At 40.8% G+C, this 107,534-nt stretch overlaps 4 protein-coding genes across 5 annotated transcripts; 1 reads left to right on the plus strand and 3 right to left on the minus strand.

Moving 5' to 3' along the window:
• Positions 1–355: 355 nt before the first annotated feature.
• LOC139446759 (uncharacterized) lies at positions 356–5,858 on the minus strand. The gene is made up of 6 exons (XM_071228069.1): positions 5,539–5,858; positions 5,128–5,367; positions 3,483–3,883; positions 2,689–2,785; positions 1,490–1,581; positions 356–397 (listed from the first exon to the last, which is right to left on the minus strand). Exons 1-6 carry the CDS (start codon positions 5,633–5,635, stop codon positions 356–358), a joined length of 969 nt encoding a protein of 322 aa, XP_071084170.1. The 5' UTR covers positions 5,636–5,858.
• A 23,179-nt stretch (positions 5,859–29,037) lies between these two features.
• On the plus strand, positions 29,038–41,081 carry LOC139445456 (uncharacterized). The gene is made up of 6 exons (XM_071226601.1): positions 29,038–29,215; positions 32,000–32,329; positions 34,341–34,753; positions 38,433–38,532; positions 40,242–40,327; positions 40,929–41,081. Exons 1-6 carry the CDS (start codon positions 29,038–29,040, stop codon positions 41,079–41,081), a joined length of 1,260 nt encoding a protein of 419 aa, XP_071082702.1.
• Positions 41,082–44,811: 3,730 nt separating this feature from the next.
• Positions 44,812–51,959, minus strand: LOC139446319 (uncharacterized). The gene is made up of 7 exons (XM_071227667.1): positions 51,951–51,959; positions 51,411–51,474; positions 48,913–49,338; positions 47,053–47,462; positions 46,444–46,540; positions 45,381–45,448; positions 44,812–44,896 (listed from the first exon to the last, which is right to left on the minus strand). The coding sequence occupies exons 1-7, from the start codon at positions 51,957–51,959 to the stop codon at positions 44,864–44,866; spliced, it is 1,107 nt and encodes a 368-aa protein (XP_071083768.1). The 3' UTR covers positions 44,812–44,863.
• A 1,952-nt stretch (positions 51,960–53,911) lies between these two features.
• On the minus strand, positions 53,912–103,995 carry LOC139444828 (phospholipid-transporting ATPase ABCA3-like). Of its 2 annotated transcripts, none has more exons than XM_071225807.1 (20): positions 103,957–103,995; positions 97,578–97,941; positions 85,461–85,691; positions 84,520–84,776; positions 83,001–83,238; positions 81,001–81,174; positions 78,669–78,850; positions 72,812–72,940; positions 71,911–72,040; positions 71,171–71,325; positions 70,650–70,805; positions 68,729–68,939; positions 66,753–67,002; positions 65,551–65,759; positions 63,977–64,969; positions 62,222–62,443; positions 60,286–60,797; positions 58,923–59,110; positions 57,628–57,798; positions 53,912–57,383 (listed from the first exon to the last, which is right to left on the minus strand). In XM_071225807.1, the coding sequence occupies exons 2-20, from the start codon at positions 97,885–97,887 to the stop codon at positions 56,951–56,953; spliced, it is 5,151 nt and encodes a 1,716-aa protein (XP_071081908.1). In that variant the 5' UTR covers positions 97,888–97,941; positions 103,957–103,995; the 3' UTR covers positions 53,912–56,950. The 2 variants fall into 2 exon arrangements, with proteins under 2 accessions (XP_071081908.1, XP_071081907.1); XM_071225806.1 differs by lacking the exon at positions 103,957–103,995 and adding an exon at positions 98,132–98,271.
• Between the last annotated feature and the right edge of the window lie 3,539 nt (positions 103,996–107,534).

Below are 107,534 nucleotides of genomic sequence, written 5' to 3' on the forward strand. Positions count from 1 at the left end.
ACTACACGACAAGGGACAACACAGTTTACCCTAAATGAACTACAAACACGAAGGTTTGTTTTACATTTAATTAATTGAAAAATACTTAAATTAGGACAATAATTATGACACACTCTGATTCACGTGATATTTTTATAGCATTACGGTAGATGTATTATGCAAAGCATTATGCTAGGAGAGGGCAATCTAAATATGAATTTACAGTTTCTTCTCGATGTCTGAAGTGTTGAGTGATTTTGAATCTGGCAATGTAACTTCGTTGGGTCCGTTTATTGGCTTTGATGGGGTTTATATCAATGCTTCAGTATGATGGTTTTCTTATAAAATGACCCGCATGTGATCGGCCGGTGCGTGTTTACTTTGGCGGTTCCGTGGAACAGTGTTTGATGACCTTCACCTGAAAACAAATAATAATAATAATAATAATAATAATAATAATAATAATAATAATAATAATAATAATAATAATAAAAATAATAATAATAGTGAGTGAGGTTTAACGCCACGTTTAGCAGTATATTCCAGAAATATCACGGCGGGGGACACCAGAAATGGGCTTCACACATTGTACCCATGTCGGGAACCGAACCCGGGTTTTCGGCGTGACGAGCTCACGCTTTAACCAAACATGATCCCTCTTGGTTGTAGCATCGACAGCGACGATAATAATAATAATAATAATAATAATAATAATAATAATAATAATAATAATAATAATAATAAAAAAATAAAAAAATAATAATAATAATAATAGTGAGTGAGGTTTAACGCCACGTTTAGCAGTATATTCCAGAAATATCACGGCGGGGGACACCAGAAATGGGCTTCACACATTGTACCCATGTCGGGAACCGAACCCGGGTTTTCGGCGTGACGAGCTCACGCTTTAACCAAACATGATCCCTCTTGGTTGTAGCATCGACAGCGACGATAATAATAATAATAATAATAATAATAATAATAATAATAATAATCATCATCATCATCATCATCATCATCATAAATTTTAAAAAATAAAAAATAATAATTAAGTCTTCAAACATGTTGATCCCATTTGGTTGTAGCGTCACCCTTGTCATGTGGTTCATGTCGGTGTAGTCATTCATTCAACATAAACTACGTTGTCACGAGAAGACAACGCCTGATTCAGGCATCAAGGTCCCCCATAACTTCGGGTGTAGGCGATGTCGATGTCACTCACTCACTCGCTCCCTCACTCACGATGTGACTCACTCACTCACTCACTCACTCACTCACTCACACACACATACCAAAATCACCAAAATACCCACCCACTTACTAACGCACCAACTCAAATCAATCATTCAAATTCAAATCAATATTTGGATTGGCAGCTGATCAGGACAGGTTAAGAGAACGTGTCAGGTAATAAAGTCAGTTGATATTTTTAAGATAATAGACGTTAAGTCCTGTTGTTGTTTTCATGTTGTTGGTATTCTTCATTATTTATAGTGTGAGCGTTACTTACGTAGTCGATGTAACCATTGAAGTCTTGGCTGTAGTCGGACATAAAGGGGTCACCTCCGATTGACAAGTTACAAGTTGTCTTGGCAATGTTTCCTGTAAACAGACAAAACAAACATGTAGCTACGTACGCTTGTTATTGTTTGACAACATTTTACGAATGGCGAACCAGCTCTTGAGAAAACTCATGTCAATGTCTCGCGTTAAGTGTCTTTCTAGACCCGTTAAGATCCGGGGTAGAATAGGTCTTCAGCAACCCATGCTTGTCGAAAGAGGCGACCATGCTTGTCGTAAGGAGCTACAAACGGGATCGGGTGGTCATGCTCGCTGACTTGGTTGATGCATGTCGTCGTATCCCAGTTACGTAGATCGATGTTCATGGTGTCAATCACTGGATTGTCTGGTCCTTACTCAATTATTTAGGGACTGCCGTCATATGGCTGGAATATTGCTGAGTGCGGCGTTAAACAACAAACAACCAAACAACAGTCGTTCTGTACATAGGTGGCGTGGGCCTATGTTAATTCCATTAGCCTCCACACGGACCTGACACACAGACACAATTATGAGAAGTAGGCTAGGTTATTGGTTATAACACTGAGGACCGAATTTATATCCCTCTTATTAGTTAAAGAAAATGCCTACAAATAGCATAGAGAAAGGTTTGCGTCATAATAATGTGTCCTTCCGCGGTTATGCGGTTACTGGAATAAGAGGCATGTTACTGTGGTTTGAAACCTCAGATTACACAATCAGATCCAAGATGGAATGAGTGAGTGAGTGAGTATGGTTTTACGCCGCTTTTAGCAATATTCCAGCAATATCACGGCGGGGGACACCCGGGCTTCACACATTGTACCCATGGGTCTTCGGCGTGACGAGCGAACGCTTTAACCACAAGACTACCCGACCGCCCCGAAAATGGAATGAAGAAATCATATCGATGTATGTAAATAAACAAATCAGTCTAGTTTATCTACCCAAAGAGGTTCCTTAAAGGATAAGACAGTGGTGAAAATAATATGACAGGATCCCTGTAAATCATGGATGACACCAGCTGTGATACCAACTCACACGATTGCTCCTGGTCAAGATCTGACAGGTGGGGCTATATGGGGTCTGCCCCCAAGGCAAATGCCTCCGTCAGTGCAGCCCGGACTCGCCTACCATTCACGGTACAGAGAGAGACAATGTCAAGCTTACCTCTACCCTTGAAGGTCAGACACTCCCGATCATTGACGAGGAATCTAGTGTTGGAATCTTTCACCGACAGTGTCAGCTTGTACCAGCCGTTGACATCCTGAAATTAGAAATAGATCACTCATTTCATTCGATGTAATTTAGAATATTGAATGTTGTTTTCGGTGTTCTGACACACGTATGGTGAAATGAAGAGTATACTGCACCATGTATCTATTACGTATTTTCTATGGTTTTGTTGAATCTATCCAACTTAAAAACTATAATTGTATTTCATCTTTTCAAGATCTGATATATGGAAACACAATACACTCTACACATGAGTAATAAAACAACTTGATAATATTAGAATAGACCTTTAGCAACCCATGCTTGCCGTAAAAGGTGGCTATGCTTGTTGTTAGAGGCGACTAACGGGATCGAGTGGTCACGTTCGCTGACTCGCTTGTAGTAGAGTATGGTTATTCGAGCTGTAATAATGTACTTGTTTTTGCATGTGATGTGACGTATAGCAGGTTCACCGAGAGGTGACTCACGGGATCGGGTGGTCGGGATGCTGACTTGGTTGATGCATGTCATCGTATCCCAACTGCGTAGATCGATGCCCATGATGGTCATGGTGTCAATCACTGGATTGTCTGATCCAGACTCGATTATTTACAAACCGCTGGAACATTGCTTGAATATTGTTTAGTGCGGCGTTAAACAACAAACAAACATAGGTAATTCGGACAACCGATCCTACGATTTGGAGAATTAAATTCACTGAATTTTTAATTAACTAAACGAGGTCTTACCGGTTCCATGTTTTTACAAACACCATTGGACAAGTGTGCAGTTCTGACAGCGACATAAAAGTTGCCCTCCTCGGCGTTGAACGACATGATCACCGACGTCTCGCCGGTGGAGTTGACGTCGCAGCCGTTGGACAAGATCACTCTTGTGACGTTGTCGCGGTCAGCGACCGGCTTAATGCGGACTTCGATAAAAGCCGTGTCTGTTAGATCGTTGCCGTTGAGGTAGGGGATGTCGATGGAGTTGTAGACGAAGTCAGCAGCGTTGTTGTTTACCGTTGCACCCTCTGATTGCACGACTTGGATTTGGTTGATGTTGTTTTCTTGGCGGACGAAGTTTCTGCCGTCTTCATAGGCGTTGCTTGTAGCGTTGTAAACATAGTTGACGAGTGTCTTGCAACCACCTATTAATATGAAACGAGTGTAAACATATCAGGATGTATATATATAACATTCAGTATTCAACTAGTGAGGGGGCGATAACTTCATCCAACATGTAGTACCGCATGACACACCCGAATACCCGAAGACCCGGGCTTGATTCCCGACATGCATACAATGTGTGAAGCCCATTTCTGGTGTCCCCCGCCGTGATATTGCTGAATAGTGCTAAAAGCGGCGTAAAACCATACTCACTCACTCATGACATACCCGCACGATTATTATATTTGTTTATGTAAATAGATTGGACGCGTGTGTTCCTGAAAACAGCTAAAGTACAATATTTTTCTGTTTATTTCAGACATTTCGTATTTGTCTGATCTGATTGTTTAAAAACAGTTGTCAAATAAGGTAGCATGATAAAAGGAAGTATTCAAAGATTGCAAACACCGTAACATCAGTAATGTAGCTGTCTACTTTAACCCAGGAATATCTGTAATGTAGCTGCCTACTTTAACCCAGGAACATCAGTAATGTACCTGTCTACTTTAACCCAGGAACATCAGTAATGTACCTGTCTACTTTAACCCAGGAACATCAGTAATGTAGCTATCTACTTTAACTCAGGAACATCAGTAATGTACCTGACTACTTTAACCCACGAACATCAGTAATGTACCTGACTACTTTAACCCAGGAACATCGATCAGTAATGTACCTGTCTACTTTAACCCAAGAACATCAGTAATGTACCTGTCTACTTTAACCTAGGAACATCAGTGATACACCAAAAGGAAACTTACTTCTGCCTAAGAAGTAAAAGGCGTTTCTTGGAACATCCTTATTATGGAAACTCCTCATTCTGAACGAGGAGCTGGGTTTTTATGTGATTTTAGTGGGAACGGCATCGTCCGGATTAGCAGGGTTTTGCTGTATTACAATAAGCAGGTCTCCCTCCGAGTGAGCATGGATACGTCACCGGAATGTATGCAAGCAAGCGAAAAAGATGTTAACTTGTCAAATACTTTCAACCTTCTTAATCAATGTTTCATGATTGAATTTACCTGTTTCATGTTTCCTACTCATTTCAGGCCACACTTGTGGAGTTCAGATGAAACACATATCATTAAACTGGATCACAAAAAGTACCAGGGAGCAATTATGCATTAGAAAAACATGTACAAAACCTACAAAAAGATATCATTTAAGATTCGTCACAACAAAATCAACATATCGTTTCGTTGTTTCTTTCTGCATATATACGTACTGGTGAAGGCAGGCAGAGCCTTGATAGCATCCACTGCCGAGGCCTTGGTTGGGGGGTTGTCACACATGCACTTCTCCTGATTCCACACCAGTCCGTAGGGGCAGTACATTGCGTATTCGACGGTGCCCACGGACATAATGAACATCCCGGTGTTAGGGTGGGGCTTGTGGGGACAGTAGCAGAAGCACCCCGTCACGTCGAAGGACATGGTCTTGCAGTCTTTCGGTTCCAGTTTGCACACTGAATACATAGAAATAACAATGGTTGTCAGTAATAAAATAAACCGTAGATTTTCCACCTAGCTTTCGAAAGCCCGCCTTACTTCCCCCCCCGACACCCCCCCCCCCCCCCAACTCCCCCCCCCCCCCCTCTCTCTCTCTCTCTCTCTCTCTCTCTCTTTCGCTCTCATACCTTTGATTGCATTGTCGCTGGCTGTAGTAGTCGCGACAGTGGTTGTTGTTGGCTCCATGGTTGATGTTGCTGGTTCTGTTGTCGTTGCTGGTTGCATGGTTGTTGTTGCTGGCTCCGCAGTTGTTGTTGCTGCTTCAGTTGTTGTTGGTTCCGTGGTTGTTGTTGTTGGTTCTGTCGTTGTTGTTGTGGTTACCGTGGTTGTTGTTGTTTGTTCTGTGGTTGTTGTTGTTGGTTCTGTGGTTGTTGTTGTTGCTTCCGTGGTTGTCGTTGTTGGTTCAACGGTTGTTGTTGCTGCTTCAGTTGCTGTTGCTGGTTGCGTGCTTGTTGTGACTTGTTCTGGTGTTGTTGGAGTAGCCTCAGTAGATGACGTAGCATCGGAGACGGCTGTCGTGATTGGTTGGGTGATGGTAGCTTGTATCGACCCACGGAGCAGAATACTCAGAACAACGATAGCGAGGACTGCCTGACCTTTAGCCATTTTGAAACTGTAAGAGAACGTTCGAATTGAGTTATCAAGAACACACAAGGCTATGCATGTTTTACACTTTCCACTTAAAACCAATGATCACGAGGTCGTAAAATTCGAGCTACCGATAAGCGGATTCTGACAGGGATAAGGGACGTAACTCTTCACGGCAACAATAAACAAAAATACAAAACGTCAACGCCAGAGAATATTCTCAATTGTCTGCCGAAACTGAATCCATTGGGCGTCAACGCCAAATAATTATGAAAATTATATGACCCAGGTGTTCGTGAAGAGGGCGAACGTGTCGTTCTCTGACGTTCCATGACGTTCAATGGGTTCGTTCTTTTCCTCTCAAATAGCCTAAAACCTGAAATATGTAATCTACAAAAGTAAACAGCGTTTTGCACCTACAAAACGTCAGTTAAAGCTGAACTAGCTCATGACAGAGACCCTTTGACACTTACAGTAATATATCGCTTAAATAAGTTATTTTCGTATTTATCAAATACCCAGTAGAGTAAATTAGCTGGAGGTGGTGGCGAAAACACAAACGCAAGAGCCATAAAATACGAATCGATCAAATGATGACAAGAATAGGCTGCTTTTGAGAGTAAAGTAAGAACGTCTCAAGCCTTAGAATGATATATTGAGGATTAAACACTCCAAGCAAAAGCCAGGACACAGATAACAACGACCTGAAAGGGGCGTGTCACTTCCATGCAGACTGAAGCGATACATCACGTCACGTGTGTGTGTCTGACGTCAACTTTAACGGAAACATTGTACAACGTTTTATTTTGTCTTGAGATAGGGATCATCTCATGAATGACTATACCATTTAGTCATGTTGGTTTAGGTTGAAATAATTTGAATGATACTGTTATTTAATGTAAAATGTTTAAGATTATAACTGAAATATATCTGTTTCTAAAGTGACGTTTTTTATGTGAAATAATTTCTGAAAATAATACTTTTTTAAAAATTCAATGTCGATAAAATTTCAAAGCACTAACTTGAATGGCGTGTTCTACAAGTAGATGTCATTTGTCTGATAGTCTTTCCACAATTAAGAATATATTGATAGCTGGTCATCTTGCGCAAATTGCAGGCAATACTTTTGAGAGTCTCCCTGACCAATCGTGACGTGGTTTTAAGCTGTAAGTGGTCGAGCTGCTACCAGGAGACAGATGGTGACTGCCAAGTCCGTGACATCATATCAACGTCACACTATTATGTCCCTTACTGTAATGTAAAGTAGGTTATGCAACGTGTCACGTGACACGGGACCCAGCATGCTTTTACTGTGGAAAGGTAAAGGTACTTGTTAAACTGTTGGTCATTAACGATTATAAGGACATGGCCCAGGTCAATTGACATGTCTTGTTGTTTACCTGCTGGATAAAAGTATGTGAAGGATGTCATACTAACCATTAATGATTCAGATTTCTTGCCACGGAACAGTGGAACACAGTCTCCCAAAAAGTCGAGAAAGACGCTTTTGACGCCATGGATTTATTTACATAACCTCAACGTTTAGGAGTAGCCAGTCTCGAAACAGCCTCTACCACCGAAACAGGTATCACATGACGTAAACGCCAAAATAAAGATGAAAAATATAGAAATGAATTATTGAAAGTCAGTGATGACACGGATGTTCGCATAAAGGTTAAGCATGTCCTGTCCATCGAGTGTTACCTTATACCTACCGGTCGAAGTAATTGTAGCGATGAAGGTAATACTAGGTCGTTCAATGTCTTTACATCTGGTATGTTTTTAACTTTATGTTCATTTTTTTAGTTCAAACATATTTTATTCTCATGAAAAGGATTGGGCATAAGTTAACTAAAGAAAGAGATAGGGAAACATGTACATCTCTTGTAAATGACGTATGAAGTATATATATATACACGTGTGCGACTTCCTTACGTAATACACCATATGCATATGGACGCACGACGTACATCCTGTACGTCCTAAGAAAAAAATCGTCTGCATCCCATAAGGGACACGTGAAATATGCGTACCTCTGTTCGGTAATGTCCGCCGGTATTTTTAACAGACGGTGAAGTTTAAGATAATCATGGACGACTGAAATCAGCAAAATATGTATTTAATAATACTATATTTAAAAACGAATCTAAGTGTGTTTTACGTTGATTCTACATTTTTTAAGGTTATAATTAAAACATTAAAATGGAGCATATTTTTATTTCGTTGTTTACAAATAAATTACTTTTTGTTGTAATCTGTAATGTTGCGTTTTTCTGGCGGCTGTATTTCGCTAAGATCCAAACTGTTTATACAACTGTGTTCTTGGCATGTTAAACGTTTACATTCCAACATGTGGGTGAATGATAGGAACGGGCATTGCACATACAATTTGCAGAGCAATTAACGTGTAGTTAACCAACCGTTTGTTGTTTCCCGAAGTTTGAGCAGGAACAGCTAGGAGGCTGTTTGTATTGATGTAGGGGTGTGTCGGAAGAATGCTGGTGTAGTTACACCATTTGATTGTCGATTGCACACCACTGACTGTGGTATCACAAACACGTTACTTGTTGGAGCATCTGTTTTCTTGAACGGTTTCTCACTTTATGCTGTTACTGAATTAATGATATTTTTAGAAATAGGATACATTATTTCATCATATCTTACTGTGAATGTGGTGACAAATTTATGCATTATTTCAATGCGGAAATTTTAAATTCATACAAAAGTATAAATTAATTTTGTGAAAGTATTGTGTTACGCTTGTCATCAGTCATCATATGTTACATGTTAAAAACATTGAGTCTGTGACCAAACAGTTTGTTTGTTTAACGCCGCACTAAAAATATTCCAGCTGTATGACGCGGTCTGTAAATAATCGAGTCTGGACGAGACAATCCAGTGATTGACATCGTGAACATCAATCTACGCAGTTGGGATACGATGAAATGCATTGGCCAAGTCAGTGAGCCTGACCACCCGACCGCCCCTTACGCCCCTTACGCCCCTTACGACAAGCATGGGTTGGTGAAGACCAAGTATAACCGACAGAACAGGGTAACACAGAGAGGTATATCAACTTGACGTTTATCAGAGGCTACAGTGTATGAACCAACGCAGATCTTTAATACAGTTTGTATAATTCTAACCGTCATTCTAGTTGTTGTTGTTTGATGATTAACGCCGCACTCAGCAAAATTCCAGCGCCATGACGGCGGTATATAAATAATAGAGACTGGAACAGACAATCCAGTGATTGACATCACGAGCATCGATCCATGCAATTGGGATGCGATGACATGCATCAACCAAGTCAGCGAGCCTGACACCCGATCCCGTTAGTCGTCTCTTACGACAAGCATTGTCGCTTTTTACGGCAAGTAAATGTCGGGAATCGAACCCGGGTCTTCAGCGTGAACGCTTTAACCACTACGCTACCCGACCGCCCTGTTAACTGCGAAAACGCAAATATGTGTAAATTAAACCCAAACTGAAGATGGATAATCACAACATATAAACAACAATGGCATTGTTGGCATTTTCGTTTGATGTGCAGAAAGGAAACATACCCAAATAGTTTGCGTTCCTTTACTAAATATAACCATTTACCGATTCTGTCTGATACAGGTGTTGACCTCAACACGATCTGTTTGCCAGTGCCCCTTTAACGAATATTTGATGAGTGTCAGATGACCGGGAGGACCTGGGTCCTTCGTGCTATTTGCCAGCATTACACCAAACGTGTCGCTAATCACAGACGTCAATGGAAACACCACACTACTTCTTGCCAGTTGACAAATATCACACGGTGCCGCCAATATTGTCATCGGTACGAGGGAGGCTGCCTCACAGACTCAGAAGCCTTTCATTCTGCCAACGGACACCGACCAAAGTTTGTTTGTTTGTTTTTTAACGTCGCACTCAGCAATATTCCAGCAACATCACGGTCTGTAAATAATCGAATCCGGACCAGACAATCCAGTGATTGACATCATCGATCCACGCAATTGGGATACGATGACATGCATCAACCAAGTCAGCGAGCCTGACCACCCGATCCCGTTAGTCGCCTGTTACGGCAAGCATGATGTGCAGAAGACGACTAACGGGATCGTGTGGCCAGGCTCGCTGACTTGGCTGATGCATGTCATCGTATCCCAATGGCGTGGATGGAGGCTCATGATGTCAATGACTGAATTGTCTATTCCAGACTCGATTATTTACAGACTGTCGCCATAAAGCTGAAATATTGCTGAGTTCGGCGTTAAACAACAAACAAACAAACATAAGATGAAAATGGCAGTGTCTTCAACTTATATCTTACGTGCGATAACCATATTCTTTTGATGGGCATTTCTAAGACGTTGACGGATTGCAAAGTAGACCAAAACATTTGGACAACGGCTTCTTTATTTTACTGTGATAGCGACGTGTAGGTATTGATCATTTGAATTATTTCATCTGTATTTCTCCAAGTGGCATAACTAAATTAACTCCATTTACATAGTGAAATCCGTATACTTGATTTACTTTACGAAGACCATATAGTATAACTAAGTTAATTCCATTTACAAAATGTTATCCGGATGAATCTTGATTTACTTTACGAAGACCATATTGTATAACTAAATTAACGCCATTTACATAATGATATCCGTATGCTTATCTTGATTAACTTTACGAAGACAATATAATATGACTAAATTAAACCCATATACATAATAATACCAGTAGCGTTCATTGATTCACTTTTGAAGACCATGTATAGATAATGCGTGATGAAATTGTAAGCAACTCTAATCAGGCAGTGAGATTATCTTACCTGTGCAGGTCCCGTAAGCTTTGTGTAGTAGCCAGTTGTGTCTTCGTCAGCCGAAGGACAGCTGTGTATTTATATACCCAGGTGAGCCCTCAGGCAATATGTAGGTATATGTTAATGAGCTGTGACGTAACACGTCGTCCGCCAGTGACGAATTGTCCTCACAGTACAATTTCCGTACAGGATCTTAATGAATCAAGTGAATGGGCTACGGGATATGGTATTTACAAACACTTCTCCCCCATCCTTACTGTCATTTGCATTTTATCATTTTTTTACTAAAGAGCTTGCTTATCCCATTTCCAAAGACGTGTAGATGATTGCAATAAAAAAATAGGTCAGAAATAGATTAATGTGTATCATAAACTTCTTGCACTTGTTGAATATGTTGTTTTATGCGACAGACAAGGCCTGAAAAAAAATTCTATATAATTTAAGATTAGTTTTGAAGCACACGTAGAGCTTGTTTAATAAGCACAAATTCCCAGAATGTGAAGTATTGCAATGAAGTCAACGGTTATGTTACTGTCATTTAAAAAGGAAAAGGCGTTTGATGGATGCTGAAATTAATAATACGCTGGAAGTAATATTAATAGTTGACAGGTGCATTGCAAGGAGGGACATAAAGTTAACAGATTACCTGAACGATCATAAAACATGTGACTTTAAGTATAATGTGTAAAAAAATGTTTATGCACAGGTGAAATACTGTTAAAAATCCTACAAAGCGTAGAGTAGAAATATTGTATAATGTATGGAGGTTCATAGAAGTGTAAGTATATTTACAGAGAGTTAATGATGTACTCCAATTGCAGAGAATCCGGATTCACTGATTTCCGCTAAAGGCAAATGAATTCCCCTTTTCTTAAACGGAATATACACTTTCCGATGTTCTGGGGTTCGGCGTAGTGAGGTTCCCTGAATTGCTAAATCTCAAAATAGCCACAGGTACAGTCATGTCGCCTGTTTATGTCTTTTAACAGGGGCGGTCGGGTAGCCTAGTGGTTATAGCGTTCGCTCGTCTCGCCGAAGATCCGGGTACGATACCGACATGGGTGTAATGTGTGAAGCCCATTTCTGGTGTCCCCCGCCGTGATATTGCTGGAATGCGGCGTTAAAACTATACTCACTCACTCTTTTAACTCACCCTTTACTGGTTGTGTGCAAATAAGCGAATTAAAATATGATACTGTTTCAACTCTTACTTGTGAAAAAATCTTTTTTAGAACAGTAAGCTATGACATTAGGCCGCTATTTCACCTTTTACGCCCAATGGAATCTGTTTCGGTAGATACCCGAGACTGATTTTTTTCTGGCGTTGTCAGCTTACATATATATTTGATAACAAACGCATTATGTACGCATGTGCTCTGTGCGCTTCAGCCTTTTGCCTGCATTCCCGTCAAAAGTGATATTTAGCGTGTTATCATTACATTATGAAGGCATCCAGGTACTCGCGTCAGATGAGATTAAATAATGAAGCCTAGGCATGCTTATAGCTGAATATTGAAATACTGGTACAGAATATCAAGTGCTGTCGAGGTCGGATTTGAACCCAGGTCGACAGTAGCGATTGGAATTTCCTGACGGTTTGTGTAAATCAGTTAGAGTTATCTGCCCCTTGTTGTACACGGTAGGCATGATCGTTTGAGAAGTTTCGGCATGGGACAGATTCTAGAAGACTGGCACGATGGCGATTCGAGGCCTGACCTGTTTTTAATCTGATTGCGCAGTGCGGTTTGGATCTATTAAAACATCTTAAAATTCAGTTGAGTTTCTTATAAATACTGGACCCTATCATAGCGCTAACAGTCTGAAAAAAATCTAGAATATCAATGTAATATTGTCACATTCCCCATGTTTCGAAACATCCTTTTTCGGTGGATCATCATTGATTTCGTAATATAAGCCAATGGACTTAATGGCGATTTTACGTTTCTAGGCCAATGAGCAAGTGAGGTGAGATGAAATGGGGTTTAACGTCGCGTCCAAGATGATTGCACTTATATAGCGACGTGCATGCACGTGTGTGTAGCTGCTTATACTAGTCCGGACTGATGTCGATTTTACAGAGCTAGTCCACTGAGATACCATGCCGCAGTTTAACATGAATACCCCACTCAGACACAGTATACTGACTCCGAGCCGACCAGTACTTGTTTCAGACCCTTAATGCCGAGCACCAGGAAGGATAACAAGTACCATCTTTTCCGTTCTTTTGGTATGACGCGGCCGGGGATCGAACCCCGGACCCCCGCTCTCCGGGCCCTCCGCTCTACCACTGCCCAGCAGTGTATGTGCATTCCCGGTACGAAGAGGAATCAGTAATTTTTTCCTGTTCTCATGACGAGAAAGTGAGTGAGTGAGAGAGTGAGTTAGCATGGTTTTACGCCGCTTTTAGCAATATTCCAGCCATATGACGGCGGGGGACACTAGAAATGGGCTTCACACATTGTACTCATGTTGGGAATCGAACCCGGGTCTTCGGCATGACGAGCGAACGCTTTAACCACTAGGTTACCCGACCGCCGCGTTAACATTTTTTATCCAGTGGCCAAGTTACCCAAGCGAGTGAAAAGGCAATGATATCATCCCATATACAGCCTTCCTACTCCTACCAACTGAAAGTGAATGCATCTTTCAGAAACATGATTGTAAGCATGAACAACTGAAGAGTGGCCCTGCGTTCCATAAAAAAAGCTCTGAAAAAAAGTAGACACAATTTATGGATAGCAACTACTTTATTTTACTGTAATGGAGGCGTTTCGGATTAGATTCTTACACCGTTGTCACGCAAGGCTGAATAACGAACATGGTACAAAATATATATGGTGCGGGGAGGATTAACAGTAACAACCATTGCATACATGAGACAGATTAACAGCATAACTAATACTGTAACTACATGATGGACACAGAACACATGGCGATGAAGCCAATTAAAGAGATTAGGTATACACAGGTTGGATCATATCACCTATTCTACTTTGTCATCAGTCAATTTCTTAGAATGCCTATCAAACAATTCAGCCTTTGGCTACAGCAGATGTATACGTATGATAAAGATAACTATATATTATGTTCAAGTTTTTTCATCGATGCGCATCGCCGTGAGCTAAATTCAAAAATAAACTTTTACAACATTAATCATCATATATGAAAATGCACTAAGTTAATTATTCATAATTATACGTTATTAATAATTGACTTCAGTCACAAGGATGTTGATCCATATAACCTGTACTACCATGAAACGTCTTTAATTCGGAATTCACTATACCGACTGGAACGTTACATGCCAAAGGACATTACAGCATATTGTTTCACTTATCCAGAATATTGGTAATCGGTAGAATCCGGATTAACGAGGTTTCCCTATGTTTAAATCGACACACTGACACCGACTGATTCCCGACCATGGAATTTGCTTCACAATTAGCTAGCTACATGAACATGTTTTTCATATCAGCAGAATGAAGCATGATACTTCAATAGCAGAATCCAGTTATAGAGACGTCGCGGTATTAATCCCGTGTGTGTCTCGAATATATGGCTCAGTAGAGTTATCAATGATTTGTGGAGGGTGTAAGTTATTCCTATGTGAAAAAACAGCGTTTCCTGAAAACAGTGTTAAACTTTGTAATTATTCAGACAGTGTTTTGTTCAGCATCACATTCTAGGTTACACTTTCTATCACTATTTCACACTTAATGCACTTACTTACCGCCTCATCTATTTCATAGTTAGATCTATGCATAAATATTCAGAGTGACAGAAAACTCTCCACAAGACGGTATTGACGAGAGGGATGACTTCAACTTTCCAATAGTCAACTTTCACTTCATGTCGACCAATACTCCAGCAGCTCCAGCCTTTGGTGTTTACATTTCACAACTTTTGAGATACAATCCAGCATGCTCTTTCTACCAAGATTTCATAGATTTGATCAGAGTTTTCTTAATCAAGGTTACAACATTCAAGGCCTCAGTAAAGCTTTCAATACGTTTTATGGTAGACATGCGGAGGATATTTCCAAATTTGACTCATCAGTGACTAAAATGTAATTCCCAATTTTGACTTGTACCATATGTTCCCGTGTTTTTTTTTCAGGTGAACAATTGACTTCATTTGCATGTGTTTGTGACGGTCCCACCGGTAGAGCAGGATACGCTCACCCTTTCACCTGGTATCATTACTATTTGATGGTGATTCATAAACACATGCTCCTGATATGGTCGGAATCGTACAATCGACTCTGCTTCATGCAGATATTACTATTGGATATGAAAGGGTTTTGTCACTTTATTTAAACTTAGTGTACTTAATGTTGAAGGGTGTGTTCCTCGAGCACTTACACATTTTTGTTGATAGAATTGAAACGGACGCGAGAATGTGGTTTCCATCTTCAGGGTTCATGAAGCAAGGAAACTGATCTTCCGTAAACATCAAACTGCCCTATCCTTCTCCTTAGTAGAGTATACTGTCGATTAACACATTAGGTATTTCATGAACGTTATTGGTGTTGTGCATTAGGTTCATATTTTCTATTTTGTAGTAGTGGGGGTGGTGGTGGTGGTGGTGGTTGTGGTTGTGATGGTGGTGGTAGTAGTAGGAGTAGTAGTAGTAGCACTGGTGGTGGTTGTGGTAGTAGTAGTAGTGAGTTAAAATATGACGTCGCATCGGCATTATTTCAGCCATAATGCGACGTTGGTAGTAGTAGTAGTAGTACTGTAGAAGTAGTAGTAGTAGTAGTAGTAGTAGTAAAATGGAACGTCACGATAACCACAAGCATATCAAAACATTACAGTCGTAACTACGAAAAGTCAAACCTGATCTAATAGGAATAAAAAAACACACATTTGGCTCATTGCAAAACTAACACCGATAGTGTCCTGACGTCCTCTCCCGGAATGTCTATATATAACACACATGACCATTTGTACCCTTGGTTGTTTATGCCGACGATTTCACAGAGAACGATACCAAATTTAGTTATAGAGTGCTGGGACCTAATCTAACTCGGGTCCCCACAGGGAGACAAGCAATTATTACTTATTTTTATCACTTTAATTTTATTACTTTTATTTTAAATTGGATTTATTGATGTAAAAAATTGAGTTTGTGATATCAATAAATGAATAATTGATATCATAAAATGGGGAATAGATAGTAAACCGGCGCCTCATAATTATCAAGATATATCGTCCGCCGCCATGATGAGGCTGGAATATTGCTTAAACCGGTGTATATCTATACTCACTCACTCACTCACTCACTGACAGACACTTCGTGTAGTCTCGCTCGTGTTTGTGTGTGTGTCTGATTTCAGAAATATGCATGACACAAGTGACGTCTTCATTTTTTAAGACATTTGATTTATATATTTTCAATGTTGCGCGGGGTATTTCTGTAACCATGAACACATTAAAACTGCACTGAATGACAGGGACACCTGATGATGTTGATCTATGAATTTAGAGTTCAGTGGGTGTATCGGCTACTGGATCTATGAGATTGGGTGTGTATCCGATACGTGAAATGAGGCTTGATTCAGATGAGTCACCGTTATCTTACAAGATATCACTGCACTGTTAGATCATCAGCTGTGTAATTATAAGCTGGTGGGATGGTGTGGGGGATACGGAAAACACAGAGATGAAACCCTGTGATTGGTGTGAGGCTATCTTGCCCACACACTCGCCCGTGCCCCAACGGTCCCTCACCCTCGTGTGTGTTTTCAGGGCAATGCGAAATGGATGAGACATCAGCGCTCGGGGTGTTGCGATACACTATACAAACTCGTTCTATAAGCCAATATAAAGGGGACTACCCTCGGGCTCTTTTGCAGACCAAGTAAATTCATTCAGGTCCATTAAAAACAACTTCTCTGACTGCCAGCTCCAAGTTTATGATAGATATTTTTCTCAGTTTTACAGACAAACTGTCAATCTTATATGTGTTGTTTGATCGCGGTTACAACAATCAAAGCTTCAGGAAAGCCTTTTGTAGGCATGTAGAGGACCTTTCAAAATTCAGGCATCAGTGACAAAAATGTCGGAATATTGTACATACAGTAAACTACGGTTATAACGAACTCAAAGGGATCACTAATTTTTGCTCGTAATAACCGTAGTTCGTTATAAGCATACATACAGCATATATACATGAAATGACCGGGACTAAAAAATAAGTTCGTTATATCCGTCAGTTCGTTATAAGCGTGTTCGTTATAAACGTAGTTTACTGTAGTATGAATATGGAAAGGGCTTTGGAGCTTTAATTTGTATTATTATAAATGACGACATCTTGCAACTAGGCAGGCCATGGCACCAGATTTATCATGGAGGATAGCCTCCTTATTGCACAGTGGTTGATAGTACGAGCTATAATTCACCCGAAAAAACACGCGAACATATGGTACATGTCAAAATAATGAATTGCATCGGACATTTTGTGACTGTTGTGTAAAATTTAGAAATGGCCTCCAAAAGTTTACCCTAGAACTTTTTGAAAGCATTACTGTGGCATCAAATGTTGTCACCTTGATCAAACAAGTTTTGAAATAGAGTCGTATAACGCTCTTTGAAACCTTCGTAGCAAGAGCATGTTCGATTGTACCTCCAACTATGGAAATGTTGATATCAAAGTATGGAGCTGCTCAAATATTGCTCGACATAAAGGGAAAGTTGACGATTCAAAACATTTCTCTTGTCATACAGTCTTTTAGGATAGTTTTTTGTCACTTAAGAATTTTATGCATGGATCTAAATATGAAACAGGCGGGTCGGTTTCATTGGCCTCTTTTATTTCTGGTTCAGGAACGTAAATAAGTGGAAGGGAATTGGCTATTTGACCAGTATTGAATCATATTAGATACCTGAAGTTTAGGACATGAAACTAAACACATATCTCGCATACATCAACATCAGAAAGTTACCACTGCGATTATTTTTGTTTTTCACCATTGTTTTTCTTCAGTTCCTATGCGAAACTCGTTTGAAGCCACGTTGGAATGTTTAAAGCTCCCCACATCGACTTAATATCTCCGGAGTTCTACAATTTGGACATAGTTAATGCAGGAAAAGAGAACCCTACCCTTAAAATCATGACAGCAATGACAATCCTATAACATTATTAAAATAACATTTTCCAACGGAAAAGATCGTCTGCATGTGTGAAATGGCCAAGGTGATGACACCGAGTCAAACGTTTAGCATCTCATATTCTGTATTCCATTTTGTCTTGTAAAATATTTACATTCATCTCCTTTTAATAAATGTCTACACACCACTGATACACGCAGAGACAGTTGATGCAAGAGCAACGCATGTTTCTCCAGATGGCCACAATGGTGGGTCATTTCATGTGATGAAAGTATCCGATGAAACAGCTGAAGAAGTAGTCACTCTACCACGGGGCAGTTATAAAACATGTCATTATAACCGATTTCGGTTCAGTATTTTTAAATAAGACGTGCCTTTGAACAGACAAATTGTTTATGCGAATGGTGTAAGTGGTGGGTGCTACCCTTTTCGCAAACACCGGGTGTCATCATCACTGATTTTCAGTGATCCATTCATTTATTTCTCACCGCTATTTTAAAACTTTTACGTTCAATGGAATCAGTTTCGTCCCATAATCAAGACTGGTTTTCTCTGGCTTCGAGGTTATATATCATGTTAAACTGCATATGTATAGCGTCATTCAATTTTGGGGGATAAAATCATTTACTTTTACTAATGACGTTAGTATTGAACTGACGCTTATAAGAAGAGTCTTTTTGTGAATCATGTAACGTAGAAAGCAGCTAAACACAGTGTTTTTTCCTTTATGTTTATGTTCTATTTCGAATTGCAAACCCACCTTATTTACGTGAAAGTCTACAGGGGCACAACTGCAATAGGTTTAAAATTCAGACGCTTGTGCATTTCGCCACGTTTAATATGATTCCTCTGTCTGCATACAGGTATGTTTGAGTGATATGCTCACGGGGGATTGTGTAACTTCGTGTCCTGTTAAATTCCTTTTGTCATCAAAGCAGACATGGATATATAAAACACACCGCTTTCTGGAGAAATAATGTTAATTTGGGCTTTAAAATATACAGACGTTTGTGAACTAACATGACAATACAAGTACAAGTCTATGAAAACGTGTGACGTTCCGTCTAGTAGACGTCATCTTTGAAGTGCGTTTGTGATAAAAATTAGTTTGCTATGCAATTGATGGGATATTTTCTTTCCGAATACGTCACCAGAATTAGATCATTTACTCCAGATTTTGTTACTCAACATAAATTAATTCATTGTCTTCAACTTCCTGATAGGGTAAGAAAAACTCCCGGTCAAAATAAAGTATACACCCATGTTTGATTGCGGCTAAAATAAAACAAAAAAGACATGATTATTCGATGGGGATGTATTTGATAATGGCATCACAGTTGTGTTTTGGACCTTAAGTTTGCTGTGTTTCAACCTAGTAACGTTTTGATAACGTTTGTAATTGTTTTGTCAAATACAATTTTCAACTACATTCTTTCTTTTTTCCGGCTGTTTATAACCTGGCGTCAAAATGAAACTTTACCACTTTAAAAATTAAAAATAAAATAAAAACATAATTAAAAAACACAAAACATCGCACAAACACAACAATTCAGACAGTGATACACGGTTGTTGTTTTTTGTTGTTAAAAAAGTTAAAAACACGTGCCATTTGGGCAGCCCAAACTGCACGCTCAATATGGGTATAAACATGATACGGACGGCATATCAGACACACACTGATAAAATAAAAAAACACCAATGAAATGCAACGACTGACACCCGAACAACGGAGCGGGCTCTGAAATGAGACAGCTGGGAGCCAACCAAGCCCAAATTGCTAGAACGTTTGGTTGGTCCGGGTAACTACGCCTATTGAAGACCGGTACTTGAGTAGTTTGCATCTACGGAATCGATATCCTGACCTGTGACGTCATCAGCGACGAATGTCCTTAGGGCGTATGGTTAGTCGGCAGACAGTGGCCAGGCGACTCAGGCCCCAAGGAATTAAAGACCTTAGAGAGGTCAGTTATTGACAGCGCACCAACGTCGTCAGAGATTGGGATGAGCCCGGACTGTACGTAGTTGGCAGCGACGTGACTGACAGAGGGTCGTCCTAACTGATGAAAGCCGGTTCTGTCTGTTCATAGCTGATGGAAGACGCGACCAGCCAACCGACCCGAACTTATCACTTATCCAGGCCCTCCCACGTGACGTCATCAGACGACTGTCCGTTTCTGGGCGCCGAGAGTTTGTGCGTGTCTGGTTGTAGGTGGTGGTCATTCACGCTATTTATGTGATGTGTCATTGAGCCTTGTGCCCTTTGACCTTCACTTTGAAAGACTGTTTTTGCTACCCAACCTAAATTTGGGCAACTGCCATGGCAATATCGGATGCTGTATGACTGACATTTTAAATGTTGATTTCTTTTAAATTTTGATCTTTTCAATACATTTCTTTTTTGGTTTTTAAAACTATGGTTTCTTTTGGCCGTCAGTTTCAACGTAAGCATTAAAATAAATTATGCATTCAATAGTAATATTTTGTATTAAAACCCTATTTACACTGCATCACTTCATTTGCGTATGGTTTACTCTTTATTAATACTTTAATCACTTATCACATGTGATTTTAATTAACTAATCTATTTTGTTAATGTAATTCTGTACCATTTGTTTCTCTTTGTTTATGTTATTTCTATTTCATATTTCGGATGTCCTATTCCGTCTCGTGCGTGGGATGACGTCGTTACGTTTTCACCGCTACAGGAGTTGCTCTTCACGACAGTCTCACGTTGCAAATTGATGATGTCCGGTCCACCTCCATACCCGCTACGTGCTGTCGGCAGGCTAAGTCATCACGTCAGCGCTGAGAGCAGAGGTCGTAGGTCAACACGACACGCACACTTAGCGTGGGCTCACAGGAGTAGCGTCCCGGATGGAAGACAGAGCCCAGTGTAGCTGTCAGTCAGTGACAAACTGTCAGAATAGTTGTAACTTTTGTTCTTTGTTGCATTAAGTTACCCTAGTCGGGTTTAAAGACACTTTGGACAATATTCCAAATTCTGTATATTTAAAATGTAATGTAGGTAGGAAACCAAACGTGAGTTCCAAAGTGCAGCCCTCCTATTCCTGGCCCAGGCTCGATTATTTAGAGACTGCCGTCATATAACTGGAATTTTGCTAGGTGCGGCGTTAAACATCCAACAAACAAACATCCTTGAAAAGATCCGAGTTTTATATTAGTGATCATTGCGTTCACCTCATTCACACACTTGCGGAATGAACACATTCCAACATTAACCACTCATTCACTAATGTGAGTGAGTATGGTTTTACGCCGCTATTTTAGCAGGCATTCAAGGAATTTCACGGCGCGGGAAACCCGAAATGAGCTTCACACATTGTACCCATGTGGGAAATCGAACCCGGGCCTTCATCCTGACGAACGAACGCTTTAACCATTCCACCGCCCCTCAATATTGTGGAAAGTCTGCATTTTCGCATTTGAATAGTATTTTATTGACACATCAACATCAAGTACTAACGTCATTGCCACATAGACATGCCAAATCATATGATTAGGACTGATGTGAAGATAGCATTGAAGTCACAACGAAGAAGCTTGGGGCTAGAAGATACAGACAATTGACAAATACTCCCTTAAACCGTGTCTGCACCTTAAAGTAACTCTTATTTGTCACATGACTCATACCGTTAATAAAAAGGAAAGTTTAGAAGATACCCATAGGTGGTAACTTTATAGCTCAAGTCTACAGCAAAACTATTTACCCGGCACTGATTTGTGCTTGTGTTGTTCACGACAAAAAAAGTGTAATCACCTTCCTATATATCATATATTTAGAAGCACATAATAAAAAAACCCTCTCATTATTATTTTTTAATTCAAAGACTTAGTGTACTGTATTTATGTGGACGGAAGATTAGCCATTAATCGATCTATAACTTATTTCAATTAATTTAAAATAAATTCTGTTTTTTTTATAAAAAATTTGTGCTCTTTGGACAGAAGTTGGTGATATGCCTGGTAATTTCACTCCCCATTGGAGGCGAACAACTGTTAAAATGGGGAAAACTGAAGTAAAGTATTTTACCCCAATACGCATTTAAGGGTCATCAAGACCCTTCCGTGATCTGTCTTGGACACAGCTAAACAGTTAGCGGATTAACCTGTCTTTTGTTTGTTTGTTTGTCTAACGCCTCACTCAATATTCCAATAATCCAGTGATTGCCATCATCATCATCATCGATCTACGCAATTGGGATACAAAGACATGCATCAAACAAGCCAGCAAGCCTGACCACCTGATCCCGTTAGTCGCCTCTGAAGCCATATAGTCAAAGTCAAAATAATTAATAATATTGTGTTCAGTTTTCAATGCATTCTATCACGGTTACCTTTAATTTGGGGAATATTAATTCTGGAAATATTGTGTGATTTTGCATTTAAAGTCTGAGCCTAACAGATCATCTGTCCATTGGATCTGACACTGGGGAGTGACCCCGTAGAGTCAGTTTAACCGCTACACAGCATACAGTTCCTATATACGTCAGGGTCACAAAGACAAACAGGAATGTTTGAAAATGTCTGTTTGAACACTGGGAAAAACATATTTGTGAAGTTGTATTGTGACAGAATAAAACAAGCAAACTGAACATAGGCAGAGCAATACCAACATTAACGTGTACATTGTCCATGTGAGGCGGAAAAGGTTCCCAGTTGTCTAAGGCGCCGCACTGCACCGTGCAGAGTCCCATAGGCGTATCGGGATCATATGGCCGACCCCCCGATTGACCCTGCTTGTTTGTATTAATGAGATCTTTGTATATGAGTGAGTTATTATTATTATTATTATTATTCCAGCAATATCATGGGGTAGACACCAGGAATTGGCTTCACACATTGTACCCATGTGGGGAATCGAACCCGGGCCTTCGGATTAATGAGCGAACGCTTAAACCACTAGGCTGCGCCATCTATTGTAGGTGATACCCACCATACATGATGCAAAGAGGTAAACGACTAGGAGGCGCATCAGCCCCCATTACACAGGGCTGCGACCTTTTTGCCACCTTCGAGCTATCAAAAACTGGCCTGGACGCTCAATGGTCGCCGAAACCCAGAAAATCATGTTTCTATGAAACTGCTCCAGCAGTTGTTCAGCAGTAACTGCTCGAGTTGTTCAACGTCTGCAACCACAATGAAACACTGCAGGTACACGCCCTCTATTTATAGGCAGGCTGAGAAGGCACTACAGGTAGATCAAAGGAGGCAGAAAAGCATTGCCGTGGCGTCTCAAGTGTTGCCGTGGTCGCCGAATGGAGGCACGGCGGTCGCCATACTCACCGTTCAATGCACGCTGTTGGTCGCCCAAAGAAGGCACATTGGAGGCAGAAACATCGGCCAGATTTACGGGACAATATTTCAGCAGAACGCATCTAATACCTTGAGATCACTGGGCGACCACTGTGCCTTCATTCTGCAACAACGGCAATGCTTGTGCCTCCTTTGAGCCACCTTTGAGCAACCAACCTCCTCGGCGACCTTTGTGCGACTGTTTTGAACATGTTCAAAAATTCACGGCGACTATGGCGTCCATGGCGATGTCTGAACCTCCTGTGTACCACTTTGGAACGACCTAGGCAACCATTCTGCCTCCTTTGAGCCTCCAACGACGACCTGGCAAATTCTATGGTCGCACAGAGGAGGCACAAAGGTTGCCATCCTGTGTAAAGGTTTCATTAGGGTTCTCCTCTCATACTATGCTGTGGGGACACGGATGGCACAGTCGTCTAAGGCGCCACAATGCGCTGTGCAGAGTTGCGTACTATAGGCACGTCATAAACCTAGGATCGTGGTTCGAATCCCTTATTGCAACATTGCAGCCGTATCACGGCAGGAGGACACCAGAATTGTGGCGCCACAAATTATACCAATGTCCGGAATCGAACCCTCTGTGCGGCGAGAAAATGACTGTACCCACAAGGCTACCCCACCACCATAAATAATTTTGAAGACTCAAAACAACATAAAACTAAACTAACGAATGGCTCGTTTTTGTACACACGTGAAGATCCGGGGTAAAATAGGTCTTTAGCAACCCATGCTTGCCGTAAGCGACTATGCTTGTCGTAAGAGGCGACTAACGGGATCGGGTGGTCAGCCTGCTGACTTGGTTGATGCATGTCATTGTATCCCAATTACGTAGATTGATGCTGTGGTGGCAATCACTTGATAGTCTGGTCCAGACTCGATTATTTACAGACCGCCGTCATATAGATGGAATATTACTGAGTGCGGCGTTAAACAACAAACAAGCAAACAAAACATATCATTACTAATCACTGCTTAACTTCACTGTTTCACTGCGCCAAGAGCAACTCCCCTCAAAACAGGCAACAAAAGACGAGGTAGGATAGAGGATTTTGATGGTCCTTTGGAAACATTGAATGTTGAATTTACGTAAAACTGATATTTCGGTTTATTAAATATCAGACATGTTCAGACGGTTTAAAAACTAATGTTTTGTCTTTTTACACTTGCAAGTTTTGCATGTTTGACATGATCATACCCATACGTTTTGCTAATATGACGAAGACGATTTTTCGAACGTCAAGTGCAAATCTAACTGTGGGCAAGTCAGTATCTCAAGGTGACCTTTTTTTACCATAATCATGTTTGTACTCTTTTTCTACACCTAAGACAATCATCTTCCGGGAAAGACCTTCTCATGTTGAAATGTGAGAAACACGTTTCCTGAAAAAAAACACAAAAATCAATATTGAACCATAACTTAACATTTAGCGTTGTTTTAAGTCCCAAACATGCAATTGTTGAATGAGGTCTTTTTCTCCATCATGTGAACTCACCTGTGGAGGCAAGGCTCAACACATGCTGACTTTCGGAAGAGACAAAGCCGAGAAGTGAAACTGTTGTTTGAGTAGAAACCTGTTGAACTCAAAACCTTGTTCAACACACTGTCTAACATGCTTCTGTCTGTGCTGGTCACATACTCAATATACAACACACAGATCGCTATAAGTCTCCGGCATGTGGTCGGAGCTCCCACGACAAACAAAACATGTTTGATATACTTCTAGCAGAACCGTATTTTTTTGTCAAAACGTGTCTTCGACATGTTGTGTTTAGAGGGCAGGTTAAATACATTGAATCTTTAGAAATATCTAACCTGTGTGCTTAAAGCTGTAGACTGCCTGAAAAAGTCAATTTTTTACTTTATCCTTTGATCAGTCTATAAATGTTGCGTTTAGTGGCCCCACCGTATGTGTGTTTGAAGTAGCATTGCAGTTGTGAAACGCATATTTATTTTTACAATGATTGTACCAATGGAATGCTTGCTGTAGTAGAACATCTATTTGCAGTATCATATACTTATATACAATGTGCACCTCCGTATGCAGTTATCATATACACAGCGGAGCAAGCCGATTAAACTCGGTATATTTTACAAATTGCAGCGCCATCTTGCGTTCTTTATTGTCAACGTCCGTTTGCAGTTTTGTGTCCTTTCGTGCGCACTAACGTTCTTTAGTACATATTGTTCTTTCTTTTCATATGACGTCATTTCGTAACATCTGACTATTATATAGCGTACATTTGACCTTTATTTCAGTATTGATTTTTTTACCGGCGTCTGTTTGTTTTGTAATTTGATCTTTATAAGTAATATCAAATACTTTATTTGTAACATTTGACTATCATTGCGTACTTTTGTCCTTTATTTCAACTTTGTTTGCTTTGTTTGTTGTTTAACGCCACACTCAGCAATATTCCGACTATATGACGGCGGTCTGTAAAGAATCGAGTCTGGACCAGACTATCCAGTGATTGACATCATGAGCATCGATCCACGCAATTGGGATCGATGACATGCATCAACCAAGTCAGCGAGTCTGACCACCCGATACCGTTAGTCGCCTTTACGACAAGCATAGTCGCCTTTAATGGCAAACATGGGTTGCTGAAGACCTATTCCACCACAGATCTTCACTCAACTTTGTATTTTTTGACGAATGTTCGCCCATACCGTGACGTCAAATTTCAAAACTGTTTTGTGAATTAAATAATGTAATGGTATTCAATAAATGAAATCAGACAAATATTGTAATACTTTAACACCATTTATTTTTATTTCTTCACGGGTTCAAATGAAACATTAGGATATATTATCCCTTTCTTCCCCTTACTTATTATTTTAGCCTCTCTGTCTCTCTCTCTCTCTGTCTCTCTCTCTCTCTGTCTGTCTGTCTCTCTCTCTCTCTCTCTCTCTCTCTCTATCTCTCTCTCTCTCTCTCTCTCGGATTCTCTTGGACCCATTCAGGAGTTCCTACGACCTTCAGTGCACCTGATCTCAAACAGGTTGATCGAGTAAAAATATGCTGGTCAGGCCACCATGAAAACTAATGTTAATATCAAACCCAATAACATTGTTCCTCAAACTGGAAACAGGATACTTCTAAAAACACATCATGTGTACGTTGCCAACACAGTTAAACCTTTTAAGTGAGTTAAATCTAATTTTCAAAGAATCTGTTTGGCACGTTGCTAGAAAGCAACTTGTTTCCAAACAATGCGGTGATTTCCGAGCTAGCGAAAAGCCGCTTGATGCTCATTCTGTTCTGAAAATACAATCGCTTCCGCCTTGACGACACTCCTGCCAATAGAAGCCTGTTGGATGGTCGCCATATTTGGTCCCCCTATGTAAATCGTTTCGTTGATCGAACAAACTCCGGCCGTGTTTTAGAGGGTTACTACACCTCTCCCCCAATTTCTTGAGGCAACACTGATAGGGAGATTACATTGTTTGTTGTTGTGAGTCGAGATACAAAGCATGTTTGTCGATCATTCGCGGAAGTCCCATGCCGAAGCCTTTGTTTGTCGTCTGCTACGCTACTGCGTTGCCGCCAAAGCCAAACAAACCTGCATTTATAAAGATTTTCTCCCAAGGGAAAGTTTTCATAAGTGCTCAAGATATGGAACAATAGGGACCTATATTCTAAGGTAAGTTGGGTTCTTTGGTATGAACGGCATTATGCTTGGATTCAAAGAGGAGTATCTTGCATAACGTTTATGATCGTGTTACCATTTTTTTCATTCAGGTATGCGCATGTAAGGATTTGAGTCAGTGAGTATGGTTTTACGCCGCTTTTAGCAATATTCCAGCAATATCGGGACAGGAATCGAACCCGGGTCTTCGGCGTGACGAGCGAACGCTTTAACCATAAGGCTACCCGACCGCCCCTGTAAGGATTTGAACCAGAGTGGAAAGTATAGAACATACATATATATTACCGCTGGTTGTCTCGCTGTTTATATTTCATGGGGGTTGAGAGCATTTGCAAACCATTCACTTTTAGATCATGTTGCGTCCTTGGGCGATGAATAGATTATGACGTAATTATATATTTTGCTACAGAAAGGTTGATTATAAGTTCTTGACAGAGCCGTCACCGTGTACAAAGAGTTTTGAGCCACTATAGAATATGTTCGCCACCAATTTTATTCAGTCCAAAGGCTAAGGATAGAGTTCGGGATAACCTACCCTAATCCCAACACAACTAACCTTAAGAATCGTAAAAATGTATTATGCATGCGTAATTTGTAACGGGATCTATTTAGATTTTGTGATACTATTGGATGGCAGACAGATTCTATAATCACACCGTTCTGTGATGGTTGACACTGTAATAAAACTCAAATGGTAATTACTTGTGGCAATGTATATTTAAACTTGACTTAAAATGAAAATTCGTGTATACTATTCATAGGATGAGAACACCTCTAAACAATGAGTCACATTATTGATATAGAATACTATTCATAGTATGAGAACACCTCTAAAGATGAGTCACATTAATAATATCGAATGCTATTCGTATGACAACACCTCTAAACAGTGAGTCACATAAATGATATCGAATACTATTCGTATGACAACACCTATAAAAATGAGTCACATTAATAATATCGAATGCTATTCGTATGACAACACCTCTAAACAATCAGTCACATTAATGATATCGAATACTATTCGTATGACAACACCTCTAAACAATGAGTCACATTAATGTCAACCTATACAACCTAAGATCCATCTTATCTGTTGACGAGTGTGCCAACATTTCATTATACCCACCAGCTTCGTAATTCTCTAACTTTCCCCGTGTCAGTCCCACCTCATCACTCTCCAGGTGGCCCAGTGGTCTGAGGCGCCGCAATTCGCTGTGCAGAGTTGCGTCCCTTGGGCACACCAGACACTTGTGATCGTGCGTTCCAATTCCAGGTTTTGCCTTGGTGATTCTGGGTCTATCAGCACAATACCCGTGGTCGTGGGTTTCACTAAAGTGGTAAACGTCTAAGATCTGCATCACTTCAGGCTTTCCTCTCACAGCAAGCTGACAAGTACAAGCCCTGATAGATACGGTTTAAAGGGTGGCATTTTGGTGTTCATGTTCATCACTATTACCTATCTTACTCCGTTTATCGGTTAAAATGTTTCATTGTTAGGGTTTGGCGTTTTTCTTCTTCGTAAGACTTTCCGAGAGAAAACATCCTGGGCGATTTCATGAGTGAACGCCGTTCTGAACAGCATTTTCACAACATATATTGCTAAAATGTGAGAGGATATCCCTAAGTGATGCAGATCTTTTACAAAAGTTTACATCTCGTCTTGGACTCATTTGAAATAATAATAATAATAAGAATCATCATCATCATCATAATCATAACCTTTTATTTCTGTGAAGGCTCTTCATGATAGAATTGCATTGTGCACTTTTGCACACATTTATTTGTCTGATGATCCTCTTGTCAAGCATGTCAAGACGCATGATGAAAACAAGGCATTCCACAGTTTACTTAAACGAGCCAAGGATGCGGGACATAATCTCAATGTCAATGTTGATTTTGTTGATGCTTCTGCACTCCTGGACGGTACAGGAATGAGATTCAACCAAGTGAAGCGGGGTGTGTGTGTGTGTTGGGGGGGGGGGGGGGGGGGGGGCTGATGATGAGCTAACAAGCTTGTCTTGGCAGGGACCAAGACCACCCAAACCCTCCTTGCTGCCTTTTGTATTTTAATCTGTACATCATAATAATAATCTGTACTTTTTTTATAGATATTCTGCTCGCCAAAAAACAACATGAAATCTTTCATCACCTGTTCGTGTGTTGCAATTGTGATACTGGTCAGTTATGTCCAGTCATTCCCATCTGACCACCATGAAATCAAGGACGCCGGCTTAGACATGAGGGCGGCCAACTTCGAAGAGGAATCAACGACGACGGACTCGTCAGTCTATGTGAAACGTCGACGATTTAGTAAGTTAAATCGTTTGCATAACATCGTTTAACAAAGCTACAGACATATATACTATAACATTAATACTTGCATTGGTGTATTTACAAACGAAAAGCATGAGGTGTATTTGGGCCAATATTGATCAGGATTAAGGCCTTAAGCCATTCAGAACGCCGCGTCCCTTCCACGTGCCAGAAACCTATGATCGTGGGTTGGAATCCCGGTTTCCTCCGATAATGTTTCTGAGGTTGCCAGCGTCATACCCGTGCTCGTGGGTTTGACCAAAGTAGCGAACGTGTGAGACCTGCTATCTTCCATCCCCACGCTGACAGGCCATGATATAACTGATGTGCTGTTCAAACCGGCAACAAATATAATTCTCTTGACCAAAATAATTGATTTAAACACCCTTCCTTCCTATTCAACGATCTTTAGAGGTGCTTAACCTTCCTTCACAGCGTGTCAGCTTCACATGGGGAAAAGCATAATATATCACAGTCCGTAGATTTTTACCACTTTGGTGCTTTTTTAAGCAAATGATCAAACACGAGGAAAGTTTTGGATTCAAACGCAGGACTAGTTGACTCTGTCATGTCCAAGGTGGGTTGGAACCACTATACACCATAGATTAATATAGTTCTAATATAAACTAAGGAAAGTAAACACCTATTTTGATGGTGACAATAAATGAAACAAACAAGAAACGATATTCGATGGTGATGTATTTTATACGGGTATCATAGTTGTGTTTTGGACCTCAAGTTTGCAGTGTTTCGGCGACTGTTTTCAGCCTGTAACGTTTTGATAACGTTTGAATTTCTGTGATCATGTCAAGTTTTCAAGCGTATTCTTATATTTCCCCGACAGTTTATTTGATATAGAGAAGTCGTTTGGGGAGGTGTAAAATCTATGAAATACAGTGATCGGAGCTACAGTCTTTTCTTATTTCATATGTACCGTCTATACAGGGTTAATCAGTGAATACAGGTACGGCTGCACGCTTACTACCTGTCTATGCATTTGTATATTAACCATGAAGATCCGAGTAGAATAGGTCTTCAGCAACCCATGCTTGTCGTAAGAGGCAACTAACGAGATCGGGTGGTCAGGCTCGCTGACTTGGCTGATACATGTTGTCGTATAGTGCATGCGTGGATCTATGCTCACGATGTCAATCACTGAATTGTCTGGTCCAGACTCGATTATTTACAGACCGCCGTATATAGCTTGAATATTGCTGAGTGCGGCGTCAAACAACAAACAAACAAAACATCTGTATGTAGACAGTCTTCAGCTTTGAAAATCATTGTATTTTAGTGCACGGAAAAGTCGTAACGAAACAAGTTGTCTGAAGGTTACACTCAGACAAAAAGTCATGATGTTTTATGAACAATTTTAATACCTTGTAAAGCCACAATAAACGAGACAAAAACATGGGAAATGTTCAATTATATCTGAACACGCTAATACGCCTCCGTGGTCTAGTGGTAGAGCGTCCGCCCGGAGAGCGGAAGGTCCGAGGTTCAATCCCCGGCCACGTCATACAAAAAGAGGTTAAAAGATTGTACTTGTTGTTACCCTGTCTGGCGCTCGGCATTAAAGGGCTAAAACAAGGAATGGTCGGCTCGGGGTCAGTATACTGTGTCTGAATGGGGTATTCATGTTAAACTGCGGCATGATATCTCAGTGAGCTAGCACTATAAATCGGCATCAGTCCGGACTAGTACAAGCAGTCCCCCCCCCCCCCCCCCACACACACACACACACACCCAACACACACACACACACACACATACACGCGACGTTAAACCCAATTTCACCTCACCTCACCTATGATTCATAAAGTCTATTTGGGTATTCAGACATATAAAGGCTGTTATCAATAAAAGAAGACGGGAGGGCAAACTTTCAAAATTACAGCTGGTGACATGACATTTACCGAGTGCGAAGATGGATCTATGTATTCTTCTAGTTAATGTTTATTCCAAACGGCACAGCCAAACATTTTTATAAGAGCCCTGTGAGCACTAAAACACACATGTTAGCCTGCTATTACACACCGTAACAGGTATAATATTTGGAAACACTAACCATAGAGATAGCACGATATGAAAGAAGTGTAATTGCCACAGCATCTTATCGTTATATCGTAATAATGAAATACAGTAAACTACGTTTATAACGAACACCCTTATAACAAACTGACGGATACAACGAACTGTCTTTGGGTTCCGTCCATTTGCTGTATATATGCCCAATCGAACTACGAGTATCTGAATGATATACTTTTTATTCAACAAATCACAAAATACACATGAGGTCCATCTTGATATTCTAGATAAATTCAAGATCTACAAGGTTTAAACGTAATATGGCGTAACACCTGCAAAACTGATACTGTTAAGAATGTAAAGGTGAGGTGGGGTGAAATACTGTTTGAGGTCGCGTTCAAGATTATTGCAAATTATTGCATAATAGCGACGCGAATGCCTGTGTGTGTGCGTATGTCTGTGTATGTGTGTCTGTTTGTACTAGTAAGGATTACTGTCGGGTGTATAGTGCTAGCCCAAGGAGATAATAACCGCAGTTTAGCATAGACCCAGTATCCTGACTTCGAGCAGACCAGTCCTTGGTTAACCCCCTTAATGCCGAGCACCAGGCAGGGTTACAACAAGTTCCATTTTTAAACGTTATTTGACATGCACGTTAGTTTTGACGCCAAACACAACAAGGCCATTATCCTAGTGTTATACCATGGGGTGGTCGTGTACATGTTATCAAAACATTCATATATTCTATTCCAGACTGCACAGACTCTCACAGGCCCCACGAGAACGACACCAACAAATTCCAGGTGTTCCACAACAACGTCTGGTGGGACCAGGTGTGTCAGACCGGCCTCATCTGGAACCAAACCCTTTGCAGGTGCGAGTACTCGTCTGGTCTGAAGAAGATGCCCAAGTGCCCCGACTACAGGGTCCACAGCAACGACACCAGCAAGTACGAACAGTTGGTCAACGGCAAGTGGATCATCCGGGAATGCAATCTGGCGGTGACCGGTTTACTCTGGAACCAGACCGCCTGCAGATGTGTGTGGGGCCCGGATGGAGAAAAGGACTTCCTGTCACGTCAAAGTAGGTCGCGGGACATTTGATATTTTTTTTATTGTAAATAAAAATTACTGACGCGTAGGATTTGCAAGTTGCGCACCGATACCGGAGAAACAATTCCTTTTTAAGACTTCTAGTAGAGATATGAACATCTTCGATTTGTTTAATACGCCTAAGTAAGTGAGTGAGTGTGTGAGTTGGGTTTACCGCTGCTTTTGACAGTATTACAGTTATATAGAGGCTTGTCAGCTTAATGTGGGAGGAAAGCCCGAAGTGATGCAGGTCTCAGACGTTTACCACTTCTGTGAAACCCACGAGCACGGGTATGGTGCTGTCAAACCTAGAAACATAATCGGTGCGAACCGGGATTCGAACCCACAATCATAGGTATCTGGCGTGCCCAAGGGACGCAACTCTGCACAACGAATCGCGGCGCCTTAGACGACTGGGCCACCCGTGCCCCCTAATACGCCACAGACGGCAATATCCCTTCTACATCGCTGTGCTTTGTACTTTGTATTGTTGGCAACGTCATCCTCAATCGGGACACGATGACTACACGAGCCAATTACGTTCAAATGCAGCTTGGATACAAAGCACGAAATAAGCGATTTTCATGTATTGCATGTACCGTATATCGTGAATGAATTTCAGTGAAGCATATTCGTGTTGTATATATTTTCATAAATTTATTGATTTCTTTTAGCTTTTAGACTGCATTTTATATCTGATTACGCAGTACTTTGTTACCTTGATGCTGTATTTTTACGTCCGATAACGCACGCATTTCTGGACAACTTCGTCAACTTTCGTAGCTCGTACACTATTTGTGCGTTATCCTTAACCAATAATTTTGGGGATGTATTCTCACCCTGGTCCCTACAAGTAATTTATCATCCAAAACTGGCTCCCACAGGAGATATCGCTTGGATTAGATCAAGCGATATATACACTGTAGATATCGCTGCAATGAAATCACATCACAATGCTTTGCAGACCATTGAGACGTCACTGGTTACCATGACGTCACAATCAAATGACATCACTAATGGCTCTGCCACTGAAGCTGTTAGCAGTGCTTTTTACACTGAAGACACTGCTAATTACTACAAATTGAAAAAGTTGGAAGAATGATGTTGGATGATAAATAAAATCTCACCCTCGTGTCTTTTGATATCAAATAATATCAACACTCGTTGATAAAAGTGGCAAAAATCCGCGGCAAGCCTCGGAATTTTTCCACTTTTATCAACTCGTGTTGATATATTTGATATCAAAAGACACGAGGGTGAGATTCTCTATGTATTATCTGAATGAAGGTCTTGTCTTTGTCAAATTCTATGATTATTTAGGGAATGATTATTGGTTATGAGGCTTGAGACAGCATGGTTGTGATGTAGGTAGACACATCTAGGTTAACGGGAACCAAGGACTCGAACACATGACAAGAGTCCGTAATGCCAGGGTGTAGAAATATACAAGACAGTCTCTTGTTGATAAAAAAACATTTTGTTGTGCACATGAAATAATTAAGAAATAAAGTATACGCGTGAAAATTTGATTTGACAACAAAATTACAAATTACGAAACGTTTCTTGGTTGAAAACGGTCGCCGAAGCACTTCAAACCTAAGGTCAAAAGCACCGCTATGATACCGTATCAAATACATCACCTTCGAATAGCCCTTTCCTGTTTGTTTCATTTTAGCCACTAACGAAAAAGGGTTAATGCTTTTGCCAAGCAGTTTACTTAAAATATTTTATCCATTGTCACAGTAAAACTATATGTCTCATATAGGTGAGATATTATCATGGTTTTCCTTTCGTGCTCACTTATTAAAGCAAAGCAAAACGTGCGTTTTAAAATAGAAACATCATCTGGGAGCGGCAGAAAAGACCCCTTTGTCTTAAATGACGTCTCACAACCCCAGTAACATGACAATTATGAAGTAGGCCTCTCAATCGTACTCCTTTAGTGTAGGAGTGCTTATGAATCTCTTTTAAAGGGATAACTGAATAAATGTGTTTTCTTACAGGGGCCACACCATGCGACACGATGTTTAACGTAACATTTGACAACGGCATCATTGATAACGCCAAAAGCTCATATATCGAGTTGTCACCAAGTGCAAAGATATCCCTTCGCGAGTCCACCCAAAAGGGTAATAAGTACGCATATTTGGAGGATGGATATATGAACGTGTGGTACTTCGCCGGAAATGAACTCAGCGAATCCCTACGCGTTGAATTCAGCTTCAAAGCAGAAGATAATCCAACAACACGTGACAAATACCAGATTATCTTGTCCAATGGCTGCAACGTGACTGCCCTTGGTTACACAACCCCGTCTCTTGCTATTGGCTACCGGGCAGCGGATGAATCCTTCCTTCTCGCCTTCGAGACAGTCAACGTGCGGAAAGCTATTGTCTGTACACGTGAGCTGGTGAGTGTAGGAAACAGACAAATAAGAAACGTTAGCGTGTGTTCGAAATTGTGTGTCAGACAGTTTGGTTGTAAATAAACAAATATTTTAAAGTGATGTTAAAGACAAAAAAGCCCCCTTCATCACATGAGTGTTAAAATGACGTTTGCACCTGTAGCGCATCTGCTTTACACAATATTCAAAATAGGTTGTGTTTTACAGTTTGAGTCGTGGTGATACTTTCGAAGTGGAGTCCGACAGTACTCAGTTTTTTAATCAGTTAAAAATGTCATTTTGTTTACAAATAATTGTTCCAGTCATAATTAGGAATTATTACTCTGGGAAATGGGGATAATAAACAAACAAAAGAAAATAGAGATAATGAGGTAGAAGAAAATATAATTTTAATAATTTCATATATTAATTTTCAAAGTACGCAAACGCTACGGATACCCAATGCTATCTGAGATTACTCCGCCATTACGACCTTTGAGTGCGAGTTAACGGGGCCTGATAGAAACTTAGACATTCCCAAACGCCACCCTTATATATTGTGTCAGTGTATTTGATGTTAGCATGAACGGTCAACTACAATTCCTAAGTTAAAAAATCTGATCAAAATCGTTCTTATTTTGCCAAATCAACTGAAGAAAATTATAACATCCCGGTTAAAAAAAAACTAAGTTTCCGCATGATCATGTCAAATCAGTCTACATGACAACAGTCTACGATCACTTGGACATGATCATGACATACAGGGTTAATTCTTCATTTCAAAGATGATTGGTTGCATGTCCTAATAGTTTCGGTATGTTCTATTGTGTGTTCTGTTGTCGGAGCCGTGTTGTCAAGGTATTAATCTTCAACTCTTGTATGGTATTTTGTCAAGTCTCTAGTTTCAGTACGTTCTGTGGTCAAGATTTGAATCTTTAGTCCCGGAATGATCACTTGTCAAGGTATAAGTACCTAGCTCCAGTATGTTTTGTTTTCAATGTAGAACACTCTAGTTTGTTGCGAAGGTTTAGTCTTCAGCTCCGATATGTTCTGTTGTCAAGGTTCAAGTCTTCAGCTCCAATATGTTCTGTTGTCAAGGTTTAAGTCTCCAGTTCCCATGTGTTCTGTTGTCAAGGTTTAGTCTTCAGCTCCAGTATGTTCTGTTGTCAAGGTTTAAGTCTTCAGCTCCAATATGTTCTGTTGTCAAGGTTTATGTCTTCAGCTCCAGTATGCTCTATTGCCAAGGACTAAGTCTCTAGTTCCCGTGTGTTCTGTTGTCAAGGTTTAGTCTTCAGCTCCAATATGTTCTGTTGTCAAGGTTTAAGTCTCTAGTTCCCGTGTGTTCTGTTGTCAAGGTGTTTAAGTCTTCAGCTTCAGTATGTTCTATTGCAAAGGTGTTTACATCTTCAGCTCCAATATGCTCTATTGTCAAGGTTTAGTCTTCAGTTCCAGCATGTTCTGTAGTCAAGGTGTTTACGTCTTCAGCTCAAGTATGCTCTATTGCCAAGGGTTAAGTCTCTAGTTCCCGTGTGTTCTGTTGTCAAGATTTAAGTCTCTAGCTCCAGTATGCTCTGTTGTCAAGGTTTAGTCTTCAGTTCCAGTATGCTCTGTTGTTAAAGTTAAGTCTTCAGCTCCAGTATGCTCTGTTGTCAAGGTTTAGTCTTCAGCTCCAGTATGCTCAGTTGTCAAGGTTTAGTCTTCAGCTCCAGTATGCTCTATTGCAAAGGTTTAGTCTTCAGCTCCAGTATGCTCCGTTGTTAAGGTTTAGTCTTCAGCTCCAGTATGCTCTATTGCAAAGGTTTACTCTTCAGCTCCAGTATGTTCTGTTGTCAGGGTTTAGTCTTCAGCTCCAGTATGCTCTGTTGTCAAGGTTTAAGTCTCTAGTAACAGTGTGTTCTGATGTCAAGGTTTAAGTCTTCAGCTCCCGTATGTTTTGTTATCAAGGTTTAGTCTTCAGCTCCAGTATGCTCTGTTGTCAAGGTTTAAGTCACTAGCTCCAGTATGCTCTATTGTCAAGGTTTAAGTCTTCAGCTCCAGCATGCTCTGTTGTCAAGGTTTAGTATTCAGCTCCAGAATGCTCTGTTGTCAAGGTTTAAGTCTCTAGTAACAGTGTGTTCTGTTGTCAAGGTTTAAGTCTTCAGCTCCCGTATGTTTTGTTATCAAGGTTTAGTCTTAAGCTCCAGTATGCTCTGTTGTCAAGGTTTAGTCTTCAGCTCCAGTATGCTCTGTTGTCAAGGTTTAGTCTTCAGCTCCAGTATGCTCTGTTGTCAAGGTTTAGTCTTCAGCTCCAGAATGCTCTATTGTCAAGGTTTAGTCTTCAGCTCCAGAATGCTCTATTGTCAAGGTTTAAGTCCTCAGCTCTAGTATGTTCTATTGTCAAGGTTTAAGTCTCTAGTTACAGCATGCTCTGTTGTCAAGGTGTTTACGTCTTCAGCTTCGGTATGTTCTGCTGTCAATGTGTTTACGTCTTCAGCTTCAGTATGTTCTGTTGTCAAGGTTATAGTCTTCGGCTTCAGTATGTTCTGTTGTCAAGGTGTTTACGTCTTCAGCTTCAGTATGCTATATTGTCAAGGTGTTTACGTCTTCAGCTTCAGTATGTTCTGTTGTCAAGGTGTTTACGTCTTCAGCTTCAGTATGTTCTGTTGTCAAGGTGTTTACGTCTTCAGCTTCAGTATGTTCTATTGCCAAGGTGTTTACGTCTTCAGCTTCAGTATGTTCTGTTGTCAAGGTGTTTACGTCTTCAGCTCCAGTATGTTCTGTTGTCAAGTTGTTTACGTCTTCAGCTTCAGTATGTTCTGTTGTCAAGGTGTTTACGTCTTCAGCTTCAGTATGCTCTATTGTCAAGGTGTTTACGTCTTCAGCTCCAGTATGTTCTATCATCAAGGTGTTTACGTCTTCAGCTCCAGTATGTTCTGTTGTCAAGGTGTTTATGTATTCAGCTTCAGTATGTTCTGTTGTCAATGTTTTTACGTCTTCAGCTCCACTATGTTCTGTTGTCAAGGTGTTTACGTCTTCAGCTCCATTATGCTCTATTGTCAAGGTGTTTACGTCTTCAGCTTCAGTATGTTCTGTTGTCAAGGTGTTTACGTCTTCAGCTCCAGTATGCTCTATTGTCAAGGTGTTTACGTCTTCAGCTTCAGTATGTTCTATTGTCAAGGTGTTTACGTCTTCAGCTTCAGTATGTTCTATTGTCAAGGTGTTTACGTCTTCAGCTCCAGTATGCTCTATTGTCAAGGTGTTTACGTCTTCAGCTTCAGTATGTTCTATTGTCAAGGTGTTTACGTCTTCAGCTTCAGTATGTTCTATTGTCAAGGTGTTTACGTCTTCAGCTCCAGTATGTTCTGTTGTCAAGGTGTTTATGTATTCAGCTTCAGTATGTCCTGTTGTCAATGTTTTTACGTCTTCAGCTCCACTATGTTCTGTTGTCAAGGTGTTTACGTCTTCAGCTCCAGTATGCTCTATTGTCAAGGTGTTTAAGTCTTCAGCTTCAGTATGTTCTATTGTCAAGGTGTTTACGTCTTCAGCTCCATTATGTTCTGTTGTCATGGTGTTTACGTCTTCAGCTCCATTATGTTCTATTGTCAAGGTGTTTACGTCTTCAGCTCCAGTATGTTCTATTGTCAAGGTGTTTACGTCTTCAGCTCCAGTATGCTCAGTTGGCGTCAGCTCCAGTATGTTCTGTTGTGTGTCCTATTATATCCGTCTGTTGCAGTCACCATATGACTGGCACCGGGTGTCCCTCATCTACGAAGACGGAACGCTGCTACTGAGGGTGGACAACCAGCCATGCATCATTTCAGAAGACTTCACTGGTAAGTGTGGTCTACACAGTTGAACATCGCTGTGTCGACCTCGGATTGTCCGATCCCGTCGATTTTGATGTTTTATTAAGAAAGTTTAGACACAGGAACTAAATTGCACAGGTATTTTTTCAATTCCTCATTGAAATACAAACACGTTGTTTCTTTTATAATGATTTTATTATTAACTAAACGGTGTATAGTCTTTCTTTATCTTGAACTGTTCTTTACTGTAACCTACTGTAGTTCAGGTACGATATCATGTTTTTTGTGGTGTCGAGAAACGACCCTGCGAAATTGTGTTCGGATGTGTCGAACACTCGGATATGTTCGACACAACAGTGGTCGAGTGTATTTGATCAATTACTAGGTGCGATATGATAAATTATTTCCCTACGCTCTCTCGGACGCATACGGGGTTAGAGAAGCAGGTTGTTGGGTCTAACTTATTACATAATACCAGGAATATTAGCTAACGTACGTGTTTTCAGACATGTTTCACAGAGCCCACTCTTCCTGGTCCTATTCCACAAAGCGACAATAACGCAAAACCTGTTGTAATCCCCATACGTTAACACTGAATTACCAGACGTGCGGCAGTTGTAGTCCTGAACTCGCCTTGTGGTACGGGGTTGGGTGGGATTCGAATGAGACTTTTACGGACGCTTCATTCAAATATTCATCATTTAGGACTGGGAGTCTTACTTCATAATGTCCGTCTTTAAGTTGTAGGATTTTGAAGACGTGATCACCTTTAATTGGTTTTCTAAAGTATCATAGCGCTTTTGGCATCGAGGCTTTACCATAGTCACTGAGTTGTTCCTGTTAAAGTACTCATATAGTATGTATAGTCCACTCAAAACAAGTTAAAGAACACCCACAATTGGAAGGCTGTGTGTTGCAATACCCACCAGTCATGACAGATTATTTCGTATGTTTATTGTTTAACGCCGCACTCAGCAATATTCAAGCTATGTGACGGCGGTCTGTAAATAATCGAGCCTGGACCAGACAACCCAGTGATTGACATCATGAGCATCGATCCACGTTATTGGGATACGATGACATGCATCGACCAAGTCAGTGAGCCCGACCACCCGATCCCGTTAGTCGCATCTTACGACAAGCATAGTCGCCTTTTACGGCAAGCATGGGTTGCTGAAGACCGATTCTACCCGGATCTTCACGGGTCATGACAGTTTCACTTTAGCGATATGACAAAACCGGGAGTTTTTTAACTTCTTTGCAGTAGTATTGTAATGGCGGTGCACCAGTTAATCAATCGGATATCTCTCTGCATTTCAATGCACTTTTGACATGCAGAACGTGCATATCGGTAAATTTGACTACGGGTGCGAATGAAACGTTTTGTGTCAGAAAATGACTTAGATTGCGATTAATTGAATTTGTATTAGTGGAAATGTGTTATCGTCTCGAGAAGGGCTTCGTGGTATGTTCGATCTTGTGAATAGGGGAAATCTTTTGCTTACGTTTTGATGTTAATTACAATTTTCTGGTTGTTGGGGCAATAGATTATGAGTTACATCGACCAACCATTAGCAGTCAGTGCCCCTTTTCTCACGTCGATGTTAGCCCTACGATGATCGTTAATCTAAGAATGGGAGCTACGACAGTAACATCACTTTCTGGAACGGGGCCTAGTATTAAGTAAGGGAGAAACGTTTTAGTGATCGCCAGTAACACTTTGCTTCCTCCGCTAGGTCCCGTGCAGAAGACGTCTTGCCCGCTTACCGTGGGTACTGATCCTTTGGAGAAGGAGACGAAATACAGAGGTTATCTTGACGATGTGAGTTTTTTGTGATAATTAAATTATGGATGTTGTCTTATTTGCCTTCATATTGTAACCTTAGTTGATTGTATTGACAAGTGGTGAATTCCAATTTACAGTCTTGATGACCTTTGGAGATAAGGAAATAATAAGTGTGGTGTGCTTTGGTACTTTTTGTTCAACCAGAACATAAAGTAACTAAGCAATTGTATCTGTTATGTTAACGTTTTCATATACAAAAAAAAGTTAAACAAGCCTTTCATTCGTACATGTATAGGAAAGGGAAGGAGGGGGGTGGAGGGGTTGGATTTATCTAAAAAAATAAAACCCAAGGTCCCAGAGATAGTTTAGCAGTATTTCCCAAGGACTATGGAAAGTCTCTTGCGTTTCAAATGCTTATATCGTGGAAGTGTGAAAATGCCATCAGCTTTTTCGAGGTTTAACGATTAGAAAACTTTCACTTTGCAATCTCTGACATGACCTGTAATGGGATGTCCTCAGATCTTCGTGTATCGGTAGCGAGCACTAACATCTGATATTAATGTGATTGGTTATTGCGTTTCCTTTAGGCCTCAAACGAACGGTGATTTATATCAATGATATATATTGTATTCTCAAGGTCCTGGTGGCAAGATATTGTAGACGATTTGTGGAACAAGTACCACTTGATGACTTTGATCTCCATGACTACAACGAAGAAGAGACAGATGCCACAGAGAACTTGATTGACACTTTCTCCAACATCGATGTTGGCTTCAAAGCATTGCTTTAAAACCACGAATACCTACCAAAAAGATATTGACTGGTGTGTGCACGTGGTGTATTTCACTACAAAAAGTGGGACTTTTGCAAGTATGTTCCCCGACTAGTTGTAGTCTCGAGGACATCTCGCGAGATTTCCTACAACGTGACTTCCGCCAAAGCCAAGTCGAGGCCGTGCGTGGCTTCGTGTAGCATGGCTAGTGTGTGTTTCATGGGCACCGATGTGTTTTCTTTATTTATTGTCGTCGGATGTGGAACATGTCCTTTTATAATATATATTGGTCTTTTTATGTATTTTCTGGAATAAACTTGTAAAAAAATGGATGATCTTATTTCATCAATGAACGGCTAGTGTAACGAACCCAGACAGGTCATCGCTGACGTTGAGAAAAAGACCGTGGAACCACGAACTTATTCTATTTATTGATTAAGACCATGTAACGTTGTGGGGGACGCCTTTCAGTACTGAGGCCTAAAATCGGTACACCGCTTGTCTCGATGTATGGCTAAGTCAACATGTGCGCGATGGTCCCAGAACTTCAGGTTAACGAAGGTAAACAGTTCACAAGAATTTGAATTTGTGATTACACTTCCTGTCACTATCAGACCTGGTTACCCTATTGTTTGAATGTCAGTGTCACTGTTGAAAGCAATTGTGTTATCAAGGGGTTGCCTGGTGTGTAAACTGTTCGCCCGTCACGCCAAAGGCCTGGTTCGATTCCGCATCGCTACAGTGTGTGAAGCCCATTTCTTGTGTGCTCAAGCTTGATAATGCGTCAGTGAGTGAGTGAGTGAGTTGGCTTTTACGCCGCTTTTAACAGTATTCCAGTTATATAGAGGCGTGTCAGCTTAATGTGGGAGGAAAGCCCGAAGTGATGCAAGTCTCAGACGAAACCCACGAGCACGGGTATGGTGCTGACAAACCTAGAAACCTAATCGGGGCGAACCGGGATTCGAACCCACAATCATAGGTTTCTGGCGCCCCCAAGGGACGCAACTCTGCACAGCGAATCGCGGCGCCTTAGACGACTGGTCCACCCGTGCCCCCGATATTGCGTCAGTATTGCTGACACTGGCATATCTTACTCAATCACTCAGGCACTCCAACAACACGGCGTATCAGCCAAATGCGAGAGTCACACCCACCCACCCCACCCAAACAAAGAGGAAGGAAAGAAAATGAAAAACAGGTCACACACCGTCACCGTCATGTTTATAATTCTCTCTTTGGTGAAAGCCCACGAGCACGGGTGTATTCCGTAAAGATTCAATATCATCAGCGTTGAATCCTTGCAACTCAACAATCTGTGAACAGTTGTGACATATTGCAAACTGTTCATTTCAACTGGACAGTTACACCCTACTCATATTACAAGACAAGACTCCTGCTGTGGCAATCGAACCTCAAGGTATGTAGGCTGTGGTGATGCCTGCTTCTAATATCCTATGGTTCAACCTATCACTGCATCATTGTCAAGTCAACACCTAATTTCCCTACGCGCACTCGTGCATTGATGGTGACGTCCTATTGACAAGTGCCCCGTGCAATTCTTATAAACGATTTCACACGCTATTTAAGTTCCGTTCAAGTAAGCATCTCTCAATATTTATATTTTACTGTGGTTTACAAAAGTCACACATCCTTAAGCGCCGCAAACCCCTTTAGGTATTCTAAAGTTCCTGAATCTTTACCCTTTATATTTAATTAAGTGAGGGAATGAGTATACACGTTTCGGTTATACCACGGGTCGAAAGCTCAAAATGATACAGGTCAAAGATGGATTTCACTTTGGTGAAACTCTATAGCTGTGTCTACGTTGCTGATAACTAACCCACCGTAATAATGACGAATTAATGAACGAAACACTGAGATAGGATTCTGGCACGTTTAATTTATTTAGGATCACAAATTCCGGCGATTTAAGTGACTGAGCCAGCGCTCGCTCTCTCTCTCTCTCTCTCTCTCTCTCTCTCTCTCTCTCTCTCTCTCTCTCTCTCTCGGGCAAAACGTAAAGTACAGTTTCTGTAACAGGTGACAATCTGGTGATCTGTAGTCCAAATGCATCAACAAAGTACAGTCCAATATATCCTTTATCTCTTCATGATAATCACAAAAGCATGCGATAAACGATTGCTAGGTGCACTTGCCATCTCCCTTCGCCACAGAAGAGTCTATACACATCAAGCATTCCTGTTCGATCCGCAGCTTAAGATTTTAAGCAGGTAGTCAAACGCCATCTGAAGGATTGTTTGTTTTGAGATCTGCGTTAAAGTTGACAAAAAGAGAAGTTAATGCAAACGGATTTTGATTCTCGGAGGGTGTAGAAAGATCGCTTAGTTGGTAATCTTTGACCGGTGGCGTAAAGGAAATCAAACATTGTCTGGACACGTGCGAGACACAGCCCTCATTGAGACAAGGGTGTACACAATACGATACGAGGAACACAACGCGATGGGATATTGGTGGGAATTTTTGTTAATGGGTGTTTGGGAAGCTTGGTTCTTTTTCTTTATTTTTGAAAGTAATTTGTTCCAGAAAATGCTGTAGAAATAAATTGGTATCACGGTTTTACAACAACATACCAAAATACACGCAGACCAGACAAGGAATGGGCTTCTCCCGGGAAGCGCTGCCTGGTCAAACCCACCCAGAAGTTTTTGGAAAATGTGAAGACTCCCCAACACTGCATATTTCTGCATTACCCAGATTGTCAGAAGGGCTTTATTCATGGCAGCATACCCGGGTACTCTCCCAATTTCAGTCAATAGATTGGGAGGTACCAATACCTAGGCACCGAGAACAATGGGAAGTCGGACAACTTGGTATTTTGAATGAAAGCGTGACATTTCGAAAGCGAGGTCAGCAGCATATTTGCCACGTCTTTCTTGAATCTTGTCAATCACATTAGTATCAAAAGGGACAAAGTAAGGACAAGATCAGGTCTGGAGGCTTGGATAGGTCTGAGGCTGTAAACGGGCCTATTGCAAAGAATTTTGTATTGATAATTTCCCATGACATCCTCTACATATTATGGGTCGTACCATGGATAGACCTCTGTGTCAAGTATGCCAGGTTTTTTTCATGGCGTGACAACTTAATGCAGGGGAAAAGCTCGAAATTTTGCAGGAGGTGTACCACTTGGAACCCACGAGTACCGGTGTTGACAGACCATGAGTGGCACAAGGATGCAAGTCGAACCTATGACCTCTACACAGCCAACTACGGCGCCACAGACAACATGGCCGCCTGTGTCGCCAATACAAAAAGACGCATCGCACACAGGGAATGTTTCTCGTTGACTGTCAGGTGTAGTCTGGCTGTTTTCTATAGAGAAGCCAAGAAAGAACCGGACTATGGTGACAGGGGTTGATAAATGCATCAGTACAGACAGGGCTTTCTGACGTTCCTCACATATACCTTTTAGCTACACTAGCGGTATACAGTTGGCTGATCAACATTAATTATCTCCCTTGGACAAACAACACGCCAATGATGGCTCACTTAAGGCATAGATTTAATAGCGACAATACATTTAAATTATTTGTACACTCGGTTATTTTATTGATACAAACTACATGACAAAAATAACACACACATGCAGAAAAACACGCATGCAATACTTGTGGCGAGGGGCGATAGAAGGGAATTTCCTCTGGCCCACTGGACGACAAAAGTCATAATTTGAACTGAAAATAAAAACTCGTTCCTCCATCTTGAAATATCAAGGGTCAAGGCCATTGGTCTAGTGCCCCGGATGAAGGAAGCATGATGTGACACGTTCTGGTAGCATTTTACTGTTGAGGGCAACCCCGCGTAATTACCATCTGGAACGAGATGATGACAAATGTAAAGCATATTTCACGTATCAACTAATCTTACCCAAAGTGCATCAAACATGGATCTGTTCATACCTAGAGGTGCCTTTCATTTAATACCACAAACAGAAAGTAAGTAACTCAATGAATTGTATGTCTAGATTAAGCCTTCAATGGGAATTTGTTAAACTGAATGAAAATACAGATAACAATGTTATATTGTCATTATCATTGACGCGAGATATAGTTCATATTGCTTATATTATACTATATTGATACTATTATATGATATGTAATTTCCAGTTCCTCTGAATGTTTTTCTTCGGTTTCTTGTCGTGAAGAGGCAGATGAGTAGCAAGTTGTTCGATGCATCACATGGGTACCATGTTTATCACATGGTGTCCCCCGCCGTGTTATTGCTGGCATATTGCTCAAGACGGCGTAAAACCATACTCACTCACTCTTACCGAAAACAAAGTGGACATTTACAAACCTCGTCAAGGTGAACACAGGTATTTTCTCCTGGCAGAGTCAAGGGGCAGTCAGTCGTCTTGATGTCCCCTGAAGAGTACGAGTAATGACACATGTCTATTTTAGTCACATTGAGGCAAATGTGGATTGCATGGTTTTAAATCAAATCATTTAAAGAACAGTTTACTCAACTGCTAACCTACATTTGCAATCAGCACAAAGTGGTCTCACTGCAACATACAACAATAAAAGCGACAAAACCGTTTCAATCATCATAAGAAGAAGTATATGCTTTAAGCATAGCCGGTTCTACGATTCCGGCTACATCATGAGCATGTGATTAGGAATCATTGGACTACCAAGATCAATCATACTGCAACCTAACACAGCCTAGATTCACTTGAAAAAGCAACCTCACTTCAATCTACCACTGCCTAGATTCACGTGAAAAAGCAACCTCACTTCAATCTACCACTGCCTAGATTCACTTGAAAAAGCAATCTCACTTCAATCTACCACTGCCTAGATTCACTTGAAAAAGCAATCTCACTTCAATCTACCACAGCCTAAATACACTTGAAAAAGCAATCTCACTTCAATCTACCACAGCCTAAATACACTTGAAAAAGCAATCTCACTTCAATCTACCACTGCCTAGATTCACTTGAAAAAGCAATCTCACTTCAATCTACCACAGCCTAAATACACTTGAAAAAGCAATCTCACTTCAATCTACCACAGCCTAAATACACTTGAAAAAGCAATCTCACTTCAATCTACCACAGCCTAAATACACTTGAAAAAGCAATCTCACTTCAATCTACCACAGCCTAAATTCACTTGAAAAAGCAATCTCACTTCAATCTACCACAGCCTAAATACACTTGAAAAAGCAACCTCACTTCAATCTACCACTGCCTAGATTCACTTGAAAAAGCAATCTCACTACAACCTATTGCTGAAATATTGCTAATAGCTGTGTAAAGTAATATTCACTCCCTGATATCCATCATGGCATAGCTAGGACACTGCGGATTTTAAAGACTTATTAATCAGGTGAGGGCTGTTAAGAAAATGTCACTGACCTGAAAAGAGGCTGGATCTGATGCAGATGGCGCTGTTGACGCTGACCTCCAGGACGTTATCTTCGTACCGGATGTCGACGTCATTCCAGCCAGTGCCCTGAACCAGTGCATAGAACTCACAATTAGATCAAGGGTACAAAGACTGACAAAAGGCAAACACATGGATGGATGTTCAGATCTCAACGTTATTTTCTCAACTTTATTGCAGGTGTCTGCCTGTTTACAGGGGGAATGTACACAGAAGCACAGAATATGGATAATTTCTTCGTCCTACTCATGCACTGGGGAGTCACTGGGGACGTCAGATGTCTAATTCAGAACAAAGCGAGACAACATACGTTTGTTTGTTTGTTGTTTAACGCTGCAATATTGCAGCTATATGATGGCGGTCTTTAATAATTGAGTCTGGACCAGACAATCCATTGTTTGACATCATGAGCATCGATCCACGCCACCGGGATACGATGACATGCATCAACCAAGTCAGCGAGACTGTCCACCCGATCCCGTTAGTCGCCTCTTAAGCATAGTCGCCTTTAACGGCAAACATGGGTTTCTGAAGGCCTATTCTACCCCGGATCTTCACGGGTCCAGAGATATCGTTCCTACCGATTGTGTCAAGGTGCATCCCTCCCTCGTTGGCTGAACGTCATTTTCGGATTCGAACTCCATCGAGAACTCCCGGGACCACGGCCGGTACGACACTCTCAGCGTGGGGGGCAGTCTGTTGACGTCCGAGCAGCCGTTGTGAATTACAGTTATCTCCGCTGAAGGGTTGTTGTCACAGGGCTTGAACCGGAAGGTGATGTGGAAAGACTTGCCCAGGGTGTTGCTCTTAAAGAAAGGGATGGCGACGCTGGAATCTTGGAACAAGGCACAACCTCCGCCAACAGCGGTGTGGTCTTGGATGACGCGGGCGTTGTCGGCGTTGGTTCGTTTGAGCCAAAGACCACGTGACTGGTCCTCGATGGCCTGGTCAAAGGTCATGTTCAACATCACGAGGCATGGTGAAAGAACAGCTGTGAAAAAAAATAGATATTGGAAAAATACTGATAACATTGAGGCGATACTTTTAGTTAAGCGGTCGACTTCCTGTTTACTGACTACAACCAAATGACAAGTTTGAGTCACCTATAGAGCACTAAAACAGTATTTCGAGTGAGTGGGTGAGTATGGTTTTACGCCGCATTTAGCAATAATCCAGTAATATCACTGAGCTTCAAATATTGTACCAATGTTGGGAATCGAACCCTGGTCTTTGGCGTGACGAGCGACAGCTTTGACACTTTGAAATTGAGGATACAGTATGGGGCTTCTTTTCGGGACATCCATATTTGTGTAAAGCACCCAATTCCTCCCATCCCGTGATGTAACCATGGTTATCATGCAATGCCTGGATACCTCACAGCAAACTAACCCCTTGTGGCAGTCCATGTAATTACTCAATCACGAAATATGCATTTGCAGCATTCCAAGTCTTAAGATTGATTAACTGCTCCGAACTCTTGTCGTGCCACTTTTCTCTAACAATCGTATAGGTTCTTACAGAGGTGGGACAGAAACATATCTGATTCAATTTTTTTTAATAAACTAATGGGTCAGCTATCACTACCAGTTCTCTTTTAAGGGTTGGTGAGTGTGCTTTTACTCCCCTTTTAACAATATTCCAGCAATATCGGGGGGCACAAGAAATGGGCTTCACACATTGAAATCTTTAAAAATTAACCACAAGTCTACCACCCACCACCCTACCCTTTCAGAAACTTTTTCATTTCACATGTCCATTCAAACAAGATAAAATAAAATAACGGGTTAGATATTACTATAAGTCCTCATTTTAGAAACACTTACATTGCACACGTATATATCTAAATAATATCATTTTCATATCGAAAAATTACCTGGCACCTTTTTTGGGTAAATACGATATAGAAATATATGAGGCATATATTGATTCAAACTGAATGGAGAAAATGTGCTTGCAGGACTTGTCTTTGTTAGAGACAATATATTTTCGGTCACTGAAATCAAACATATTTCTTAGAATGAAAAAACAATTATTTTTCCTTCATAATCAGGACCTTTACAGAATATCAAATAGCCGATTCTTTAACAGTTGCAAGAGGTGCAGATAGCGAAAAAAACATATAGGGGCATGGTGTCCCATGAGGGCCACGGGTGGCCCAGTCGTCTAAGGCGCCGCCATTTGCTTTGCAGACTTGTGACCCTTTGGCACGCCAGAAATCTATGATTGTGGTTCGAATCCAGGTTCGCCCGGATTATGTGTCTATGTTTGTCAGCACCGTACCAGTGCTCGTAGGTTCCACCAAAGTGGTAAACGTCTGAGGCATGCATCACTTCGGCCTCTCCCCCAACATCAAGCTGACGCGCCATGATATAACTGTAAAATGCGGCGTTTAACCCATCTCACCCAATCACTCACTCATGTCACCCCTAACTAGGTCCTACCTTGACTCTGGTCCACCTTACGAGGGGGGAAGGTCCTATCCGGGCCCCACTCACACCGGCAGGTGTTCTGGTCCCACACAAGTCCGGTGTAGAAAGGCCAGTTACAGTCTTCTGTGATCCAGCCGTTGTCAGTCTTCCTTGCGTACATGCTAGGGTTCTCAGGGTGGGGTTGATGGAAGCCGCAGTTTGGGCCCTCCGCCCCTGGGTCTTCATTAGGGACGGGCGTTGCAGGTACAGGGGTGGTGGTGGCTGGGGCAGGGGTGGTGGTCCTCCTGTACCCGTCTGTACACTGACAGGCATCCTGGTCGTATATCTGGTACAAAGGACACTCTTGGTCGATCCATTGCGACCTCCAGCCGTTCCGGGAGAAAATCTGATAGGCGTTTTCCTGAGTTGGGTGAGGCCGTTTTACTCCTCTGCGGCATTCTAAAAGAAACATTGCTTGTATTTACTGAAGACACTTAAACTCAGGGGCAAAAGAAACTATACCTCTCAGTTTATTTTATCATATATTTGATTTTTAAGTTAGCGACGTTATACCAAAAATAATAAACTGTACTTGCGCTGAGTCAGCATGGTTTTATCTAAAATAATATAATTTGATATAATACTTTTAAAAGAAATGATAAAGAAAACAAACTATTGATGGGTATTTTTGAAAATAAATAAATTTGCTTTTTTTCACCACAAATTTACAACATTAGAAACATGGAAAAGGTCATGTGGTTGCAAATTCATTGAACCGATTTAGATTTACACAAAATTTCCAAGCCACAGATTATTTTTTACAAACTGTAGCAGTTGCAGGAATGGCTAAATAGACTTAATCAAATTTAACAAGAGTTTTTTAATTTTCAATTACATAAAAACAAACTCAGTACACATTAATTTCCCCTCAGTGTAGATATATTTTCTGGAACAAATTATTTTCTAGAAAAGCGATAAGATCAGATCAGTGATAAGATGATATATTTAATAAATGGGTACGTGTCACATGCCCCTCGCCACTATGCTTCCACAATAACCGATTATGGTTAATAACATACCGTCATATTTACATTATATTTGAGGCTGGACAGAATCAATATTTACATGCATATTTTATCATTTACATAACTTTATGACACCTTTTCGAGAAGTACTGGCAATCAATTCAACAGATTTAAATAGGCTAGATTTTCTAACAGAAAAAATAAACGTTTTAAACGTAATGAATAATAGAAAATTAAGATAAAATGATATTCTTCCTCAATTTTGCTAACATTATTGTTCTTACAAAATAACCAATATATCATCTCCTTTACAATACTTATATATACCAGTTTCAATTCTAAGCTTATGGTGTGTTATTCTTAAGGTGGAGATTTATCTTATTTTATTAGAATGCATTACATCTAAATACATTTCACATGCAAATGTATGTTTACTATAATTATACGAACAAAGCAGCTTGCTACTACCTGTTACACAATGGTAACTCCCTGTAATATTAAAATGCCATTTCCTTGTCAGTTTGGTTGTGGTATTAAGAAAAAAGCTGCATGGCAGCTATGAAACCTTTAAGCATTTAATCCTGTACCGCTACCAATTCAAATGAATCAATAACAAATTAGCTGTATTAACGGAGGGTTATAACGAAGTTTCTCTGTTAGATTCAAATTTACAGCTATCGATGAAGCTTAACAGTTTTTGAATCAGTAAGCATGAAACGGAATCATATATGAAAACATGAAATTATGAAATTACCATTATCATGCTTAGCAGTACAAGTCCTAGCGACTACACTTTATTTGTTAGTATCGGGTTATTAGCATCAACGTATTTATTGCTGATATACATGGAAGACAAGATCACCAGCGTTGAGCTGGTTCTTACGGAATGTTATTTTTGTGTGTTTGTAAGTGCTGTTAGTCCCAAATATACATATTTTGGCATATGTATTTTGCTCTGGTTCATATCACACGCAATATTAATAAATAAAAACAATTATGAAATTGGAGAGTTAAAACATTTAAACAATGAAACAAACTCATATGTATAAAAACGATTTAGACGGACTATGATCTATTTAGTGTCATTTCGTTCCGGCTGATTTGACTTTTGGTATGTTTAATTATTGAACAAATGAAGCGATGATTCTTTTTCTCAAACGGACGAAAAGCTATGTTATCATGTACCAACCCATACCAAGACTCAGCCCTTAAAAAATAAACGCACTTACCAAAATAATAACATAAATTCTTATTGTTTCTCTGGAAGTAGTAAATAGTATATATTCGAAGCATGTTATAAAAGATGTATACGTACAAACTCATTAACAACTGTATCAAAAGACCACCAGAAGCAATGAAGTCAAACAAAAACAAATATCCATCTGGACCCTGTCCAAACTAATGATCTTTTACACTTACCCATATCACTCAAAAACAAAACAAAATCTATTATCACCCGCTTGTGGAAAAAAAGGCAAAGCCTACTGTAGTTAACAAAATACTTACCATTCAAACTTTGTCCCCACGTAAGCACGACCAATACAGTCACCAGGACACAAGACAATTGATTCTGAAATGCAACAAAACGGATCGCATAAAAAATCTGAGAAAAAGACATGAAGCCTTCATATTTCATATAAATTAAGGAAAGATTAAGTTTGTATATGACTGCACCGTTGATGAGGAATAGCTGTATCCAGTAGCATCAGGAGACATGTTTATATTGGGGTTTTATTCAAATAGACTAGCCCAATATCCGTATTCCAAAAGTGAACAGTTTCAAGTTATTTTTTTGGTCATGCAATCTTTACATGTCTCCAAGAGACAAAAAAGGATGGGTAAAACCAATCTAAACATTAAGTGTCTCTATCACACCTGAAACACAACATAGTCTTCATAAAAATACAGTATGATAAACAAACAAACGAAGAAAGAACCAATTACTGATAACTTACAAATTTACAAAAATGTTATGAGGCGTATTCAGTAACGTTAGTGATATAATCACAGTATAGGTCCGCTTAAAGTTGCGATACGACTACATACCTTGTACATAGTTATGCTTCCAGTGTTAAAATAAATTAAATAAAGACTGAGAAAAACTCCTTTCTTTCGTTTTATACTCGGTCCTTCGAGCGTCCTGCGAAAGTCAAATTGTCCGAAGGTGGAAAGCGGCTTATGGGTGATTTTCTCTACTAATTGATATTTACATATCCAATATCTTTCGCGTGGGCAATCTCAGTTTGACCAATGAAAGGCCGTGTTCGTGAGACTACGTCATGAGGTCAAAACAACTTAGAAAGTTGCGTGCCCAGAGAAACGTATCCTTCAAGAACACGCTTGTTTGTTTGTCATGACTACCTTGAGACATCACTGATACTCAAAAGAGCAGAATAACTTGTGCCTGCGTTCATAAACAAACTTTACTTATTGTCTTACGTGACTAAACGCCATTAGCACTTTTATGCATTTCTTTCTTCTAAAAATATTGTTTATAGATGAATAGACTATTTTTAATATTTCTTTTTGAATATACACTCAGAAATAAAGGAATATAGCTGATGAGAAAGTGATGATCATTGTTTAAAACAATCAACTATGGAAACATTCTAACCACAAATGATATGTGCACTTACATATCAGTGTTACACCATCCTAAATAGCTAAATGACAGACTTGTTATATAAAACTGAAACCTAATCCTCAACTTATTCTAGTCATAATGCACAGGTACATAAACCAATACGAGAAAACCGCAGGTACATTTGAACTAGAAATGGTGTACGTCTAGGCCTTATAACAGCCAGGGCGGGCAGTTACTTCGTTCCTCAAAAACAAGCCTCATGGATTAGTGATGGTTACTTGCGTTTTCTGTTTTATTTTCCTATTTGAACAACGTCTTCTTTCCTTCTCAGCAGAGTAGTGTTATTGTTTGTCCGAAGTTTAAAATTTCTGAGACAAAAATGTCTCCCTAAACAAGCTAAGTTTACAAACGGATATGAGTTCGCGACGTCCAGTATACAGTGATATTTGTGACGTTCCGGCAAGAGTCAATGTCGTTTGTGTTGTCAAGATGATTGGATAGGCAGGTTAGAACGTGTCCCTCCACGGGTTGAGAAACACAGCATATATTATTTCAGAAGGTAATGTCAAAAGTTGCGGGTTCAAATGTATTTTTGATGTTGTACGCCAGCTTAGCCTATAGCAGAGTCCTCACTTACGGCATACACACACACCTGCAGCCAATACGGCGTAGCCACACTTCATATACCTTAAGGGAATAAGCAGTTTCTACACGTTTTGTAATTGCACTATTTTAATTACTTTTGTAAATTTTTAAGAAAGCCGTAAATCAATAGAACGTCGCTTTTCAATTCTCTGTGCAATGTGAAGACCGTCAGTTTAATCCTTCAATTAGCATGTGCGGTTTTTTGTAAATTCTCGCATACCAGAAAGGAAGAGCATTGAAAGAGAAAAACTACAGCTGAAATACTACCCAAAACGTCAGTTAAACCTATGCCCAGATCATGCACTAGTGGAACCGGACAAGAGTAAATAAATAGGTTTCCAAGGAGATAGTTTCAGTCCCTATCTATTAATGTTAACAACAGAAGAATTAAACGACCGTTAAACCTGTAACCAGATCATTCACCTGTGCATCTTGCCAAAAGAGACTTGATAGGTGGTGTTCAAGGAGATAGTTTCAGTCCTTACCTATTCATGTTAAAAACAGAAGACAAAAAGCGTCAATGTCTAAGGGTTGAGAATCATGTTCTTTCCATTTTGAGTTGATGTTGCAAGTAGAAGTTCCCGTAACCCCAAAGAAATACATGTAAATGTTTCAAAACTTTCAGCTTGGAATGTACTACATTTTTATAACAAGTTGCGACCTTTCGGATAAATACTTGCTTGTTTTATAGTAACATGGAATATGCATGACACTTAATTACACACCACTCAAAACAGAACACAACTAAAACGTGTCAAAAATTACATTTATTGGCAATATGAACGGTATAAGTAATATATCACAGAATATTTTAACATTTAGCTTGAGATGAAGCATTCACAGGTTGTTCGACTTAGACTGAAATCTAATCATTTTCTTTAAGATCAAAGTGGATATAAAATATGTTAACATACATTATCAGAACCTAAACGAATGAAACATAAACAAAAGAAAATTGTTTGTAATTAGTTTAAAAATATAATATATAAAAAAAAAAAAACCCAAGTAGTTTTGCTCAATATGTGTATGAAATAAATTGTCAGATTAAAGTAAATATTCGTAAAATATTACAAATTAAGAACAAATGTATACATTCCTCTGTGGTTAGTAAAACGAATTGGTTACAAAATGAAAAATACATTTTGAACTGAATAAACGCCCTAGGTAGCCCATCCCTTTTAAGATTAAAGGTGCCCTATGTAACAAAATACATCACTTACGAATAAACAAAAACATAATTGTTCGGATTCGAACAATCATTGTATTCTGCAAATGGTTATCTGTGCTTCCTGGCCCTCGTTGCATAAAGCGACGTAAGTGCTACGACTATCGTAAGTGAGTGAGTGAGTGAGTGAGTTTGGTTTTACGCCGTTTTTAACAGTATTCCAGTTATATCACGGCATGTCAGCTTAATGTGGGAGGAAAGCCCGAAGTGATGCAGGTCTCAGACGTTTACCACTTCGGTAAAACCCAAGAGCACGGGTATGGTGCTGACAAACCTAGAAACATAATCGGGGCGAACCGGGATTCGAACCCACAATCATAGGTTTGTTTGTACGCAGTAACATTAATGTCTCCCGATTCCAACGACCATGTCTATATCACAGAAAGAGAAAGCATCGTCAGTTACATTAGAATGTTATGCGATGATCACATTTGCCTCATGACACTAACCAATTACAGTAACAATGCTGCGGCAACATTTAATATTATTAAAGAGTTTTGTCGATGATCTGTTGCTATATGCGACGTAAAGGTAAGTCACTAAATATTTGATAATCTGATTTCGTTTTCTTCCGATTTCAGTGTTGATCTGAATGTAACAGTGAGTGATCATTTTATTGTGGTTATAACTCATCAAAGAAAAATTATTAATACAAAATAAAAACTTTCTGACTGCTTTAATAAGTTCATTTTTACACGGACGCGCCAATAACCAAACATAATATTCTTAAGTATTTGAATGGCATTTAGAAGTGATACGCATAAGGAAGAGAATTTATGGATATCAACTTCTTTATTATGAGTGAGTGAGTGAGTGAGTATGGTTTTACGCCACTTTTAGGAATATTCCAGCAATATCACGGCGGGGGACACCAGAAATGGGTTTCACACATTGTCTGGGTCTTCGGCGTGACGAGCGAACGCTTTAACCACTAGGCCACCCGACCGCCCCCTTTATTTTGCGCAACACGTTTTGGAGTCTATACCTGATAAAGGAGTAAGAACATACTCCGAGCTGTTGTTCCTCATAATAAAGACGTTGACATCCACAACTTCTTCCTTATTATATTTTTACTTTTGGATTTCCGTTAGTTGATCCGTATGTACTGCCTAATACATGTTAATAGCAGGGGGACTTGTGGTCCCAAATCCTCGTGACTGTACATTTACATGTTGTAGGTTCCAAATTATAATTCCCGGGCATGAAATTTAAAGTAACACCCGCCTAATTTTAAATCACACATTCAACTTTACTTTAAGGCAGTCGCTGCTCGTCGGAACTTTCCCTTTAGTTAACGATTCTGCAATTCCCGTGTCATGAATACGTAATGTAACAATGTAATATTAGTGCTATTGTAGCACCTACACGTTAGATCATCTGACTTCTTTTGGCACATAAAGTAAAATACTATGTTTTTGTTTTAAAATAATCTGTAAATATCTCTGGCAATCACTCATGGTATTTCGCACCAATGAAGCAGTTTCACGAGATGTTTTATACTTGATAAAATATACTTTATATACGTAATATACTGCAAAAATAAACAATAAAACTCAACAAGTTTCTACAACATGAAAACCTTTTTCATAAAAGTGGTACACCTTCATAACAAATACCTGGGACATAAATACTGTTTTCATAAATACATTCATAACACCGTTTAAACGATAACAAATCTCCGTTTGATCTCACGGGAGAGTGTCACTGAAATGTAGTATTAATTCTCGAGGACTGTTGGCTCACTGGTCCTCTATTACAACAATAGACATCAAATATAAATTCCTAAGACAACAACAACGCGTTTATAAATGCGGCGGGAAATATATGACACCAAAACTGACATTCCGCTGAGGTACAGTAATAGGAGTGAGTGAGTATAGATTTACGCCGCTTTTACCAATATTCATACATATACCCATGTGGGAATCGAACCCGGGCCTTCGGCGTGATGAGCGAACACTTTAACCACTATGCTACTCCATCGCACCTAAAGTAATAGGTAAATATATTACCAGTAACAAATATTTTTTTATAGGTGAACATATTAATTTCACGTAAATGGATCTAAATTTTCTAATCCTAACTTAAAGATCTCAGAAGGAAATTGTTAATTTCGGTTGACCTGATATTTCCATGCATAATAAGACCACTGAGCATTGTGTCCGACAGGATATACATGTACGTGACGTCCGTCCAGAAACTCCACATTTGATTAGTTATATTAACAGGTGAAGTGATTACATTTGTATATTTTTTATATATGTTTTCTTTTGTAGATAAAAAGGGTGCCAGGATCGTCTTGCAGATAGAACGTTTCCTCGCAACATCGAAGATCCGGGTTCGATTTTCTTCACAGACAAAATGGTAAAACCTGCTCTTTGATTCCCCATGTTGCAACAGTATTATCAGAAAGGAATACATTCACGAACTCTTCCCTATAAGGAAACCCCCTAAAGTACTGAGAATACACTGCAAGGAAACACTGACTAACATCAACGAGATCATTCTTTAGGATTCCAGCATCACTCCTCGTCTCCTTAGAACCAGTGGCAAGAACAACTCATACACAAATATCACACACGCCAGTAGGATCTAGCAACAACACACTCTCTTGCAGAAACTCGTTTTATCTTCTTTGGGGGTATTCTGTGTGCGCGTGAAGGTCAAGAATACTTGTTCCAATGTGGTTTGGTGAACTGAATAGTCCTCAACGCTGAACTGTGACTTGGTGTTCTCCATCAGACTGAACACCTGTGCCAGTCGAACGCTGGCATCCGGAATCTGGAAGTGGGCGTAGCCCTGGTGGTCATCGAACACCTGGGCGTGGGGGTAGTTGGCCTTAATGAAGGCGATTAGGGGCTGAGTTGGGGCGTTTGTCAGTCCATTGTCCATAAAGCCCATTCTCGCTATCAGCGTGTATCCCTGACCAAACTTGTTCTTCAGATGTTGTGGCGTTCCCAAGCAGACGAAGCGGCCATTGACCATGATAGCTATTCTCGTACACAGAGCATCACATTCCTCCATGCTGCGAAAAGGTACAAAACGCTCTTAGTCTAAACCTTTAACTTATGGACATAATGACCTGATAGATGTATATGTCATTTTTCAAACTAAAAAACGTAGACGCCACAGAATAATCAGTGTCGATTATCTGCCGAAACAGATTCCACTTGGAGGATTTAAGGCAAACTTGTGGTGAAAATTATATGAATTCGAACCCGTAGGCAGTAAGTAGACAGATGGGAATATCATGGCTTCTCATTCCATACCTGTGGGAAGTCAGAATAAGGGTCCTGCCGCACTCCCGGACCTTTGACAGGACGTTCCAGAGCTGCCTCCTGGCCTTGGGGTCCATCCCTGTGGACGGCTCATCCAGCATGATGAAGGCCGGGTCTCCAACCAGAGCGATGGCAGTGCTCAACTTACGCTTGTTTCCTCCACTGCAATCATATACCACCATCAAAGAAATGTGCAGATGGCCATTTGAACATATTACGAGGTGAGCTATTGTCTGTTTTATGTTCAGGTTTTGTCTGAATGATACCTGAGAGAGTGAATGTCCTCTTACGCCACAATGTTACAAATATATCGTGGCTGCTGTAAATACTTGAGCCTGAATCATGTAGATTGGTAATTCATGGCGCGATCAACGAACCAGACATAACCTATGTATAAAATATACGTAAGAGCCAGCCCGAAATATCCACAAGATGTGATTTCAATATTGTCCATGTAACCATCCGATACCCATTACAATTGCATCTTTGGATAACCACGCGGCGCTACTGGCAAGAGGATGAAACATATAGCACTGACATATTCAAGGATCTATAGACATACCAGCCATGGGCGGATACAGTAGGGCGGGGGGGTGCGCACCCCCCTTTTTATTTCGAAAAAAATCTTTATTTCTGTATAAATTACCACCAAAGAAAATAAATAGATCTTAATTGTGTCCCCCCCCCCCCCCCTTTCAAAAAGCTGTATCCGCCCATGCCCGCTAAGTCAATTGTATGAGTGGATGTTGTTCTAAGCCCATTTGACAATATCCCATCGGCATCACAGCGACACAATCATTGGCTACCAGCAGGATCATCGACCACGCCATCGGGACAGCATGACACACAATAAACCAGGGGCCCCACGAACCAACCTTACCGCTACGCCTGTCTTCAGTGAATGTTAAAATATGAGAATTTCGATCGTATTGGCGCCCAGATTGTTTACAGGAACGAGGCCGAGGCCACACCATAACCTGCCTAATGCTGGCTCATACAGTTTGATCACTGTGAACCTTTTCTGCCCCGGAATCCTTAGGGAGGCTTCGGTGCAGTGCAGAACTCGGTAGAGAAACTAGACAAAACCCTCTTTCGGAATTTGCATGCCGCTATTCATTTCAAATGCTTATATTAACTTGTAGTGAGTTAGTGAGGTGAGTTTACAATTCGTACTATTCTAGCAAACCCATGCCTATAAAACATATGGTACACATATGAGCAATCGAACCCGGGTTTCCGTGTCAAGCTGATGCTTCAGTCACTAGGATACTAGCCCCTGTATTTACCTGTAGTTCCCAGTTGGCCTGTCTCCATACTGTTTCAGCATCATGATATCCAGAAGGTTGTCACAGACGCCTTCGATGCAGCTCTCCGGCACTCCCTTGAGTCTGGCGTACAGGGTGAGGGTTTCTCGACCTGTCATCTGCTCAATCAGGGCGTCAAACTGGGGACAGTAGCCCATGTTCTCCTGCACCTATTTGAAAAGCAACATTTTGGGTTGAACACAATACGTACGAAATATAATGAGTGAGTGAGTTGGGTTTAACGCCGCTTTTGACAGTATTCCAGTTATATCGCGGCGTGTCAGCTTAATGTGGGAGGAAAGCCCGACGTGATGCAGGTCTCAGAGGTTTACTACTTCGGTGAAACACACAAGCACGGATATGGTGCTGACAAACCTAGAAACATAATTGGGGCGAACCGGGATTCGAACCCACAATCATAGGTTTCTGGCGTGTCCAAGGGACGCAACTCTGCACAGCGACTGGGCCATATGTGCCCCCCGAAAAGTAATGAGTAAGTAAGATAAGGCTGTTTTGAACAGTAGCTCAGTGATATTATCATTATCAGTTTAATAAGGAAGGAAAGCAAATAGTGACACAGGTTGTAGAACCATACAATTTTGATTAGACCTACTGGAATAGATATGGTGCCGACAAACCACAGATCATTATCAGCGCGAACATTGGCTTCGAACCCACGACCAGTGGATCTGAGCACATTTCAGGGACGCTAATTCTGCACAGCCAATTGTTGTTTCTTAAACCCACGTGGTTTACACTGAGCCACCCAATTGCAAAAAAATATATACAGAGATCTTTTTTTATGTCATTGAAAATTGAAAGAAGTATATTTAAATTTGGTAATGTCAATTTAACCATCACTCATTCCTGTAACAGTCTGTAAAAAGTAATTTTGGGTAATTTTGTATAAAAATAAATCGGTTCAATGAAGACAAGGAGTAGGATTTTCAACAGTAGTTGTGTTAATGCGAATAGATTTTTTTTATTTTTAAACGTTTTAAATTAAATTGTATTTAAAAAAAATAAAACCATGTAGAAGTGTTCTTTGAGCGCTGACCGGGCGCCAGTTCAGTTCATTTTGTCCATATAATGTCGCTAACCTAAAGACATTTTCAACTGAAAATCAAACATACGATAAAATCAACTTTTTCCTTGCCCCTCAATTTATATTGAAACTTGAACAGTATCATTGAGCTATATACTACTAAAACAACTGAGGACCGCCCGATTCTGTCATATCACTATGGTTAATGTGCTGACAGATTAACTATAGTAATATGAAAGAATCGGGAGGTCCTTAACTTTTTTTCAGTAGTATAGATTTGTAAAGGAGAGCTTCTCGAACCTGTTGTGTATTTTGCTTGATGTCATATGACCAGAGGTAAGCATTCCCATTCGTCACCATCACATCTCCCGTCAACATCTTAAACGTCGTGGTCTTCCCGGCGCCATTTTGACCGAGAAGACCGAAGCACTCCTTCTCAGGTATCCCTACGCTGATGTGATCGACAGCCACAAAGTTCCCATAGCGTTTGTACAGATTCCTCAACACGAGTGCATCCTCTTTACCCTGGCTAGTCGGGGACGACATCTCAACGCGCTGTTTCTCGGCGGCTACATCGTTGTCTTCATTCTGAAAGTTTTCCATGTGGTTGATCATGATGTTTTCCATTTCTTCTTCCTTAGGACGTAGGGCGTACCACACACGCTGGGGAATCTGGTACTCTATACACAGAGTCAGCGTAATGAACGCGCAACCTTGCAGGAGCATAAAGACGATAAACCGGCCTATACCAGGGGTGTCCCATTCCAGGTAGTTTGAGTAGAACTTGAGACACGTGCTGCCACCGCAGTTCCCTGGATAAAATAGAACACATTCATCCACTGGCCATTAAATTAAATTAAATTAAATTAAATTCGCCTAGCAATGAGGTAATCATGACTTAAAGCAGATATGCTTGTGTCGATTTAGCATTCCAAAGTTCAATGTGGTAGAAATATACACTGAATTCACTCTATACTGTTATCTACATGACACTACAAAGCCCTCTGAAAACACCGAAAGTAATTTTCCCGAGCCTTTGCAACTGTGTCCTTTTCGCAAGTGTTTCCAAGTGGTCGTCGTTTTTCCGAGTCTTTGCAAGTGGTCGTCGTTTTACCCGAGTGTTTGCAATTAAGCGTCGTTTTCTTTCGATTTTTTTGTCGTTCTATAATTGACATTTCAAGTAGTTTGGGGAGCGAACTGGTTATTTCAGCAGTTGGTCTTTCGATATGCAAATTAGAAAAATAATATACTTAGTTTTAGCTTACTGCACACAACATTATTGTCCCCAGATGTCTAGGGCATCAAGCATAATTTGTCAAAGTGTTTGATTTAATGCAGCTTTGAACCATGTCTCAGTTATTTCACGATGAGTGACGATCGGGGAGTCGTATCCCTTTTGCTGGAGCCCACGCCAAACAGCCCTAATGACAGAGATGCTTGACTTTATTTGTTTCTTTGTTGTTTAACGCCGCACTCAGCAATATTCCAGCAATATTTGACGGTCGTCTGTAAATAATCGAGCCTGGACCAGACAATCCAGTGACTGATATTATGAGCATCGATCCACGCAATTGGGATACGATGCCATGCATCAACCATGTCAGCGAGCCTGACCACCCGATCCCGTTAGTCGCCTGTTACGGAAGCATAGTTGCCTTTTACGACAAGCATGGGTTGCTGAAGACATCACGGGTAGCATGTTCAACGCGGTTCATATTGAAAAAACTTGGGGAATGCACATTTATGTGAAATCCTTGTGAATTGTGTGTAGAACATTGTCATAGGTATATAATAAAAGGCAGTAATACAAACAATTACAGTTATTTTTTCAAAACCTGATTGATTATTTACTTCGCCGCTTCGTTTATCATATGATATTCCGTTCAATGGTTAGTGTATAGGATACACTTAAAGTGATCACTTCTAGGTCGAACATTACTCAACCTATGCTGAAAAAGACATTCCACTTACGAAATGGTCTATTCAAAACTTATGCATTATTACATAAGGTCTTGGAGAAACTTCGCACACATCAAATAGGAAAATAACAGTATTTTTTTATGAGATTTTTAAAAAAAATATACGACGAATAAAATAACCAATAAAGTAATTCAAAAACTCAATCGTCCGGAAATCCCGACTCCCGGACGAGTCCGTTGGAAACAATTACATTAACGAGTTTCCGCAAATGTTATTGACTAATGGTTTGATAAATCAATCAAATTGTTCGACGGACCTTTACAACAAGGCATGGGCACGCCCAGATCGCATAATGATTCATAGTTGAGCTTGATGCAGGTATCCGCGACGACTTTGTTGACGTACATTTCGGAGAAGCACTTCCCCAGACAGTAGTGGGGGAACACGATGGAGAAGATCCAGTCCAGGGCTTCCCCGACATCCTCCGTCCCCAGCCCTGGGATCATCAACACGAACGTCGCCAGGAGGGTCAGCAAACCTGGTGGAAGGAGGGTGAAGAGGGTCAGGAGGGTCATGTTTTCAGGCATATATCGAACAAATTCGCTTGTCTAAGGAGTGGGTTGGGTTTAACGCAGCTTTTAACAGTATTCCAGTTATACCCAGCTTAATGTGGGAGGAAAGTGATGCAGGTCTACGACGTTTACTACTTCGGTGAAACCCACGAGCACGGGTATGGTGCTGACAAACCAAAAAACATAATCGGGTCGAACCGGGATTTGAACCCACAATCATAGATTTCTGTCGTGTCCAAGGGCACAGCGAATCGCGGCGCCGTAGACGACTGGGCCATCCGTGCCCCCACTTGGGAGACACTACATGTAACGCCGTACTAACACGTGCTTCAGTGTGGGGCACAACAGCCCTCGAAACTCCCAGGTGTCAAGCTGCCGAACACGACTAACTCTAATTCACCCATCCAGCTGCTCTCTGCGACCAACATTGTTTAACTTTGTCTCATTTGTGGCCTGTCCGCTGTACACAACACGTGCGAACATTACGTTTTACGATTCATGCATTGCCAAATACTGTGTTGTACAATCTTCATTTAAAAAGTTAATGTTCTACAGTTCCACGTGTAACCCGGGACAGAAGTGGTCCCCTAGCATCCCATGCTGTCGTAAAAGCGTTGCTCATAATATCAACCATTGGTTTGGATGGTCACGCTAATGTACATGCCGCCGCGAAATAGCTGGAATATTCCTGACTGCTGCGTTAACAAAGTTCACTCACTCCCTCTTCAGGTTGAAACGTGAACGTGTCACATTCGGGAACAAGTAAGATCTGACCATTAACTTATCTTTTTTTCTGTTGAGAGGTTACAGTGAGTTGGGTAAAATGGTATTTAAGTTATCAGATGGTGTGTCAGCTTGATGTGGGAGGAAAGTCCGTAGTGATGCAAGCCTTAGACGTTTGAAACCCACGAGCACGGGTATATTTGCTGCTTTGGCATGTTTAATGTTAACAGTCAGCAATATCCCAGCGATACCAGGGCGGACTGTACATAATCCAGTCTGGGCCAGGCGTCCTAGTGGTCGGTATAAGGACCAACGTTCCACGCCTTCTTGGTACTTTGACACGCAATCGCCACAAAGTTGCTGAGTCTGACCATCGGATCCCCTTTTACGACAGCTGAGAACCAATTCTAACCCGGAATCTCCACGGGGCAGGGGTCACTAAAAACGCATTGAAGGAAACCTATACATGTCGTGTTTAATTCTTTCAAGGACTTGTTTTTGTTTGAATGTTTGAATGCATTTTAATGCTGCACTCGGCCATATTCCAGCTATATGACAGCGATGTGTAAATAATCTGGACCAGATAGTTCAGTACAGGCCTTTGCTATTATTTACAACGATCCAAGCAATTGGGTTCCGCTTACACACAACCAGCCAAGTCACCGACCCTGGACACCATTCAGTCGCCTCCTTCGACAAGCATTAGTTTAGTGTAGTTAAGTCGGTGTAAGGCCGATGCTGGTATGACACTGATGCAAGTAAGGACAATGGCTTACCTGACAGGATGTTGAGGACGATGATGATGACCATGCCGGTGGCTGGTGTTTTGAACATATACTGTAGCAGGTACATGAAGGGGAGGACTGACCAGCCGTAGATGATGAACACTAGTAAGATGAGGCCAAGTCGACCGTCCAGGACGTAAGCGTCAGTTTGAAACGCAGCAAAGACGGGCAACAGAACCAAACACGGAATGATGTAGTTGATGAAGTCCCAGGCCAAATTGGACATCCAGAATACAAAAGGTCCCACTCCACTGACGACCTGAAGATGCTTCGAGCCAACCTGCCTCTCCTTGATGAGGAAGTAGACAAAGGATGAAGTCAGGAAGGCCATACCAAAGAGGATGTTGAAGGCAATAGTAAACCCAAAGCTAGAAGCGATAAGAGCATTTTGTTCAGAAGCATCAGATACGTTCTTTGGAAGAGGATAACTTTGGGTTGTGATGGAATAGTCGGAAGATGTGAAGGACTTCAACATCCCGTTCATCATGTAGGCGAGGGATATGGGAGCGGCGTGAAAAGGCTGGCCATTGTAGTAACCTCTTGCAACCGTTTCGGATTGGTACTCTGCTCCTATGATCACTCTTTTGTTGTATGTGGACACACCAAGCTGGTCTGCCCTGGACAGGAGGTGGGTTGTCATGTTACCTTGACTGAAGTCTGCAAACTCAGCTGTGTCTCCACTGCCAAGCTGGCCAATATAGGATTGGGCAAAACTCTCGGTAAGCGTTACAGAGCCATTCTGGTAGGGTACGTAGGATCCTCCGAAGGGGCTGAGGTCAAGGACAAGAGATTCCTCCGATAACACGCCTGGTCTCGTCTTCTCCACAACCAGGGCCAGGATGGTGGCTATGACGGGTAGGACCAGCTGGACAACGCTGATCAGTCGGTTTCGCCACGTATGGAGAGCCTTCTTCACAAAGCAGCCCTTAAAGCGGGACAACTCCAGTTGTATTCCAGTGGCTTTCTTGAAGCCCTTGTTGAAGGCTACGTTCAAAAATAAAAATAGATTGCTTTAGTAAACACGTTCATTGTGAATGTGATTAATATGAACTCACTTTTTTGGGATTAGACAGGGCCCTAAGGTGATTTGAGATAAAGGAAAATACTTTTCATATTGATCTAAGAAGTCGTATGAAGTTGTACAATATGAAATTAAAAACAGCAATTAAGAGTCCCCACATGTACACTAACAAATTCAAGATTCGATATATATTATAGAGACAGGACCTACTATAACACATGGCAAGGATAATAAAGGATTCACAAGGGTTCATGATTATAACTAAAATATTGTGTGTGTCAGCTTGATGTGGGGAGGAAAATTATTATCTAAAAGTGATGAAGGTCTCAGATATTTACCACACTGGTGAAACCCACGAGCCCTTGTATGGTACTGACAGACCTAGAAACATCATCGGGGAGAACCGGGATTCGAACCCACGATCATAGGTTTTTGGCCTGCCCAAGGGACATAACTCTGCACAGCCAATTGCGGCGCCTGAGACGACTGGTACCTCTGTGCCCCCTTTGATACGAGAGCATACAACAAAGACATAGGCTCTTACATAAGAAGTTGTCATCTTTGACTGAGTTGGTCACACTTCCGTACGACGGGCTCTTGGCCATTCCGGTTTGACTGGGGACCTTGAGGCTACCATTGATCTCCTTCTCGTTGTCCATCAGAGGGTTGTCCATCAGAGGGTTGACGTAGGACATGGTTCCTGACGGCCTGATGGCAACGTCGTCCCCGGTGTCCACCTGGCTCTCGCCGACCCTGAAGTACAACGCTTCATATTACGAATACCGTTACAGAGAATAATCGTTACAATTAACCCAGTTTGCGAAACCTTGTAACAATGTAATGTTTGTGGCACGCAATTTCCTTTATTTTTAACAGTAAGAAGCATTGTCATTTATTCAAGAATTTTCTGGGACAATATAGTTCATTCGTTAAAATCCCAGATCCATTAACGCCCCTCTCTGAATATCATTTGGTCGGTTCTTTAGACGACTGAGTCACCCGTACCCCCCGAACAGGATTATGTATAAAATAACATCAGCGGGTGTCACATTAATGTGAATGACAACCGTGAAGATCCGGGTTAGAATTGATCTTCAACAACTAAGCTTGCCGTAAGAGGCGACTGACTGGATGGTGTGGTCAGTATCACTGACTTGATTGGTGCTTGTTTGTTATCGTGTCCCAGTTGCGTAGATCGATGCTCATGACGTCAATCACTGGACTATTTGGTTCAGACTCGATTTTTTACTGACCGCCGAATATTGCAGATTGCGGCATGAAACTAACAAACAAACAAAGCACCTAAAACGAACGACGGTCCGAACTAATGCAAATCTACGCTTGCCCACTCGTGTTGAATTTTGCAATTATCTCCCGCAGAATTCGCCAAATACACTGCAGAATTTTAACATGTTAGCCGAAAGCTTGTTTTAAACGTGTAAACGGATAGTTATTATATTTTTGTATTGATATGAATTATAATTATCAAAATATTATTGCAGCATTTACAAAAAAATGATTGCAGAACTTTTATATTTGGGCCGCGATGAATCGTGATGTGACTGACTGACGTGAATCTGGTATTCCGGATATAAGATGACGTTCGTTGTCAAGTATTAAACCAGGGCCCACTTTCACATAGTGATCTTAGCGCTAAGATGATCGTAACTCCCATGTTTTAACATCGGCTTACGATAGTCGTAGCGCTAAGATCGCTTTGTGCAAGTGGGCCCAGGATTCACTCACTTCAGAAACACTTCCTCCATGGTGGTGGCGGTAGTTCCAAAGCTACATATACCGAGTTCCTTCCCCTTGTTTTCAATCTCCGTGAAGAGAGCAGCAAACTTGGCTGACTGGTCATCAGGCAGCAAGTAGGAGAGTTCAGCATTGATCTCACTCTCCATGACTGCTGTAGGGACGTGTTGCTGGACAACTGCCGTCACTGATGCCACCTGACAAGTGGGTTCCTTCACCATCACCAGGTGGTAGCCAGCTCCTGATGGGAAATACGTTTGCTTACGTTATTATGAAGCTACACTTAAGTCAACAAACAACATCTCAGAACAACTAAAAATCAATAAACAAACATCTCTCTTTTGTTAACTAATACTAACACAAACAAATGAAGGATTCGCAATCTCATTAAAAGCATTAACATTAAGAAACTAGCGCAACACAAATATATGAGGACATCCCCGTAACAGGTCACGTCAATATATGAGGACATCCCCGTAGCAGGTCACGTCAATATATGAGGACATCCCCGTGACAGGTCACGTCAATATATGAGGACATCCCCGTAGCAGGTCACGTCAATATATGAGGACATCCCCGTGACAGGTCACGTCAATATATGAGGACATCCCCGTGACAGGTCACGTCAGTATATGAGGACATCCCCGTGACAGGTCACGTCAATATATGAGGACATCCCCGTAACAGGTCACGTCAATATATGAGGACATCCCCGTGACAGGTCACGTTTGAAGGACCTTCCCCACATTTGACCAACCAATGACATGGCTCACACGTCAATATATGAGGACATCCCCGTGACAGGTCACGTCAATATATGAGGACATCCCCGTAACAGGTCACGTCAATATATGAGGACATCCCCGTAGCAGGTCACGTCAATATATGAGGACATCCCCGTGACAGGTCACGTCAATATATGAGGACATCCCCGTAGCAGGTCACGTCAATATATGAGGACATCCCCGTGACAGGTCACGTCAATATATGAGGATATCCCCGTGACAGGTCACGTCAGTATATGAGGACATCCCCGTGACAGGTCACGTCAATATAAGAGGACATCCCAGTAACAGGTCACGTCAATATATGAGGACATCCCCGTGACAGGTCACGTTTGAAGGACCTTCCCCACATTTGACCGATCAATGACATGGCTCACATTAAGTCGATATTATCAGAAAGCAGATTTCTCGAATTTAGGGCATAAGTTACAAAACAACGACTTCCATTTCAGATAAGCTTTGAAAAATATTTATAGTTCACTATTCAAAAGTTTTAAAACTGAACAAAAGAAAATCCCGGAATGTCAAATATATGGCCGAGATTGTATGGCAGTACTTTCTACGGACTAAGGAAAGTCTCTTCTGTTTCAAATGCTTATCCAATTGAAGTGAGAGATGGACAATTATTTTGACGGAAGCAGTCGTAAGTGTCGTTCTGAACCTTTTCGAGGTTGTATGATTAGAAAACACATTCGAACTTTCACTTTCCGGATCTCGTAAGTGACGCTCTGAACCGGTGAAGATCCAGGGAAGAATGGTATTCGGCAACCCATGCTAGCCGTAAAAGGTGACTACGCCTGTCGTATGAGGCGACAAACAGGATCAGGCTCGCTGCCTTGGTTGATGCATGTCATCGTATCCCAATTGCGTGGATCGATGCCCAAGATGTCAATCACTGGGTTGTCTTGTCAAGACTCGATTATTTACAAACTGCCGTCATATAGCTGGAATATCGCTGAGTGCGGCGTTAAACAACAAACAAACAAAGTGACGCTCTGTTTGGTCGTGCTGACGTGGCCTCTAATGGGATGTTTTCAGATCTGTGTGGCGGTAGAGTGCACCAAAACCTAATTTTAGATAATCCCACGAGATCGAAGGATTCAACATATAAAACAGCACTGACGCATGCTAATGTTTGCTCAATACAATGCTAACACAACCGATAAAGGTAACAATAAATACCATAGAGTTTCTTCAGGAAGTACGATGTCCCACAGCACTTGACCACCCCTTCTGCCATGATGGCGATGCGGTCACCCAGAAGGTCAGCCTCGTCCATGAAGTGAGTGGTCAGCAGCATGGTCCGACCCTGTCTGTTCCTCTGAAGGATGTCCCATGTCTGTCTCCTGGCTGCAGGATCCATGCCGGAAGTCGGCTCATCCAAGATGACGATCTGAACACGGAATGCATGCATACATAGAAGTTGATGGAACATGTGCATAGTGACCCTGTGTCGTCTCAGTTAACCAATACTACTAACACATTGAATTGCGGCCAGAAAAGTAATATCAACCTGAGTAACAGAGTTCACTGGGAACGACTCGGTTACACAATGTTAAGTGAGTGCGTGAGTGAGTGAGTTTCAATTTAACATCACATCGGCAATATCATCTTTCATAACAATATGTGATAAAAACGAGCTATAGATCGCCAGCCACTGAATGTAGATCACTATACAAGGGACCATGGGGATTTACAGTACCTTTGCTACAAGCTGCATTAAAGCATGAACCCCAGCAAGATTTACAATAACGAACATGGGGTATTCAGTTGACAAAATCATAGTGGTATACATGATACCGTTGACATTGATATACCTACAGTGGTTAAGTTTTCACAAAAACTTTTCATAATTAATCCTTTCAAAGTAATAGTTTCAATGTTGTAATTAGATCTGCACATGAAGACAGACAGATATTTTAGAAAACATTTGAAACCCGCAACGTAGTGAGTGAATAGGTCGGATAGAGCTAGACTGGTTACCTGCCCTTCGCCTCCTAGCGGCTGCAGGCGTAAGCGCAAGCACTCCATGGAAGGTAAACCAGTCTAGAACAGGACGTGGCTCCCTGTTATGATTGTTGCCGAAGAACTTGAACATGTTTAGTGTAATAATTTACTGTAGGGAATATTTAAAAACATATTTTCATAATTCTTGCATTTCGTATGTACGCGTATCATGCACGTGAGATAAGCTCAAGTTTATTTTAAAAGCTACTTCTTTCCAACGATTACTCATTCCCATTAACCATGCACCCATGTAACTTTCACAAACTTGTGACAAATAATTGCCAGCCCTTTAACCAATCAGAAGCTAGTATTATAATGTAAGGTGAGATAAAATTCATTGTAAGTCTTGGTGGTATTTGTTTTATGCATGTGAAGCTGATTTGCTAATTTCAATATATATTATACATCTTACCCACATATGACTTGCTGCCTAAATACATGTGCTTTATTTAAACATGTTTAAATTCTTAACATGTTCAGATTATGGGATGTTGTGTTTAGGTGTTGTTTAAACGACAGCTCATTTCCTGTGTTTAGACCCCAAACGGGCGTACACCAAATGAGTATTCCGATTTGGATTTAAACACGTTCCCAAACATGTTTAGATCTAGATCTAAACATGCCTTGTACGTGTTTACATTCTAAACACATTTTTTACGGTTTTATCAGGGTTGCGGTGCAAGTAACTTCCGTGTCACCAATACACAAACTTAAATTCGTCCATATGTTTGAACACGTGGGGATTCTGGTAAAAAACATAGGTCCAGCAATCTATGCTCGTCGTAAGAGGTGAACAAATTGATCGGAAGCTAAGCCTCGCAGACTTGGTTGAATGCATGTCATCGTATTACAACAGTGCGGATCGATGCCCATGGTGTCAATCATTGGGTTGTGTGGTCCAGACTCGATTATTTACAGATCGTCGTAATTTAGCCGGAATATTTGTTAGTGTGACGTTATTCAAAATACTGAACCCTTTGAACCTGGATAATATATTTAGTATTCTTCAAAATGACAGATCGTTTGGTGGGGCACTGTTAAATATTGCAGATTGGTATAATTACACGTACGCGGGGTTAATATGAATATATCCCACCTTGGACCCCCCGATGAGGGCTATCCCCACCGACAGTTTTCTCTTCTGGCCCCCGGACAGATGCTGGGACTGGGTGTGTCGCTTCAAGTCCAAACCGACTTCGTGGATAATTCGGTCAACTTCTGTTTTGGCTTCGTGCTTCTTACATCCCTTCAACTGCAAATGGACAGAGCGATGATAAATTGGTTTACAATATTGCCTAGGTAGGCATGGCCACATTATATGACAAACGCTTCAGTCCAGAACAGAGAGTCATAACAAAGTAGCTGAGGATGTGATGTTTCAATAGGTGAGTGAGCAATATAAGCCTATGTCTAGCTACACGCACTCCATACACCTTTTGTCTTATATGCATCAATTTTATATTGTAAATGTTGTGCATGTGACACTTTTATAAACATTTTACTACTAAAATTACTACTGTAACATTCAGTCTGGAGGCTGACATTGGATCCCCCACCCCTCACCCCCCACCCCTCACCCCTCTCCCCAACTCTGTAGGATGGTCCAGCCATACGTACATCGGCGAAGAACTCCATGTGTTCCACCACGGTGAGAGTGTCAAACAGAATGTTGTGCTGGGGACACAGTCCGAGGCTCTGTCGGACACCCTGGATGTCTGTTCGAATGTCGTGGCCATTGACGAGTGCGGTTCCTCCAGATGGGGGAATAAATCCTTGGGGAAAGAACATAACGATTTTGTTAAATAGTCTTGACGAAGTGAACACTGGTTGTAGCGAAATCTTGGGACCCCTTGCATGGAAAATAAATATAATCGATGCCCTGAAACAGTGCTGCTCTGTTGTGGGTTGATGCAGATACATCCTCTATCTACATCCTCCATCACTGCATCATTGCTGTAACATCAGCTCCTTTAGTGTGTGTGGCTCTGAGGGTGACTGCCATATGTTTTTAACCGCGTCGGGGCAGAATCAAAACCGATGTTTAGTACATGAGACATCAGAGAGTATAGGGAGAATGCACCCGTGAAGATCCGGTGTAGATCTTCAGCAACCCATGCTTAACGTAAAAGGCGACTATATATGCTTGTCGTGAGAGGCGACTAACGGGTTCGGGTGGTCAGGCTCGCTGACTTGGTTGATGCATGTCATCGTATCCCGATGGCGTGGATCGATGCTCATGATGTCAAACACTGGATTGTCTGGTCCAGACTCGATTATTTAAAGACCGCCGTCATATACCTGGAATATTACTGAGAGCGGCGTTAAACAACTAACAAACAAACGAAGAAACGACTCACCGGTAAGGACAGACATGGTTGTAGTTTTTCCAGCACCGTTATGACCCAGGAGGACAGAGATCTGACCCTCGTACATGTTGAGATTCATTCCATTGACTGCTACCTTCTTCTTAGACCCGGAGCCGAAAACCTATTAGCACAATCATATCAATATTTACATATCATGTTTTATTAACCTTTTCTAATTGCAAAATAAATATCTTGACTGATGACATGAGTTCCAGTTTGATGCGGACGTAAAATACTACTGATTTGAAAATGGGGTACAGTGAAATGGGGTTTAACGTCGCGTTCCTGATATTTCACTTATATAGCGACGTGTATGCACGTGTGTGTGACTGCTTGTACCAGTCCGTCCAAATGCCGGTTTAATAGTGCTGGCCCACCATGCCCAAGACCCGTGTAGGTCCGGGGTAGAATAGGTCTTCAGCAACCCATGCTTGCTGTATAAGGCGGCTAACGGGATCGGGTGGTCAGACTCGCTGACTTGGTTGATGTAATCCCAATTGCGTGGATCAATGCTCAAGATGTCAATCACTGGATTGTCTGGTCCAGATTCGATTATTTACAGGCCGCCGTAATATAGCTGGAATATTGCTGAGTGCGGCGTTAAACAACAAACAAACAAACAAACAAACCATACCGCAGTTTAACACGGATACCCCATTCACACACAGTATACTGACTCCAACAAGTTTCTTGGTACTGGGATTAATGCAACTTCCGTTGTTCAGCATTTACAGTTTACAATAGTCGTAACAATAGAGACCATTTGAGGTTATTACTAAACTGTTGAGTGAGTGAGTTGCCTTTAACGTAGCTTTTAGCAGTATTTCAGTTATTTCACGGCGTGTCAGCTAACTAAGACACAGGTCAGCTGTTCCAGTTCTGAGTGACTCACCTTACTTAGATTCTTAATGCATACACCTGGATTGAGACCATTCGGTTCCTTCTCAAAATGTCGCTCGTCGGAGTGCTTGACATCACTTGCATCAACTTTGACTTTCCCTGCGCCACACCAATAAGTTCCCTAAAGAATTAAAATGGCAGGTTAAACAATCTAGTATATCGATACACAGTAGCGAATATAGACTGTAGGTAGTCTATTTAAAAATTGAAATAACTAAAAGAATCCTTGATAAATATTTCTTGAAGAAACGTTTCTTACATTTTGGACACAATGTTTTAATCGTATTTGTTGATTAATTTGTTTCTTTTATTGTCTTAAGTCAGACACGAACCCTCGTTATTCCGGAACCTCCCTATCTGAACCTCCCCCCACCCCCCACCCCCACCCCCAATTATGAATCGAGTAGAAGCAGTTGTGACCTTTTGCACCAATCTTTGTGAGTTTGAATAATGATTGAAGACAGAATTGAAACCTATGCATGATATAACCCTCAAACATGTCAATGAATACTGTTATTCAGGGATATCCAAATCAGCGCTAACAACGCAAACATTCAACAACAGACAATACACAACAGACAGAATAAACACGCAAACATGACAATGAATACTGTTATTCAGGGATATCCAAATCAGCGCTGACAACCTAAACATTCAACAACAGACAATACACAACAATGAAATTCGGGTGCAAACTAATCCATAAACCGGGCTTATAATGTATGCCTTAGGGTGTGGACTTGGCCCATTATATGTATCATATTATTTACAATACAGAGCGGCCGTAAGCTCGAGGGGCAATCGACAACAGGCACATTTGTAGAAGAGTAAATGCTTGAGTGAGTGAGTATAGTTTTACGCCGAATTTAGAAATATTCCGGCAATATCATGGCGGTGATCAGTTTAAACACTCGCTCGTAAAATCTCTACACTTGGTCACGATACCTCGAGATCTTCTAAGATCTGTCACTGTTAAAAACAATTCGCTGTTGGTTTCCCAGCGTTTCGTGAGTGAGTGAGTAAGTTTGGCTTAACGCTGCTTTGAACAGTATTCTAGTTATATCACGGCGTGTCAGCTTTGTTTGGCAGGAAAGCCCAAAGTGATGAACGTCTGAGACGTTTACCACATTCGTGAAACCCCCGAGCCCGAGAAACATAACCGTGGTGAAATATGATTTAAACCCACAATCATGTCTTTCTGCTACACCCAAGGGACATAAGACTGCACAACGAACTGCGGCGCCTTAGAATCACTGGGTGATTGGATGAGTTGGTTTAACTTCGATTTTAACAATATTGCAGTAAAATCACGGCGAGTCAGGTTGGCGTGGGAGGAAAGTGAGGCAGGTTTAAATAGACGTTTACCACTTTGGTGAAACCCAGGGGCGAACCGGCATTCGAACTAGCGACCAATGGTTTTTTTGCACGACTAAGGGACGTAACTCTGCACAGCGAATTCCGGCGCCTCAAACGATCAAGAAAAGTGCGATACAATAACACGACTGAAATTCAAAAATGCAAACTTCAAGTAATGATAATGAGCAAGGAGAGGGTTGATAAAACTCACTATGGCTATGGGTAATATATAGAATAACATTCGAACAACTGTGTAATAATAATTATCACTCAGTTGACAGAACATACGTACCGTACTCGACGCAATAAGCACCCAGGGCGCTCTCAAAAATGAGAAATATGGAATATTTTTGGAGTTGAAAGATGGTAAATTTCGTGGTTTATGCTGACAGTCTGAAATGTTTATATATACGACAGATATATTTTTCCAGAATTTAACTGCCCATAATTATGGGTACACACGAGTGCGTATCATACGCGCATATGTAAGCAGTGTTAGAAATTGGCACTAGTCCTGTAGTCCTTGCCAAACTGATCAATAGTTAAGGTATCATAAGGACTAGTAGGAATTTGCCATTTGTGAGGGTTTTGCTATACGTTATCTTTATAAGGACTAGTGGACTAAAACAGTTTGTTTCTACCACTGATGTAAGTCTTGTGTACACTAATCAATCGGAAGGGGTGCTAATTAGGATTGTTTACTAGCCAATATATTAACAAAATCGCCGTGGGCGCTTATTAGAGCGTGGCGCTAATTACGGCGAATACGGTAATTCCCATAGCTCGAATGTTATTCTCTGAAACTACATATGATTTGAAGCACAACCAGAGAGATATAGCTATAGGTTTGCAGGGCAGACATAGAGCTCTGATTCATTCACGGAAAGCGTCCCGTTGTGTTATAAAGAACTAATTTTCATATTAACTAATACAGTAACAACATGTCTGTTTAAATATAACTAAATAGTCATTTCAAAGAATTATCTTCAGAGGTAATGTTAGTTCAATGTGTTCAAAAACAACAAATTTTGGTGCGGTTTTAGATTTGGTGAAGGGGAAGAAAATATTAGTTTAATATTTACGACATCAAGACTTGTTAGTTCAAAAAATTCCTTAACTACTATCTTTGTTCGTTTGTTTTTTAACGCAGCATTGAAAAATATTCCAGCGGTCTGTAAATATTGTCCTGACCAGACAATCCTGTAACTGACATCCTCAACATCGATCTACGGAATTGGGATACGATGACATGCATCAACTCTAGAGCCTTAAGTCCAAGACACTCATTATGTCTGACGACATCGGTCGAGACTCCATAAAGTCTCACACAGACAAAGATCTTAAAACTTGCCCGCCATCTTGGTTGTTGCCAAGGAAACGCTGCTAATGTCACCTTTCCAAACCAACATGGCGAAAGAGAATATGTCTGAATGTGTTGGTGAAGAAGACCTGTTTTTGCAGCTCTAATTTTAGTATTGGCATTACGAAAAAAAAATTCTCGTGACGTAAAAATCATTTTGAATAACTTACATGCAGACACGTTATGAAATGCTGACAAACGGTTGACATAGTTTATAACTTCTGGGCACCCAGATGTCGGCCTGAATTAGAGCCGGTCTTTATTCCTCGCCGACAGTTGATACGCGGTGAAATTAAAGTCGTAAAGGGCGACACACGGGGCAGATGGAAGCTGAGCAATAGAACTACCTCGTGTGTCATGGGGTGGGACATCTGATTGTAATACGAGTTGGTTAACTATGTTTTTGTTTGTTGTGTAACGCCGCTCTCAGCAATATTCCAGCTTCATGACAGCGGTCTCTGTGTAATTGAGTCTGGACCAGACAATCCAGTGACTGACAACATGCTCATCGATCCACGCATTTGGGATCGATGACATGCATCACCCAATCAGGGAGCCTGACCACGCGGTCCCGTTAGTCGCCTCTAACGTCAAGCATAGTCGCCTTTTACGGCAAGCAGGGGTTGCTGAAGACCTTTTCTACCACGGATGTTATGAACAAGAGAAAATGTCATTTTGATCAAATATTTCATCAATGCGTTGATATATCGTTACCTCGATAGAGGCCACGTTGTGAACAATGAAACCAGTTGCATGAATTTGCCAATCAGCATGAAGCGATGCTTGGAGAACTTACATATAATAACTACATCCATATCCATGCTGCTGGGAGTAATATAATTCAACGGGAAATTACGAATATGAAATTTGATACTCATATCATTTCTTTCCCTGTTATTTACTCACTAATATATTATTGCATGTAGACTTGCTGCGGTGTCTTTAGACTTATATGAGTCAGTAAAATATGTTAACTTTAAGTGTGTAATCAAATATTTTGAAGTGCTATTGTTATTTACAACTATTTCTAAGCACACACAGACAAGAAGAAACCAACACGTTCAAACAAAAATAATAACTTTCTTACATTTTGTGATCGCCAAAACTAGAAAAATGCAAAAGCAAAACTATGAATCAAAATGGATCGTTCAAAGTGCTCATTGCATGTGCATTGCATGACAGTGCGAAACGTGAATGAAATGAGCATGTGACAAAACAGTGATTTGACACTAGTGATATATGACTAAACATAGCATGCCACGTGAGTTGTGATAAATAACGATTCACTGACTGACAATAGCAGGTCACGCTAGTAGCAATATCACCTGTGAGTTAAAGGAGGTCATTGGACCAGACATTCCTTGACACGGTGATAAATCCTATATCGGGTGAGAGAAGAAGGGCCTTATCAGTGTGACCTTATGTCTCCATGATTTGTTGTCGTTCACGTGGGGAGGTGCGGTTTGTGTTATGAAAGACGCTAGCTACCCTTGTGTAACACAGAGATAAGGCCACACTTTGTTAGTTTCATGTTTCACGGATCGGTCGAAAAAAAAGAAAGTAAATAGCTATGTCAATCATTTATTTATTTATATGAAAGTCATTCTGCCGTGGAGTTAAAACTACAGCTTCCTTCTTGAATCGCTGATAGTGATGTAGACATGGAATTTGTATATTACATTTTATATTGAATAAGATGGTCTATATTACATAACAAAAATAAATATTCTTATGTTTATTTATTTCTTAGACCGGCTGCTTTTCAGTAGGGGCGAAAACGAAAAATTGACAATGTGTTGCCTAAGCTATCTTGTCTGCTGGCAGACGCATTTATTATGAGCTATATGAGTTGAGGGCCCATCGGGTGACAAGACGTTTTATAATCTGTTTCATCTGCAACCTTTATATAACGTACTCAAGGGGATACTGAAGAGATACATAACAGATATTACAAGTGATTCAGTATGTTTGAAACAATGTTTTTGGCGATTATCAGTGATCCATTCCGAAAACATTCATCACTATTTGCCTTATAGGCCAATGGAATAAGTCCCGGAAGATATTTTTTAGAAAATGGCATATTATGTTTAGCGGGATTACAGCGTTTCGTTATGACATTCTTTGTACAGTGAAACCTCGCTAATGTGGATTGTAGCGTCCCGTTTGTATGTTATGTCCATATTAACCCAGTTCCTGATTAAACAGCGTTAGAAATTGGCACTAGTCCTATAGTCCTTGCCAAACTGCCCAGTGGTAAAGGTATCATATGGACTAGTAGAAATTTGCCATTTGTAAGGGTTTTGCTATATGTTATCATTATAAGGACTAGTGGACGAAAACTGTTAGTTTCTAACCCTGTTAAAGAATCGCGTTTCAGTGTAATTGAAGCCCTGGTCCTTATCGTAATCAGCTGTTAACTTATTATCACTAACAAAGTGTCCATATATGAAAAATAAAATTTAAAAACAGCAACTCCAACTAACAGTTTTCGTCCACTAGTCCTTATAATGATAACATATAGCAAAGATTGTCTTATATGGTGGTCTAAACAGACAGCAAAACAAGTATATCATGAAACGAATAGGAAACAGTTATTAGATGGGGATGTATTTCATACGGGCATCACATGCGATATTACATGCGTCACAACAATGAGTATCTCACAACAGGTGACGTGCACAGGACGTCTCCCGGTCGCAATCTGACGGAGCACGGTAATGGGCAGAATGAAGAGTGAATTTTCAAGTGTACACTTTTTTTTGACCGGCAGTTTATTTGATTGTTACAGCAGCATCATTTGTGTTTCAGCAGTGTTCCGAAGATGAAGCCAACAAGATTTGATCCTTGGGAAATACCCACGTAACCAAAACTTAAAACACATGAAGAATGTATACACTTATTTTCTGAAAACACAGTTTCTAAAAAATTCACATGAGATACTGACAGACTGTTGTAACCTGAGTAATCCCAAGGGGCTTGCACTGGTGATTACAATATATGGCCAAGCTGACGACACGAACAATCACTCATGCTATCAACCACTGGTTTGTCTGTCCCAGACGCGATTCTTGGGACTGGAACATCGTGAAGAGCAGTATGTGCGGCAATACGTGTAATGAGATGGTTCACTTACGGTGAAAGGAAAGTACCACGGTTTGGGTACGCCAAACTCGCCTGGCCGGACATTGTCCACGTACCACGTGATGACCAGATGAATAAGGGTGTCGCCTAGCAACATGACCATTGCGTCCAGGAGGGAGTAGTTGTCATCAACTGTGGCTGGGCTGGTGAAATTGTTCCACTGAGCTCCTGCACCTGAAACAAAAAAAGGATAAACGTGACAAGTGACGGGGGATGTTTTTCTTTTTTTAAATTTTCTACTGGTAAATTCCGATATGTTGATGGCATTTGGGACAATTTGGCGCCTCTTACACCAAACATGGAAGTATGGGGACCTCTTACATCCCAATGTCCAAATATAGGGTTGAAAATAAGTTGAGGAATATCACTGTGGTAACTATAGACTCAGGCAAGCTCTTCACTATTAACAAATTGAAAGTAAATTCCATGGCTTTTGATTAGCTAACATATTAATATGATTTCGTTTAAATTTCTCAAATACTAAAGACATTAGGCCAGGCACATCAGCGGACTACCTACTTCGCTTGTAAAGCATTATGTCGTTGAACGGTCGTACTGTTTTGGCACCGTAGCCTTCAGTTTTTGTGTGTAAATAATTAAATAAACAGTCTGTGAAGCCAAGCGGATTTGCGCAGTGTGCACATCGGGTTTTCTATGCCCAAAACCGGAAGCCATATTGATTTCAATTCTTAAAATAACCACTACATTCTGTGATCATACGTGGATAATGGGTTTTTTTATGGACAAAAAGTATAAATTGCAAACAGTAGATGAAAGGTCAAGCTGCTCCTTTGCGTTGGGGTGGAAGGTGTTACATGAGTGTAGGTTTCCACTCGTGACATCCCGGAACCAGTCGACTGGCGTCTTGTCTATCTCATTAAATTCAGATCTTAGATCTCGCCACCGCTTGATAAAGATCTGAGGACATCCAACTACGGGTCACGTCAGAACAACCAATCGCGAACTTTGACCGATCAATGAAACGACTAACAAGAAATCCACATGAGGCAATCAGAAAGCAGCTTTCTCGAGTTTCTCGGCACTAGTTTCAAACTGAGGACTTTAATTCTAGACCACGTTTTAAAAAAAAAATTGATCCAAACTTTAAAAGTGAACAAAAGAACATTCCGGCAGGGGCCACGGAATGTCTCTTGTGTTTGAGATAGTTATCCCATTGAAACGATCTGGTAAGCGATGCTCTGATGGGTCGGATGAAAGGTTGTTCTGACGTGACCCGTCAGATCTTTGTTTAGCGGTTGCGAGAACTAAGATCTGATTTTAATGAGATTGGCTACTTGTAATGTGCGGAATTTGCCCCTCTACCACCGAGCGTAGTGTGGACGGCCATCACACCCGTGTAATGTTTCAACAGTTGATAGTTTCTTCACTGAAGATACCGCGTGGTATTTCCAGAGGACTAAACAATAAATACAGATAAGCTGGTTGAGGTGACACAGTCGTCCGAGGTGCCTCAATTCGCTGTGCAGAGGTATGTATTTCGACATTGGAAGGGCTCCCAAAGAGGATCCCGAACTCTGACTTTGCACAATAATATGTCAGTGAGCAGTGGGTCCAGGCCAACAAATTATCTCGAGGGGTAGCATCCAGATATAAAAAAATGTACACGTCCATTGAGATACTGCAGGTTGAGCAGGAAAATACTGCGATCACAGACCAGGGCCCACTTTCACAAGGCAAGCTTAGCGCTAAGATGATCGTCACTCCAATTCTTTAACATAGGCTTAGAATAGTCGTAGCATAAAGATCGCTTTACACAAGAAGTATCAAAACCCATGCCCTTCAGTCGGAGAAGAGCCTGCTTCTTGCCAACAAAAAGCCACTGAACGATTGTCACAATGCTGTTTTAATTATGTAAATTTCAGATGTGAAGGACATGTATCTATTGTGTATTTTTGTGTCGCAAATCGTTATCTGTGTGTAACAAGCATCTACCGGTCCCGTACAGTGTTTGATATTGGGATTATGCCATGGCCAGCTGCTGTCACCGTTTATTACACACAAACGGGATGCTAGAAATAAGTGCAGGTTCAAGATTATTAACTGTTATTTTAATTATTCACCATATCAAGATCAAAGATGGCGTTACACATAATCCACAAAGTATGCAATGTTGTTATTTTTGTAGCTTGTATAACTTCTAAAAATCACATAGCCAATGAAACCGCAATAATGTTTTGCTGTTAACTCCCTTGCACACTGAAAACATATGAATTACAATGAATATCAGTAATACATAAACCGTATATTTTCCTCTCTCTCTCTCTCTGTCTCTCTCTCTCAGACCAGAAAGATACAAGACTCACCAGTCCCTTCGTACAAGGCGATGACGTTCGCCCCGTACGCCATGGCCATATTGAGGAGGATGGAGGCACTCAGCTTCTCAGACCGAGACATAGTTTCATAGCGAGATTGGAGGAAGAAGTAGGGGAAGTAGGTGAAGAAGAAGAGGATTCCTGCTATGGCTGCACCCACGTTGGCTGAAAACATATTCCGTTGAACTACATGCATGCATATTCTTCCAACAGCAATGTGTCAAGTTTGCTTGTTCGTTGTTGTTTAACGCCGCATGCAGTGATATCTCAGCAATGGGGCAGCGGCCCCGATATAATTGAGTCTGAAATAGACAAACCAGTTACCGATACAACGAGCAATGTTCCACCACGTCGGGGTACTGGTCGGTAATACCCATGAAGATCCGGAGTAGAATAGGTCTTCAGCAACCCATGCTTGCCGTAAAAGGCGACTATGCTTGTGAGAGAAGACTAACGGGATCGGGTGATCAGGCTCGCTGCATGCATGTCATCGTATCCCAATTGCGTGGATCGATGCTCATGACATCAATCAATGGTTTGTTTGGTCCAGACTTGATTATTTACAGACCGCTGTCATGTAGCTGGAATATTGTTGAGTGCGGCGTTACACAACAAACAAACACATAGTTAACCAACTTGTATTACAATCATATGTCCCACCCAATGACACACGAGGCACTTCTATTGCTCAGCTTCCATCTGCCCTGTGTATCGCCCTTTATGGCTTTAATTTTACCTCTTATCAACGGTCGGCGAGGAATAAAGACCGGCTCTAGTCAAGGCCGACATCTAGGTGCCCAGAAGGAGTTATAAACTTTGGTCAACCGTTTGTCAGCATTTCATAACTTGTCTGCATGTAAATTATTCAAAATGATTTTTTACGTCACATGAATTTTTGTCTTAATGACAATACTAAAATTAGAGCTGCAAAAACAGGTCTTCTTCTCCAACACATTCAGTGAGTGAGTGAGTATGGTTTTACGCCGCTTTTAGCAATGTTCCAGCAATATCACGGCGGGGGACACCAGAAATGGGCTTCACTCATTGTACCCATGTCGGGAATCGAACCCGGGTCTTCGGCATGTCGAGCGAACGCTTTAACCACGAGACTACCCGACCGCCCCCCCCCCCCCAGAAATATTCTCTTTCGCCATGTTACTTTGGAAAAGTGACGTTGGCAACAACCAAGATGGCGGGAAAGTTTTAAGATTTATGTCTGTGTGTGAGACAGGTCTGTCGGCAGACTTTATGGTGTCTCCCGACCGATGTCGTCAGACATAATGAGTGTCATGGATACGATCGAATGACTTTACTTTTGAAGGGTAGTGTAAACTATAGATATACCTTCAATATTTGTTTACGTTAGGTAGTGCATATTAACCGTTATTAATAAGAATTTTTATATACAAAAACAATATCCCCAATATCCCAAACATGTCAATGTATAATATATCTTGGTTTTCTGTTCATCAATCAAAAAACATTAACCATCAATAAAAATCTTTACTGCCCAGAGAATAAAACCATAAAAAATATAACCATGTTCCACTTTGAATATGAATGATGAAAAAAGATGTCTCATTCCCCCTGACCATGAGTGTGTTGTATGATAAAAAATATTTCAACAAAACCATCTGTAATTATGATTTATCTTCAGACCTTACATTTCAAATCGTCCTTTGTTTGTTTTCGTGTTGTTTAAGGCCGCACTCAGCAATATTCCAGCTATATGACGGGGGCCTGTAAATAAATAGTCTGGACCAGACAATCCAGTGATTGACATCATGAGCATCGATCGACGCATTTGAGATACGATGACATGCATCAACCAAGTCAGCGAGCCTGACCACCCGAACCCGTTAGTCGCCTCTTACAACAAGCACAGTCGCCTTATACGGCAAGCATGGGTTGCTGAAGGTCAGTTCTAACCAGGATGTTCACGGGTATCAAATCGTCCTAGTTTGAACATGGGAGTTATGCCCCCTTCTCACCTTTATTCGCGAACACGCTGATCATGAAGCAGAATGAGACGACCGACATGCCGTAGCAGAGTAGAAACACGAAGAGAAGAGAGGGGTCACTTTGGGCTAACACCGGACCATTCGCACTGATGCTAATGCCACACAGCAACGTGTACACCGCCATCACCAACACGATGTAGATGAAGACCGTCAGAAACCAAGACATCCAATGTGCAGCAGCGCTCAAGCCCATCAACTTCATGGACTCCTGATGACAAAAGAAAGGAGTGTTTACTTCTGAGAACCATAGGATGGCGGCCTCTAAATAATCGAATCTGGACCAGACAAACCAGTGATTAATATTTCAAGCATGGTACCATGAAATAGGGGTAGGACGACTTGCAATCAATGAAGTCATCGAGACCTAATCAAGGGTACATACGGTTAGAAATTGAGTGAGTGAGTAGGCTTTTATGACGCTTTTAGCATGAGTGAATGAGCGTTGTTTCACGCTAGTACAGTTAGCCACATCCGGTGTCAAACAACATTCATTCAGTGATGACGTCAAAATCATTACTCTTCGCGATATTTTAATTTCTCACCATGATAATGGTCAACTCTATCGATACATCTCCGACATATACGCCAACACGTCATGACATCATCAACAGGCCGTGAGCGATAGGAGTCCGCAACATTCCAGCAATACAGATGAGGCCAGTAAATAATTAAGCCTAGATTACGTAATTAGTAATTGACGCTGTGAGTAACGATAATTACAAGTCGGCGAACGATAGCGTCGAGTCACCCAGTACACACTGAAAACCACCGGGACCCAATGTCTCTTACTACAAGTGTAGCATGTCGGCGGTGCAGGGCCCCGTTCAACAAAGTGATCTTAGCGCTACGTTGATCGTAACTCCCATTCTTTAACACTGACTTACGACAATCGTAGCGCTAAGATCGCTTTGTGGAACGGGGCCCAGATTCCTGGGCTCCGTTCCATAAATCGATCTTTGCGCTTATACGACCTAGGCCCCGTTCCACAAAGCGATGTTAGTGCTACGACTATCGTAAGGATATGTTAAAGTATGGGAGCTACGATCATCCTAACGCCAAGATCTCTTTGTGGAACAGGGTCCAGGATCCCATTCCACACAGCGATCTTAGCTCTACGACTATCGTAATGGGAGTTCAGAACATCTTAGCGCTAAGATCGCTTTGTGGAACGGGCCCCTGAACTCACAACTCACTAAGATCGTTTTGTGGACAACTTGTCATATGTTGTCCCCCTCAAATACCATGTCATCCGACCCTAATGATCTTTAGAAGCGTGTTTTGGTGTGATGTCACTTACAAATACAGTAAACTACGGTTATTACGAACACGCTTATAACGAACTGGCGGATATAACGAACTGGATTTGAGGTCCCTGCCATTTGCTGTATATATGCTTATAACGAATTACGGTTATAACGAACTAGAATTTGTGGTCCCTTTGAGTTCGCTATAACCGATGTTTACTGTAATCTGAAAGCAAAATACCTACCTTCAGTTTTTTCTCTTTTTCGTAGACAATGCCTTTGGTTGTTTGAATTGTGCAGAGGATGAAGCTCAGCAAGAGGAATATCGGTAGCTGGGTCTGCAAGACTTGAATCATGGGGTCCACGATGTATGGCGGGTAGGGCATGCGCATTAGGCGAATGTCAAGGCCATCTATAGTGCTGGAGGCGCTTGAGTTATGGGTTTTGATGATGGCTTCATTCACGACACGCTGTACCCACAGAAAGCCGGACCCTTTATAATCTGTGAACATAAATGTAAACTATATCTGTAATTCCTGAGTCAAACAGCCCCTTAATTTGAAAAAGGCCCACATTTTCAAATACAATGGGTCATTTTAACATTGTGCTGTTTGGGCAAGTTAGGGTGTACCACTGGATTATTTGAAATTTTCACATGTCAGAAAGTTCCTGGAGTGAACCCTGAGCCATTGAGTATTAACTCACATAATATCATTCACTATGGGTATTGGCAATTTTCTTTGATTTTTCAATAGATATTTACTCACTTAATTTTTTTTCTGTTTGACGTTTTCAAAACACAATTCTGCTTAAAACAAGATTTCAGGTGACGTCTTACTTGCATCTCTCAATGAGACGCAAAGTAGTGCCATTCAGCAAGTTTATTGTTAAATAAACTTGAACTTCTAAGATTTCCAACGGGGCAAGTGTATAACACGTACCGTAGCCTAATGCTCTGACTGCATGCCAAGCGGACCCTGTTTCTAGACTTGGTCCCCTGTACCCATTCTACAGCCGACTAAAATCTGTGACGTGGCTGATTGCCAACCATCGACGGCAACGTACACAGGGGATGTGGGACGTCGATCATCACTTGCAATCACTGGATAGTCTGAACAAGACTCGATCGTTTCCAGGACGCCGTAATATTGCTGGAACTATACCAAACAAACAGAGCAGTACTAACCTGGAGTTGCGGAACTTCGGGGAGAGTTAGTCTGGAAGAATGGGAAGGTTAGTCGTGTCCGCCATTTGTCGTCCTCCGACAGAATCCGGGGCCTAACGGCATACGTCAACTTTTGCGGTAGAGACGTGTCGTCAGCATCAACGTTGAACTGCACTGCGCATGTCAGGTTTTGGGAGTTGAAGGAGAAAAAGTTCAACATTGCTTCCTCGGTTGAAAATCCCATCATTTCCACTGAAAAAAAATAACCATCATCGTCATCATCAAACATAACCACTTCCACATCATTAATCAGTACCTGTTCTTTGGGGAATTTCAGGAACATGAGATCAGTTAAAATCGTTTAAGCTGATCAGTGAAGATCCGGGGTAAAATAGGTCTTCAGCAACCAATGCTTGCCGTAAATCAGGAATATGAGATCAGTTAAAATCGTTTAAGCTGATCAGTGAAGATCCGGGGTAAAATAGGTCTTCAGCAACCAATGCTTGCCGTAAATCAGGAATATGTGATCAGTTAAAATCGTCTAAGCTGATCAGTGAAGATCCGGGGTAAAATAGGTCTTCAGCAACCCATGCTTGCCGTAAAATGCGACAATGCTTGTTGTCAGAGGCGACTAACAATTTCAATTTCTTTATTAACTCAAACCACCAGCCGGTGGTATATGAGCAACAAACATATATAAATATATAGAGAGGATATTTACCATCCCCAAACACACAAGCGTGATAACCTCTTTATCATATAATGTCATTCTTTAATTCTGTGCCTCAAAATCGCTTTCCCTCTCTCACAAACATTACCGAAACATTGCGAGTTTTCCCGGAATGCGCGCATTAATATTTATTACGTCACAGGGTAAGTGATGTGTCAGTCGGACATTGACAGTAGCCAATATAGTTCCAACTGAAATCTGTTTCTTATACAGTGGCGAAGCGACGCAAACAACAGTTGTTTTTAATTGCCTTTCGTGGCAATCCATCGGTCTGTCCGCTAGAGCCCGTTGTCAAAGGGAAGCTACTCTAACCCTAGTCTATGAGACGTCATGGCCACGGTCAGACGTTGTTGACAGTCGGTTTGTCCTGTCATTACGTTAAGAAGTGTAGTCAGATGTACACACAGCGACAAAACGAAACAAAGGTAACAATTCAAACAGGATTCGGCTCAATCCAACTATTTTAATTTGTGGAGAAGGTTTTAAGTCGCAGAGGTCTACAAGCACAGATATGGCTACTGATCCCGCTTGGCTAGGCCTCGTGCCCTCGCAAAATTGTTTCAAAATTTATATCTCCCAAACTTATAAAATGCCTTAGCTACGTCACAGTTAGACACTGATTCTCAGTATATTAGACTGTTCTTTTGATAATGATAGCAATTATCCCTGTAGTTTATCCAGATTCCCGATGACTCGATCGCCGAATGACGAGGGCGACGCCCTGTTTGTTTATAAACAGTGAAAGTAGTCCTACTTGACCTTTGATATTTGCATCTCTGTCCGCATATGACCCCAACGGATATCATTTTTATCCGTTGGCTTTATCCTGCCGAGAAACCTACCCATTATATGATAAACAGAAATACAATGTGATCAAATGGCAACAGTTGTTTACTTTAGTACAGAGAGTAATATTTTTACAAATGTAGATAGTTTTTTTAAGATTGTAAGTTCTCATATTTGACATCAAATGTTTGAGAATCGGGTGGTCAGGCTCGCTCATTTGGTTGATGCATGCCATCGATCCCAATTGCGTGGATCGATGGATTGTCTGGTCCAGACTAGATTTTTTACAGATCGCCGTCATATAGCTGAAATATTGCTGAGGGCGGCGTTAACAACAACCAACCAACCAACGTTTACGCTGCTCAGCTCATGTTACTGAGAAAATAATCCTACACAATTTGCAGATTATAATATAAGAAATTTATCACCTTGTCCATTAGCTGCTCCATAAAAAGAAACAAAGACAGGTGTAAACTACATGATGATTATTTTAATGAAAGGTATCATTTTTTTAGGTCCGTATAAAAATGCAATGCCATACCGATAGTGCACTTGCCATAAGGCCGAGCGAAAGAGACATGGGGTCCCAAAAAATATGATACATTCACACGAGTCAAACAGAGTCCACTCAAAGGTGCTCATAAAGTCATGTCATGTAATACGACATACGACATGCCCCCCTCAGCTGTCGATCAAGACGATTCCAGGGATGCCTTTTTGGATTCATGTCTGGAGAACATGCTGGCCAAGGCAAAACGTTGACGTTAACGTTGTTGGGATATTGCTGAACAAGTCTAGCGGTATGAGGTCGTGCATTATCCTGCCCCAAAAGAGTTCCCCTTGGCTGTCCTCTTAAAAACTGCATTACCACAGGTCGCTTCATCTCTGTATCTTTGGCCAGTTAGATTCCCGCAGATGGTGACAAGCCTTGTTGTCCACTGACCGCCAATACCGTCCCATACCATGACGCCGCCTCCACCATAACAGTGCCAGTCAGGTGCCAGTCGCTCTCCCCTTCGTCGACACGGACTCGGCCATCATTTCGGAACAAGTTAAAGCGACTTTCATCAGTGAACAAGCACCCTTTCCCAATCACGCCGCTGCCTCTGACATACAGTTCGTGCCCATAGCATTCTGCGTTGACGGTGTAGAGGGGTCAAGGCCATTCCACGGAAGGGGCGGTAGACTCTGACACCAGCAATGCGGAGTCATCGTAAGATTGTTCGTCTGCTGATGTGGTGTCCTAGTGCCGTCGCCGTCACATATCGGTTCTACAGGTGGGTTGTCTGGATGTTGGGGTCATCATCTGGCGTTGTGACCCTTGGTCTTCCCAATCTTGGACGGCCATGTGTCTGGCCTGTTTGCTGATAACGGCTCATCAAGATGCTGATACTGGTTTGACTGCAGTTAAAGGTTTTTGCAATCTGCCGCTGAGAGGCCCCAATATCGGCCATACCAAGAGCTCTGTCACGTTCCTCTTGTGTGAGTCTCGGCATTTCTCTGATGTTCTTTTTGCTGTTGCATCCTTGCTCTGCCCCAGGCCGGTATTTATGCAACGATTATGCACCAACATTTTTTTCAGTCCCCCAAATCCTGTTTTTACCATTTTTCATGACTGCATGAAATTCATTGCATCCTGCAAAAAGTGACTTCAATGTGTGCCCAGAGTGTGTTTTGGTGAATGTTTTCTGATAACGTTTTAACTTATCGCATCGTCTTTAATTCAGATAAAACTTAATTTACAAGTTTCTCCTCCCCGGTAGTTGATTTAAGGTATGCACACCGGTATTTAAGTTTAAATACGGATCGGTTGGCTAGCCAGGTGGTTAAAGCGCTTACGCCGATTCCCTACGAAGGTACAATGTGTGAAACCCATTTCTGGTGTTCCCCGGCATGATATTGCTAGAATATTGCTAAACTTGGCGTAAAACCATAGTCATTCGCTCACTCAAGTTTATACCTCCAAAAACGCAATAAACAAAACAAAGACAAGTTAAATTCAATTCTTAAATGATTGCACAGGCGCGTTAGCTCTTAACTCATTAGAATCTGTATCCGAGCTGTAAATGTTTTCGATAACCAGTTTTCGATTATTTTTTTATTCTCAGTATATCACTCGGGTTAATTCTGCTTTTTCCGCGGATTATTTAATACTACTTCGTGCTCATGAGTGAGTGAATGAGTGAGTATGGTTTTACGCCGCTTTTAGCAATATTCCAGCAATATCACGGCGGGGGACACCAGAAGTGGGCTTCACACATTGTACCCATGGCGGGAATTGAAACCGGGTCTTCGGTGTCGTGAGATTGAGTTGAACCGTGTGTTAAAACGACGGATAATGTTTATTGACTGATAGATAAGCTTGGCGTTGATTTCTAAAACACAGTCACCACAGCATGCCGGTGATAGTAGAAGTCGTTTCCTTAGTTACTGATACAATTGTGTACATACCCTATAGACGGAAAGCGGTCGCTCTATCAAGGATGGCAATTAACCAAGAAAGTCTACTAGCCCAAATAGTGATAACAAACAATAAACCCTCAAAATGTTTGAAAATTCTACTAGCCCTTAAGATACCTTTAACATTCACAAAACTGTTCCAGGCTTGTGGTAATTTCTATACCTGTTTCTGAATTTACATATTAAAAATCCAAGCCACTTTTGTGGCCCTGCGTTCCCAATGTATAACTACCTCAATTTAACAACTCTTCTTTAATAATGGTTCAAATAATATTTACATGTGGTATTATTTACATTTTAATATACAGTTAACTACGGCTACAACGAGCACGCTTATAACGAACTGTATATTTTTGTCCCCCCTCATTTGTTGTATATGCGCTGTATATATGCTTATAACGAACTACGGTTATTACGAACTACAATAGGTGGTCCCTTTGAGTTCGTTATAACCGTAGTATACGGTAATTAGAGACTGCTCCATTTTAGATAACCCATTGATAGCTTACTTCACGGAAGAGCGTGGTATGCGTAAAACTGGTTCCGGTAGATTGTTGCGGTGTAGTTTCTCTATGGCTGACACGCTGCCAATGCGACGTAAAATTTTAACTGAACACGGTTGGATACGGGCCTTCACTGAGATATTCTAAGATAAGGTTGGTACCGAAATGGGAATACGTCCAGGTTTAACGCTATTAGTCGTTTTGCATATTGGGAAATACAAGAACCCGGTCTAACTATCTTTTGGAAAACTGGTTTCCGCGCGCAGAGTTCAGTTTAGTTCAGTTTATTCTCAGAAGGACCCACAAACGGTGGTAGAACCACGGACCTTCTTGATCATAAAAACAAGCTGGAATTCCACACACATTGATTACACAACCAAATAACCCGATAAGCAGCATAAATTATTCTACAGAAAAACGAAAATACGTATACTTTATTTCAACGGGGCAATTGCGACCCCTGTCCTTTTTAAGCAGAGGGGCAATGTCTGACTTTCAACATAATTTGTGTTGTATTGTTTACATATGGGAAAGGAAATCCCGAAATATTGGGTCTACTTATACATGCCCCTGTTAAAGATATATGATGTTTGATGTCCGTGAACTTCCCTTGTGACTTTCGTGACAGTCTACGGTCTCATATACCATTAATTTGTCGCTGGGCAAGAACATCCCAGAATCAGTCGAGGCATGACGGACATCGTTGTACCCCTCAGATCTCAATGGTTGTAGTTTGTGTTTTACGGATTTTACATAACCAATTTTCTTTGGTCGGTCGAAAAGCAATGAGTAAATAGATGTGTAGCTCAGTTTATTTAAATTATACATAGCATAAGCTGTCAGCAGTTGGGTCTGTCGGTTAAGTGGGAACAACTAAATTTAAATATAAATAAAACACTTTTGTAAGTGCAGGTATTTAGCGTTTTTTTTATAATGCCATGTACATGATTTATACATGTATTACTTCTGGGCCCACTTGCACAAAGCGATCTTAGCGCTAAGATGATCTTAACTCCCATACTTTAACATAGGCTTACGATAGTCTTAGCGCTTAGATCGTTTTGTGCAAGTGGGCCCTGATAACCTTGTTGCTCTTCATAAGGTGTTTGTCAGTTTCATTGTTGTCCATGTTGTTGTTGTGTACATTGTCTCTATGACAAAAGGGTAATCTCAGTAAGCCCAGTAGCAGAAGATCACGTTTCAGCCTCCTAATTATCACCACATTGACCACAGCGTGCGTATTCATTAGGGATCTCGTCAGGTTCACGTTACAAACACACTTTCATCCTAATTCTTAGCGTTGTCAAGGTAACTGGTAAATAAGCACTAGAGGATATCCATGTGTGTTAATTGTGACAACTGCGCTAACTAATGTAGAAATATTGATACATTTTCAAGGTTTCCACCTGTTTCTTTCCATATACAATGGGTACGTACTTTCTATATACAATGGGCGCGTACTTTCTATATACAATGGGTACGTACTTTCTATATACAATGGGCGCGTACTTTCTATATACAATGGGTACATACTTCCTATATACAATAGGCACGTACTTTCTATACACAATGGGTACATACTTTCTATATACAATGGGTACGTACTTTCTATATACAATGGACACGTACTTTCTATTTACAATAGGCACGTATTTTCTATATACAATGGGTACGTACTTTCTATATACAATAGGCACGTATTTTCTATATACAATGGGCCCGTACTTTCGATATACAATAGGTACGTACTTTTTAATTTTTGTTGAGGCTGGGAATTCTTAGAAAAGTGGCATGGACATACTACTATTCAATCCTGGACCTATTTTCACACCACCATACATCGGAACCATATTGTAAGATTAGTACAAAAATTGCATAATAAAAACCAGGCCAAAACAAGCATAGGTTGCTGGGGACCAATTCTAACCCAGATCTTCACAGGGTTTACAAAAGGAAAACTTACAGTTTTAGAATACCGTGTGAAATAGTATACTAAAGGTAAGTCACGGTGCAATAAAAGATACCGTTTCAGAATAAACTGACTTATATTTCTTTTGCTGCTACAGGTAATAACTTTGGTTTTACTTATTGTAATCTTTCATTGTCATTCATTACAGTATACGTACTTGGGTTAAAGTATATCAAATTCAGCTAACATTTAAGTGTTATTTGAGGATATTTAAAATAGATGTGAAAAGGCTGTTTAGACAGCGGAGCGGGGTAACGAGTCTGTAGTCTGTAGTGGCGCTGAGATGGTAAGCGTATAACGGTATCACATATGGCCAAAATTCCACCAGGAAAGTACCAAAGTCTTTGATAGGCCTATAAAGAAAAACACGAAGACATTACATCTTTAGTGGCGACGTCCTCTTTATCGTTTGTAGGGACCTTTCAGGACTACTTCATGATCTTTCATGCACTGATTACAAGAATACCCTGAAACGTCCTCACAAACAATACACAAAAAATACTTCCAGGGATACCGCCCATGAATGAAGTGATCTATCATTAAGTACAGGTTATGCACATAATGCTATCACCAAGCTGTTAGCCTCCGGCTAATACTGGTATCATGTGGTGACTCAGTCGATACATTTAGAAATCAACGCCATGTGATACATCGTCATACATCAGCCGTTGAACAAATAACTGAATGCTCTTGTGTCAGTCTCACAGGTCATTTAAGTCCGTAGCGGAATAAGCCGAATGGACCCGAGTGGTTATAAAATGGGACTGAACTCGCTTGGTGAGCAGAATGTGAAAAAACGTGTTGAACCAAATCCAAGTTGTTCTGATATATCATGATGGAACTTAATATCCCATTTAATCAGATTGTAGCACATTCATAGATTTGTCTTACAATTTGATCCAATGTCGCTTTCAACAGTATTTCAATTTGATTCAGTGTGGGAGGAAATCCCGACGTGAAGCAGGCCTTTGACGTTTACCGGTGAGTATGGTTTTACGCCGCTTTCAGCAATATTACAGCAATGTCACGGCGGGGGACACCAGAAATGGGCTTCACACATTGTACCCATGTCGGAAATGGAACCCGGCTTTTCGGCGTGACGAGCCAACGCTTTAACCACAAGACTACCCCACCACACCGTAAGTAATACAAGGAGGGAGAACCGAAATAACCAGACTGGGTATATTTTTCTTTATGATTATGAGATTAAGTATTTTTTTTTTAAATAGCATCTAACAACGATGTATTTTAATGGCGTTATTTTTTTCAACAGTCTTATTCATAATTACTTTTTTAAAGCATTGTGGGACAATTTATTATCTTCGATAACATCCCAGGTCTACCAACCCCTAGAATATCAAAATGGTCGGTTCCAAAGTCAAATATCCTCTTTTGTTTGAAACCAGTTTTTATTATGGCTTGGAATTGATTCATATTTCTAACTGAATCAATACAGTCATTATTTTAACATAGGCACTGATTTGTGTGTCACTTGTTAAATATTGTTTGCCGGAGAATTGAATTGGGGAAAAGATAAGAAATAGAATTATAACTCCACTCCTCGAAAATAACGTCGCTAGTTTGAATGAATTGGATACATTGCACTACCTCCCTATCGCAACAACTGGGACGATGTCCTTGTTTTTGCCTTTTGCCCACATAGGGGCAACATGCTGTTTACCTAACAACAACTACACGAGGATACTAAGCCTCCATGCCGTATACATTAACGAAGCAAATGACTCGTGACAAGTACGAGTGGGTTATAAACATGTCAACGAACACCGTATGCACCATGTTATCAGGTGCATATACACTTTCATCGAATTAGTAAGGGTCTAGCTCCTCGGTGGAACTTGAAAAATACACGTTTAACGCCTTTGGCAAACGGTTCATAAACTCCGAAGTATTCATATATCCCTGCTACTAAATATAGACGGACGTCGTGGGCGTACCTAAATAAGCTCTTTCCACGTAAGAAACTTTGCTAAACGCGGCGTCGATTGTACGATTGCGACTATATCATGAACATGTGTTTATGAATCACTATCAAATAGTGATGACACCAGGTGTTCACAAGTGAGCGTGTGATGCCCCATCGGTGGTACCTGTCACAAACACATGCAAGGAAAGTCAACTGTTCTCCTGAGAAAACGTGAAAGGAAGGTACAAGTCAAAATAGGGAATGGCATAGGACATCATTTTGGTGACCGATTCGTCAAATTTGCAAAAGTCCTCAACATGCCTGTCATAAAACCTTGTGAAAGTTTTTAAAATACTGAGACCTTGGGAGGTCCGTGTTATTCCATGGGACAGAAAGGCATCTACATAATTGTAACTGGTTGACGTGGCTTTACACACGTGGGAATTCCGGGTTAGAATAGGTTCCAAGCAAGCTATGCTAGTCGTAAGAGGCGGACCGGGAGGTCAGGATCGGTGGCTTGGTTGACAGCGTGTCATCGTACCCCGACGGAGTGGATATTTGCTCACAATATCGATCCCTGGATTGCTAAGTGCAGCGTTAAACAACCAAAAAGAACTAGGGTCTAGTTGATGTTTGAGGAAAATCAAGACTGATGCAGGTCTTACACTTTTAACACTTTGATAAATCCCTCAAGCACGGGTATCATGATCAGGAACGATACTTGGATTCGACCAAATGATCATCGGATCCTTGCACGACTAAGGGATGCAACTCTGAGGCGCCTTAGATATTTGCTGCAATATACTGCAACCGGTGCAACTGTTGAAGTGGCGTCCAGTTAGTATCATTGGCCACAAGAGTTGTTTTTTTGTGTTTTTGGTTGTTTTTTTCCCAGACAGCTTTTATTTGGGTGAAGTTTGTACACAGATTTAGTTCTTGTAGCCTCTGCTTGCCCTGCGACCACGAGCCACGACCACAACATTTATCCCGGAAATATTTTCTGACCACCTGAGTTGGTCGAAGGCGTTGCCTTTCTGCGCATGTCAATTTTGACATATGGATTGTCCCGATATCTTAACAATGTGAGGGACATTTTGTCACGTGAATCTGTTACTGTGTACCGTTTTAATACAAAAAGGAGTACCTTGCATAATACTTTTAAAATGATCTTTAACTACATTGCCATACATGTGTACGTTGATTCTATCTACAATACATTCATTCATTTTGCTAAGAATACATGTAGTTTAAGTGAATGAGTTGGGTTTAACACCTCTATTAACAGTATTTCAGTTATATGGCGGCGTGTCAGCTTAATAATGTATGAAAGGGCAGGTCTCAGACGTTTACAACTTCGGTGAAATCCACAAGCATGGGTATGGCGACAAACCTAAAAATATAATCGGAGCGAACCGGGATTCGAACCCACAATCATAGGTTTCTTGCGTGCCAAAGGGACGCCTGGGACGACTGGGCCACCCGTGCCCGGCTAAGAATAGTTTCAAAAGATCGAAAATTTGTATTACCTATTTATTCCAAGATTAACATGTACATGTATCAGCAAATATCCCTCGACTAATAATTATTACATAAAAACACAAAACATAACTTTCTCAATGGACATCTCAGGAACGTCATGTCTGTTTGATCTCAACATGTCGGCAGAGAAGAATTCGATTATTATTGAGAAAAATACATAAGTATATATTGCAGCTATATGACGGTGGTCTGTAAATAATGTAGTGATTGATATCATGAACAACGATTCAAGCTGTCGGGGTACGATGACACTCAATCGACCACGTCACCGAACCATCCACCCGCTCGTTTGGTTAACTCTCGACCAGCATAGGTTGCTGAGAACTTATTCTAACCCGGACTCTCCGTGGGGTTATAACATCTATATATCTTACCTATGGAAAACTGATCTAAGGAAAGAGGATAGAATTACTACATGGACTAAAAGTCACTTATCTTTCAGTACAGCCTTAGAGCAAGGCTAACCAAAGGGTTTCATTAAACGGAAACAAATACACCTTAGTCTTCTACAAACAAAATATCACTGTTTATTTCATGGGAACGCCAGCAGACACATGCCGTAAAGTATTCCCCCGAGTATGCAGGCGGAACATTATACTAACACGCCCTTTTAGCATCGCACCTGAAAGTGTAGTGGTCATTCCATGGTCACTGCCGGACATTGAAAAACAAGAAATGTCCACTTAATTCTACGGTGCGGTCAAATGACGATATCAATCCCTCCTGATTGTTTCCGTTGACACAAGAAACATTGTGGTCTTCGTCACGAATCCTTGATAAATATATCCTGTCCATTACGATTTCCAAACGCAACTATACTCACCGCCAACAGAAACGCGAAACATAGAAACATTATAAAGAAGTGTGTACGTTAAGAAGGAAAGTTTCCAATGTGTATCCCTTAATGACAAAACTAACAACCAGTCAAGTGTTACCAACACGTCTTTAGTCTTATCACGATAAGGTGCACGTGATTTCATGACTTTACACGCTAATCCTTCACAAGACAAATGGTGCATCTCGAGTCATGGAAATATGATATGAGCGTCGGTTCACACAACATAATAGTATATTCCTTTGTGCCCCAAACCAATCTAATATCAGCGATAGAAACAAACTGTTTTAGTCCACTAGTCCTTATAATGATAACATATAGCAAAACCCTGTCAAAAAGGTGAATTTCTACTAGTCCTTATGATACCTTAACTATTGGGCAGTTGGGCAAGGACTATAGGACTCGTGCCAATTTCTAACGCTGAATATTTCATGCATATGAGCTATTTTTCATATTTTAACCAACATGTATGGTATTTGTGTTTCTTGTGTCGGTGAATATTATACACAGCTGTCTAGATCATGATTGTTATTGGCCATTGGTCCCGATTTGGACTTGGATTCTGTGGCGTTTATATTTCGGTGGTGCCTAACACACATTTTATAGGTACATAAGGCTGTTTTATTGTGAACAGTTCGGTAACTGTTTTTGACTCGCTGGGTGGTAATAAAACAATAAACGAGAACATGAGAGGACAACACCAAGCAGGCGGACATGAAGTGTATAGTAGAAGGCCTAGCAGAGAACACAGACACATTGATGGACATGGTTAGAGTTTCAGTCTTTGTGCATGTGTTACTTAACGCCAGGGGATCATGTCTTTTCTTGTCAAATAACATCTTTGTCACATTGAGTGAGTTTATATTTTCAGTGAAAATGTCAACTTTGTCGGTCACGATTTGTTGTTTGACAAGAAAAGACAAAAACGTTCATACTGCTTTTCACTATCTTTCTGTGAAAATCAGTGTTAGTGAGGCATACTGAAAGTTGGTATCACACTCGAGTGGGATATCAATGGGTTTTTTTTGGTTTTTAGATAAATACAATAAACACAAAACAATAATGAATATTATATTCCTTAGACATCAATGTACATGTAAGACGCCTCCGTGGTCAAGCGGAAGGTCGGGGGTTCGATCCCCGGGCGCGTCATACCAAAATACGTTAAAAGGTGGTACTTGGTGTTACCCTGCCTGGCGCTCGGCATTAGGGGGTGAAACAAGGACTGGTACGTCTGCTTACAATAATACACCGTTTGGGTATTATAGACCATACACTTCGATTGACATATCATACGACGACCTGTGCACATGTTATCCAAGACCTGATTAACAGAGCATGACTAACGACAACAAAAGACCTCTGAAAACTACACAGATCCAATTCTCTTACCTGATATAGACTGGTTCATAATCAGTTGTACGTCATCCATCAAGGCGTTGATCATAGTGGAGTTAGGTGTGTACAACACCAGTCTCCCGGCGTTTCCTCCAACGAATCTCGTCCCATTGGAATTCACACTGAAGTCGGAGTACACGGTGGGAGCGTTTTGGGGGTTGGTTTTAATCAGAAATCTCACCATAAGAAGCACGATGGCAAACAACAGGGGAAGAATTATTTCAAAAACCGTCACACACACTTTTCTCTTTTGCAGCAACCAGTTTTTCCACATCAGCAAGCCGAGCTGTTTGAAGAACCCCATTGCGCCCGTGTGGGTACACCCGGGTTTCAATGTTTATGTTCACAAGTTGAATACCTGAAAATATCACACAATCAATTAAACTGACTTACGTCAAACCTGAATAACACTGATTTGTTTCATGTATGACAAAAAAGCAACACCTTCTAGTCCGCTGAAGTCAGTCATATGCCAGTATTATGATCACAGTGTCGAATGTACAGCGGTCTATGGCAGGGTCTATATTTCCTGATCAAATCGGTCTTACCTGGTATTGAGCAAATCGGCTTATACTAAACGTTTGAGTACCCGTGGTGAATGTGGTGCCCCGTGTTAATCTAAGGTCCGTCTTTATGTACCTTCACTACGTACAGCTATACTGGAGTACGATCAGTGTACGGGTGTCATGTGAGTATCAGGCATACTCGTTATCAGTGGTGACGTCACGGGTCGTGATTGCAGGTAGACTTGCTTACTGTCTTGTCACTGGTCTATTTGTTTGACACCGGGAAGTACAAACCCGTTGATTTATTTTGGTGCGGTATGTTTACCACACTACTCGAGCTTGACATTCAGAACAAGGACATCCTCTGGCTGTGGTTTTAATTTTCTAACGCACATTTTTTTTTATATATTTAGAAAAATGAAAGTTGTATGAGAATTGCAATTGCGTGGCACTGGGTTTACCTCTGACTTTATACCTAAACAGAGATATGTTTATTAACCCCGCTAATCCGGATTATCTCTTAGCAGCATTTACATTTATAGATGCAAAAGATGCAAATTCCCAAAAAAATGATTCAATAATAATGATAATTTCTATCAGCACTTATGCATGCAGTACAGTGCAATAATGTCCGTTTTAATGTAGTTCGCTACTGTCCTTATTTCTGATTTATTCAAGAAACATTTCCTTAGTATTCATTCCTTCATACTTTTTTGTTTCTTTGTTTCTTTATTTCTTTATCTATTCATTTGTTGCTACTATTTTTTTCGTTATGTGTGGGTATGTATATATATATTTCCGGTTGTACGTGCGTGCGTGTCATATATCCGGGTTATAAAATCATAAGCTATACATATTACGTGGGTTCGAGCGTGTAGAGTTCTGTAACCACAATACATCGTGGTTAGTGACTTAAATCAATACCTTGTGCAGCATGTTAATCAAGCTTTATCCGCCACCTTGTCTCAGTGCGTGTGCCCTTAACACCGTCACTGGTGTGTTAAGTGGAGTTTCAATCAGCTGTTAAGAAGGTTGCAACTCAATACGAATACGTAACTGAAAGCTCTTGTGCTATTCATTTCGGTTGCATGCAGCTGCTCAATTAGTAAACAATGGTAAACTATTACAAAGGTCATTGAACGGTCGCAGTCGCGCGTCCCCCACAGAAGTACTTATGAGATTCCAATTAATGATCGAAAGTGCAGGGAGTATTATTGATATAACTCTCAAATTAATTTCCAGTCACAAATACAGCTTTTATGAGCGTGCATCCACAATTGTCCGTTATATGTATTGAGAATTTAACTGTAATCAAATCTATTCGACAAAACTACCAGTGACAGTGATCTGTATAAAATAAGTTGATATTAACTTAATATTAATTTTGTTTATATCAATCTCTAAACGACTATGCTTGTCGGAAGAGGCGACTAACGGGATCGGGTGGTCAGGCTCGCAGACTTGGTTGATGCATGCCATCGATCCCAATTACGTGGGCCCATGCTCATGGTGTTAATCACTGGATTGTCTGGTCCAGACATGGTGAAGAAATTGTACATAGGCGCATTTAGAGATTGATATATTGTTTGTTTGTTTGTTTGTGATTTAACACTGCACTCAGCAATATTATATCTATATGACGGCGGTCTGTAAATAATGGAGTGTGGACCAGACAGTCTAGTGACTGACATCATGGCATCGATGCACGCAATTGGGATACGAAGACATGCATCAACCAAGTCAGCGAGCCTGACCACACGATCCTGTTATAGTCGCCTCTTACGACAAGCACAGACTAGTCGCCATTTACAACCAAGTATGGGTTGCTGAAGACCTATTCCATCCCGGATCTTCATGGGTCGGACAGACGGATTGAAGCTTGTTTATGGGTTTGTCTGCAGGAAATGTCATGACAGGTAATTTGACAAACAAAACCAAATACAAAACCCAATAAAAACTGCCACATCACAATTATTAGTAGGCCTCCATGCTTTCCGTTTGCTCTTTTCTGTTGGGTCCAAAGCGTACAAACAAATAGTTGATACCCAGCTTCAAAATGCCGCACGCTTTTTCCGAGTCAATGAAAGTCACGTGACAGAACACGTGACCTCAGCTCACTCGAACAAAACAGTGGTTATCTTTAAGTATTGAAGAGACGTTTATCTTCAATCTTTAATTCAGTCAAATCTTAACTTAGGACCTCGTGGAAGTAAACAGTGTGTGGATGACCAGGTATTAAAAATCCTTTATACAGGGTACTGAAAAATTAATTGGAGCAAATAATTCTAAATTGACTGTCACATCCATAATTCACCAATTGTAAATTTTAATTGTTATGTTAACTGAAGCCTTTTTCATAGAATGAAATAACAATACAAATAAATATATGTTTATTCTTGCTTACAGATGTGCATCTTCACCCCTGATCATCAGTGTCAAAATGAAACATTACTACAGAAATGTACAGAGACGTCTATTTATGGCACAAAACCATGGAATCAGTAGGACAATAGAAAATTGGAACATTGTCTAACAATTTAAAGAACACTTGTGGCAAAATAGTTCCTGCTGCCGTTTTCAGACAAGAAAGGTGTTTTCAGAACACTGGACTCAACCCATGCCGCTTCACTCAATATCCGCCCATTTATATCGTACTGTGAAACGAAATGTTTTACTTGACAGCGTTAGGTAAACTACGAACAAACTAATGCCTACATTTACCATCTGAAAGACCTAATGACGTGTCAACTGAATTTGTGTGCTTATTTATGTTACACATTTGATGCCAAAAATAACTTTCCATAAATGACTAAAGTCGATTTTCCACTATGAAAACTGAAAGAGAAGGGCTCCTAATTCCACCATGTTTAGAACGTGCTCACTGTAACTCTGCTTTCTTTGCTATGGACCACGACGATATATTTTCGTATTGATTTGTTCACGTGGAACCAAACTTTTAAAACAAATTTCGGAGTTGAGAAACCATATACTTTCATCACAAGTCAAAAGAAATTATGAACTCGTACTACATGAAAAGTGGAGTAATGGTGAAATGGATGTCCCTATTTACTAACATGTTAAGAAGTCTTAGCCTCAAACATTCAGCTGATTGTGCGATCATTATTAATGAAGCACTGTCTTATCAAATGTACTGAAATACAGCTTTTTGTTTGACATCATGGCTATTTCTATATCTTGCGATAAAGACCACACTGACCCGTGAAGATCCGTGGTTTAATAGGTCTTCAGCAAACCATGCTTGCCGAAAAATGCGACTGTGCTTTTCGTAAGAGGCGACGAACAGGATCGGGTGGTCAGGCTTGCCCGTCTTGGTTGATGCATGTCATCGTATCCCGAATGCATGGATTGATGCTCATGATGTAAGTCACTGGACTGTCTGGTCCACACTCCATTATTTACAGACCGCCGTCATATAGCTGGAATATTGCTGAGTGCGGCTGAGTTAAACAACAAACAAAACAAATAAAGACCACACTGTGTTTTTTCGCTTGGTATATGCATCACCTATTTTCCGTTTATAGCATAAGAACAACCTCGATTTGTATGGATCCATTTTGACAGCTTTCACACAGTAAAAAAATACATTCCCTTACTCAACTAGCCTAAATGCACATTATTTTTTGGGAATATCAAGCCTTCAAACAGATATGGTAAGCACATGTCAACACACCAAAATTAGAAAACTGTGCCAAATATTCTAACACTGTTAGTCAAATGATAAGCGGTCGCATTCACTCGTCGGTCGCCGTAGACATTTTCCAATCGCGATGTACTAGAAATGCTTTCTAGTTCAGTCAAAGAGAATACTGTTATTTGGAAAATGAAACCACGCGTATCCATTATACTACCACAACATTAGATCAGCTGTTTCATGTGACGTCATCCACGTCACAACAGGCGAGGTCAAATCACGCGCGCCTGTCCAGACGACAAATTTAGAGCGGCGGGAAATCACCGACCGTCTATAAGCCTATTCGAATATTGCAGATTGTTTAATTAAGTTTACTCATTGCTGACATTTCAGATGACATATCAAATAGATTATCATACGTTAATCGAGAGTACAGTGTAGATCTACATCAATAATTTGTGAATCTAATATTATTTTTTGATCTTATATCCATGGCAGAATGTTTGAAAACAAGCTATAATTTATTCCATTTTCTGAAGAGATTAGTAATGTTTATTTGATGATATATATGCATCCACACATTGGTTATCAATTATCACAATCACAACATGTACCATCATGGAGTCCGTATCTAAAAATAGACGCCCTCATGCATGTCATGAATATGCATGAGGGCGTCTATTTTTAGATACGGACTCCTGTGGTACCATGTACCTTAGACTCACGGAAAGTACTATTTCAGCAAACCAATCACAGCGACATTATCACAGTTTCAATGAAAGGAAAAACAAATCGAAATCGAACTAACAGCACCGCGTATCCATAATCGGTTAACCTAAATACAAAAAGGTATTTCTGTTATCATTGTAGAAGTTATGTTGATGTTTTTAGTAATTGCATTATGTTAGTGGCGCGTATACCATCGACAGAAACGGGGCCGAAACATGTGGAACCGACCTTGACACAATTTGTTTACAATATGGCGTCGACTCACGTTAGACGTCGTGGCCCCGCTTTTGAAATCTCCATTTGCGACAAAATGTGAAACAGTTAGGGCAAGTTACTCACACGGTCAGGTAGTTTGAGCAATCACACATGACTCTTAGTCATTTCATATGAAAAAGGTAGCAGTTGTTTGTCTGAACGGGCGAGCATGTAAGGCAACCGGTAGACAAGAAATCGCGGCACAGATATGATGCGAACGTGCCTGTCGATCACTTCGGGCTTGGCCATTCAATGTTTACGTTTTGATCATGAACTTCCTGCCCATAAATATACACGATATCACCTTAATATTAACGATTGTAGCTGTCTTTCCATATCTTTGATTTGAATATTTTCTGTAAATCAGCATCATGAACAAAAAGACAGTCTGCACTGTTGTTTTGTCTCTAGCGCCGTGCTAACTGGCCATGACACACAGTCGATAAACATATGCAATACTTGAACAAAAAACTTCCGTGGCCGACTCAACGTTAGTTCTCTTACGCCAATAACTGTACAGTGGGGACAAGTAATTCTTTCTGACCAGTCCGATCAGATTTCTTTTTCAAATTGGCTGTCTGATATAATAATAATTACGTGTATGTGACATGGGTGCATAATAAAAAAATGCCTTCATTCGCATGAAGTTTAACATGGCAGAAAAAGATCGAGAAGCGCGGTAGCCACTTTACTAATCTCTCCATATTTCGCAATCCGTAGCATTGTATAAAGTATGAGTTTCACGATGTAAAAACTAAGATGATTAGGGTGATGATGGTTATAATTTTGACTTTGTGCACTCAGTGTTTGATATCTAAATTCACGGTTTATAAAGGGCATTTATGCGGTTTTGAAAAGTGAGGGACCATATATGGTCCCGTGGCACCAAAAGGGTTAGCAAATCAGTGTATAGGCCCCAATGTATCTATCGTTAATACCCTAATTATTCATGAGATAATCCCCACTTGCATATGCTCGATAATGTGGTCCACTGTACGCGACGAATAGACAAATGCTGCGTCATTTAAAATCTGGATTTAGCTCTGTTTACAGTTTCAGAGAACAGTTTTCGTTTGAGCCTGATATTGTTTTGAACAAAAACGCGTGTATGAGGAATTCAGGGATGTATGTATCGCAACCGAGTGTGAGATGTTCGTGGTGTTAACGACATAAACTGATTTTGTCAAAACTATCCAAGAATTTCCGGACGAATTCACAACTTTGTACTCACTGTATTTGTGTGTCGTCCGCTAGATTACCTATTTCCGAACGTCACTTTTCCGAGCGGCCATTTTGTGTTGCTATCATAGGCTAAACTGGTTCCCGTCTCCATATGCGCGTCATCACATAGCGATATGAGAGACAGGGCCCAGCTAAATGTCATCAAAGCTGCTGACGCCACTGGTAGTACTCAAGCTGACCCCAAAAATGAATCAAACTGTTTCATGTGCAACTCCAAAACCTAAGTATAGCTTTATCCATTTTTGCGTAATTCTGTTCAATTTTATAAAGTATGGAAAAATCTTAAGGCCATTTCCTATTAATTTAAAAAACCCGACCTGAGAGGCGGGGGTGTATAGTTTTATTGCCCACGTTGTAAAGATACAGGTGTTAAGATACTAAATCCGTACGTCACACGTGTGTCGTACAAGGTTGACCTTGTTTTATTCGTTTTGATTGGATAACCGTGACCTCTGTCACACCGGGACTACTTTTTTCATTCATAAAATATCGCGAGACGTCATTCATTTTACAACTACAAGGCAGAACTGAAGCAATCTCATGAGAGCGAGAAATATTAACAAACACTTTATTAAACCAAACAAGATAGTCACATGCATCAAATTCGGTTTGCTTGCTTTATAATTTATACATTGAGCTCCTACAGATATTATACGATCGAGCTATGTCCATTTACAATGTACGACTAGATCTACCGTTCAATAGATGAGCGTGACGCACCCGACCACTTTCGCAAATTCCAATTTGATTTAACGTAAAAGAATAAGCGTGGTGAAATGAAGTCAGTTTAAACTATCTGGACAGAAATCTAGACGCACTTGGGATGATCCGGTTGAGCCATCAGCTTCCCCTCCGAAACGTATTTTGTGGCACTGTTTCGGGAGTTGTTAGTTCATGACTGCACGACCAAATCACTCAAAGTGAACATTTCCGATACAAATCATTCGAAAACTCTGTAGAAGTAAGTGTGCCTGATTTAATGATGATATACACTCAGCTGATAGATCAAGGTAACTGAACCATTTTGAATGCACAGATGGGACCCCGGCAGTGCGAGTGACCGACTGTTGGTCTGATACTCAAAGCGCGGCGCTAATGTGACTTTCCAAATTTTATAGCTGTCCTGCGAACTAACAAAATGGCGCTTGCATTACCATAACTTGAAGAAATTCTTCCGAAAGGATCTTGAGCGTCGGTGCTGTTATGTTTGCAAACACAACTGCAGGCGCATGTTGTTTATGCGTATGCTTTCGCTCGGTCAGATACCATAGAACGTCCACTCGTTTCGTAAAAATGGTATCTAACCAAAATGAGTGTAGTATTCTCAATACACCAAGGAATTCCGCCGGGGCATTTTTTTGCGACCTATAACTTCAAAACTAACAAATGGATTCTTTTCAAACATGTTGAAAACTTTCTATACCAATATGAGGAGTGCAGTGGGAAGTTTGCTTCAAAATTTGGATTTTCTGAAAAAATACAGCGATTTTTCATATTTTGACTTACCTTTTTTTTAATACATTTTTGCGACCAACAACTTGAACACTACTGCATGAATTCTTTTCAAATTAATTGAACAGTTCTCATACTAATAGAATACGTGCAGTGCAAAGTTTGGTGTTGATCTATGGATTTTCTGAGAAAATATTACTTTTTACGTTTTCAACTTAGAAATGTTGTTTTTTTTAAACAATAACATTTGTACAACCTATAACTTAAGAACTACTTCATGGATTCTTTTCAAATTTAAGGAACACTTTCTATACTAATAGAAGAGGCTGTGATCATTCAGAAACCATCATACCATCATGTGTAAGCGTGACTTGATGAACAGTCCAGAGTCTACTTGTAACTTGGGTGAAGTGAGTTTTATGGAAACCCATACAGGGACAGAGCTGTCAGCTGTAGGGGATAAAATATAGAAAATGTTCCCACCAGTGGAAGTAACTGGCGGCCGCCAGATAAAATATAGAGGCATAAAGTGAAAAATGATCTCACCATTGGCGGGTATGGGCCACCGGAGATGTTGGCCTGAGAATGGTGTTTATTTGCAACTGCTGTTTGTGACTGTCACTGGTCAGAGACTGAGTCGTTGGTCACTGCACTGTTAGTGAGTGATACTGTTCGTGTTTTTTTGTGATTGTAGGCCAGTGTCTGTGTATGGAGGTCAGTGGACTTCCTGTTGGCCGCTCTCCTACCCAGAGTTCCATGCGGCCGGCAGCCAGCCAGCATAGTACCTGTGCCACAGGCCACCGCCATGTGACGATTCGTCACATCTTTCACAATCCATTCAAGATATTGCATATGCTTTTCATCCGTTTCATTTTTGACAAGCTTTCACATTGTGATAAACAAATGTCAAAAAATGGTTACGGTTCATTTGGAAAGTATCATAAAACGTGAAAATCTACTTGCTTTTGCGTAGTTATCCTTTGTTTATATTGGTTGTACGGCTCCACGTGCTGTCATCGAAGCCCAACGGAGAGCTAGCGATACGGTCACTTTGATGTATAAATATATATTGTCATGCAACTCACTGTCGCGGTTGTAGGGACATATCTATATAATTATGCAAAACAAAATGTAAATCGCCCCCAATACTTGCTTTAGTCTGTTCTATACTGATTTCTGAACAAGAGAAAAGTCCGGTCACGTGATATGCAAATTAGCCTGTGGCAGTGGTGTTATGCTGAGTCACCACTGCGCCGGAGTGTGCCCGTTGGCCAGACACATTGTTTGTAGGTACATACGGCTTGTAGGGGCATGCGAAGAGGCTGGTCACAATAACAACCATTCGTCACCACTCGCCCCTTTCCGTAACCTGCAAGAAGACTCGTCCCCCTATCGATGAATGTTATGTGCGAAAATACGACAAACCAATCAGAATGCGCGTATGATTTCAAGTTCGTCGTCAAAGAATCCCTCGGAAATAATTTTTGATTTTATATATGTCTTGCATCTTAAAATATACCCAAGACACAGTTAAATGTGTTCAATCATACTGTATAATTCCGCATCTCCCGATGTGCTGTAACTTGCATCTGAAATATATACAATATATAGGGAAATATATGTGAACCATTACGCAAAGAGTTGACAATTGTTTTAGGTATGCCCGTTTGCGCAAAGACGGAACCCGGTCGCAAAAATGGCCACCAGAGGGGCACGAGTCGCTATTCGGCTTGTCCCGGAATAACACGAGTTGGTCACGAATGAATAACAACTGGAGAAACCACTGTCTTCTTTTCTTCACTCCATTCACCAGTGTATTCAATGATGTTGAATGTTTCATGCAGGTTAGGAATATTATTTCCCCACATCTGATACCTGTTTCCTTAAGAATAAATAAATAAATAACTCTGTAACAACTGAGCTGAGTACTGGGCAAGTTTATTTACAGACATACAAGAATCATAATTTAAAAACAATGTTTGTCTATTGCAGAGGAATAGCGACCATCCTCCAAAGTGACTGGGGAAATCACATAATATTCCATTTTTGTGATTCTAGAATCCTCGTCAAAGAAGTAAACCCTTACATCTCAGCCTCATGATAATGATATTTTGT

This window comes from Haliotis cracherodii, unplaced genomic scaffold (assembly GCF_022045235.1).
Source record: "Haliotis cracherodii isolate W230 unplaced genomic scaffold, xgHalCrac1.p SCAF_6, whole genome shotgun sequence".
NCBI classification, from domain to species: domain Eukaryota; kingdom Metazoa; phylum Mollusca; class Gastropoda; order Lepetellida; family Haliotidae; genus Haliotis; species Haliotis cracherodii.

Excerpts from the sequence above, each read along its gene's own strand:
- LOC139446759 (XM_071228069.1), bottom strand. The coding sequence starts at position 5,635 with ATGCAACCAGCAACGACAACAGAACCAGCAACATCAACCATGGAGCCA. Across the intron at positions 1,582-2,688 it reads TCTGACCTTCAAGGGTAGAG|GAAACATTGCCAAGACAACT; the intron begins GTAAGCTTGACA and ends GTCTGTTTACAG. Across the intron at positions 398-1,489 it reads TCAATGGTTACATCGACTAC|GTGAAGGTCATCAAACACTG; the intron begins GTAAGTAACGCT and ends ATTTGTTTTCAG.
- LOC139445456 (XM_071226601.1), top strand. The coding sequence starts at position 29,038 with ATGAAATCTTTCATCACCTGTTCGTGTGTTGCAATTGTGATACTGGTC. Across the intron at positions 29,216-31,999 it reads TGTGAAACGTCGACGATTTA|ACTGCACAGACTCTCACAGG; the intron begins GTAAGTTAAATC and ends ATTCTATTCCAG. Across the intron at positions 40,328-40,928 it reads ACAGAGGTTATCTTGACGAT|GTCCTGGTGGCAAGATATTG; the intron begins GTGAGTTTTTTG and ends TGTATTCTCAAG.
- LOC139446319 (XM_071227667.1), bottom strand. Across the intron at positions 45,449-46,443 it reads CAGATCCAGCCTCTTTTCAG|GGGACATCAAGACGACTGAC; the intron begins GTCAGTGACATT and ends CGTACTCTTCAG. Across the intron at positions 44,897-45,380 it reads CCTGTGTTCACCTTGACGAG|ATGGTAATTACGCGGGGTTG; the intron begins GTTTGTAAATGT and ends ATCTCGTTCCAG.
- LOC139444828 (XM_071225807.1), bottom strand. The coding sequence starts at position 97,887 with ATGGGGTTCTTCAAACAGCTCGGCTTGCTGATGTGGAAAAACTGGTTG. Across the intron at positions 85,692-97,577 it reads TATGAACCAGTCTATATCAG|TGGAAATGATGGGATTTTCA; the intron begins GTAAGAGAATTG and ends ATTTTTTTTCAG. Across the intron at positions 83,239-84,519 it reads AAAAAGAGAAAAAACTGAAG|GAGTCCATGAAGTTGATGGG; the intron begins GTAGGTATTTTG and ends TTTTGTCATCAG.